Source organism: Muscardinus avellanarius, assembly GCF_963383645.1.
Source record: "Muscardinus avellanarius genome assembly, chromosome: 6".
In the NCBI taxonomy this organism is placed as follows: Eukaryota; Metazoa; Chordata; class Mammalia; order Rodentia; family Gliridae; genus Muscardinus; species Muscardinus avellanarius.
The window spans coordinates 395108-501533 of NC_137791.1; the positions used below are offsets into that span (position 1 = coordinate 395108).

General features: G+C 45.8%; 3 protein-coding genes across 3 annotated transcripts; 2 read left to right on the forward strand and 1 right to left on the reverse strand.

Moving 5' to 3' along the window:
• Positions 1 to 2341: 2341 nt before the first annotated feature.
• On the forward strand, positions 2342 to 28583 carry MYOZ2 (myozenin 2; the record flags this gene model as incomplete). Its single annotated transcript, XM_080696964.1, has 5 exons — positions 2342 to 2417; positions 12325 to 12494; positions 18577 to 18706; positions 19927 to 20110; positions 28349 to 28583. 5 exons carry the CDS (start codon positions 2342 to 2344, stop codon positions 28581 to 28583), a joined length of 795 nt encoding a protein of 264 aa, XP_080553090.1.
• A 29477-nt stretch (positions 28584 to 58060) lies between these two features.
• On the forward strand, positions 58061 to 92064 carry USP53 (ubiquitin specific peptidase 53; the record flags this gene model as incomplete). The annotated part of the gene is made up of 16 exons (XM_080697818.1): positions 58061 to 58204; positions 61202 to 61294; positions 65272 to 65406; positions 67585 to 67698; positions 67780 to 67862; positions 70723 to 70828; positions 71853 to 71999; positions 73021 to 73170; positions 73813 to 73975; positions 74421 to 74570; positions 76280 to 76426; positions 77304 to 77988; positions 79201 to 79277; positions 86151 to 86244; positions 87897 to 88691; positions 92013 to 92064. The coding sequence occupies 16 exons, from the start codon at positions 58061 to 58063 to the stop codon at positions 92062 to 92064; spliced, it is 3135 nt and encodes a 1044-aa protein (XP_080553944.1).
• A 9456-nt stretch (positions 92065 to 101520) lies between these two features.
• FABP2 (fatty acid binding protein 2) lies at positions 101521 to 104473 on the reverse strand (the record flags this gene model as incomplete). Its single annotated transcript, XM_080697937.1, has 4 exons — positions 101521 to 101571; positions 101931 to 102038; positions 102940 to 103112; positions 104407 to 104473. The coding sequence occupies 4 exons, from the start codon at positions 104471 to 104473 to the stop codon at positions 101521 to 101523; spliced, it is 399 nt and encodes a 132-aa protein (XP_080554063.1).
• Between the last annotated feature and the right edge of the window lie 1953 nt (positions 104474 to 106426).

Sequence of the window (106426 nt, forward strand, 5' to 3'; positions counted from 1 at the left end):
GAATGCCCCTGGATTTAATCTCCAGTACCGCCAAAAAAATAAGATATTATATTTGGTAAAACTTTTTAAAAAGTGTCTGTTAATTTATTACAATTCCATTTTCTCTAGTGTATTTGACAAAACAAGAAGACAATGCCACACTTATGCCAAACCTCTAATGCATTCCACAATTAATCTCCAGCCCTCTCATTCCTTCATCCAGTGGACGCTGACTGCTACCATACACCAGGTACAGTTTTAGGTCCTGAAAGTATAGGCAAAGCCCTTGTGGAGTTCATATTTTAGAAGGAAAAAGATGTATCAGATGTACAGATGTTTAGATGGACAGAGAGGCAGATGGATGGATGAATACACAGTTGGAGACACAGATAAAATAATGTGAACATCCTGGGGCCAACTGGCAGCTGTCCCCTGTAACCATGGCCTTTGTCAGCAAGCTGCTTCTGAGTTTTAAGGGGACACATGGCCCCAGGGTCTCCAGACAGCAGCACCTCTTGGCTCCTGAGCTGCCTGTGACTTCGCAGCTAACCAGCAGCCAGCAGAATGAGCAGAAGCAGGATGGATCCCGAGGCCGTTCCCCAGGAGCCGGGCGCGGAGCTCACCAGGCTGCCTGCGGCTGACCCAGCGGGCTGATGGGCTGGGCAGCCAGGCAGCCCCGAAGAGCCTGCTCTTTAGGGAGGATCTAGGGAAATGAGGCCCAGGTGATTAGGACCCTCACCCTGGATTCCTCATCTCTAGACTAAGCTCACCTGTTAGAGAAACAACCGGCATCTTGTTTTAGTTTTTGTTTGGGGGGAGTTACTGTCACTCCCTTTTGATTTTAATCTTGTATGATACCAAAATATCAAGAAAAATGAAGCAGAGAGGGGCTAGGGAGTGGCTGGAATGCGATGGCGGTGGGGCTGGGGCAGGGATGGGGGCGCAGTTCGAGTCCTGAAAGTGTGAAGGTCCGGCACCTGGTAGAGGACATGAGCAAGGTTCCAGAGTGGGGAATGTGCTCCCTGCTCGAAGCCACCAAGGAGGCTGGCGAGGCCCCCTGGACTCGCTTGCATTCCAACCCCAACAGAAGCCCTCCGCTCCAGCCTGCAGGAGCACCTCAGCTTCCAGGGCTGGGCCCTGCCGGGCTCTTCGAGAGGTCTGATGTCTTAGGCCTCTCTGTTGACTCAGCTGTGAGGTTCAGCCCACAGTGGCCCATTTCAGGATGCTCCCCCGCTCCACCAATCCAATGGCACCCATTTTATGGACCTACGTAAACTTTCTGGCTTCAAGTTAGGGTTAGGGTTACAGAGGCCAGCTAACGGCTGTGTTCTCACTAAGTGTTGCCTCTTCCTGCTTGGGTCTCCAAGATACGATTATTCATACTGTTCATTTTTACGACGAGCACCCTCTTGTTCTAAGTCTTGTATCTGTCTCTTGTCATTTTTTTTAAGATATCGCATAACAAAAAATCTTTAAGATCCCCTTTTGGTTATGATCCCTTCAAACAGAAGGTGTTTAATAAGAACCTTCTGCCTGTCGACCCCCTCACAGACCAGAATCACAATAAAGATAGCCTCATGCGTCCTGTTCCTCCCTTCGCCAGGAAGATATGAGTAGCTAAAGTATTTGGAGCTATATATAGTCAGTTGATGTCAGCTGGATGCCATCTCTTCAAAAGGCTCAGGCCCCAGCGCTTGCCAGAGCGGGACCATGCCGTCCCAGGTTCAAGGATAAAGCCATCAGGCCTCTGTGCCATCCTCCTCCATCTTCACAATCCTGCCCTGCGGGGACTCAGCCCTGCTGACAGCGCCGGCCACCAGCACGGTGAGTAGATGGCTCCCCAGAGCGTCGTCCTGGCCAGGCGTCCCAGGTTCACAGTGTGACTCACAAAGGAGCATTCTTTGCTCTAAGGGACAGCTGCCCGTGCCAAGATTAAAATGCCACCCCAGCTTGCTCTGGCCTGACCTGGTGTTGTCTTTATTCTGGGGTTTTTCTGGAGCTGATGTATGGTGATGCTGATCCCGGAAGGCCAGCTGGGAAACAGGGGGAGATTGGAATGGAGAGCAAGGGGAAGAGGCCAGGCCTCTTGCTTCTTGCTGCCTAGGGGGCATGGTGCTGATGCAGAGATAAGATGGGTCTGAGACAGCTGAGTGCCACCCCGTTCCCCAGGACATTGCCTGCAGGGGACTAGTGCCTGCCACCAAACCAGCACTGCGCTTAGAAGTCTTTCAAAGGGGGCACTCAGGAATGCATTCTCAGGAAAGGATAAAGATGCTCTCTCCCACAAGGGTGATGGGGACTCACGCCGAGTTCTTCCCGTTGCCTCAGTGATGTCCTTCATGTTTAGCAGGGAGAAGAGGCCATGCTACCACACAGCACCATGGTGAAGCAGAAGCAGCAGCAAGCCTCGGCCATCGTGCGGGAGATCCGCGGACACGGTACCCATCGCGCCCGTCCTCCCGCCGCTTGTAATCCCAGCATTTAGACGCGCCCTGAGGTTATCTGGGATCCCGTAGTGTGCTCCTTTACTGTTCTTGTGGTTCTGGGGTGACAAATCTGGAGGCTGGGGGGTGCAGAGCAGCCTGTGGTAGCCAAGCCTTTGTAGCCACCCATTCTCATTTGAAGGCTATTTTCAGACGAACAACTGCTGAAAAAGGAACGAAGCAATCTGACAGCTGATGTACATTCTGCCGGCTTGCCTGCCACAGGATCAGCTCAGAGCTCGCTCTCTCTCTCTGTCTCTGCCTCCCTCTCTCTCTCTCTCTCTCTCTCTCTCTCTCTTTCTCTCTCTCTTTTGGACAAGTCTCATGCAATCTTGTCTTTATTGTCTACCACATGGTTGGTCTTGATTTCTTTTACCTTACATCATACACGGCATCCAAATATATTCTATTATCCTTTTTTCTTCTCAAAAGCTGTTGGTAAAAATGGAATTCACATTGATGCCTCTTTGTTATCCCTGAAGCCAATCCTCATGTGTGGTTGATTTACTGACATATTTTGTGTGCAAAATCTATTTATCATTTCTGAGAAAAAGTTCCTTTAGTATCAAAACATTGAGTCAAAATAATTTTAATATATTAGATGTAGGTACTATTCTACTTTATCCTTTTTTAAAAAATCTAGTAAATAACTCTAGAAATTATGTTCTATACCATGCATTTTGATTGTTATAAAGGAAATTCAGTTTTGCCCATGAGCAAAGGATAGCACTAATTTTAAAAGTCAAGTGGACTATCCAGACCCTTTCCGGGCTGACGCCAGCATGCCAGACGTGTTTTGGAATGTTCAGAGCCCTCTATTGCTCCTCTGTGGCCAGGAATGCAGCCCTTTGCCACAGCGATCCTGGGACCTAGGTTGGGGCCTTGTAAGGGCAGCTGGTAACTTGGGCTTAGGGCAGTGTTTTCCTATTGCACCTTCGTAAAGTGAGCTGAGCAGAGCCCGCAGGAGGGTCTACATGCCTCCCACACAATGCACGTGTGTCCCAAGGACCAAGATGTTGGTTTTGCTTTCTATTTTCTGCAGTATAAAATCATCCTACTGGATTCAACGTGGTCCTTACATTTTTACCATGATATCAAATTAGTTTAGAATAAAATAAGAATAATTCTGAACTAGACTCCAGGACTGAATTTGTACCAATCCAAAGTTCCAAACTCTCTGCTTCATTTAAATTTGTATGCATTGTTGTATTTCCTGGTTCAAGTAGTTTACTTGAAACTGTTTGTATAGTTTTCCTGGTCAATAAGACAAAAAAAAAATCAGATCCTTACTTGACTTCAAAACTGAATTGTTTACCTTAATTGCTTAGATTTTCAGTAAGTTACCTTAAAATCACAGCATGATCTCAAGTCAATCTGCTTAGTGCATTCTTGGCTTAAATCATGGGTTCTGTTTTGTGTTGCCCTGGCCTAGACTTACAAGGGTATGAATGTCTTCTTTATAACAATAGCTACTGATTTTATGATATGCAAAAAATATGATTATATCTCAAGGGGTAAAAATCCCTCAAAACTACTGCCTCATCTCCAGGGAATGTGGGTCATGAAAAGCCCGGCGAGTCCACCCTGCCCCCGAGGGTGACTCAGGGGTAATCAGGCTTGTCCCAGGTGAAATAGCTGTGGTACCTGATGGAGTCACTCAAATATTTAGCTCTCCTCCTTTGTCTCCTCTGACACTGCACTCGGAGCATCACTGCGCATGCACTGCGCCCTCTTGTCTGAGGATGCAGAAATGAGACATGCCTTCAGAGAATCAGGTGAGGCTATACCTCCAAACTTACAAACACATACAGCAGTCAACATAGGCATGATTTAAGACAAAGCCGGCAGCTATTTGACCTTAATACTAAAACAAAGTAAATTCAATTTGGTTTGGATCAAATCGAATGGCAAGGGGTATTTTCAAGCCCTGAAATCCCCCTCCCACCTTGTGCATCAGGAGGTTTTCTTCAGTGATATAACTCGTTTATTTCTTTTTTCTTTTTTCTTTTTTGTGGTACTGGGGATAAAACCCAGGGGCTTTCTACCTCTGGGCTATACTCCCAGACCTATTTTATATTTTGTTTGGAAGCAGGGTCTAAGTTGCTGAGAGCCTCACTAAGTGGCTGAGGCTGGCTTTGAACCTGCGCGATCCTCCTGTTTCAGCCTCCCAAGTACTGGGATTACAAGCGTGCGCCACCATGCCTGGCTAACTCGTTTATTTTTTATGATCACATTCTAAGAACTTTTAGCCCAGAGGAGAATGCAGTGGCTCAGCAATGAGCCGGCTAAGCCTGCATCCTCCAAACACCAGGTGGGAGCTCCTTGAATTCCTGTGAGGGAGAGAGGAGAGTCGGCGAGTCTTTGAGGGGAGTCAGTAGGAAAACAGAAGCTTCAAGGGGAAGCTTCTGTTCTGATCACCATGCCGTCAGAAGGAGAAACAACCTCAGAGATTTGCGGAGAAGTTCTTTCCTGTAGACTGGAGGGGTAACTGGATAGGGTGAGTTTTCAGAAGGTAGGCAGCTCCCAGTTCCTATCAACCACGCCCCACGCTATGACCCATTATGATTTGCTGTCAAGCTATGTACCAGAAGCAAAGCTACCGCGCGCCCAACAAATAACTGAGAAAGTGTCCCCAGGCGCCAGGGCTCTCCTCTCAGAGAGCCAGAACCGGGCTGAGTGACCCAGAGTCGAGCCGGCCTTGCATCCTTGATAACCTGTTTATCACCCTTGTTTTCTCGGATGCCTTTCCCACTTGGATACACCCTAGGTTAGGTATACGTCCCCAGAACAGTAGCGGGTGCATGATTTAATGTGTGTGATTCAACACATTGATAATCTTACTTCTTTTTCTTTTTGGTGTGGTACTGGGGTTCCTGGAAACCCTTCTACCTCCGGGCTACACTCCCAGACCTATTTTTATACTTTTTTTTTGAAACAGGGTCTCTTAAGCCAGGGCGGCTGGCTTCGAACCTGCGTGATCCTCCGTCTCCGCCTCCCAAGTGTGGGGATTACAAGCGTGTGCTACCACGCCCGGCCAATCTTCTTAAATGCTCATAGCCTTCTCTAATCCAGCCACCATCCTACTGACAGGTGACTCTGGGTTACCATGGCAGCTCCAGCCTCCGTGCTCCTCAGGATCCCAGCCACAGTGGCTGTCATCTAGCAAACGCTCTGATGAACGGCTGAAAAGCCTCGAAACATGCTTTGCCATTGTCTGCTCGCAGCTTCATGGTGGAGACTGCAGCAGTCCCTTAAGTCAGCCTTGCAGAGCACCCGCCTAGAAACGGCGCAGAGGGGATGGAGTTAAGACAGGCAGAAGATGAGCTGGGTGTGTGCCGGGTGCTGACTGAGCTCAGCGGTAGCTGGTGCTTCAGAGGAGCTTCAGATGCAGGGGAAGGTCCCGTGCCCTGGGGAGGGGCTCCATCGTCTGCACCTGGGCCCTGGGAGGCTTTTTGTGTGTTTTGGTTTGTTTGTGTTTTTCTCCTCATGCCTAGTGAGCAGCTTTCCCAAAGAACTGGGCAGATTATTTGTGTAGTTTCAGGAAGAGAGTTTGGCTTTGTGGTCTGAAAACAGGAAGCCCAGGTTCTAAATGGAGTGCTGTTTATGGAACCAGGAGCCTGGGTTCCAGGCTGGCCTCAGCATGCTCAGCAAATAAGAGGCTCTCTGACTCTCCAGCCCCTGATTCTAATTCCCTGAGCTGGAGCCAAACAACGGTGACTTGAGTTTCCCTACTAGTAACGAAGGAAATGGTAATATCAGCATGATTTACGTTATGCAAGGGCCTTTGGAAAACTAGAGGGAAGGTCTAGAGTTTCAGATGAAAGATTATGTGATGGCCTGTTGTACTTCCCTCTATGAGCAGAACTTAAACTGGTCCATCAAATCCTCAACGTCAAACGACAGATGCCAGGAAGGCCTTACATGTCTCACGTCAAATATTAAAAGGGGGAAAGAAGAAGAATTCGGGGAACAAGTTTGTGAGTTTTCTTTCATTTGATTTGACCTTTCCCATTAGCTTTCTCATAACCCCAAGGAAAACTAGAGCCAGGAAAGCTTGAATGTTTTATTTTGAAACTCGTGCACAGCTACATCTTGTGAAATTGTAGATCCTACAACTGAGCAGCCAACCGTAACACGGCGCTGCGGAGAGCTCGCCTGAGAGAACCGGGCTGTACCCAGAGTCGAGCCGGCCTTGCATCCTTGATAGCCTGTTTTATTACCCTTGTCTTCTGGATGCCTTTCCCACTGGATATACCCTAGGTATACGTCCCCGGAACAGTAGCGGGTGCATCATTTACTGTGTGTGATTCAACACATTGATAATTTCACTTCTTAAATGCTTATAGAAGCTGGGCATGGTGGCGCATGGCTGTAATCCCAGTACTTGGGAGCCTGATATGGAAGGATTGCAGGTTCAAAGCCAGTCACAGCAATTAGCAAGACTCGCAGCAACCTAGCAAGACTGTGTTTCCAAATAAATGATAAGATAAAATAGCTTGGAGGTAGAATGTCCGTGTGTTGTAACACACACACACACACACACACACACACACACACACACTGCTTATAGATTTATGCAGCTCTTAAATTGTAATGTTTTCTTCAATGGAAAAGTTTTGAAAACTTTTTGAGTGAATCTGAGAACTCAAACAGAGACAAAGATTCGTGAAGGCAAATTGAAGATGCCCAGATGGGTTTCAAAATCTTTTTTATCTAGAAAAACATATCAACAGGTTTTTTTTTTTTTTTTTTGTGTGTGTGTGTGTGTGTGTGTTACTAGAGATGGAATCCAGGGGCATTCAACCTCTGAGCTACACCCTCAGCCCTATTTTTAAATTTTTTATTTTGAAACAGGGTCTCACTGAGTTGCAAAGAGCCTCACTAAGTAGCTGAGACTGTCTACAAACTGTGATCCTCCTGTCTCAGCCTGGTATTACAGGTATGCACCACCAAGCCCAGCTCAGCAAAACTTTTATATAAAAAAAAAAAAAAGAACCTTTACAGGCATTTTTCAACATTGCAGCCTGGGCCTATTTTTTGCATTATTTGTAGTATTTATATGTGTCACATTATTTAATAATGTATATTTTGGGGCTATTACTCTAGCCACACAAGCCACTTGTCTGTAAACTGGCAGGAGAGTCCTATGCAAGTACAGGCAGAAGTTCTACCTCAATATGGCTTCTTTGTGAGTGTGTGTGGTACTGGGAATAGAACCCAGGGACATTCTAACCCCAGCCCTATTTTTTATTCTTTATTTTGAAACAGGGTCTCACTGAGTTGCAAAGAGCTTCACTAAATAGCTGAGGCTGGCCATGAACTATAATCCTTCTGTCTCAACCTCCCAAATGCTGGGATTACAAGCATGTGTTACACACCTGGCTTTCAATATGGCTTCTAAGTGAAGTCAAAAGTCCACCCACAGCTAGGTGTGGTGGTGTATACCTGTAATCTCAATACTTGGGTGGCTGAGACAGGAGGGTCGCAGGTTCAAGACCAATTTCAGCAACTTAATGAGACAGACTTTCAGTAACCTAACTAGACCCTGTTTCAAGATTAAAAAAAAAAAAAAGAAGGGCTGAGAGTATAGCTCAGAACTAGGATGCTTCTGAGTTCCATTCTGGGTAACACACACACACACACACACACACGCCCACTCTCAGGCAAATAAACTTTGCCAGCTCCCCTCTGATGACTCCATGCTTTCCGTCAGAACCGAGGCTTCCCATCCATCGTGGGAAAACCATTCTAAAAGATCTTGTGCCCTGCTGCAACTGTTTGTAAGTGGCTATATTTATGAACTACGGCTTGGATTCACCAATATAACTAAAGTTCTGGGCCACTATCCATGACACAAGTGGGAAGGTATGCTTAGCATTATTATTTCCAACAGATGATCTAATGCCACACAGGCAGCCTTCTAAGCCACGAGGGCAGGGATACGTACCTCATTTATCAAGCATACGATTAACCACCATTAGGACCCTATGCAGGCTTGTCAGTAAAGGCCAGGGGACAGCTGGACTTAGAACCACGTGCTCAGTGGACAGCAGTCTCTACTGGCAGGTCATCTAAAGTTAGGGATCCTCCTGCTTCAATGACATCATAAATCTATTTAAAAGGGGAGGGAGGGATGGAAGGAGTCTTGGAAAATTTGGTTGATGTCTTCGGCTGCCTGCTTGTGCCAGTAGTGTGCTGGTAAATATTTAGCAACTGGTTCTCCAGGGAGAAAAATGTCTTGACTTGTAGTTTACCCATTTCTGTGGTGTAAATACTCCCACTGTGGCCAACTCCAAGCTACTGCCATGGAGGCACTAAATACAGAACTGGGTGAGAGGTGCAGCACCACAGCACTACCTGGGTACTGCGAGAGGAATACACAGTATTACCATAGCATTCCTGCCACACAGATGTGCTCGGCGTGGCCACAGGCACAGAGAGAGTATTAGCAAGGAGCAAAAGAATTGTAAGCCAAAGCTTTTGAGTATGTGTGACTTAGCTGGTAACAGGATTTGTTTCATGATTAAGTTTCTACAATTTAATTTTAGTGATGGTGTGTCCCTGTGTGTAACTACTGTCTTTAAGAGTTCTTGAACACTGGTCAGTTAATTCTTGTGAACCAGTATGAGCGCTAGCTCTGCTCCAGCTCTCACTGGACCTATCTATCGGCCATAACCTCTACGCCGAGGCATCCGAACCCTCCAGACAGCAGTGGAGGCCAGCCCGCACAGGGAGCAGAAGGAGCCCGGCTCGGAGAGGTGCAGGAGGACTGGCTCACAGGGGCTTCTCTTTTCCCTCTGGCCCACCTCTTGCTCTGGTGGCATGGGTGCACCAGTGACGCTGGGTCTTTCCAGGTGTCTGTGTCTGCCCAGTCCCGCCATTGAGAGCAGGTATAAGCTGCAGCTCCTTCTGCCCATCTGTTCCTAGCGGTGGCTTGAGGGATGCTGTAGTCCTGTGTGAGAGGAACCCAGAGGCAGCCTGCACCCGGGTGAGCACGTGTTTAATACCTCTTCTCCCTCTGCCAGAAGACCTTCCCACTAGCTCTTCCTTATAGCTCCAATTTTAATGCGCATTTTGGATTCAAGTCAGTGAGAAGAGCTTGAGAGAAACCCTATCAATTATGATGCTGTTAGCTGGACATGACTGAAAACCAGAAACCAACAAGCTTAAACGATCGGGACATGGGTGGGTTGGCACAGCCGAGAAGTTCAGAGACCCACAGGCCTGCCTCCAGCAGCTCCGGGCCGCAGTCCCTGCTCCGACCTCCCGGGCAAGCGCCCCCCCAGAGTGGGATTCTGGATTTCATCTCCACCAAGGGCTCGCCAGTGGTTCCCAGGGACACACTTCTTTGTTCACAAGCAGGAAAAGGTGCGTGTCTGCACACTCGCCAAGGACGGAGCTTCTGCTCACTCCCGTGGCCTTGCCAGGTCCCATCCCTACTCCAGGATTAATTACAGAGGAAGTCAGCTCCCATCATACACAGCCTGGACTGTAGATCCCAGGGGCCAGAGAGACGAGTGCGCCTTGGCCACGCGGCTGTCTTAGAACCATTGGATAAGTCGCTAAGGCTGAGAGCCTTCCTCAGGAAGAGAGAAATCAGATGAAAACAAGTGCTCAGTGTTGTCTTGGGTGTCTCAGCTTGCACTTATCCCCTAACTTGACATTGAGAGTTGACAGAGGGGCATGATCAGTGCCTTCTGCTTGCTAGCCCTTCTATTTTTTAATGCAGCTGAAATGACTGGAAGAGCTGGAGTTAACAGCAGAAGGAGGGGCAGGGGAGGGAAGTGGTACACCTGCTCTGACCCCCGTGAAGGCCGCTGGGCTTTCACAGAAGGAGAGACACGGGCTGTCTCTGCATTGTGTGGTGCTCAGCTCTCTGCAGGGTTTCTGTGTCCTGAAAATATCCCATTAGGAAGGTTCTTCAGGAAAAATACAATCCTTGTTTTAAAACATTATTATTTGTAGTATGGAATTACTATATGACGCAGAAAGCGTAATTCTAGAAAAGGTTTGCTAGATGAAATTCTGGCCTTTGATAATCCGCATTAGCATCCTATTCTCTCTCTCTCTCTCTCTCTCTCTCTCTCTCTCTCTCTCTTTGCTAATTGAATCCTTTTCAGATGCACTTAGAGACAGACTCCTCTTTTCCCGCTGATATTTGTACTGAATAGTGTTACTACTGGAAGGAGAGAAGTACTTATAGTATCACCTTCTAAGTAATACTGTGTCTCTGGGGTTTTTTATGGTCTAAAAGGCACTTGCTATTTTGATTCTAAAATCAAAAGGTTGAAATAGTCCTTTCCTGTAACATTGCCTAGTATGTTAGCAGATACTCATAGACACGCTGAAAAATAACCCGAGGATATGCTTCAAGTCTCAGCCCCTGGCAGCCTCTGGGACTCCTCCGCCTGACTCCCGCACTGCGATGGGGCTCTCCGCTGGGCTCTGTGGCCAGGAGGGCTGAGCCCAGATCTTTGTGTGGTGTTTGCTGGGAGTGGCCATAGCCGGGATGTCTCTGCCCTGCTAGGCTGCTCCTGCTTCTCCCATCCTTGCTAAGGAGAGCTACCTGTTGTTGGAGCTTTGTCCACGACAAGCGGACAAGCTTCTCTGGCCCATTGGCTTCTTGGCCTTCAAGTCTGAGGCAAGGATAGCCCAAGGGAAGCCTAGAGAAGCCGCTGCTGCCGCGTGGGCCCGTGGCCCTGGGTCCCAGCACGCCTGCCTTCCCCATTATTCAGTCTTCATATTCAGTCGTACTTATAGATGTGTAGGGGAACTATGTCTACTCCATCTTCCCACAAGTACAAGTCTTGATGTCAGGGGTTTTATGATTAATGGAGTTCTTGTCAGCATGATTTGTAAGTAAACATGTAAGTAAACTGACTTTCTCAAAGCAAAATGGGGAGAATTTTGTTTTACCTAAACACTACCAGAAGCCTAGAATTACATTTACTATGTCAGATCCTCTAAGAATATTACCTTAATCCCTCAAAATAATTATTATTCTCCTAACGACCCACTTTATCTCCCTTTGCATTCAACAGCAGGCTTTGGTGGGTTATACAGAAATGTATTCCTGATTGAAGTAGAGGAGCTGCATCTCTTTTGGACTTTGGAAAAGCTCCTTTGTGCTAGAAACAGAAAATGCCCCTTGTTTCCTGATCATCCCCACACTTAAGAGAGAGGGGACGCAGACTAAACCTAAGGGAGCCCAAGCCCTTAGGCAGACGCGAGTCAGTGTGGCGGGCCCACGGGGAAGGCGCAGATGAGAAGCTAGACTTGGCCTTCTAGGGAAGGGATTTGCAGTGTGGCCCTTAAGGGGGTCAGGAAGGAAGTCTCCTCGGTCCTGACCACTGTCCACCTGCCTGTCAGAGCTGCTTGGTGGCGGGAACAGAATGACCAGTGTCCTGACCACATCTGGGAGATGGATCCGGATGGGTGGGAGGGCTCAAGCCAATACCTCAATACGTGGGGAGAAAAACAGGGCTTATTAATCATGGCCCTGAGGTGGTGCAGCTCGAAAACTCACTAAAGGCTGACCCATGAAGCTGTGTTGATGGTGAGGGTGGCTGGCCCGGACTGGATTCGCCTTCCCGGGTGCCTGGCGTTGTGACATGTGGGCTAACCAGGCATCTTATTTAATTCTCCTGTCAACCCTTCGAAGTAATTATTACTACTGTTGGCCACACCTGGAGATAGGGGAGTGGAGGCCTCGACAAAATAAGCTGCAGTCCTCCCACCCTGCAGTTAGAAAGAGGTGGAGCCAGGATTTCCCCCGAGGCTGCTCAGGCAGCTCTACGGCGGCTCAGGGAGGACCGGCCAGGCTGGCGGCGAGGCTTAAACACGTGTGTGCACTGTTCTACAGCTGTAGACGGGATGGACCTGGGCAAGAAAGTCAGCGTGCCCAGAGATATCATGCTGGAGGAGCTCTCCCACCTCGCCGACCGCGGTGCCAGGCTGTTCAAGACGCGGCAAAGAAGATCCGACAAGTACACCTTTGAGAACGTCCAGTACGAAACCAGGGCGCAGATCAACGTAGGTATCACCCCACCGCGAGGCGCCTCCAGGGCCAGGTGGCCAGGCGCACCGCCGGCTCTGCACACGAGCACGTCTGCCTTACTTCATTCTAGTAGGGATTTTTTTTAAACTGATAACGAACAGCTTAGGTGGGTAAACAGAAGTATTGTGTATGATATGAGTGTGCTTTTAGTTCAACAGGGACTTTGTGAGCTTGTGTATTCCGCTCCTGGGAGGGACCTGTTCTAAGAGGAGGAGAGGGAGCAGGGATCTGTGGTACGGAAAGTTTCCCTTTTATCACCACTGGTCAGGGTTTGAGATGGAAACACTTCCCAAGCGCAGAGTGAGGACACGCACTCCGCTGCCAAGCCTCCCGTCCGCGCGTCCCTCGGGTTCCCCTCCAGAGCAGTGAGTCTCGTCCTCCAGGGAAGTCGGTGCCGACAACCGGCAAACCAACACGGGGGTGCTCCTTGGACGGAGATCTCCTCCACTGAAATCCAAGAAGCAACAGGTTAATTAAGATCTCTCGTACACACTGAATGTTACATGCACTTAAACTACCAGTCAGAGCAATTGCCGAGGAGGAGTTCACCTAGAAAGTCAGCCATTAGATGTAGGCGTGAGAAATCCAAAGCAGTAGTACTCTCACCCTGAACCTGCAGAGAACAGGGCCCTCGCCCAGGACTTGTGTGGAGACAAGTCTTCTTTACTAAGGGCTTCTTCCTGTAGCTGCGGAAGGTCTGTAAGTTTACTTCAAATTTAAACTTGAAAGCTTATTAGCTGCCATTACTAATAAGTTGTTTTGATTAAAGAGCCCACTTCTTTATGACAGGACTGATTTTTACTAAGTTCTTTTACTAGAATTACTAAAACAAACATAGAAAATGATATCCATACCCACCACCAACAAAATTTTATTTATTCCCCCAATTTCTATTTCCCTTGCTCTGCTTACTGATTAGTAAACATTGAGAGAACATTTTAAAACATTTTTCTTGTATATTTAATTTATTTTTTATTTTTTTAATTTACTTTTTAATTAAAAAAGAGAACATTTTAAATGAACATCTGAGGGAACCGGAGCTGCAGCATGAACTTTCATTGATAAAGCTCTTACCCACTATGCATGAGGCCTGGGTTCAATCCCCAGAACTGCCAAACAATGACAAAAACAGTAAATGAAAAGCATAATTTCACACTCAGGAGCATCCTTTAACACCCGCAGATTAAGCCTAGCTATAATTGTGAATTCAGCTCGCCACCAATCATCCCCAGCCACAGCGTTTACATTCGTGAAGGATGGTCCTCACTTGGAATCACCGGTAAATGTGTTACGTTACCTGTAATTATGCACAGCGGTCTCTTATCAGATAACACTGCTGGCTTGCACAGCAGGATCATCCCTTCTCCAGCTGATGGAGTCTGGTTATGTCATCACTTCCTGGCAACAGAGAAGACCTTTGGGGTAGAATGAGTGGTTCAGGGCAAGGCTTGAAAAATCACCTACCTGTCTAGACATAGGAGGGAGGGAGTCATGCCAGTTCTCACGACCACCACCTAGCTGTAGCTCTTACAATATTCTAGCTCCAGTTCTGTGGGAAGGAACTGTGAGACCCAAAATGTCCTCGTGAACACAACACATTCGCTCATCAGCTGTGTCTCTGGTGGCTGACAGTGGTCTTAGGGCCTGTGGCTAAGTGTTCTGGTTAATCATACAATGTGTAAGAATGTCTAAGTTAGTGGTGGTGCGCTTAAGAGGCTGAGACAGAGGATTACAGGTTTGAAGCCAGCCTCAGCAACTTAGCTAGACCCTCTGCAAGAGCGAGGTCCTGTTGCAAAGTAAAAGAAATAAAATAGGGTTGTAGCTCAGAGGTTGTAGCTCAGAGGTAGAACACCCCTGGGCTCAACCCCCAGTACCACACATAAACATGTCTCAAGAATTTTTCACTATGCCTAGGAAATTGGGCACTAAATGAAGAAAATAGCTCCAAACAGGCATAGTAAAATAAACAATTAAGTACTGATAAGTAACCTGGAACAAGAAACAATAGTAAAGTATGCAATGAAGTTTTATTGCATAGACTTGCATAATATACTCTGAAGTCCGCCAAAATTTCCTCTCTTCTTTAGAAAGAAGAAAGTAACATTCCAGGAACTGTGTTGACTGAGTTAAGCAACAACATAATAATGGAGACTGAAGACCATCCTGGGGCCATTAGGAGGGGCTGCGGCTGAGCCACATGGCTGGGGCCGCCCTCCTCCCCCAGCCCTGGTATCTGGAGCTGGGTGAAGAGTTTCTTTAGCTCCCTGGGTTTCTTCTCTCCTCTGTCAAGTACGGGTAGGGACTCAAGTGTTCTGGAAGGGGCCTCTGGCTTGAATAGCCGGTGTTCTCTGACCGTGACTCTCAAAGCTGCCTGCAGTAAGTCATTGTGGAGGACAGCAAGCCCACCGCATGAGGACGCCTGTACTCTGCCCGGGTGCTGGTGCAGCGTGGAAACTGCCAGCGGGAGGGGGTCTAGAAAAGCTACTGCGTACAGGTCTGTCTCCATCCAGCCATTGTACTTTTGGCAAATATTTATCGGGTGCTTATCAAGTTCTAGATATTATGCTAGAAGTTCAAAAATGAATACACCCAGCTTTGTCCAGTGGCCAAGAGACCAAATAGCACAGCTAGAGAACAACTACTCACCTGCAGCCCAGTTCTTAGATGGTCTTTATAGGACTTGGGTTGCATGAGCCTAGTTTATTGGTTATATTTTCTGGAACACACTTTTACTGCTTCCCTTGAGCTGTAGAAATCATGATCAAAATAATGATTTAACTCATCTTTATACTTACTTTATTATAATGTTTAGGACCTCATATAGATGAAAGCTATAAACTAAATTCCTAATGAAAATACTGCTTGTTCAAATATTAAGTATAATTTAAACAACAACAACAAGACTATGTGAGGGCAGCTCTGAGCTTACTCTAACCCTGAGGGAGCCTGGAGAATCCAAGCCGCATGTACTTCCTGTGACATAGCAAACAGGAAGCGTGTGTTCTTAAAAAGTGGAGAGACACTGCTTGAGCATGAGCCAGTTTTGAAGGACTACTTCATAGACAGAAGACAAAAAGAAATGGATAAAGAAAATAAACATTCGAGGAAAGGTAAAATAGAAGAGTGAGTCAAGATAACTAAAACTTGGCCAGGCATGGTGGTGCACGCTTGTAATCCCCGTGCTTGGGGGGCAGAGACAGGAGGATCGTGCAGGTTCGAAGCTAGCCATGCTGGCTTAAGAGACCGTTTCCAAATAAAATATAAAATAGGTCTGGGAGTGTAGTCCAGAGGTAGAAGGGTTTTCAGGAACCCCAGTACCACCAAAAAAAAACACAAAAAACAAAAAACAAACAAAAAACCACTAAAACTGTCTTCACACATCACTGTAAAAAGATATCATATTTCTCAAAGTCTCTAGAAATTTAAATAATACTGGGTAAAAGGAAAGTGTACTATAAAATTAATATTGAAATAAGAGCAAACTGAATATATGTGTATTTGTTTTGTTAAAAATATAACTTCTATGTATTTGGCACAAAGGATAAAGCAAACAAAAATCCCACTTTTATTCTTATTGATATTTAACGTGATTTTTAAGATATTATGATACATTGATATATGTGTTTTGACTTACATGTTTAGTATTCTATTTAACATTTAATGTGTCATGACATGTTGATGTATGTGTTTTAATTTACATGTTTATAACTTATAAGATATTGTTCTAGTCTTACGTGTATTGTAGGGTCAACAAATATCAAAAGAAATACATTTTCTTTGTCTTTCCCACTTTTCCAAAGGGAGTCGCAGATGACGACAGTGCATTGTCGTCTAAAGCTTTTGTGGTAACTGAAGTAAGCTGCACCTAGCCATTACAGGCTTCCTTTGTATTCTTAGCAAATAATAGAGGTTTGAGTGTCTCGTGATAATTGGTGACTAACCCCACGAGTTGATTTTCCTGTTGGGCCCTAATCCCCAGGAAGAGGTGACGGAAGGCTAGCATTACCATTCTTGAAAATTAATGTAGGTGGAGTGACCTGTAAGTCTGGATGGAATTCATTTCAGAGGCACAGTCTAGGAACTTAGACAAGCTAATGCCTAAGCCAGGCGCGGTGGTGCACGGTTGTAATTCCAGTACTCGGGAGGCTGAGACAGGAGGCTCACGGGTTCGCCGTCAGCCTTAAGTACTTAGTGAGGTCCTCCACAACTTAGCGAGACCTTGTGTCAAAATAAAGAATAAAAAATGGGCTGGGAGTGTAGCTCGGAGGTGGAATGACCCTGGGTTCCCTCCCTAGTGCCACACGCACACAAAGGTAATCCTTTATCCGTTCTCCATAAAACTTTCTATGTTTATCTCAGCTGCCTTTTTATTCACAATTAAAGTCGGCAGGAACTTTCTACTGTTTTTTTATAAAGTAGTATAGGTTCAAAAGTTAAAAAAAATACTAAGCTAGTCAATTAAGTCAAATACTCAAGATAGCTCTAAATTCAAACTGGAAAATGTAAATTTATGTCTATATGCATATGTGAAAGTTCTTTATCCTTAGCAATCAAGTACTAAACATGGTCTAGTGTAACATAATCTTAGATCTGCCGTGACTTACTTAGTCCTACTCTGATGGAGGGCTGCTGGTGAAGAAAGTAAAAGAACAAAGGGTTAGATTTGGACCGCTGATCTAAGAGCCTGTGTTCTGAACAGACAAAGATTAGCATGAGTGTAACAGGCCCGAGGGAGGCTGGAAACAAGGTCAGCTCTGTCCCCCTGCTCCTATCCTGTGAGGCTCTCAACATACAAACTTATGATATATATATATTTGTGGTACTGGGGTGGAACCTGGAACCCAGGGGCTTTTCTACCTCTGGGCTACACTCCCAGACCTAGTTATATTTTATTTGGAAACAGGGTCTCACTAGGTTGCTGAGAGCCTCACTAAGTAGCTGAGGCTGGTTCTGAACCTGTGCCATCCTCCTGGCTCAGCCTCCCAAGTGCTGGGATTATAATCGTGCACCACCACGCCCAGCACTTTATGATATTTGACTTTTAGGACAAATGCATTTTTATCACCAAACTTCTATAACATTAGATAAGTTTTAAAATGTAAAGGTATCTTTTACCATAAAATCCATTAAGTATAGGAATAAAACAATATCAGCAAATATTTTCTATATATTTTTCACATGTAAAAGAAGTCAATATTGGTCTCTGCCATGCTCGCCAATAAATTTTTCTTCCTGAATTTGAGTTTACATACTTCTTTTCAAAATAAACACATGCTATTTTTCATATGAATTTAGATAATATTTTGCTAAGAGGACAAGGCCTACCTACCCATATTTCTGAGGATATAACCTACTAAAACGTCTATACACTACTACAACGTCTATTTTTCTCTCACTAAATGCAAACTGAATGCTTTTAAGGTGGTCTATTATTGCTTCAAGTAAGTATTAATTACAATTAATGAATAATGATATAACTCACTTAAGACGAGAGACAGTGTCTCTTTTTAGCACTTTATTTCCTAAAAGCCACAAAGTCTTCCTTCTATAAATGCACTCAGCTTGAAGTACAAAGGGTTTTTCTGTTCATTTGGTATGTATGGCTGTTGTTCAAATTTCATATTAAACTTTAAAACTTTCTACAGACATCTAATCAAAGCCCAACTATAAAATAAAGTGTGAATGTGAGGACCCCCAACAAATGTGTAGCCGACGTGCTCTCTTAGATTAGCGCGTTCAGAGTTAGATATATCTAACTCCCAGGGAATCTGTGGTGGGCAATTATAATAGACGTGGAGCACCAGGCGCAGAGCCACGCAGAGCGAGGGTCAGTTGCTGGGGCTTGCATCGCTACTCGGGTTGTCATCATGACAGATCTGAGGGTGGTCTCGGGCGAGTCTCTGACCGAATGCCCGACCCGACCTTGGCGCACACAGTGCTGGGCCACTGGAGGCCGGGCGGCATGGGGGCTGTAAGTTCTAGGTGTGCAAATGAGCGTGGCGCTTCTGTTAGCACACCTCGCGTTCCGGATGGTCAGTGTCCTTTAATTCCATGCAGCACAGCCTCACCATGCAGAATGGGGAAGTGGACAGCATCGGCATGGAAGGCGGCTCCCAGCAAGCCCCCACAACGCCCCCCAACACCCCGGATCCACGAAGCCCCCCAAACCCAGACAGCATCGCTCCAGGTAACACCCCGCACTGACGGCGCAGCGACGCTGCCGTGGCATAATGATACGCCTGGTTACCCGATATTTAATGAACGCCGAAGTTAGGGCTGGTAACGTGGAGGTCAAATCAAAGCCAGGAACAGGAATGCAGAGCCTGCAGCCTACGGGAAGAGCCTGGAGGGACGCGGCCTTCAAGTTTCAAGCAGAGAAAGGAAGCAGTCAGCGGAGGTGGCCAGGAAGTAGAAGGGAATATCCATGAAAGAATGAAGGGGCTGGGGGCAGGGCCAGTGTCTTGGTGTACAGAGACCCCGTGCATGGCGAGAGAGAAGGGAACTGAGACCATTTTAGAGACAGAAAGTGCAGTGGAAGTAAGGCATGGGTGAGTAGGTTTTTTGGGGGCATGGGTCTGGGGATGGAGCCCAGGGGCATTCCACCTCTGAGCTACGACCCCAGCCCTATTTTTTATTCTTTATTTTGAAACAGGGTCTCACTGAGTTGCAGAGGGCCTTACTAAGTAGTAGCTGAGGCTGGCCTCGAACCGTGATCATCCTGTCTCAGCCTCCTGAATGCTGGGATTACAAGCGTGCGCCACCACGCCTGGCTTTTCTTTCTTTCTTTTTTAAAATGTACTTTCATTGGTGCATTGTAGGCACTTATCATAATGCAACTCAAAGTGGCAGAGACACACCTGAAGGGATCTTGAGGAACAGAGTGAAGAGCGCCAGGGCACAGTGTGGGCCTGAGTGGGCTCGAGCCTCTGTAGGCCATCAGGGACTTGAGGTGGGGGGACCGCAAAGTGCCTCTGAGGGTCTGCGGAGAGGGGGAGACCCGTCTTCACTGCTGGGTCCCCGAGCCTGCGCCACAAAAGGCACTGAGCCCATTTTTAAATGAGTTCTTTGTGGAATCTAAAGTCTACTGTAAGTTAGCGTAACTTATGTTCACTGCTTTAAAAAAGTTAATTGAACGGTTTTAACTGAACAAATCTGTATTCAGGAAGTAATGGAGAAAATAGCACTTGGAAGAGTCAGACATTAAGAAAAGTAGTTTCTTGTTTTAAATCCCGGAAAGTGGAGCTTTTCCAGTGTCTGGCCCTTTCAGAGTGCTGTTTATAGAGGATTATGCAGAGGATGAATCCGTTGTGCCTTTGCCCCCACAGGAAGGCTTACGCTGGTGAGATGCTCGCTGTGGCTAGTTCTCTACAGCTCTGTGTTTATGATGTTTGCTGTACTTTTCCAAAGGCTATTCTGGACCACTGAAGGAGATTCCTCCTGAAAGATTCAACACCACGGCCGTCCCCAAGTACTACCAGTCTCCCTGGGAGCAAGCCATCGGTGGTGACCCTGAGCTCCTGGAGGCCTTGTACCCCAAACTGTTCAAGCCAGAAGGGAAGGTGGAGCTGCCTGATTACAGGAGCTTCAACAGGTAACTCTGCCATCGGGCACACTGTGGCATGCAAATCCACCATGACACTGAACCTCTGGTAGGAAAAAGCTAACAAGGTCTAAATAGAAACACAGGACACCTTCCAAGGTTGGGCAAAGAAAGACTCACTTCTGCGATACTGCTAACATTTTAAACTTTGTTGGAGAACAATTCAGAAGCTCCTCCTATAATATCAAGATTATCCCTGACACTTTAAAAATGTTTTAATAATTTCTAATTCAAAGACTGATGTTAGCTTATGTGTTGCTCCTGACGATGCTGTTCAAAAACTTCAGAAATGAGTCGGGCATGGTGGTGCACACTTGTAATCCCAGGACTTGGGAGGCTGAGACAGGAGGATTGCAGATTTGAAGCCAGCCTCAAAAACTTAGTGAGGCCCTCTGCACGTTAATGAGACCCTGTTTCCAAGTAAAAAATAAAATCAGGCTGGGGGTTTACTTGGAGGTAGAATGTCTCTGGGTTCAATCCCCAGTGCCACACACATAAAAAAATTTTTTTTAGAAACAATTTACACACAGGATTAGGAGAATTACCATGTAACTTTAGGTTCCAATTAATTACTTGTAGACTTTAGGCCAGATTAAAGGTAACCTGGAAATGTAATGGTCCAAGATTCCAGCACATGTACAAATAAAAATGTATGCTACTAAGGATATGTCCTAATAATATCTGTAGAATAATTTACATAATAGGCATTTACTTTCCCTGTTACTAATTTTTAATAATTTTCATAGGAATTATGGATATTTTTAATGATTCATAATTGACACTTTAATCACATGGTTTTTGTGTGGGGCTAAAATATTTCCAATAAGCTGTCTCATATCCACAAGAAAAGCAAGAGTATAAATCAGCCTAGTTAAAGTACACATGCAGAGACAGAGTATTGCTTTATTTTTAAAATTTTTTTAGCTCTGAGAATTGAATACAAGGACATTCTATCTCCAAGCTACACCCTTAGCCCTTTATTTATTTATTTATTTATTTATTTATTTATTTATTATTTTTGAAATAGGGTCTCTCTAGGTTCCTGAGTGACTCATTAAGTCGCTGAGGCTGGCCTTGAACCTATGATCCTCCTGTCTCAGCCTCCTAAGTACTAGAATTACAGGCATGCGCCACTCTGCCTGGCTCATTTTGGAAATTTTGAACAGCATCATCAGAAGCAACACATAAGCTAATGTCAATCTTGAGTTAGGAATGATTAAAATAACATTTTAATCACTTTAGAGGCTCACTTACAGCAAACAGTGTGATGGTTCCTTTAGTTGAATGCTTTCCAGATGAAAGAGGCTAAAACGGTACAGAGGTAGAATTCCCACTTAATAAGCTACAGGTGAGTCAAGTAGAGTTAGCAAGTCAACTCAGCGAGGCCACAGGGTAAAAGTCAGCATAGACATCACCGTGCTTTGACATGCAGCGCTGAACATTAGAGAGTGGAAAACCTTCATTGAGTCTGGCCTCGATTTGTCTACTTTTCTTCATGCCCCTTACTCTTCAATAACCATATATATATATTTTTGTTACTGGGGGTGGAAGGCAGGGGCATTCTACCTCCAAGATACACCCCCAGCCCTACTTTTTTATTCTTTATTTTGAAACAAGGCCTCACTGAGTTGCAAAGGGCCTCACTCAGTAGCTGAGGCTGGCCATGAACTGCAATCCTCCTGTCTCAGCCTCCCAAATGCTGGGATTTCAAGCCTGTGCCACCACGCCTGACTTTCAATAACATTTTTATTTCAAAAAGATAACACAGGCAAAATAACCTCAATAGGTGTCTGAATCTTTATAAGTTAAATGTGACAAGCCATTCTTTGAATTAGTCCAGAAGAGAAGTTAAGATAATTTCTGGGTATAAGATAGATTATTGTACCTGTTGTAGGCCAATGGGATTTTTAAATTTGAAAACAGGGTCTCTAAGCCAGCATAGCTGGCTTAGAACCTAAGCAATCCTCCTGTCTCCGCCTCCCAAGCATGGGGATTACAAGCATGCGCCACCATGCCCAGCAGGCCAATGGGATTTTATCAAGCTACTCAAGAGTATGAGAAAATAATTTTGCTAAAATTTTAGTTTCTGATACAACCATTATGCCCATGTGTTTAAAATAAAATATAAGTACTTTTACCTCTCTTTACTAAATAATTCAACATGTTTTCACATTAAGAATTTTTTCTTTAAGACTTTATTTTATAGTTTTTTTTATGGTACGGGGTTCCTGGAAGCCCTTCTACCTCCGGGATACACTCCCAGACCTATTTTTTTAATATATTTTTTATTTGGAAACAGGGTCTCTTAAACCATCGCGGCTGGCTTCGAACCTGCGCGATCCTCCTGTCTCCGCCTCCCAAATGCGGGGATTACAAGCGTGTGCCACCACGCCCAGCCCTTTATTTTATAGTTTTGCAAAAAAAAAAAAAAAAAAAACCAAAAAAAAAAAAAAAAAAACAAGAGCCACAGGGAAAGAGAGAGGGAAGCGAGCAGTTTCCAGAGAGCCCCAAAGTCTTTGCAAATAGCAAACCAGCACTGGGTGCCGGCCCTGGTTATCACAGGTAGCTGTTGAGCATTATCCCAGCAAGGGAGGTGAGATTCGTAGGTTTTGCTCTCAAGAGTAGTGGTAATCTCATCAGGATCAGGGCGTGGATACAGCTGGTATCTGCATGCTCCTCTTGAGCACATCCAAATCCATGGTGGCACACGCCTATAATCCTAGTATTCAGGAGGCTGAGACAGAAGGACTGCATGTTCGATGACAGCCTCAGCAAGTAGTGAGATTCTCATCAACTAATGAGATTCTGTTTCAAAATAAATATAAAATAAAATAGGGCTGGGAGTGTAGCTCAGAGATAGGATGCCCCTGGATTCAATCCCTAGTACCAAGATAAGAAAGAAAGAGAGAGAGAGAGAGAGAGAGAGAGAGAGAGAGAGAGAGAGAGAGAGAGAGAAAGAAGAGAAAGGAAGCAGCTTGGGAGCCGGGAGGTGCCAGGCCCCACTGCAATTGGCTCTGTGACTTCAGGTATGGCACTTAACTGCTGTTTACCTTATTCCTCAAATTCTGAATTTGTCACAGGACAAATTCTGTGGTTCCATGACTAAGTCACTTTTAGGTCCATGCATGTGTTGCTATCTTAGCAGAATAGTGCATTTGAATTTCTATATGGCCATTTTACTCCATAGAATACTTAGTAATTAGCAGGGTGTGTTGTGTATGCAGCAGTATTTTTAAAAAATAGAATCCATCAATCCAAATAAACAAGAATGTATTTCTTTTTTTAAATTTTTTATTGGTGCACTGTATTCATACATCATAGTGGGATACAAAGAAAACTTTTGTAGACATACATGCACACATCGCCAGTCAACCCCCACCCAATCCCCACCCCATTCCCTCCCCATCCCTCCTTCCCATGCTTGGCTTAGTGGTTGACATCTAGTATTATAGCAATTTATCCAAAATTAAAAATGATAATCTCATATAACAGTTTCATTTGTCTGATACCAAGCTTTTGATAAATTAAAGATAACATTTCAATATTTCTTTTTGCTTTCTTTCTTAACAGAGAATATTTTTTCTTTTTTTTTTTAGGTGAAACTATCATATATTTATATATTTATTTTTCAGAAAAAAAATCTATCCTAATATGGAATATGGATTCTAGATACCCAAACGATCTCGAAAAAGAACAAAGTTAGGAGATGTATATTTTCTGATTTCAAACCATATAAAGCTACAATAATTGAAACAGTGTAGTACTGTTCTAAAGGCAGATATATAAACTATTGGAGCTAAATAAAAGCCTAGAGCTAAATTCTTCCATATATTGTCAAGTTATATTTGACAAGGTTTCCACGAACATTTGGTGGAGGAAATAGTAATCTTTTAACTAAATAATGTTGAAAAATTAAAATTACATGAAAACATTTCAGTATTTCTTTTTGCTTTCTTTCTTACCAGAGAATATTTTTTTCTATTTTTTTAGGTGAAACTATCATATATTTATATATTTATTTTTCAGAAAAAAAATCTATCCTAATATGGAATATGGACTCTAGATACCCAAAACAATCTTGAAAAAGAACAAAGCTAGAAGATATATATTTTCTGATTTCAAACCAAATAAAGCTACAATAATTGAAACAGTGTAGTACTGTTCTAAAGGCAGATATATAAACCATTGGAGTTAAATAAAAGCCTAGAGCTAAATTCTTCCCTATATTGTCAAGTTATTTTTGACAAGGTTTCCACGAACATTTGGTGGTGGAAATAATAATCTTTTAACTAAATATTGTTGAAAAATAATACTTACATGGAAAAGAATAAAATTAGACCCTTACCTAATCCCATATACAAATATTAACTCAAAATAGATAAAAGACCTAAATATAAATCTTAAGACTATAAACTTTTAGAAGAAAATCTGGGTCATAAAACCTCACAACATTGATATTGGCAGTGATTTCTTGGATGTGATTTCAATGGCACAGGCAACAGAAGAGTATACAAACTCCCTAAAAAATAAAAAAAACATATTGTATATCCAAAGACAATGTAAACGGAGTTAAAAGTTACTAATAGAATTGGATAAAATATTTCCAAATGCTATATCTGAAGGCATATTAATATTCCAACTAGAAATCCTAAAAATTAACAACAATCAAAGCAAACAATACAATTTAGAGATAGGTAAAAGACTAACATAATGAATCTTCACAGATTACCAATCTTAGTTGTCTGTTGGATGGAAAATCTTGTTTCTCTGGTTCTGGGGTGTGTTACCTATTTCTTTTTTGTAGTTAATCTCTTTGAGTATTTTCTCTAGCGCTGGTTTTGAAGACATAAATTCCTTCAGTTTCTGTTTGTCATGGGAGCTTCTTATTTCTCCATCTAATTTGATAGAAAGTTTTGCTGGGTAGGAAATTTTTGGCTGGAAGTTGTTTTCTTTCAGAGTTTGGAATATGTTACTCCAAGCCCTTCTGGCTCTCATGACTTGGTTTGGGAAGTCTGGAGTGATTCTAATTGGTTTGCCTCTGAATGTCACTTGGCCCTTTGTTTTTGTTGCCTTTAAGGTTCTCTGTTTGGCTTCCACATTGGTCATTTTGACAATTATGTGGCGTGGGGATCCTCTTCTCCGATCCTCTCTAACGGGAGTTCTATAAGTTTCCTGGACCTGTGTATCAACCTCTTGCTCTATGTTTGGAAAATTTTCTGCTATTACTTCCTTGAAGAGATTGTTGATCCCTTTGGTTTCACTTTCTTTTCCCTCCTCTATTCCAATTTTTCTTAGGTTAGCTCTCTTAAAATGGGCCCATATTTCTTCAATGTCAGATTCCTGCTGTTGGATATTTTTTTCTAGATTAGAAACTATGCGTTCATTTTTTGAATGATCTTCTTCTAAGAGCGAGATTCTGTTCTCCATGTGGTCTAATCGGTTGTTCATGCTTTGAATTGAGGCCTTTACTTCATTAATTGCATCCTTTATCTCTTTTTGGCTCTCTCTGAATTCTTTTTGAAAAACCTCTATTATTTCTACAGTTATTTTCCTGATTTGATCTTCTAGAAATCTCTGATTTTCTGTTTTATCGGGTTCTGATGTTGTGGGGTTGTGGGCATTCATTGCTCCAGAGTTATTCCTCTTTCCCATGATTTCGGAAGTTTGTGCCTTCTCTGGGTTCTTCCCTTGGGTCACTATGACTTCGCTTAAGGTGCTCTGGATCTCGAGTCTGTAGTATCTCTGACCCCACTACTCCTTTACTGGGTTGTATCACAGAGTCTCTGACCCAGGGAGTCGATAGAGGCTGCTTTAGACTATGGGGGGTGCCAGGTTGCACGTTCTCCTATGGTGTGATATCTCTGCCACTGCCCCTCCCCCACTGGGTCAAGTCCCAGGGAGTACAGTACTGGGCTTTCTCCTCTGTGGCCTGCAATTTGACTCACTGTTCTTGAGTACGCAGATGTAGCTGTACTAGACTCGGTGAATTCACTGCTGCTGCTGCCGGTGGCAATATCGCGCCACTGCCATGCCCTCGGCCGTGAGGCTGGCGTATTTTTTCTTCTCTGGTTTTTATTTCCACTCTGAGTCCCTGCAGCGTGTGCTGAGCTCGGCCACTGGGAACTTTAGATGCTCCCTGCGCCGAAAGATCCCGCCTGGCTGTTCCATAGCGGCTCACCTCGGCTTGCTGTGGCCGTCCGGTGAATTTGCCACTGCCGCCGGCAGTATGGCGCTGCTGCCGCGTCCTCGGGCGTGAGGCCGGTGTATCTCCTCTGTGGCCCTGAGCTCTGTTCTCAGTCCACTTTCTCTCTGGAGCCTGGTGATTTTTTTGTTTCTCTGGTGATGGTGTTTTCTGGCTATGAAAGGCGCTGATTTTGTGGTAATGGAGATTGGTTGTTGGCGGGGTTCTTAAGCCCCGCTTTTCTTGGTCGCCCAAGAATGTATTTCTTAACTGTGGTTCTGAATTAAAACAGGCTTATTATTTACTACATAAATGACATCAGGTAAAAGTCAAGGGTTTTGTTCTCAGTAGAATATTTCAGATCTTTCCATCGAAATGTTTGCTTCACTAATGTTGACTAAAACCTGAAACTATTTTCGCAGATCTTAAGTATCTTATGAGATGTTTCTCACTTCGAATGCTGAACATCTCTGTTAAAGAACTTTTTAAAATGTGCGTGTTGAGGACAATAAAATTCAAACAAACAGGATGTAGCCAGGGTGCCAAAGGAAAGAAAAGCCCTCTTTCCAACAGTAGCCTCTGTGGGTTCTGTGTAGGAGGCTGGTGGCCGGCGATGGAACAGGGCGGAGAGGACATTCACAAGGGAAAACGACCCACAGATCCACAGGAAAAAACCAGACTGGACCTGGTTAGGAAGGGAAATTGTTTCCCTACACCCAAACCCACACAGTGTATCTGACTGCAGTGGATTTTCCCCCTTTGGTTTAACTTAGCAAATAAATAAACGAGTACAGTTTATTTCTGGAATTAATAAATATAAAATCAACTGAACAAATTCGGCTTAAATTTAGAAATGATCAACACCAGGCTTCTCTAGGTCACAGATGACTCTGCAGGCTTAGAATCCCACAAACACAAGCCATTTGTCTGCCAGGACCTCCCCTGAGAGGCCACGTTCTGTCAACGCTGTTCTTTTCCTATCTTGAGGTTCTTAATGATTTTGAACAAGGGAGACTGTTTTATTTTACACTGGTCCCTACGCTGTTTATCTGGTCCTGATCCGAGGCTCCAGGCAGACACAGGTGCTCCTTCCCTCACTCCTCAGCCTCTGCCCTAGGACCCCTCCCTTAGAGCAAGGAGCTGGCCATGCATCCTCCTCCTTCACACTCTGAGCTCACATGTCTATCAGTCTTTTCATTCTTGATTTCTTAGCACATAGCAGAATGGCTAAACGTGATGGGAAGTCAGCAATTTGTTGTGTGAATAATGAATGAATCAGCAAACCAACGGACCATTGATAAGCAATGGAGAGTTTCTAACATGATAAAATACTGTCTTGGGTATCGTGGACACCCAAGAATAAGTTTTCTCTTGCACCAAATCACATTTGAGTCATAAAGACTTTTGGAGTCAACAAGCCAGATAACAGAATATGGAACGCTGAACCAGCTCATTTTGTTTTGAATCGACAGCAACCTGGTTTGAGGTCATGTACGCATATTCCAAGTGAGCTAAGATTCCCAAACACACTGCTATGCTTAGAAAGTAACCAGAGAAAGTCTGGTGCTCCTCAAGGACTCTTTTGGGAATGTGGCTCAGGTGGTGACCAGGAGAGCAGTACCCCAGGAGTCTGGCTGCTGGGGTCAAATCCTGCTGTGCCTTCTGAAGGGTAATCATCTTAAAGTAGCTGGTGGCACATTAAGTTCTGAAGCTCTTTTTCAAGTTGATGCTTTTATTTCTGGAACAATGGTCTTGGGCATGGATGGAAACCTATAGTCACATGATTCCTGAAATGCCACATCAAACTGAGGTTGCTGAACCCGGCAGTGACCCGTTACTATCCACACTTCCACGCAAGTCTGGGGAAAAGTTATGCAGTCAGGTATCCGGAGAAGAGATATGACAGAAAATGAAATATATTGCTCTTCAGAGAACTGAGAAATGTGTCAAGGTCGTATGGCCACATAGATACCCACAAAACGTGAATCGGAGTGCTTTCTATTGAATCTTAATGCCAGTCATGATTTCTTGTTCTCCTTACTTCCCAGAGTTGCCACTCCCTTTGGAGGATTTGAAAAAGCATCAAAAATGGTTAAATTCAAAGTTCCAGATTTTGAGTTCCTGCTGCTCACAGACCCCAGGTTCATGGCCTTCGCCAACCCTCTTTCTGGAAGACGGTCCTTTAATAGGACTCCGAAGGGGTGGATGTCTGAGAATATTCCCATCGTGATAACGACGGAAGCAGCAGAGGACACCACGGTGCCGGAGTCGGAAGACCTGTGAGAAGAAAGCCGTGTGCCAGGGACGCCTGCGGTCTCCACTGCAGCACTGACTTCATAGCAATTAAGTACTCTTGCTCTCAGGGCATTCCATTTCCATCTCAGATCGAATTCTAATGAGCAATTAAAATCATATTTAAAACGCTTTGACTCGGTGCCTTCCCTCCATCGTCTCTCTCACTGGCTCCAGCAAGCCAGGCTTTTCACTGTGAGGGTCATGGAAGGGGGTCAGACCTCCAAGTCCTCATCTTTGTTCCATTTGATGTGGGTTGTCCCAGGATACATTTTCCAGGTAGAATCTGGAATCAGATGCAGCACACAGACTGTTTTGCCTCTTGGGGGAGCTGTGGAAGGTGGCAGGGGTCACTGAGGGGGACACGCTGGGCACTTGCTTGGCCAGGACAGAATAGTGGAGCCAGATGAAATCTTTTCATTAGTCATGATTGTAATCTAAACCTAAATCCTGGATATTTACAACATGTTTTGTATCGTTAGGTACTTGTTCTGGATGGTACTTGTTCCAGAGTTCAACTGGGCTGTTAAATTTGTTCAGTATTCAACGAGGGAGACAGAGACCGTGACTCAAGGGACCCGTCCTGCCGCAGTCTCAATGGTAACGTGTGCTCAGAACTCAACTGCACGGAACCCGGTGCAGTGCGTTGATTGGGCTCAACTTCACATGTGCATTTCTAGAAGAGTAAGCGTAATAAAATGCACATACAGGTGTATGAATATATGCCATACATATAGAGAGAGTAAAATTCTAATTGGCAGCTTTCTTGCCAAATATTCCAATTCTATTCAAATCTTCAAGTACTAGGGATTTATGTGTTATAAAACACAACCAGAAAAATAAGCAGAAGCCCTCAAAGGGTGTGAAAGCAACGTGCTGTACGTGGACCGCAAGAGAGCTGCATGTGTGATGCGGGAGGCTCAAACTCAGCTGACAAAACCATGGACATACTCTAAGATATGACTAAGGTCATGGGCAGGGTGAAACCTGCATGGCCGAGTTAGTTCTGTGATCACTGCTGAGAGCAACTAGAAATGTTTCCTGCAGATGAAATGCCTGCTGGATCAAGTCTAGAAGATGGGAGCAAATAGCAATGAAAATGTCGAGTAGCAACATACGGTGTGTATCTGTGGAGGAGCTGCACATGCCGCGGGGGCACCAGTGCTTGTTTTGATCATCCACTGGACTTATAAGAAGAAAAATTTTAAAAATGATGGCTACAAGAAATATATCTCCTAGAAAGCAACGGCACTCAAAGCATTGTATTTATATGCACGATCACTTAAAATGTCTTAAAATAGTTATGTATTTTATACTTTTATTGGTGAGATTCAAAGGGATACACACACATGCACACAGCGCTGGTGTCTTTCCCTCCACAGACCTGCCCTGCCCCTTCCTCCCTCTCCAGATGTTAGTGAAGTTGGTAGTGAAACCTGTTTTATTGTGAATTAGTTCTCAACTTTATAAGTTCTGGTGCTTACTTGTTTTAAAATGACGATATTGGCACCTGTGATAAACCATGGCTCCTGCGATGCCGCATTTTTACCTCTTCTAATCCTCGAGAGTTCAGTCATCTGTTTTTCTTTTTTGTATTGTGTGTGTGTTACTAGGGGTTTAACCCATAGCTCATGCATTCCAGGCAAGTGCATGCTCTACCACCAGCTGCAACCCCAGCCCCTATTATTTTTTTTCTTCTGAAATAGAGTCTTGCTAAGTTGCCCAGGCTATCCTGGAACCTGAGATCCTCCTGCCTCAGCCTTGAGTCACTAAAATTGCAGGCATGTGCCGCCATGTCCGCCTCTATTATCCATCTTGATAATAATTATTCTTAGTAAAGTTGGTCTATTGTTGCATTATTTCAACCATCTCCAAATAGCTAAAATATATAATCTATGTCATCATTTTGCCAATCCCTAGAAGGGGCCAGCAACTAAATATCTAGGTATGGTATCTATAGAACTTCCCAGCATCCTGAAAGAGTGCTTAAGAAGACAGAATCTTGAGTGATTTTTTTTTAAAAGATTGTGTTAGAAGATGAATAAACACAATTCTGTTCATTGAGGTGTTTCTTCCTTTCCTGGAAAGGTCTGTTATTTCTTGTTTTTGTTTGTCTGACATCTTTAGAAATGCCAGAATTTCACTCTGGTTGCTACACAAGTAAGAATTCAAAAGGAATTTTGAATGAATTTTCCATTGACCTAAAAACAGCTAACTCTTTCAAAGACCAAAGAAATACGATCTCTTCAGAACAGCAGGAAGGCTGTGGCATTCCCTCCACCTACGCTTGAATACATAAATATGAAGAAAGGAGACGAGTAGTAGAAGCAAAGCAAAGGGACGATTATAATGTGCTGATGTTCTGCACTGGTTACTTCATAAAGACAGTTTACACAGTGTTTATCTTCAAAACTATCCTGTGAGGGAAGTAGTACAGATAATCTCATGCAAGAAAACGGAGCCTCAGAGAGCTAACGAGACTTGAAACAGACCTTGCTCCTTAAGGGAAGAATTGGCACATCTGACTTCAAAACCTGTGCTTTGAGAACTCATGATTGACTTCTTAAAAAGAAATTCAGCAAGCTGGGCGTGGTGGTGCACGCTTGTAATCCCTGCGCTTGGGAGGTGGAGACAGGAGGATCGCTCTGGTTCTGAGCCAGCCGCGCTGGCTTAAGAGACCCTGTTTCCAAATAAAAAGTATAAAATAGGTTTGGGATTGTAGCCCAGAGGTAGAAGGGCTTCCAGGAACCCCAGTACCACCAAAAAAAAAAAAAAAAAAAAAAAAGAATAAAAAGAAAGAAAGAAAGAAATTCAGCACTAAACCATTTTATTACACTTGGGCAAATAATTACCTTTTGTCACATGTAGACATTTTATTATTTTATGACACTTAGACAAGTTATTTTGTTATATTTAGACAAGTAACTTAAAAATTCTATTATCTTAATTTTGGGAAAATACAGCTAGAAGCTGAGTAATTTCAGTCAAAGGCCATACAGGCCTTCATAAGGATGAAGACTTGTGTTGTGACTGTTGAAAATGAAGTTAATAAGACAAGCACCTGCTCATGTTCAGTCTCGGAGTTAGAAGCATCAAGCTCTAAGTCTGCTCATGTCTGCACAGCGCATCATACACATTTTGGTCTCTGCAACCTTCTTGTTCTTTTCTCTATGAGGGAAGAAAGAGGGAATGCAAGAGAAAAGAAATTCACGGGAAATAATGATAGGCTGAAAGAAGTCATACAGTGTAACAACATAAGCATTTCTTCAAGTGGAAACCCTTAGTGAAAACTCTCAATCTCCATGGTATCACTCGATGGACTTCTGGCTCATGAAGTTGCATTCCCATTTTTTTATTTCAGCCAGTTTCTCCTTCTCTCATTGGTAGGACTGATGATCAGCCAGACACATGCCTTTTAAATAACAGCAGCCCTGCATTAGTAAGCAGGAGGTCCATCAAAGGACCATCCTTGGCTTTTAACTCTCCACTGCCTTGACTTATCTCCCAGTTAGGAGTTTCCCGTCCACCAAAAGGACGTTTGAAAGGACCTGGACGTTAACATACAAGGTCAAGTCAAACACTGACAGTCAGAGCCATCACTTATTGCCCTCATCAGAGACTTACATTTTCTAAACAGCCCCACTGGCCTGTGTTTTAGCAGCTTGAAAACGGAGGGCATCAACGGTTCTTGCCGACGTGTGTGATGTGGGGCCCAGCATGTGACAGAACACCCCAAATCTTGGGCGTGGGGCACTACCCACCAGCAGACTTATTAATTCTGGAATTTCCCTGCTCTGCCGCTTGTGCGAGACCAAACTGACCTGAGGTCACTGCAGTTTTTAGCCACAACTGTTTTTTATCAAGGCCAGGAATGCACGGCTCTGTGTTCCCCTTCATAGCAGAAACATGCTTGTCCATGTGCTCGAGTCTGCCCGAGAGGGGCGGCTCACCTTCTGTGAGGTGCGGAGGAGGGCCAGGCTCTGCCCAAGGAAGAGCAAGGGGAGCCCTTCCAAACCTCCACATCCATCCCAGCCAACCAAACATTGCACTTGGCAAACGTTTAAGAGAGTTTACTAAAAAAGTATGCTCTTAAAAAGTTAGACTTTGTAGAACTAAAGAAAGGAAGGATGTAAAATTATGTAGGGCATTGACTTAAAGTGAAATGTGATTAGATTTTAAAAGGTGTGCATTTCTATTTGAATTTTTAAAGGAGGAGCTAGATTTGTGACCCAGGATACACACTTCCCTTGGATCGTCAATGTAATGTGATTCTACTAGGAAGATGTGGTGTATATGGAAAAAGAGGGCTAAGAAAGATATTTCTAAGAGACTGTAGTCCAGGTCCAAAAGAGAAGGTGGTTATTATCCTGCATTGCACAATATTTTGAACCCATTTTAAGTAGCAAGTGAGGACAACCCAGAAAATTGGACTGCAAAAAGTCAGAAGGAAAAAAAAGGCAATTCAGTGCCTTTACTGGAACTGCTGATTGAGGAATGAGTACAGAAACATCTAGCTCACTATCCTTCTATACATCAAAGAAAGAGGTGGAGAGAGGAAAAACCAGGATTAAGTAGACTGACACAGAGAAAGTAGGATGTGCTGGGCTGGGCTGTTTGTATATTCCATACCCTGTTTATTTAAGTGTCTTCCAAAAGCATAGCAAAAGGATTGAAATAGTTTGGATATAATAATAAGCAAGAATAAGTTATTATTTTGCATGTAAAGCCCATCAGTAAGTTAATAGCATAGGGAGACACTCTCATTAATTAATTAGGTTTTTTATAGTACTGGGGATTGAATCCAGGGACATTCTATCTCTGAGTTACACCCCCAGCTCTATCTTATTTTTATTTTGAAACATGGCCTTCCTAGGTTGAAGAAAGTCTCACTATTTTCTGAGGCTGTCCACAAACCTGTGATCCTCTTGTCTCAGCCTCCCCAGAACTGGGATGACAAGCATGTGCCGCCATGCCCGGCTTCTTAAAATAAACAACCACTTGCTTGGAACCAAAGGACTTTAGATGTTATCTTGAAATATTCTAGATCAAGCTCCTCACTTCCAGAATGGAAAAGAGATTGGGAAAGTGAAGTACCTAGCGACGTCCATTGCAGTTCTCCAGTTGGGGCCAGGCACCTGCCATCTGACTTGACACTCTCTTCTGCCTTTGGCCTCAGTGGAGAACACACTCGACCAGGTGTACACAGTCTGCCCATCTCCAGCTGATGGATGTGATTTCATATGGATGCACACTGATAGAGATGCAGCTTTATGTGATATGTCTTTCACATTTATTAACTGTAGAGAAATAAAACTGAATAGAGAGAAGCGCTGATGTAATGGTTTGGATTTCTAACATCCCCAAGACTTCACAAAGAGTGGAGAGCCATGCTGGAGGTAGGGCTTGGCTGAGGAGGGTCCTGGCGCGTGGCCTGGGGGTTATATGCCTCGGGTCTCTTTTCCCTTGCTCTCTCGTCTCTGGCCTCCACGTTGTCAGAGCAGAGTACTTGCTCTCTCCCTCTCTGCTTCCCAACGAGACCCGCTGAGTTCCACAGGCCTGGCCTGACACAGGCTGAGCCTCTGAAATCTACAGAACTGTGAGCTAAAAAATCCTTCCTCTAAGTTGTGTGCTCAGTTGTTTGTGACTACCGCTGTGAGGATGCTGGCTGAAGTTAGTAAAATGTAGACCTGGGGAGTGGAGCCTCTTTTGTAACGCCAGGAGGCTTCGTTCTATCAGTACAAATCGTTGCCATGACTACAACCAACTGGTCTGTCTGGATGTGGTCCGGGCATCTCAGAAGCTGCCCAGCGCTGGTGTGGAGGTTGAGGAACCTTCACACAGAGGTGACTAGGTCCCTGGGGGCTCCTGGGAAGGGATCGATGGAGTTGTCTTAGCCTCACAGGTAGTTCTGAGAGCCTCTGGCCCTGAGTCTCCAGATTCCTGTCTCCCTTCCACTTCATCTGCACCTGGGCCCACCACCACAAGGCTGCCTGACATTGGCCCTCACCAGAGGCTGAACAGAATGGGGCCTCATGTGGGACTTCTGGCCTCCAAAACTGTGAGCCAAACAAAACTTGTCCCTAAAAGTGCCCAGTCTCAAGTTTTTTTGTTATAGAAACAGAAAAGATGAGTACACAAACCCTAATAAACATTGCTGCTTCTCTCAGTAAAAACCACTTGCATTTATTACCTTTTAAACTGTAGCTGAGTTATGTTATGTTAGGGAGTCTAGAAACCAGTAGAGTTGGATATGATCTGCAGCTTTGTAAATGAAATAGAATAAGGTGTGAGAATATATCACTCAGTTAAAGTACTGTTTGTTAAATTTCAGATTCAGTTTTAAACATGTTCATGTGTGGTGAGTTACTAATATAAAATATTCTTATGCTAGGTTGCAATTTGTGATGTTTGAAAGCTACTGCTCTATCAAGTATTAGTAGCTATTGGAAATTATAATGAGCAACAAAATGGCTCCTTTACATCACATTAAAACGATTCTAATTTGATAAAGAGAATTATTCAGGATTAAGAATCGACCCCAGCAAACCCCCCCCCCACACACACAGAATTTGAAACATTAGCAGAACAAGATTTGTAGAAAGCAATTTAATTAGAAAACCTCCATTTTAAGATGTGCAGAAAGACCTTAACACACATACCGTGGATATTGTTTACCCAAAGTTAGCTGCAGTTTCAGGGTAAGGGCTTGTTTTACATATAAGAGGATGAAAGATTTGAGAGCATAAGCAGTTCAGAATTAGAAATAAATCCAACATGGTAGGAAATTTCTGCCTTACAGATACTTTTAATTCTTTCAACTATTTCTATTGCTGATTATTTTCCAACAATTCTGTTACTTTTCTAAAAATTAGTAAAATTCTTATTTCCCATTTTTCTCTTAACTGTGGAGTGAATTTCAAAAAGGAAGTTCAACTCGAAAACAGTGGAGTCCTGTATATATTTTTGTCATCTTTACAAAGAAATGTGCTCTCCAGGGCAACTTCCTTTACGGTTAGTATTTCAGCCAATATGCTATGAGCAAAAGACACTGTGTAAGTTTACTATTGTTTTTTGTTTTTTTCAAAAAAATAGTTGAAAAACAAGCCAACCCGACACGTGTGTGTGTGTGTGTGTGTGTGTGTGTGTGTGTGTGTGTGTTGTGGTGGCTTTGATTTGGTAGGTTGCCAAGGGGTGGGAAAATACATTTGGTAAATTTCCAAACACCAGAGTGCTTTTCATAGAGTCAGGCTACGACTGTGGATGTCAGGATTCAGAAAAACAAGATATTCCCTTCTGAAATGCCCTTGATCTCCAGATGCCCTCTTCCCTTGTCTTGCAAAAGGGCATGAAGATGCCACGTATGTTTGTCTCCAGACTTTGAAAACAGGAGAAATCTCACTGTATCTTGACAATCATCTCCATGAAGTCTCTGGGAAGATTTTTTGCTCCATGCCAGTTCCCAGGGTTGAGGAACTGAATTTCAGTTCTGGTTCTACCAGAGTCTAGTGGGAGTTTAGGTAACTTTATTTCCTGGAGCTTAAGTTTTCTCAACTAAATAGTGACATTTTAACAAGCTAACCTCTGAGGTCCTTTCCATTTCTAAGATTCTAAGGAATCTTATATATAACATGATGTTATACAACTTGTTTTATGAAAGATTAAAATAGAGGGTATTTACAGACAAAATTCTAGTGAATGGCTTTGGCAGCGAACGCCTACCTGTATCTTCAGCCTTAACTTCTTGTCCTTGAGTGCAGGGCATACTGTTCTGGCTCATTTCTGCTTACTCTATTTCCATGGCTATAACCAAACACCATCCTTAGGCGACATGTTCTTTTTTCCCTTTCTTTGTTACTGGGAACTCCCAGTAGAGTAGACTCCCAGTAGGAGAGACGAGGGAGTAGACTCCCTAGTTTGGGCATATTAGAGAAAACATATGTCCCTTCTCTTTCTGTGCTTGGCTAATCTCACTTAACATAATGTTCTCCAGGTCTTTCCATCTTCTTGTGAATGACATGATTTTGTTCTTCCTTATAGCTGAGTAGAATTCCATTGTGTATATTTCCCATAAATTTTCAATCCATTCATCTGTTGATGGAGACCTAGGTTGGTCCCATAGTTTGGCTACTGTGAATTGCGCTGCTATGAACATGGGTATGCATAGGTTACTGTAGTTCTCTGATTTCAACCCCTTTGGAAAGTTACCCGAGTGGTATAGCCAGATCATATGGTGGATTCATTCCCAGTTTTCTAAGGAATCTCCACACTGAGCTCCATAGCGGCTGTACTAGTTTGCACTCCCACCAACAGCATAAGAGTTCCTATTTCCTCTGTGTGGCATTTAAAAATGATGCTGACGAAAGTGTTCCCTGTTACTGATATTTAACTATCTTATACTCACTTTCAGTTTTAGGTCAGAGTCCAGACTTTAAGTTACAGGCTCAAGCTTTTTCTTTTGTTTTGCTCTTGTCTTCATATTACACCCTTATCTGCAGTCCCTATGGCTCGGATTCTTTTTTCTTATGTATATCTGACCACTATTTTATGTTAGATGCTAGAATTTAATTTATTTAGGGGGAAAAAGTATAACAAATGAATGGATAAGTTTAATACTCTACTAGGTCTTCAAAATTATTGAGAAAGTAGATTATTTTTACCTTGAATATACAAAAGATATTTTCAAAGTTAAGTAGTGTCTTAGGGAAAAAGAGAATATAGACTACTGTTGCTACAAAGGCCAGAACTAAGACCAAGGGTGTGAGTTACTGGGAGATGGAGTTCAACTCACTGTGATGAAAATGTCTTGGCCTTAGAGAAGTCTCGTAAGGAAGCCCTCAGCTTCCCCACAAAGCCCAGGTTTCCCATCAGGCTGCCCTATCTGAGCGAACAAACTTCGAGCCTTCTGCATCTTTGGGGGTAATAAGTATATACTGCAGCAAGATAGACAGTATACAGTTTCTCAGGGCATCACGTAATCATTGATGACGCATTATTGGTAATCCCAGTAAGAGCTCTAATGGCCGTAATAACACAGGACAGGACTTGACAGTTACTTTAATCTGTAGCATTATCAAAAGACATCATATGTAAGTATTAGTTCTCATTCCAATTTGCAGATAAGAAAATTAGAATGTTTCAGAGTGAAATAACATACGAAGGTATGAGCTTGCTTAACAAAAATTGAGGTCACTAGTTATGCCACTCACAAATGCTCACCAGTCCTGGGGGGCTTGGGACGTGCCACGGGTCAGGCTGAGCCCAGGAAAGAAGCCAGGATGCCACAAATGCCGACTTTGCTGTCTGATGCTCAGCAGCCCAAGCTGCTGCAGAGCTCGCAGGGACCCATGGTCAGCCAGCTCCCGAACTCCCCACAGGAGGAGGTCCTCAGGGATGTTCCCCTTCCCGCCTCATCCCTGCCTTCTTCCTTTGGAGCCACAAGCAAGCACATTGCTGCAGTGGCTCTAGGCAGAGAGAGCTACATTCTTCATGAGACATTCTTCTTGGCAAAGGGATGAACTGTAAACAAACAGCCAGGACATCAGGGGTTGTGATAATATGTGTGGAGATGAAACAGATCGCAGGATTTGTACCTAGGGTGGCTTTCTAAGAAGGTGGAGTCCACTGGACATAGATGTGACCTTTGGCTGGAGCCCAGCTGAGCAGGCCAGCCTGTCCCTCCAAGCCCACACCCTTTTATAATCTCTTTGAAAAAAAATTTTTTTTTCAGTACTAGGGATGGAACCCAGAGGAATTCTACCTCCGAGCTACACTGCCAGCCCTATTTTTTATTCTTTATTTTGAAAGAGGGTCTCACTGAGTTGTAAAGGGCCTCACTACATAGCTGAGTCTGGCCAAAAACCCGGATCCTCCTGTCTCAGCCTCCTAAATGCTGGGATTACAAGCATGCGCCACCACACCTGGCTGATAAATCATTCTTCATGAATCTAGGGCAACCCAGTCAGGAACTATTGACTTGAACCCTGTACACATCCCTTAAAGATGAGCAGTAATTCTGGGAGGAAGTACATTTTAAATCCACGTGACTTTCCTAACTACAAAGGCTTCCAGGAGCAACTCTTGTCCCATCAGGCAGCCCAGTGCCAATTCCCTTCTTCTTCGTGGGCTTGGCTCCAGACTCTGCCCTCTTGATGCTTCAACTGGGAGCTGCTACGATGCCGTCACTTGAGGTTTGCAGGGAACTGGAGGAAAACTTGAAATTATATGATTAGAAAAGTATTTGGCCTATTTGTGAGCAGGGTGACCCGAAGGATATCCTCTGCAACCTCTAAATGAGGAGAGGGTGTAAACGTTTTATTACCCACAGTTCCCATTATTTCTCTAGGCAGAACGTGGTGGTTGCTGCACCTGTTGTCTACAACAAAACAACTACAGAAGAGGCAACACACTTGCTAGAATAGAGATTAATAGCAAGCTGACTCAGAAGTCATGGAAGTAACTATGGAGTCATTTGAACGAGAGCCTGGGAGGATGACGGAGAAGGTAGGGGGGTTGGGACGGCTAGTGTGCGGTCCAGGGGAAGAGGGGCAGATGAAGGTAGCAGCCTGGGCCGGACCACGAAGGGCAGGCAGGTGATGGAGACTCTCCTGCAGACACACTCAGCCCAGGAGCATTGTGATCCCGTTTTCATGTTAGAAAATTTACTGCTCAGACGCTGGTGGAACCGGCGTGGGATAGAACTGGATGCAGTGTGGATGGTGAATTAGTCCAGGGGAGATGAGATGAGATGAGATGTACTTATTTGAAGCAACGAAACAGGGAGATGGCCAAGAAGGGCAGACCTGCAGGTGTTTAAAGAGATACACTTGATACCAGGATAGCAGCAGCGAAGGAACAGCAACGGCGGCGGTCCTGTAGGTGGGACTTGGGCATCTGTCTGCCATTATTTGAAATAAGGAATAGAAGCCAGGTGTAGTGGCACACGCCTATAATCCCAATACTAGGGAGACTGAGATTGCAGGTTTGAGACCAGGCGGAGCAATTTAGCGATATCCTGTTTCAACATAAAAAAATTTTAAAAATAAAAAGGCTGGGGGTGTAGCCCAGAGTTAAAATTGAGCCCCTGGGTTCAATCCCTAGTACAAAAAAGAAGGAAAGACAGACTAGGGTAAAGACGCCCATGCCCATTTTTTTTTTCTTTTTTGTGGTACTGGGGTTCCTGGAAACCTTCTACCTCCGGGCTACACTCCCAGACCTATTTTTATACTTTTTAATTTGGAAACAGGGTCTCTTAAGCCAGCAAGGCTGGCTTCGAACCTGCGCGATCCTCCTGTCTCTGTCTCCCAGCCTCCGCGGCGTGGGGATTACAAGCGTGCGCCATCATGCCCGGCTTCGCCCTAGCCTATTTTAAGGCACCTGGGTGAATTCCTACTAAAGATGCTGTTGCAGAGGGCTTGACGTGAAGACACACACCCAGTGATCCTTCATACCTAGACGGTTACGTCCTCTCTGCGGAGAAGATCGCTCGAGGAAACACAGGATTGTTCAACAGCAGACACGTGAAGTTGACCAGACAGCGCACCTGGGGAATGAAGGCTGATGATGCTCTGTTCATCCAAACGCGGAGGGCGGCTCTGTCCTCCCTCGAGCCTTTCCTCGTGGCCAGGGCAGGAGCAGCTGGCGTCCTCCCGTTTCCTCCAGAGCCCAGTTCGGCAAAGGGAGCGCAGTAAATGCTCACACTCTCCCTGATTGTCTCAAGCTCGACAGACCCGAGCAGTTACCTCCACGGTCCCCAAGCCATTTCTTCCCAGGAGCTTCTGGGGTTACGAATTTTCCTAGGTCCACTTCTGTGGTCATGCTGGCTCTCGGGCGCTGGGATGTGCTCCTGCACCTTGCCCGCCGCCTTCTTAGGGTTCAAGACGCCCAAGGGAACTATTTTGCTTCTTTCTTTCTTTCTTTCTTTCTTTCTTTCTTTCTTCTTTCTTTCTTTCTTTCGTGTGTGACTGAATCTGCTGGGGGCTGAATTCGGGAGCATTCTACCACTGAGCTACATGCCTAGCCCTATTTCATTACGTACTATTTTGGGTCTGGGGACTGAGCCCAGGGGCGCTCCACCTTTGAGCAATACTACGCCCAGGCTACTCCCTCCACTTTTGCTTTTAGAAACAGGTCGCGCTAAGTTGCTGAGACTGGTCTCGAACCTGCGATCCTCCAGTTCCAGACTCCTGAGTACTGGGATGGATGGTGGCGCCAGCAGTATTTGGTTTTTTAAACCCGGGACCCGCACCGAGTACTCGCCCCTACCAGGGCATCTGTCCAGGACGACGAGCCCCGCCCACGGGCGCGCACCCTGGATTGGCACAAGGACGCCTGTTCTCGCGAGACCTTATGCTTTGGCGTCAGCCTACTGCAGCGCTTGGGAAGCCCCGCGGGAACACAGCGGGCGGCTGGACTCCGGGGGCGTGGCGAACACCGAGGGGCGTGACCAGAGCGTGGGCGTGGCCTCGCGAGGGCGTGGCGAGTAGGCATGGGGCGGGGCCGGGCGAGTGCGGGGCGGGGCCGCGCCTGGGGGCGTGGCGAGCGCGGGGCGGGCCGGAACCTGCGGGCGCAGGTGTCGCGGCAGGGGCGCCCGAGCTCCGCGCGTGCGCAGGCCGGCGGCTCCGGGAGGCGCGGCGGCCGCCCAGTCCCGGTGAGGTTGGCGCGGCGCGTTGCGTAGCCGGTGCGGGCGCGGTGCGGAGCGGGCGCCGCCGGCGGGAGGCCGCGCCCTCACCTGCGTAGGACCCCGCGGTAGGTCTCCGACGGCCGCGCGGCTGCGGCCCCAGGCCGGCGCCCCTCGGGCCTGGCGGGACGCGGGCCCAGCGCGGCCGGGTCTCAGCCTCGCCTTCCGCGGCCTGGCGGGCCCGGCGCGGGGAGACGCCGCCGGCTGGAGGGCGGGAAGCAGGCTGGGCGGCGCGGGGCCCCGCGGGGGGCAGGTTGGGGTCACGTCCGGCGGCGGGCAGGTGAGGGTCGGGTTTGGGGTCTGGGGTCCCGCCGCGGGCAGCGCAGGTTGGGGTCTGGGGTTCCGCGGCAGGCAGCGCAGGTTAGGTTTGGGGGTCCGAGTTCCCGCCGCGGGCAGCGCAGGTTAGATTTGGGGTCTGGGGTCTCGCCGCTGGCAGGGCAGGTTGGGGTCTGGGGTCTTGTGGCAGGCAGGGCAGGTTAGGTTTGGAGTCTGGGGTCCCGCCGGGGGCAGGGCAGGTTGGGGTCCGGGTTCCCGCCGCGGGCAGCGCAGATTGGGGTCTGGGGTCCCGCCGCGGGCAGCGTAGGTTGGGGTCCGGGGTCCCGCCGCGGGCAGCGCAGGTTAGGTTTGGGGTCCGGGGTCCCGTCGCGGGCAGCGCAGGTTGTGGTCTGGGGTCCCGCCGCGGGCAGCGCAGGTTAGGTTTGGGGTCCGGGGTCCCGCCGCGGGCAGCGCAGGTTAGGTTTGGGGTCCGGGTTCCCGCCGCGGGCAGCGCAGGTTGGGGTCTGGGGTCCCGCCGCGGGCAGCACAGGTTAGGTTTGGGGTCCGGGGTCCCGCCGCGGGCATCGCAGGTTGGGGTCTGGGGTCCCGCCGCGGGCAGCACAGGTTAGGTTTGGGGTCCGGGGTCCCGCCGCGGGCATCGCAGGTTGGGGTCTGGGGTCCCGCTGCGGGCAGCACAGGTTAGGTTTGGGGTCCGGGGTCCCGCCGCGGGCAGCGCAGGTTGGGGTCTGGGGTCCCGTCGCGGGCAGCACAGGTTAGGTTTGGGGTCCGGGTTCCCGCCGCGGGCAGCGCAGGTTGGGGTCTGGGGTCCCGCCGCGGGCAGCGCAGGTTAGGTTTGGGGTCCGGGGTCCCGCCGCGGGCAGCGCAGGTTGGGGTCTGGGGTCCCGCCGCGGGCAGCACAGGTTAGGTTTGGGGTCCGGGGTCCCGCCGCGGGCAGCGCAGGTTGGGGTCTGGGGTCCCGCCGGTGGATGTGGAGAGCTGAAGCCAGCCTCGACCGCCGCGCACTTGGCAGCTGGAGGCGCAGGTCTGAAAGGACCTCCGGAAGCCTGCAGCCCAGCCCAGCACAGCCTGGAGGCTCCTTGGCGCGCCCCAGGGCTTCTCCATCAATGGAGAGGTTGATGCCTGAGAGTACTGCAAGACTGCCTGTTAGCAAAGTTTCCCAAATGTTTATCTGCACGTGTGTATGCAAGGGTTTTCAAGGCTATGTTGGGGGGTATGTTTAACTGTAAATTTAGGAAGTTTTTTTTTGTAATTAAGGATCTGATTTGCTGTTAGTTCATTCTTGAAGAAAAGTCTTGTTGATTTTCACTACTTAAAAAGTGTAGCAAGTGCTACTCAAAATTCTGATATAAATGAACTTTTGATGAAATTGATATTTGTCTTATTTTTGTGTGCTTTTCAGTTTCGTGATGATGGTATAGGCAAAGACAAACTAGGAAAGAAAAAAGAAAGAATGGATTGAGACTTACTCTACAAAAGCAACACATGCTTTAGCTGTTGTTACAGGTGGAAGGAGTTAGTCTTGAGAGACAAGTTTTTTATTTTTTATTTTAGCAGCTTTTAAAATGATCTCTTTTGAAGCTGTGTTTGGTGGCATACCGTTGTAATCCCAGTGCTTGGGAGGATGAGACAGGAGAATCACAGGTTTGTGGCCAGCCTCAACATCTTAGGCCCTATTTTGAAAAACAAAAAATAGGGCTGGGGGTATAGCTCAGAGGTAGAATGCCCCTGGGTTCCATCCCTGCTATGACCAAAAACATAAATATCTCCTTTGGACAACTTATCTAGGATCATGATTGCTGTTTGTAAATGAAAGTGATTTATTTAAATTGTTCATAAATCAAAGTAATTAGTAGTTGTGTAATGTTTTCTATAGTATAAAACACAAGAGACCAAGAATAGGAAATTCCTTTTCCCCATGAATTAAATGTGTTTGTAAAATTGTTTGTGTATTGTCAAGTTCATGGAACTTGAAATGCTAATCATTAAAATTATTTCTCCTAGGAGAATATATATATATATATTTGTGTGTGTGTGGTGTTGAGGATTGAACCCCAGGGCATTCTACCTCAGAGCTAATTCTTAGCCCGGTTCTTTCTTTTGAATCAGTCTCACTACGTCGCGGAGGGCATAACTTAATAGCCGAGGCTGGCCACGAACCTAGATCCTCCTGTTTCCCAAGTACTGGAATTACAAGTGTGCACCACCATGCCCGGCTACAAAAGGTAGTTTTTAAAAGCATTGCTGTTCTAATAGTGTGACACATTTCCAGGCCTCGTTCTCCCATAAAGAAGCCACAGTTCTTCCTGGCTCAGAGTTTACTGTGACTCCAGATCGTCACTGTCTTCAGTGTCAGGTGTTTATTTTTCTCTGGGTAGTGTCTAGAACACAGTTTTGGTACCACATGGCTGAGAATGTGTTGTGGCAAGGCCGACTTTAAAAGTGAGCATTAAAGCCGGGCATGGTGGCGCACGTGTGTAATCCCAGCATTCAGGAGGCTGGGACTGACAGCCTCAGCTACTTAGCGAGCTCCTTTGCAATGTAGACCCTGTTCCAAAAATTAAAAGAAGACTAAAAATGAACATTTTAATTAATTTTTTAAGATTATGTACACTTTTAGAAACCAAAAATTAGGGTTACTTTACCTGCTGGAACTTTCTAGAACTCACCTACTGGGCTAGAGAGAACATTGCATTACCTACAGCTTTTGAAAATGTATTTGATCTCCATAAGGTGCTGGATTAGCTATTTTGCAATGACATTTAGACACTGAAATACTTAGTAGGTCTTGTTACTTGACAGGTTTAACTATTAGGAGTTTCTTAATTATATGCCCTGAAGGCATCCTACAGAAAGCTGGGTGACTATGCACAGCCTGTTTTAAGGGTGGAAACCTTGTTTTAAGGGTGGAAGTGCACTGATGTCTATCAGCTTTGAAGAGCTAGGGAGAAATTGGTGGCGGTGTAATGACGGGTGTGGCACTGATATGTTATTAATTTTGTACTGATATATGATTTTAGAACGTTTTGCTGTATACTTGATGTACATAATGGGAACAAGAAATAGATGCAACATGTTTTATCACAGATAAAACCTGTAAAGGTCCTTGAACTTAATTTAAAGAACTTTATATAAATCCTAACCTTAGCAAGGGATTACACATTTTTATGAATAATGGCAGTGCTATAGATACTATAGGTATCTATACATGCGATTTTCCAGTTAATTCATATCCTTTATCATGATGAGAACTAAAGTTCCATGATTAGAACTGTAATTTGGTTATAATTGAATTTTAATATAACTGGTTTTGTGTGGGATCTTATGGTTTTTTTTAATTACCTCTTTCTTTTTGAATCCTATGAATTTTATACATTTAAAAAACGTGTTCAGGAGCCGGGTGTTGTGGCGCACGCTTGTTATCCCAGCATTCAGGAGGCTGAGACAGGAGGATCACGGTTCACGGACAGTCTCAGCTACTTAGTGAGGCCCTCTGTAACTCAATGAGACCCTGTTTCAAAATAAGGAATAAAAAATAGGGCTGGGGGTATAGCTGGGAGGTAGAATGCCTCTGGGTTCCATTCCCAGACCTGCAAAAAACAAAAAACAACAACAAAACGCATGCTCAGAGGAGACACTAAAGTATCTGTGACATGAGAAACAAAACCAGCAGCAAATACCTGTCTCTGGTTAAAGGACTTTTGTTTACATGGACTCAAGTGAGAGGCTCTATTAAAGCCAGGCATGGTGGCATAGGCTTGAAATCCTAGCTACTCAGGAGGTAGAGGCAGGAAAACCAAAAGTTCAGCAAGACCCTGTCAAAAAAAGTTATACAAGGGCCAGCCAGGGATGTAGCTCTGTATGCAGTGCTCCTGGACTCAGACCCCAGTATCAAAAAAGAAAAGAAAAATTGCTTCATATTTTTATATTTGTAATTAGTAGAAAGTAGCTTTTATGGTAGCATACATGTTCTTTATCTTTGTTTTAATGAACAGAATCGGTAATCTGAGGTGCTGTGCTACTCTAAAAATAATTTGAAAATAATGACATTAGTTTTCTAGTTTACACATTGACTTGCTCCCCCAAAAGAAGTAAGTTTGTTTGTTTGTTTGTTTGTTTGCGGTGCTGGGGAGTGAACTCAGGGCCTTATATATGCTAGGCAAGGGCTCTGCCACTGAGCAGAACCCCAGCCCAGCCCAACAAAAGGAGTACAAAAAAAAATACTGTTCCTAGCCTGGTATAGTGGCACATCCTTGTAATTTTGCACTTGTGTTTGGGAGGCTGAGACAGGAAGATCACAGGTTCGAAGCCAACCTCAGCAACCTAACAGATCCCTGCAGCTTAGCAAGGTTCAGGAGTGTAGTTCTGAGGTAGAAGGTGCCTGGGTTGCATCCTCATTACCACACACGTACACAAAAGAAGTTTTAAACTTACCTTTGTACTTTTGGGGGCTAGTAAACTTATTTAATGAGCATTTATTGACCTACTGTTCTATTCTAGGCTCCATCAATTAACAAGACCATTTTAACATAGTCCTGAGTAAGAATCCTGCCCTTTCTAAGCTTCATCTCTGGCTATCTCAACCTCCCCCAACTACAGTGAGTTTCCAAAGGTAATATTCCAACGGTAAAATAAGCAAAGGAAGCTACACCTTTGCTTAAAATTCCATTTCTCTTTCCATTCCGCTTCCAACTTCCCAGGCACTGGCACCATACCTATGAGGAGCGTGCCACCGCCGCCGAGGGTCCCTCCATCCCCCCATGACCACCATGCCTGTGTGTCCCTTGGTCCGGGGAGTCTGCAGGTGGTGCTGTGTGAGCTGTGATCTGTGAAGCTGGTGCTGAGGATAGAGCTGGGCCTCTGCCTCTGATGCACCCAGCCCTACAGTATTTTTAATTTAGAAACAGAGTTTCACTAAGTTACCCAGACTGGCCTTGAAGCTGCTATTCTCCTGCCTCAGCCTCCCAAGTGCTGGGGTTGTAGGCATGTGCCACCACGCCTGACTGTGCTGTCCTCTTAGGAAGTGAGGACACGGGGCAGCCGGGTGTGCGGGATGGTGGGCCAGCAGGGCCAGCACTCTCAGGACTACACACTGGAGCATACCCTCTGCAGCTTCGGCTCTGTTCGTTTTCTGTGGTGAGATGGAGCATCCTGTATTCCATGACTCAAAGTCATTAGCAAGAAGTGTTTTGAAAAGTTGTGCCTTGGTTGTATTTTTTCAAGCCTCATTATTCAGAGTTTTGCCTTTTTGGTAAAGCGGCTTCTACTGTTTTAACTCAATATCTCCCTCTCCCTAGTCCAAAAATTTTGTAAATGAAGGTTTAAAGCAATAAACACTATGGTGAGTCCACTATAAAGTGAATTTTCTCAATCACACATTTTTAAGTTAGAGCTTTCTATATGTTGGGCTTTCCTAACGTAGGGTATGTTCATAAAGGTAAGAATGACCAGGTTTAAAATTAAGAAGTTGACGCTTTGTTGTATAATTTATCCCTTGGTCTCATTAGTCTGGACTAAGCTATAGTTAAATTTGACACCTTAGTTTAAGGGGATGAAGAAAGGTAGCACTGAGATCGTAATACAGCTTTTACTTTTTTCAAATCTTTATATTGTTGAAATCATTTTCCGCTGGAGGTGATGATATTGTAATTGGCTTGCATTTGTCCAATGACTGCTGTGCCGGGCACTCATTTTTGGTATTTTTCTGCATGGTTTATGGCTCTCACAGTGGCCCCCATGTGGGTCGTGATTGCAGGTGATGCTTTGAGTGCTGGTGGGTTGGGCCTGTGGCATTGCTGAGCCACGGGGTGGTGTAGAGTGGGGGCTCTGTCCCTGCTGGGATCCATCTGCTGCTGTCTGCCTCCACTTCCCCGCCCGTGTGCTGGACTCTTGCTGGCCCATGGCACTCCACTGCCCAGGCAAGCAGGTTCTTGAGCCCCACGCGCTGCCCCTTGCTGGGGTGCCACGCGCTGGTACAGAGTCACTGTCTTGTCAGCCTGGCGATGGGAGTGCATTGCTCCGGAGGGTGGAGAAACTGTCCCTGGAGACCGCACCTGACTCCCGAGCTTCCTTCAGAACTGTGGACCATTCTTATCCTGCGCTGCCCTACTCTCCACACCTGGGCGTGGCTGCACATCCCAGGAGGGTGGAGAGAAGCCAGCTGTGTAGACCGATAGGTGAGAGGTGCCAGGGAGAGAGGGAAGAGGAGAGCAGGGCAAGGGGGCCTGGGAGTGAAAAAGAATCAACCACTACTGACTTAGGCAGTAAATTGAGGAAATGCAAAGGTATTATCCCAAGTGAAGTGAACCATACAGAAACGATTGCATGACTTCATTTCTGTGAAATTCCAGAAAAGTTGCAACTATAGGGACAGAAAGCAGATCAGTGCTTGGGGTTGGAAATAGTTGTTTTCTATTACTGTGTAACAAATCACCACAAGTTTTGTGGCTTAAAATAGAAACCACTTATTAATTATTACTCACAGGCTAGTGGGTCTGGCGTCGTCTGGCACTAGGTTCTTAGGGTGTCAGGGGGCTGGCCTCGGTCTGGATGGAGACCAGAGAAGAGCCTGCGTCCAGGTGCATTCCCTCTGAGGCCAACCCTTTTCCTGTGGCCCCGGGCCAGGGTCCTCTCTCCCATCCTGGAGCCACCCACATCCCTTCTCTGTGGTCTTGCTGGAGCGCCTCTGAGTACTGCTGCCTCCAGCAGGGCATGCTCCCTCGCTGAGGATCACACACTAGATGAGGCCGTCCGAGGGGCTAGTGTTAGGGTCCTGTGCAGCGTGGTGCACGCAGGGATTGCTGTCTGTGTCCACAGCGTTCAGGGAGTGGGTGAATCCTGCTGCGTGGCGGGCAGGGAGGGGCTTGCTGGGTGATGGGCAGCTTTCCTCCAGGGCTTGGTTGTGTAATGACCACACGACTCTGCACTAGATGGGGTGGTTTTATTGAATGTAATTCAAACCTCAGAAAACCTGGTTGGTTTAAAATACTAGATACAAAAAATCGGTTAAGAAAATAGATCTGACACTAGTGACTTCTGAATTGTTTGATTTTTATCTTACTGCATAGTGAATAGACTACAGTGTACATAGAAAAGTTTAAAAGAGGAAACGGAGTAAGAAAAACTATATGTGTAAGGACGCATAGGGTTAGGGTCCCGGAAAAACAGAGGGAGGTAATAGCCACTGCACCTGGACCTCCTGTTGGGGTAATGGCCACTGTACCTGGACCTCCTGTTGGGGTAATGGCCACTGCACCTGGACCTTCTCTTGGGGTAATGGCCACTGTACCTGGACCTCCCATTGGGGTAATGGCCACTGTACCTGGACCTTCTGCTGGGGTAATGGCCATTGTACCTGGACCTCCCGTTGGGGTAATGGCCACTGTACCTGGACCTCCCCTTGGGGTAATGGCCACTGTACCTGGACCTCCTGTTGGGGTAATGGTCACTTTACCTGGACCTCCTGTTGGGGTAATGGCCATTGTACCTGTACCTTCTGCTGAGGTAATGGCCACTGTAACCGGACCTCCTGTTAGGGTAATGGCCACTGTACCTGGACCTTCTGCTGGGGTAATGGCCACTGTACCTGGACCTCCTGTTAGGGTAATGGCCACTGTACCTGGACCTTCTTCTGGGGTAATGGACACTGTACCTGGACCTTCTGTCAGGATAATGGCCACTGTACCTGGACCTCCTGTTGGGGTAATGGTCACTGTACCTGGGCCTTCTGCTGGGGTAATGGCCACTGTACCTGGACCTCCTGTTGGGGTAATGGCCACTGTACCTGGACCTCCTGTTGGGGTAATGGCCACTGTACCTGGACCTCCCGTTGGGATAATGGCCACTGTACCTGGACCTCCTGTTGGGGTAATGGCCACTGTACCTGGACCTTCTACTGGGGTAATGGCCACTGTACCTGGACCTTCAGCTGGGGTAATGGCCACTGTACCTAGACCTCCTGTTGGGGTAATGGTCACTGTACCTGGGCCTTCTGCTAGGGTAATGGCCACTGTACCTGGACCTTCAGCTGGGGTAATGGCCACTGTACCTAGACCTCCTGTTGGGGTAATGGTCACTGTACCTGGACCTTCTGCTGGGGTAATGGCCACTGTACCTGGACCTCCTGTTGGGGTAATGGCCACTGTACCTGGACCTCCTATTGGGGTAATGGCCACTGTACCTGGACCTCCTATTGGGGTAATGGCCACTGTACCTGGACCTTCAGCTGGGGTAATGGCCACTGCACCTGGACCTTCTGCTGGGGTAATGGCCACTGCACCTGGACCTCCCGTTGGGATAATGGCCACTGTACCTGGACCTCCTGTCGGGATAATGGCCACTGCACCTGGACCTTCTCTTCACTTTAGGTTCTCTGGTCTGTTTTCCTTGTGCTGCTCAGGTATCATACCTGGAGATCTAGAGCTGAGTGGTCTGAGCAGTGTGAGTCCTGGGACTTTGTAGAGATGGCGTCATGCTTTGTATTGAGTCTATATTCTATTATATTCAAAACTTTAAATTTTCCTCCAAAATACTATTCTGATTTTAATAGGTATTTCTTGTCATTGAATTTCATGTTTAGTAATGTGTTTTTTTTTGTTTACCCAAAGTGTTTAGTTTTTTGTTTATATCTAATTTATATTATAGTCAACAATCTGTGTGATACTGTGTGATCCTGAATTTATTAGGGTTTCCTTTGCAACCTGTTATTTGGTTATTACATTTTTCTTTGGGCTTATACTTTCCTGGCATATCTTTTTGTTTTGTTTTATATGTGTGGGTACATGTTACATATGATCAGCATATATGTTGTAGCTTTGTAGTGCAGACTTTCTTCTTTATTTCTACTCAGCTGTCCAGCCCCGTTTCACACGCTTGGGGGACCATACACAGCTCGCCAGTTTCCACAGGTCATTTGCACGTTACGCTTCTGCATTGGCCTTTCCCTCTGACTTGGTCTTGAGGTTCCTTGAGGGGCCGTGAACCTGGCCTGGCATGGCTGGCTCAGGAGATTTGGGTAGGGCTGTGTGCTGTGTTGCTTTCCCCGGGTGCTTGCTCTTTCTTTCTTTGTTCCTTTGTTCCTTTCCTTTCCTTTCCTTCTTTCTTTTTGTGTTGCTGGGGATGAAATCCAGGGGCCTTCTACCTCCAGACTTCACTCCCAGACCTATTTTATATATTTTTTGGAAGCAGGGTCTCACTAAGTTGCTGAGAGCCTCACTAAGTAGCTGAAGCTGGCTTCGAACCTGCATGATCCTCCTGTCTCAGCCTCCCAGGCGCTGGGATTACAAGTGTGCGCCACCACTCCCGGCACCCCCAGGTGCTGTTTCTGACATACAACCGGGGCCTGCCTGCCCTCCCACTGCAGGCCGGTCCACATTGCAGGCACTGGTGGCTCCTGTCTGACCTGGGTCCAGCTTATTCCTCAAGAGGGAGAATTCCTATTCTGAACCCTGAAGTTAGGTTCAAGTGCCCTGTCCAGCGAGTCACAGCTGAATGGGGCAGAGTGTCCAGGACCCGGGTGTGGAGGTGGAGGTGGGAAGGCGGGATGTGGCTGAAGCCTGGAGGGGCAGCCACACCCGGCTCCTTCCTTAGTCCCACCTGTTACCACTCCTTCCAGGAGAACGTGTGACTGCTTGCAGGTGCTTTGCTTTTTTGCATCTATAATTATGTCGTATTGGTCTGAGGTTCAGGATGCTTTGATATTAAGGCTGTGCTAGGTTCCTAAAAAGATTTGGGGTTACTTTGTGTTTTATTTTCCCTGTAGTCTGCAGTAACTTAAAAAAATTAGCAGGTCTTAAAAGTCTAGAGAAAAGTCGCTTTTGACTGCAATTCAGATGCTGGCTTCAGTGGAAGAATTTCTGTCTCCTTTCTGTCTTCTCAGCGACTCTTCTACTTTTTCTTGGATTAAGATTGGTAATTTATATTTTGCTAGGAAATTATCTATTCCTTAGATTTTCAAAGTTGCCCATGATTTCAATGGTATTCCTTCATAGTTGTTGAGGTTGTTTATGGACCTGTCGTTACTTCTGCCTTCTTGATTCCCTTGCTGTTTCCTAATGAAGCGCCGAGTACTTTGTGGTTAGCTTTGCAGACTTTGGCGCTGGCTTTGCTCCTTCTCTGTCTCTCAAGAGTTGGAGGTTTCACAGTGCTCACCTGCTCTCTCCTCCAGCTCAGAGCTTGGAGTTTTCAGCTCCTATTCTGTTTGCTCTGACTTTCTCAAACTAATTCTGAGACGTTCTCTATCCTTTCTAGAAGTATTTGCCCACTTTGCTGTTTTTCTTTTCTTTTTAGGAATCCTGTTAGGCAAGTCTTGACTCTGTTCAGGTTACCCATGCCTCTGAACTATCAAAGCATTTTGCTTTCTGTGTCTTTATTTCTTTAGTACGGTTATACCCAAACTCCAGGACCCCTGGGGGAGAGAGACCACCACCACACACAATAATGCAAGAAAACAGAAAGGGGTTTATTGGGGAACTAGCTCAAGCTAGGGTCCAAGTCCCTTCAAAGCAGTGGCATCTTGACAAGGACCCCGAGTCTTTGTTCCAAGGCAGTTTTATACATTTCAGTCACTCAGACCATGATTTACAAAGGAGTTATCTCTAAACCAAAAGGAATTTTTACTGCTGTGATCACAAGCAAGGACAGGATACTTGGTGCCTCCCATTTGGTTCTTGCCTCCTGGGGTTGGTTGGGAGTTTTTCATCCTGACCCAGGTACCCAAACTGGCACTTAACTGTTAGTTGTATTCCTGAGAAACTGAACCTTAGGCCTAGTGTGTTTGCCGTATGGATGAAGCCTGTCATGGCCCCACTACGGCCTTACTTCGGTCTTACAGTACTTTTTTTTTTAATTGGTGCTCTGTATTCATACATCATAATGGGATAAAAAAAAAAACTTTTGTAGACATACATGCACACATTGCCCAATTAGCCCCTACCCGATCCCCATCCTGTTCCCTCCCCATCCCTCCTTCCTATGCTTGGCTTAGTGGTTGACATCTAGTATTATAGCAATTTATCCAAAATTAACAATGATAATCTCACATAACCATTTCATTTGTCTGATACCAAGCTTTTGATGACTTAAAGATAACATTTCAATATTTCTTTTTGCTTTCTTTCTTACCAGAGAATATTTTTTTTTTTAGGTGAAACTATCATACATTTATGTATTTATTTTTCAGAAAAAATCTATCCTAATATGGAATATGGACTCTAGATACCCAAAACGATCTGAAAAAAGAACAAAGTTAGAAGATGTATATATTCTGATTTCAAACCTTATAAAGCTACAATAATTGAAACAGTGTAGTACTGTTATAAAGGCAGATATATAAACCATTGGAGTTAAATAAAAGCCTAGAGATAAGCTCTTCCATATATTGTCAAGTTATTTTTAGTAAGGTTTCCATGAACATTTGGTGGAGGAAATAATCTTTTAACTAAATATTGTTGAAAAATAATAATTACATGAAAAGGAATAAAATTGGACCCTTACCTAACACCATATACAAACATTAACTCAAAATAGATAAAAGACCTAAATAAAAATCTTAAGCTGGGTGTGGTGGCGCACGCTTGTAATCCCCACGCTTGGGAGGCTGAGACAGGAGGATCGCACAGGTTCAAAGCCAGCCTCAGCTACTTAGTGAGGCTCTCAGCAACTTAGTGAGACCCTGTTTCCAAATAAAATTAGAAAATAGATCTGGAAGTATAGCCCAGAGGTAGAAGGCCTCTGGGTTCCACCCCCAGTACCACCAAAAAAAAAAAAAAATCTTAAGACTATAAACTTTTAGAAGAAAATCTGGGTCATAAAACCTCACAACATTGACACTGGCAGTGATTTCTTGGATATGATTTCAATGGCACAGGCAACAGAAGGGTAAACAAACTCCCTAAAAAAAAAAAAATTGTATATCCAAAGACAGTGTAAACAGAGTTAAAAGTTACTGATAGAATGGGATAAAATATTTCCAAATGCTATATCTGAAGGCATATTAATATTCCAACTAGAAATCCTAAAAATTAGCAACAATAAAATTAAACAATACAATTTAGAAATAAGTAAAAGACTAACATAAATAATGAATCTCCATAACCAACGATAACCAATCTTAGTTGTCTGTTGGATGGAAAATCTTGTTTCTCTGGTTCTGGTGTGTGTTACCTATTTCTTTTTTGTAGTTAATCTCTTTGAGTATTTTCTCTAGCGCTGGTTTTGAAGACATAAATTCCTTCAGTTTCTGTTTGTCATGGAAGCTTCTTATTTCCCCATCTAATTTGATAGAAAGTTTTGCTGGGTAGGAAATTTTTGGCTGGAAGTTGTTTTCTTTCAGAGTTTGGAATATGTTACTCCAAGCCCTTCTGGCTCTCATGACTTGGTTTGGGAAGTCTGGAGTGATTCTAATTGGTTTGCCTCTGAATGTCACTTGGCCCTTTGTTTTTGTTGCCTTTAAGATTCTCTGCTTGGCTTCCACATTGGTCATTTTGACAATTATGTGGCTTGGGGATCCTCTTCTCCGATCCTGTCTAAAGGGAGTTCTGTAAGTTTCCTGGACCTGTGTATCGACCCCTTGGCTCTATGTTTGGAAAATTTTCTGCTATTACTTCTTTAAAGAGATTGTTGATCCCTTTGGTTTCACCTTCTTTTCCCTCCTCTATTCCAATTTTTCTTAGGTTAGCTCTCTTAAAATGGGCCCATATTTCTTCAATGTCAGATTCCTGCTGTCGGATATTTTTTTCTAAATTAGAAAGTATGCATTCATTTTTGGAGTGATCATCTTCTAGGAGCGAGATTCTATTCTCCATGTGGTCTAATCGGTTGTTTATACTTTGAATTGAGGCCTTTACTTCATTAATCACATCCTTTATCTCTTTTTGGTTCTCTCTGAATTCTTTTCGAAACACCTCTATTATTTCTACAGTTATTTTCCTGATTTGATCTTCTAGAAATCTCTGAATTTCTGTTTTATCAGGTTCTGATGTTGTGGGGTTGTGGGCATTCATTGCTCCATTGTTATTCCTCTTTCCCATGATGCCGGAAGCTTGTGCCTTCTCTGGGTTCTTCCCTGGGTTACTATGACTTCACTTAAGGTGCTCTGGATCTCGAGTCTGTGGTATCTCAGTCACTACTACTCCTTTACTGGGTTGTATCACAAAGTCGTTCTTACAGTACTTTGTAAGAAAATGTCTCAGCCTGAACTGAGTGCTCCCTGGTGCTTTCTTCTCCACCATTTGATCTGCTAGTTAACTGAAACCTTTGGATTTTAACATTTCCACATAAAAAAGAAAAATCTGCACTTGCCATCTTTGGTGGCGAATGCTTGTAATCCCAGATCTTGGGTGGATGAGACAGGAGGACAGCAGGTTCAAGGCCAGCCTCAGCAACGTAGTGAGACCCTTTTTCAAAATAATATATGAAAGGTTTTGGGCTGAGCTCAGAGATAGAATACCTTGGGCTCAATCCCCAGCACTCTTCTTTTCCCCCTAAAATCTCCACCAGTCTTCATCTGGTCCATCTTTATTATGTTTACCTTTATGTTCTGTTTCTCCTGTGCCCTGTGGTAGGTAGTGTTCAGTCCTTCCCTTTGTATCACAGAGTCCTGCTCTTCCAGTCTGCATGTATTTCCCTGGGAGTACTGAGTTACAGTACAGTAGTACTTGTCTGTGAAAGGTATGTGCCAGCCATTGCAGGAGCTGGATTCTAGATGATGTAGTTGGAGGGCTGGTTCCGACAAGATGCCCTGTAGCCAGGGCTAGAGACACGGCCTTCGCAGGTCAGCCCAGTGGGCCTCACAGGTCCCTCTGTCTGCACTCCCCTGGCCTGTGCCCCAGCTCGTGCCCTGGCCTGGCAGAAGGCACTGGGCGCTGGAGGGCCTCTGGCACCCTCTCAGCCAGGTGAGGGAGCCGTGGCAGCCAGGACCCCCGCCCCCCAGCCCCTGGGCTCTGGTGCCTCAGGACTCCATTTCGCCTGGAATAGTTTTGCTTCTGTGAAGTCTGAAGGAGAGGGTTACAGGGCAGGAAGCAGGCTCTGTGCTAGTTGGATGTCTTTGGGCGTAAGAAAGCCACGGTATTTCTGGGTTATCTGCTTGTGTCTCTGCCTCTTTCCAAACTAAGCTCCCTGAGAGAAGTCACTGTGTCATGCAGCCTAGCACAGCTCCCGAGCTGGGATGGCGTGGTGCCAGCAAGTGCTGGTTAAGGAGGAGCATTTTAAAAGGGCTCTTGATCAGCACATGGCCCCTTAAACACACCCCTGACTGTTGTGAAAACTTGGTGGTATCAGAGGCTTAGGCGGTGTAAGCTGGAGTTGGAATGGAGGGCATGAAGAGCGGGCACATGGGCACACCGTTGTCCTCAGGGTGGATAGCCTGCTGTCCTCCGCCTGCCGTTGAGGGGGCTGCGGCAGAGATGGCAAGCCTGTTCTGGGTTCTGGCAGCTGGGAGGCAGAGGCTCCTAGCCGTGCCTTCAGGAGCCACACACTGCCATCTGTCTGTCCATCTCTCTCAGTGGGATATGATCACCAGTGTTGAAACACCCCCCCACCCCCTGTCCACCAGCCATTGTCTCCCCGGCTGTGAAAGGAGCTTGGAGCCTTCTGTCCCGACCGAGGGCAGGTGGGCCTGTGTGGTTGGCCTGCTCTTCCTCCACCTACCGGCCTCCACCAGTGTCCCTGAGGTGCCCCTCGCCCTGGGCTCCTGCCCTCAGGAAGGAGGGCTCTTAATGCTGGGATCTTTGTGCAGGGGAGCCGTCTCAGTGGGACGTCCCCACTTTCCTGCTTGAGACTCCAGCTGGCCTGTTGACATGTGCTTCCCTTACTGACACCTAGCACAGCACCCGCTGGCATGCACTGAGTGTCTTGTGGCATGTAGTACTGCCTGTTGGGACTTAGCACAGCACCCTCTGGCATACATTACAGCATCTCATGGTATTATGGTATGTGGTACTGCCTGCTGGCACTTAGCTCAGTACGCTCTAGCACACGCTAGTGTCTGTGGTATTTTACCCTGTGTTAATTCCTGGCTCCATCATATCCTAGCTTCAGTGCATGACTCTAAGTTGTGTTGCACGGGAGAATGAAGGAAGAAACACTCAGCTGGTTAAACACGACTTTGTTAGGAATGCTTGTCTAGCCAGGCATGGTGGTGCACACTTGTAATCCTGCGCTTGGGAGGCTGAGACAGGAGGATTGCACAGGTTCAAAGCCAGCCTCAGCTACTTAGTGAGGCTCTCAGCAGCTTAGTGAGACCCTGTTTCCAAATAAAATATAAAATAGGTCTGGGAGTATAGCCCGGAGGTAGAAAAGCCCCTGGATGCCACCTCCAGTACCACCAAAAAATAAAAGAAAGAAATATTTGTTTACAGTGTACTAAACCAGAAGCATGTTTCATAAATGAGATGAAAGTTAATTCAGTAAGATTTATGTATTAAAGGTTTCCTGAGTTGTTATGCATGTCAATTTACATAAAATCTGACTTTCTTGGAGAACTGTAATTCTCTGTATTAGATAATGAGTCTGTATCTTTTTAATAAGCACAGTGACTTAGTGTTGATAGATATAGACACTACCTAAGGATTGACTTAATTCTATTTTTTTAGAGTATTTTCTTTATAAAACCAGCTTTTGAAAATCACAAGGTTGAAATAGGTAGTGATTAATGTCATATCAACATTTAAAAAACATTAAAGTGATGAAATACACTTCATTTTCATGTTTTAGAATGTTATTTTAATTCTTTTACAATGGGTTTTAATTCTGTATTCACTATGTGTTCAGATAGTACCATAGGTATCTTCTTTTTTGTTTTTTGATGGTACTGGGGCTTGAACCCCGGGGCGTTCTACCTCTGAGCTACACCCCCAGCTCTGTTTTTATTCTTTGAGACAGGGTCTCACCAGGTAGCTGAGGCTGTCCTTGAACCTGTGATCCTCCTGTCTCAGCCTCCCAGGTACTGGGATGACAAGCATGTGCCACCATGCTTGGCTCAGTAGGAATTTCCTTGATGACCTTTTCTTTTATTAATCATTTCTTTTCTTCTTGTAGATCTGTGAGGTCACGTTGGCATGAGATATGGAGGCAGCTTTGATATTTTCACCTGGAAAAGAGAAGGCCTTTGTTCTTGTTGAAGACATAGAACACCAAGGGCCGCAGGAGTCTCCTGGACGCCACCCCTCTGCCCCGCCGTCTCCAGTGTCTGCGTGTAGCCACGGGGACAGAGGACTTGTGCACTAAGGACCTGTTCATCAATGTTGTGACAGTTAAGGAAAACCATTCTCAGCATATTGTGTACACCTTCTGTAAAATTTAACGCATTGAAAGGTCTCTAAGGCCTTGTTTGAAGGAGCATTCTTCTGTCTCAGAGCTCAACATCTACTTACCCTGTGTTTACACATCAGAGTCCTCAAAGACTTCTGACCTCAGAAAGACATGGACTTGGAAGCTCACGCCTTTACAGCGGCCGCGTGGGCAGCGGGCGTGCAGGCACCAGCTGCAGGCGTGGGGGGCGCCACGTGAGCGCTGTGTGGCCATGGCCTGGGTGAAGTTCCTGCGGAAGCCTGGAGGCAGCCTTGGGAAGGCCTACCAGCCCGGGAGCATGCTGTCCCTGGCCCCTACCAAAGGCCTGCTGAACGAGCCGGGCCAGAACAGTTGCTTCCTCAACAGTGCTGTGCAGGTGAGGGGCTCGCGCCCGGGAGCCCTCCTGCTGCTCCTAACCGCCAAGGCTCTTACTGCCATGGGCTGGAGTGGTGTTTTAATATGACTTCATGGGGACAAAAGCTTTTAGGCTGGACAGTTTGGTTTTTAGGATAAATGGAAAAATGTTTTCAACAGGATGATGCATCACTGTGATTCAAAACACCTTCTTACTTAAAATATTAATAAATTAAGAAAGATTCCAAAATGCATTTTTAAAAAAAATTCAGCTAATGTTTTCCTCTCCCTTTAAAAGAAATGAGCATAGATTCAATAGATAAAGAAACAAGCCGGGCGTGGTGGCACACACTTGTAATCCCAGCATTCAGTAGGCGGAGACAGGAGGATGACGGTTCGTAGACAGCCTCAGCTACTTAGCGAGGCCCTTCACAACTCAGTGAGACCCTGTTTCAAAAACTAAAAAGACTAAAAAATAGGGCTGGGGATGTAGCTCAGAGGTAGAATGCCCCTGGGCTCTATCCTCAGTACCGCAAAAAAAAAAAAAAAAAAAAGAAAAAGAAACAAGCCCTGGGTTGGAACATGTGCACTCTTACAGCTCAAGTGCCACAGTTTTGATGAAAGTGAATGTAATCCATTTGCTTCAGTCCTCATTAAAATTTTTTAATTAACAAATATGCCTTGACCTGCTCTTCTACCTTAGCTAGTACACAATCACATATATAAGGTGGTTTTATTTAGCAGCTCCAGAAATTTTTATTGTCGTGAGAATGGAGAGAAAAGTTGCTTAGTATGTCGGTACATAAGCATGTATGTGCTTATGTTGATGCATACAACCCAGGCTCCACCCCTGGCTCCGCCCTGTGCTCTCTGAGGCCCAACCAGGGCAGTTAGCTCTCAGGCTGGGAAGTTCTGACTTCCCCGAGAAGGAGCAGTTGCAGTCAGGAAAGCCTGGATTCTCATTGGTGTTAGGACCCTAGATGTGGCCAGCCTTCTGCCCTGCTGCAGAGGCCCTGCAGGGAGCCGTGAATGAAGGGAAGAAAATGACTCCCAAGTGCGAGAAGGGCTCCCTCACAAGTGTGGCCCCCGCCTGTCTGCACGGTGCATCTCCTGTCTCCATCCCTTTTCTTTAGGTTCCAAAATACTGTATATAGTTCAAGGGGATAGGAATCATACTAGAGCAGAGAGAATTCTGATTAAGGAAACTTACATAGCAAAGAAACTGGAAATATTTCTATGCTGGTGTTGTTTTTTTATTCTGGGAATTGAACCTAGGGGCACTCTACCTTTGAGCTGTAGGGTATAGGTATTTAATTTTCTTTTAAAACAAGGTTTCACTAAATTGCTGAGGGGCTCACTGAGTTTCTGAGGCTGGCCTTGAACCTCTAATTCTCATGTCTCAGCCTCCCTGTGCCACCATGCCTGGCTGCAGTGTAAGTGGGCAGTCCACTGAGCTTCACCCAGAAGCCTGTACTTTTCTATATCCTGATTGTTTCGGCTGCTTGTCACTCCTTTATATTCTTTCCCCCTCCCCCCATACTGGGAGTTGACCAGGGGTATTCTACCACTGAGCTATATGTCCCCCAGCACTTTTTAATTTTTTTTTAAAGTCTCACTAAGTTGTTGAGGCTGGCCTCGAAGCTACAAACCTCCCATGTCAGCCTTCCAAATACTGTGACAACAGGTGTGCTACCATACTCCAGTGTAGCTGTGGACAGCAGCCTTTGGCTGAGCAATTTGCACGTTGTCTGATGAGGGAGCAGCACACCTAAGCTGCCATGTTGGCGTGTTGGGAAATTCTCCTGAGTTGGAGGTGGAGACTCACATTTAATAGCTAGCATTGCTGCATCTTGCTGCTGCACTAAGCTTGTCTGGGCATTATATATGTACCTGACTTCATCGTTGCCACAGCCCTGAGAAGGTGGCACTGCTTCTGTCTTCCTCTATGGAGAAAACCGAGTCTCAGGAACGGTTTTGCTCAAGTCTGGGAGGTGATCATTGTGGAGAGTAAGTGGATCCTAATAACACTTTCAGAAAAAGCAACTTTCAAAGGGAAATTCTGAAATACCCTTGAGCTAACTGAGTAGTTGAAAATAAAAAAGGTAAAATCAATGTGTTCTATTAACTTTTCACTAACATCTTGGTGTTAGTTGGGAGAATTGAGAGATCAGAATGGATTTTCTAAGTTACATGATTTGAGGAAAGGATTAAGAGATACCTGGCAACTAGAAGCCCTCCTCTGTTGGAATAACAGCTGGTATCTGTTGCACGCCAGTGATGTCCCAGGTCAGCACTGTAGCGCCTCCTATGTTATGTATTTAGTCCCCACAAACATTCTGCGAGGCAGATGCTGTTAGCCCATCGTATAGAGTTCAGGCTCCTTGTTTTAACAGCCGGCCTTCTTCGTTTGCCGTCTTTCAGAAGCAGGCCATTGAAGAGCAGTTGCGGCTTGCACCTTCAGATCAGTCCCTTGGCCCTCCTCTCTGGCTGCCCTTGCTCCACAGATGCCCGCTTTCTTGATCGGAACACAGCGCCCACACACATATCTGGCCGGCCTTTTCTTTCTGTGGCAAGCTGACCTCTGCATAATAAACCCTAGCTTTAAAGTCTAATCTGATTTCCTTCCTAGACGTCAGTTTGTTCCAAGTACCATAATCACTTCCTCTTCCAAATCTCTGCCAAACTCTCCACCAGTGTCCCTGTTTCCTGTTCACATCAAGTCCTTAGAGGAGGAGGAGATAGCTTTTCCTTGCCTTTTGCCTGTTAGTTTTCCAAGGGAATGAGTAGGACTCTTCTGGATTCCCCTTGTACATATGCATAGCATAGATGTAGTAGTTTTGTGCTTGCTGTTGTTATCAGTGGTTGTGTATCTCTGATTATGTACAGAAGATTAAAAGATTAAAAAGGTGCAAAAGGTTACTTACTAACCTTTTGCAACTTTTTAAATATGGAAATCTGTCTTTTTTTTCACTGTGAGAAAAATCTCACTGTTTCTTTTTCCTTCAAATCTTTTTTTTAGGTCTTATGGCAGTTGGATATATTCCGACGAAGCTTGCGGGTTCTGACGGGACATGTCTGTCAGGGAGATGCCTGCATATTTTGTGCGTTGAAGGTAACCTTTTAATAGTTTTGAAAAATTATAAATTGTTTCTCCAAAATTTGATCTTGACTGTTGACCTATTTGGCCACTTGGTTGGCAGTTAGGGTTAGTTTTCCAGTGGGTGTGAGAGCAGGTCTGCTCAAAGCAGTCTCCTGCACGTGGACCTGGGTGGCTGATTCCTGTCAGACACACTGTGCAGAACTGATTCTTATGACACCTGAGGTTAGCCCAGAGTAGAGACAGTGACGCAGCCCCCTGCCCTGTCTTTGGGTACATTCTCAGGAGGGGCCGCCATGCTGGAGGAAGCCCAACAGCCTTGTGGAAAGGCCACACGTGGGTGTTGTGGCTATCGCTACCTGCAGCAGAGATCTCTCCCACAGCCTAACATCAACTGGACAGAAGTGTCCAGGGTCCTTCCTCCAGTCTGACCCTGGTGACTCTACGTGGGCAGAGATGAGCATTTACCCGAATTGCAGATCCACAGTCAAGACAGGAGCGTTTTAGTAACTGCGTTTTGGGTGCTTTGGTAAGGGAGAGTAAGTAATTGGGACAGGAGTCAGCCTTGTGAGAGGCTTGGCTTTCTCTGAGTAACTTAGGAAGTGCTGGGATTGTTTTGCATGGGGGGTGATGTAATCTGTTTGAACTGGATCTTTTTGGCTGGTGAGCTGAGACTAAACAGGAGGCAGACAGGCAGAAGCAGAGTCAGCCCAGTATGTATTAGCAGCTCATTTTTGTCATTGAAAGTCTTTTGCCTAAGAATGTTAGATTTTTTTTAACACATTTTAAAGGCAGATATTTTTATTCCTTTGCATTCTTAAATATTCTTAGTGAACATGTTTTAGTTTCTTTGTTCTTGAAAAGGCTATATGAATAAATAACCAAAAGAGGAATTTTTAAAATCATTTCTTTTGAACATGGTAGAATATTGTTACTCTCAGAGAATTGAAGAGTGACAGTATCAGATTTTATTTGTTCTGTAGTATGTTCTGAGTGTTTTGTCCAGTTGTAAAAAAGAGTGCAGCTCAGTGTCTTAGCTGTGTGGGCCAGCATCTTCTCTACCAGGACCCGAAACAACTGACCACACAGCTCAGGAGGGTAGGTTCATTTGCTCAGTTTATGGAGATTTCAGATTCTGCTCATGTCAGGCCTAGTCTGCGGAGCTCAGAGCACGGGGCGTGAACAGAGAGAGGGAAGGAGCAAGGGCTCTGCTCTTACATCATGGAGGCCAGAGCAGAGAGAGGGAGGGAGCTCGGCTCTGCTCTCACATCATGGAGGCCGGAGCAGAGAGAGGGAGGGAGCGAGGGCTCTGCTCTTACATCATGGAGGTCAGAGCAGAGAGGAGAGAGCTCGGCTCTGCTCTCACATCATGGAGGCCGGAGCAGAGAGAGGGAGCTCGGCTCTGCTCTCATATCATGGAGGCCGGAGCAGAGAGCAGAGTAGAGAGAACCAGAGTTGATCCCTAAAGGCACAGGCCCAGGGATGCCTCCTTAGCAACCAAGTCCCTTCATCATTTGTACCTTGTTTCTATTAGGGCTAGGGTGCTTTCTAAATTTAAGCCATTAAACATTAGTCCAACCCTTTCACAGCCTGAAATCACCTACCCTCCTCACACCAAAAAATACCCAAAGAGAAATACCAAAAAAATACCCCCAGAAAATATTCAAACTCACCGTGGAGTGTGAGGCCGGCTGGCCCACTCCTCCAGCTGGGTACTGCCTCAGTCTTCTTGTTACTCCTTTTGTCTGGATGCGTTTCTTTCAGATGTACTCATGGCTGGCGCCTTACTTAATGCCCCTACCTGCCTTTCCCTGTCTGTCAAGGCTCCCTGACTGCCCGCGGAACACGCCTGTGTCACTATCCTACCCCTGTGGTCTTGTGTCTCTTGTATTGCATTTCTTTGTTTTTACTTGTTGTTCCCTGTCTTATCACATTCTAGCATATTCTGTATTACTTATTTGCCTTTTTGTTAAAATGGCTAGAACATAGGCTCTGTGTGGCAGAGTTGTCTGGGTTTTTTTTGGGGGGGGTACTGGGGATTGAACCCAGAGGCATTCTACCTCAAGCTACACCCCAGCCCTGTTTGTTTGTTTGTTTGTTTGTTTGTTTTGCAGCACTGGAGATGGAACCCAGGGGCATTCTAGCTCTAAGCTACACCCCCTGCCCTATTTTTTAATTTTTTATTTTGAAACGGGGTCTCACTGAGTTGCGAAGGGCCTAAGTATCTGAGGCTGTCTGCAAACCGCGATCCTCCTGTCTCAGCCTCCCAAATGCTGAGATGATAAGTGTGTGTCACCATGCCGAAGCCGGCTTGAGTTATCTGTTTTCTAGGGAAGAACAATGCCTGACACATGCTATTACAAGCAAAAAATGTGTCTAATGAATGACCATCTGTCTCATGCAGGGCTGGTCTGTGCCTTAAACATTACCTGCAAAAATTGATTACCTAAATAAAAGATGGAATATGAAGTTTGTTTCATCTTTTAGTATTCATAATTTCAGTTATGATAATTGTTTAAATAACTCAGTCTCCAATATCATTTGACATATTTTTATTCCTCATTTTATTTATAAGTTTTCTTCTGCCGTTAAGGCAAGGATTCTTCAGATACTTCCCTTGAGATGGCACCCCATGCGTTAGTGAGTCTGAAGCTCTGTGGTGGTATCACTGGAAGTTCTTCTTCCCTTGAGAAGATCACTATAGAACTAGAACTTGACGAGTTTTTCTTCTTTAAATTCAATTATGAAAATAGAAAACCAATTAGCACGTACAGTCTCATGTTCTTGGATGATGTTTGCATTGTTTCTTAGATTTAGGTTAGAAATAATTCTCTTGGTGAGGAAATTGGTTACTTGAAAAATCTTGGCAACGTGGAATTTGTTAACTTGGAAATTTGGTAACGTGGAAATTTCTCTTAAAATGTTTTAAGTAATCATTAGCTCATCTCTCGCTTCTTGTAAACATATATTTTAAACAAAAGTTTAGTAAAATAGTAGTGAGAAGTTGTTTTGTGTTAATGATGCCTTAGTCTCTGTTTGTTTTCAAATCCCTTTGTCATTTTCTGAGGTTTGCTTGGCCCCCTGGGTGAAGAAAAGTCATATGCATTCACCTAGGATCTAGGTTAGCTTTCAGGTTTCTAAAACACTAATGAGGCTGGGCGGTGGCGCATGCTTGTAATTCCAGTACTTGGGAGGCTGAGACAGGAAGATTGTGGGTTCATGGCTAGCCTCAGCTACTTAGGCCCTCTGCAACTTACTGAGACCCTGTTTCAAAATAAAAAATAGGGCTGGGGGTGTGGCTCAGAGGTAGAATGCCCCTGGGTTCAATTCCCAGTACAAAAATAAAGAAACACTGAGTTTTTACCATTTTTCTGTAATTGTGTGTTTTTTTATTAATTCCCGTAGTACATTTTTATTTTTATATTTAAAGCAAATTCTCTCTCTCTCTCTCCCTCTCTCTCCCTCTCTCTCCCTCTCTCTCCCTCTCTCTCTCTCTCTCTCTCTCTCCCTCTCTCTCTCTCTTACGGGACTGGGAACCCAGGGGAATTGTACCTTCGAGCAACACCCCACAGCCCTATTTTTTATTCTTTTTATTTTTGAAACAGGGTCTCACTAAGTTGTGGAGAGCCTCTCTAAGTAGCTGAGGCTGGCTGGGAACCTGCGATCCTTCTGTCTCAGTCTCCCAAGCACTGGGATGACAAGTGTGTGCCAACGTGCCTGGATTAAAGCAACGTTTCTTCAAACTCTGCTCCTTAACTAGCCTTTATCATGACAGATGGGGCCTGGGCCTCCCTGTGGGCTGTCCTCGTCTCTGGATGTGGGCCGGAGGGCTCAGCTTCTTGGTGCTCTGTCTCAGTGACATCAGTGATCGGTGTGGCGTGGCATTGCGAAGCAGAGGACTTCCACTCGGCGCAGGCTCCCCTGGTCGCGGTGAGGTTCCTGGGTTGTTTTAAAGGGTCAGGTCCAGCTCACAGGCGTGCTTTGGTTTCCAGACGATATTCGCACAGTTCCAGCACAGCCGCGAAAGGGCGCTGCCCTCGGATGACATCCGGCGGGCGCTGGCCGAGAGCTTCCGGGAAGAGCAGCGGTTCCAGCTTGGCCTCATGGACGACGCAGCCGAGTGCTTTGTATGTGCCCAGTGGCCCTCCCAAGCCAGACCGTGACTGAGACAAATGAAACAGAAACTGGTAGACATGAGAGTGTCAGAGCTGGCCAGTAGGTCTCTTACCGTGCTTGAGGCGTGGTGTAAACTCAGCATGCTGTGTTGCACCTTCGGTTTTGATTATTTGTACTGCTCCAGGTTTTACTGAGCATGAGGCTATGAAATATTTAACGCTGACTTGCTGGAGCAAAGGGTGTTGCTCAGTGGAGGGCATGTTCCTTACCTGGTGCTCTGCCTCCGCAGGCAGCCAGGAGGCAGGCTCCTCGATGGGGGCTAGGGAGACGGAGTGACTCTCACGTCCAGGCTGAAGTCACTGGGCCACTGTTCTAATTTCCCAAGGAGGGCGCTCCATGATCAGGAGGTATCTTATTAGACATCTCAGAAGAGATGCCTACAGGTGGGCTATAACTGCATCTTCCTGCTGGTCCTGTTTGTATCAGCAGATTCTGAATCTCCCACCACAAACTCTTCTAAGGTTTTCCTCCATGCAGCTCCACCGCTGCCTCTTCCTCATTCAGACCTCTGCTCTCCTGTGCAGGTGCGCTGGCCCTCCGCGGCCTTGCTGGCTCAGCAAGGTGCTGGCTCTCAACGGGCTGTGACGCACAGCTAGACCCAGCACCAGCTCCTCTCCACTCCTCCCACACCCTTCAACAAGATATCCCATTGCTGTGTCTCACATTGCTTACAGTTTTGCAGAGCAGCGTTTGCTCAAGTTTCTGAAAGATTCAGAAAAAATGTTAGTCTATCATTTTTTTGAGGCTTGAATAAATTCTGCCCAGCAGAGGATATATGACCAGGCCAGTCCAGTCTGTTCCCTGAGTTTTGTAGGATTTATTCTCAGGAATTAATTTGGCATTTATGTGTTGTTAGCTATATTTTTTCTTTTATGTGTTGCTAGAGATTGAACCCCTGAGCTACACCCCAGCCCTGTTTTTTATTCTTTATTTTGAAACAGGGTCTCACTGAATTGCAAAGGGCTTCACTAAATAGCTGAGGCTGTCTGCGAACTGTGATCCTCCCGTCTCAGCCTCTGAATGCTGGGGTTACACACATGCGCCTCCATGCCCAGCTGCGGTGTTTTTCTAAATAAGTGCCTTTACAGTTTCCTTAGGCAGAGAAAGGCTCCTTGACTAGAGGCCTGCCCATCATATTTCTTGTGGATCAAAATGTGTCCCAAAGGCATGCACAGTAATGAGATGTATTTCTTATATGTTTTTCTGTTTTTAAGTGATTCATTGCTTAAGACATAAATATATTTTGTACAGTGCTGAACTTTATCATTTTACTTTCACTTAAATGAAGTATACTGATAGCTGCTGCTGATGCTTCGTAAAATACCTAGACATCAAGTCTTATAGCATTGAGGGGTTCCAGAAGTCCTGGGTCAGAGGAGGGGAAGTTAACTAATTAAAAGAATCCATTGGTTAAGTTTTGGTAAAAGGGTTTTATTCTGTTAAAAAATATTGATCTGTATCCTACATCTGCAATTTCTTGTAGAATTTGCTGCAGAGAGCCTTGGGAGTATAGACATCAACTCTCTACCTTAGACGGCTTAAGCTATAAAAACTATCTAGTTGGTTCAAGCAGGATTTTTTAAAAAGTTAACCTGGTGGCCGGGCGTGGTGGCACACGCTTGTAATCCTAGCACTTGGGAGGCTGAGACAGGAGGATCATGCAGGTTCGAAGGTATCCTCAGCTGCTTAGTGAGGCTCTCAGCAACTTAGTGAGACCCTGTTTCCAAATAAAGTATAAAATAGGTCTAGGAGTATAGCCCAGAGGTAGAAAAGCTCCTGGGTTCCACCCCCAGTACCACACACATAACAAAAGTTAACTTGGTATTCCTCACTATGAGAATGCTGGGGATGTAGGAAACTGTTTCTAGTAGTTTTAGATATCAGCCACTGTGGGTTGGCTTTTGAAAGGACTTTTAAGACCTTATAGAAGATCCTATATTAGGGTGATTCTGTCATAATTTTTTCAGCTAACAGTACAGAAGGTGACTAATGGGACATGCGATGTGTCAGAGAGAAAAGTTGGAAAGCTAGCAATGTTCCGATTCGTAAACGCACACTTGGGAGCATGCTCCATGCGAAGTGCCCCTTGCAAGTCAGTAGCTCATTCGTCTGTTTTATTTTTAAATCAGGAAAACATACTGGAGCGAATCCACTTCCATCTCGTGCCCAGCCGGGACGCGGACATGTGCACCTCCAAGTCTTGTGTCACACACCAGAAGTTTGCCATGACGCTGTACGAACAGGTGACGTGGCTTTGCCTGCTCTCCCAAATGCTCTGTTTATGCCTGGTGCTCGGTAGATTAAACCCGTGTTTCTGCCTGCAGTGTGTGTGTCGTAGCTGTGGGGCATCGTCAGACCCTCTGCCTTTTACAGAATTTGTGCGGTACATTTCTACAACAGCTCTATGGTAAGAACCTACTGAAACGTATTTCACAGATGTTCATAATACACTTGTGCACAGCGAGCATTTATTCTATAAAACTGTAACACGTGAATTTCTACCTTCTGAGTCTAATGGGTATGCCGCCAACAAGGTACAAAGATGTCTCTGTCTGAACCTGCAGCTTAGCCCGCTGCTCTGATGCTTGGGACCCAAGTGTTCTGGGTTTCAGGGCTGTGATATTTGCATATTCATAATGAGATATTTTGGGTTGGGCCCCAGTCTGACATGAACTCCTCTTTTGTCTCAGATGCACCTTGCACACATAACCTGTGTCGACGGGCCCGGGCGTCAGGTCAGGGTGGCGCCTGGTTGATGCTCCGAAAGCATCAGGGCCGTCACCTCTGGGTTCTCAGACGGGGGTGTTCAGCCTGCTCGTGTGTCAGAATTTAGCAAGGTTCAGAACTGGGAGAGAACTTAAAGCAACAAGTCCAGTGGCAGGTGGAGTTGCAGGTGTGTGTGTGTGTGAGAGAGAGAGAGAGACAGACAGACAGACAAACAGAGACAGGGGATGGAACCCGGGGCATTCTACCTCTGAGCTATGCTCCCAGCCTTTTTTATTTTTTGAAACAAGGTCTCACTAAGTTGCAGAGGGCCTTAGTTAATTTCTGAGGCTGGCCTTGAACCTGCCATCCTCCTGTCTGAGCTTCCCAACTACTGGGATTATAAGCATGCACCGCCATGCTGAGCTCATTTCTTCATCTTTGTTAAATATCCCCTTGGTAATGCCCATGTCCTGTCAGCCACTGTCCCTTCACAGTAGAAGAGCAAGGGTAAACAGAAAAGAAAGAGGCTGTGGACAGAGTCCTCCCTGAGATACTGCGCTTGAGCCTGCACGTCCTTGTCAATAAACACACCCGCGGGACTGTCTCCTGCCTCCACCGTGGCCACGCTAGGTAAGGGCCAGAAACATCCCAGGGCTTCCTTAATACGAGTGCGTCCTCTCCAGGTGTGTGAGAGGAAGTACTTGATGTTTGATAGAAATTGAAAGCTATCATACATGTTAGCAGAAGTTTTCATAAGAAAGATATAATGCAGATTGGTAATGTCAGTGCACAAGTAGCTGGCAGATTGCTTCCAATGACTTCGTAAGTATGCACAGTGAAAATTGTGTGTTCATTTCTTTCCTATTATTTAACTTTGTGGCTTTTCTGGGTATAACATTGTTTCTTAAAGAGTTGAATAGTGATCATTTGCTTATTTGAACATGTTTAGTATTTTTTTATGTATAGAAACCAAATTGGGGAACTGGGTTATAGAAGCATTCTCTGAAGCTTAATTAGTTACAGTCAGTCGCCAGTCCTTTTTTCAACCAGTGTGAAAGTTCAATGGTATTTGAACAGATATATCATAAATTAAAAACTAAGATTTTAAAAAATGTTTTACTGGTGCACTGTAGTCACATACCTAATGAGCACAAGATGGTGGAGGCACACACGCACACATCGCCAACCAGTTCTTCACCATTTCCCGCCCCATTCCCTCCCCGTCCCTCCTTCTCAGGTTTGGCTTAGTGATTGACCTTGATGTGTTTGTTAAAGTACATCATGTGCACTAGAGAATAAAACTAAGATTTTTAACTTTGTTTTGAAACGATTAAGTGAAATAAAGCTGCCCTAAGGCCTTATCTTAGATAATAAGAAGTAGACTCCATCAGTCTGCCTTATCATACTACTCAGGCTTTGAATTCTAATCATAAGCATTTATTTACAATGTCTCTTACTGGCAATAAACACTGAGTATCACACTGAATGTCACACTGAATGCTCAGTCTGTTCCAGGCTATGTGTGTTTTGTTTTAATCTTAGCACGGACACTATTTTGTTGAAGAAATAGATGTCATGAGGGTAAACAGGTCTAAACAGGTTTGATAACTACATGGGAGCCCAGGCATGGTGATGCACAGCTGTCATCCTGCCCAGGGGAGCTGAGACAGACCCTGCTTAAAAAAAAAAAAATAATAATAATAATAAATTGGGCTTGGGGAATTGCTTAGGTCAATTGCCCCCAGGTTCAGTCCCCAGTAAACACACACACACACACACACACACACACACACACACACACACACACACACGGTTAGTAGGCAGATTAAGATCAGAATCCAGGTCAGACTCAAAATTTGCCTCGTCAGCCACTACTCTGGAGCTGTGGGTTTTATAACATCATTGTGTGCAGTCCAGCTGGTCAGCAGCCGTGCTCTCCAGCCACTGTGGAGTGTCGTGACGGCCCTCAGAGCTGCCGCATAGCTGCAGATTGTTTGAGCCAGGTGCTGTGGACCATGTGCAGGACATGGTATTGCTCCTCGGCAGCACCGGAACATCACGGTGGAAGCTAGTGAGGGCGCTTTCTCCTCCCACCTGCTTTTGAACGTGTTTAAGTAGTCAGACCTCATATGCGAGATGCGAGACGGAGCTGAATGATCAGAGTTGCGCTCTAAATACAGGAAGGCCGGCCTCAGCTCCAGTGCAGGAACATGAGGCTGGTCTTTGCTTCTGGAGCCTTTCCTCCAGTCGATTCTCTTGTTCCTCTTAGGTGGGGCAGGGTTTAAACTAGGAGCTCCGGCCTTAGAACTGCCTCCAGGCAGAGCACATTGGCAGTCCCAGACAGGGGCAGAAGTTCATGTTATTTTACTCTGTGCTGGTCCGAGTATTTACGTCAATCATAAGCCACCAAATTCAGTAATTACCACTTTATGGAAGTTCACATTATGGTTAAGTTTTCTAACAGTTGTGCACGTCTGTATTGACAACCAAATGCTTCCATGTGTCGTTATCAGATCTGTTTTGAGTTCACGGCCAGGTTTGTGCCTTTCTTTTTTCCGTAGCAATGAGGTTGAGCGGATGGTGGAGAGGCATGAACGCTTTCAGCCTGCGATGTTTGCAGAGTTGCTGCAAGCAGCCAGCACAGCGGATGACTACAGGACATGCCCTGTGAGTGCAGCTGGGGAGGGCTAGCACACACCTGCCTGGTCACTTACACACGAATTCCATGTACAGAGTTAACTTCAAGGATTTATTTTTATTTTACGTGTGTGTGTGTGTGTGTGTGTGTGTGTGTGTGTGTGTGACCCGGGTTGAACCCAGAGGCATTCTACCTCCAAGCTACACCTCCAGCCCTATTTTATGTTTAATTTTGGAACAGGATCTCAGTTAAGTTGCTGAGGCTGGCCATGAGCCTGCAATCCTCCTTTCTCAGCCTGACAAGTACTGGAATTACAGGCGTGCACCACCGTGCCCAGCTTAGAATTTACTTTTATTTAAAGCTATTTTTGTTTTCAGATAACTGTACCATGTGAGCTATTTATCTTACCCACTATTTCTTTTAAAACTCTTAAGTTTGTGAAGGATTTAAAGCAGCATATTTGAGTTTTTTAAGTACTGAAATTTATTATTTGACAGAAAGAAAAGACTCTTCTCAAGTAAATGTGTTAATTCCTCATCTAGATTGTTAATGACTTCAGGGTCTTTCTGCTTTTTTAGGATGAATTCTTATTTTAACACATCTGCAAAAATACCAGAATATTTTGATTTAAAATACTTGATTTAAAATAAACTTGTTGCTGGGCGTGGTGGCACACGCTTGTAACCCCAGCGCTTGGGAGGCTGAGACAGGAGGATTGCACAGGTTCGAAGCCAGCCTCAGCTACTGAGTGAGGCTCTCAGCAACTCAGTGAGACCCTGTTTCCAAATAAAGTATAAAATAGGTCTGGGAGTATAGCCCTGAGGTAGAGAAGCCCTTGGGTTCCACCCAAGTAACACCAAAAAAAAAAAAAAAAGTAAAATAAACTTGTTTAGTCAGTTATTAAGAGAAGCAAGTTGTAGCTGGTCTCTAGTAAATTGGAGAAGCAAATTTGAACTGTGTGTTAAGATTGTCATCGTGAACCATAAACTGCTTAATTCCTTGCTTGTGGTTTGTCCTCTTAACTTCAAACTTGCCTTTTGTGTTTCTCTGTAGAGTAACTGTGGCCAAAGGATAAAAATCCGCCGCGTTTTGATGAACTGCCCAGAGGTGGTCACCATCGGGCTGGTCTGGGACTCGGAGCACTCGGACCTCACTGAGGAGGTGGTTCGGAATCTGGCGCCGCAGCTCTGTCTCTCTGGGGTACCTTCATTCTCCTCCTTTTCCTTCTAACTCCCCTAAAACAGCTTTATCACGTATGATGTGCTTAGCTGATGTTTGGAACCTGAGTTCTTTGACAGGAACTACTCACAAGCACTCTGCTAAAGACCACGGATCACTCGGGCCATGAGTGGAGTGCGGTGCCCACAGGGTGTGTGCTGGCTTGGGATGACAGGAGGTTTCCACACTAACACTGCTCTAGAAAGGGCCCCAGGTGTGACAGTCCGTATGTAGCTGATCTCTGGATATGGCTGTTATTTTCTTAATATATTTTGAACTGGTTTTTGTTACAATTACATTTGGGTTTTTTTTGGGGGGGGTATGGAACTTGGGATTGAAACCAGGTACATTCTGCCTCTGAGCTGCACCCCCAGTCCTATTTTATTTGAAAGGGGACTCATTAAGTTGCTGAGGCTGGCCTTGAACCTTGCGAGTCTCCCGTCTCAGCCTCCCAAGTACTGGGATTATAGGTACGTGCCACCATGCCCAGGTCCACAGTTAAATTTTTAGGTAATTCTTCTTTGTTTTTTTGCGGGTCTGGGGATGGAACCCAGAGGCATTTAACCTCCAAGATACACCCCCTGCCCAATTTTTTATTCTTTATTTTGAAGCAGTCTCACTGAGTTGCAGAGGGCCTCACTAAGTAGCTGAGGCTGTCCGCGAACTGCAATCCTCCAGTCTCAGCCTCCCAAATGCTGGGATTACAAGCGTGCTCTAGGTAATTATTCTTTAGATAACATTTTAATGTGTGGTCAGATGTGAGCCAGTCAGGAATCATCAGGACTGTGTGGCTTGTGACACATGCACAGTGTCGTGTCTCTGAAGGTGCTGTGGTTGAGCAGATCCAGACGGGCTTTGTGGGGCTGATGCTCCCGCGGACCAGTGAGGAGGAGTGATCCCTCCTTTGGTGCCGACGCCTGGGGCCTGCCTTCATAGCAGGTCAGGTCTGCGACTGTCCTCGTCCTGAGCACAGGACCTAAGTCACGGCTCGTGTTCTTGACAGCTTTTCTACAGGGTGACTGATGAGAACGCCAGGAGCAGTGAGCTCCGCCTCGCGGGCATGATCTGCTACAGCAGCCGGCACTACTGCGCCTTTGCCCTGCACACCCGCAGCTCCCGATGGGTGTTCTTTGACGATGCGACCGTGAAGGAGGTAGGTGAGAAGTGTCGCTGTGTGAGTGATGTGCTCACGCAGAATGATGGCGAGTGTCTGTAATAGTGAAAATGGATGTAGTGACAACGCCGTTGAATCAACCTCTCATGGTCTTTTCCACTGCTGTTTTGGTGAGAATGTTTGGTTCTTCTTACACTCTTCATTAATGATAATGAAGTTGATCGTATGGCATGTTAGCGGGACGGCGCAGACCAAATCTCTAGCCTTTCTAAACATTCGGCCTCCACGTGGCACTCTCACCGCCCTGACTGTGAGCTCTCTTGTCTCCCTGGTCACTCCTTGTGGCGTGCTGACTGCCCTGACCACAAGCTCTCTCGTGTCCCCGGCCACTCCACACAGCGCTGACCGCGAGCTCTCTCGTGTCCCCGGCCACTCCGCACGGCGCTGACCGCGAGCTCTCTCGTGTCCCCGGCCACTCCACACGGCGCTGACCGCGAGCTCTCTCGTGTCCCCGGCCACTCCACACGGCGCTGACCGCGAGCTCTCTCGTGTCCCCGGCCACTCCGCACAGTGCTGACCGCGAGCTCTCTCGTGTCCCCGGCCACTCTGCATGCCCCTGACCGCGAGCTCTCTCGTGTCCCCGGCCACTCCGCATAGCCCTGACCGCGAGCTCTCCTGCAGGTTGGGAGCCGGTGGAAGGACGTGGTCTCCAAGTGTGTTCGCTGCCACTTCCAGCCTCTGCTGCTCTTCTACGCCAACCCGGATGGTGCGGCAGTGTCTGCTGAGGATGCCCTCAGGCAGGTGGTCAGCTGGCCGCATTGCAAACCTGTTGCAGAAAACCTAGGTAATTTTCTTAACACGTCTTTTTGGTGTTTTTTGATGAGAATCAACTGGAATGCATATACTGAATATGGAGTGAGGGTTGAGAGTAATTTCATATTTGAGTTTGAGTCAAGCAGGGTTTGGGAATATTTTGGCATTTCTGTTAATCTTTGTAAGGAGCCTTTCTGTCAGGGGCCCCAGGAACACCAATAGGAGTCCCCACCACAGGTCTCAGGCGGAGGAGGCTGCGGGGTGGCAGTCTTTCCAGCAGCAAACATGAGGTGTAAAATGCTTTAGTGGACTGGAGAAATCTGAGGTGGCGGAGCAGGAAACACCCCTGGGTGCTGCAGTGCCCCAGGCCACGAGTACTTATGTCTGCAGCATTAGAAAGAGCTCAGAAGGTGATCCAGACATGTCTCTTCCTAACGGGAAAGAGGGAGTGATATGTTTTTGTTTATCCCTTTAAGGATGTGAAAAGCCTACAGTTTACAAGTCAGATCACCCAAAAGAAAATGGATTTGGTGATCAGGGAAGACAGAGAGAAAATCAGAAACCTCAGACGGATGTTTCATCGTCCAGTCGGAGCCACGTGCAGCCAAGTGGAGGGAGAGGACCCGGTACGTGTTGAGAGTGCCGTTGCCGCCGTTCCTCCTTTCCGCACCTCTGTGCCAGGCGAGGTGCTCACCTGGCGATCTGTGGCCGGATCTGAAATGCCAAGCAGATTGCACCTTGGATGCGGGGTTTACTCTGAGGTGGTGGGGCAGCCATGAGTTTCTCTAGCACTCAGCCTAGACGAGTGGGGGGTTGCCGCAGTCGCCAGACGAAGCTGTCTCGTGGCCTTTCCTTCCTGGAGTTAGCAGTGGACCTGGGGAACAAAAAATAAGATAATAACTTGGATTATCTGCAGAATTAGGTGGGTCATCAGGGAGTGTGGCCCTGGCAGTCACTGCTGAGTTTGTTCTTAACTTCTTTTTTTTTGAGGTACTAGGGATGGAACCCAGGGTCATTCTACCTCCGAGCTACACCCCCAGCCCCATTTTTTATTCTTTATTTTGAAACAGGGTATTAGTGAGTTGCAAAGGGCCTCACTAAGTAGCTGAGGCTGGCCAAGAACCACGATCCTTCTGTCTCAGCCTCAGGAATGCTGGGATTACAAATGCGCGCACCACGCCTGGCTCAACCTCATTTTTATGCAGCCCCTTCTCCCTTTTGTCACCCGGTGACGTTGGTTTTCCCAAACCAGTTCTATGACTTGAGTCCAAGTGAGGCATCATCGTAGTGTATGTAGTTGTGGCTTTTTAAATGTGTGGTACTGGGGACTGAGCCTGGGGCATTCAGCCTCCAGGCTACATTCCTAGCCCTATTTTATTTTTAATTTTAAGACAGGTTGAAACCTTTCACTAGGTTGATGAGAATCTCACTACTTGATGGGGCTGTCCTCAGACCTGCAGTCCTTCTGTCTTAGCCTCCCACGTCCTGGGATTACAGGCGTGCACCAACATGCTCAAGCTCTAGTTGTGATTTAGAAACAGATACAACTCTTGATCATGTGGGGCCTGGGATGAGTTAATACGCAGCTTTTAAATATGTTAATGAAATGGTATCTATGTGTAAAAGTAGCACATTTAGTCAAGAGTATTTAAGAGCCAAAATTAACAATTGTTGTCAAGAAAGAAATACAGTAAAGACTGAAAAATTGTTAAGAGGGCGTGTAGCTCAGAGGTAGAACACTTTCCTGGCCTGTACCAGGACACGGGTTTGATCCCCAGCACCGCTAGGAAAGATGACATACTCGGAATGAAATTCCTTTTCCTCTCACAGATGGTTGGTACTCTTAGATGAGGCATTTTTAGGTTTTCAGAACACACCTGCTTTTACCAGGACAGAGTGTGTGCTGAAACTTCAGAGCGAGGGCTCACCCACTGCCTGGTTCATTTTCAGGTTCCTGCTTCAAGGTCTTGGTTTCCATAGCTGGGTGGAGATGGCAGGCATACCTTTCTCAGAAGATGAGATGAACAGGCATTAGCAATGGCTAAGCTCAGCAAAGAGGGCAGGCTCCTTTTACAAACGCTTGCGTTCCAATGCCAGGCTTCCGTTCGTCTTTGCATTTTCTTTAGGGACTATGTACATGACATTTGAAAGACAACATGCATCTCCAGTGTCGGGAAAAGTTACACTGGGTGTAGAGTTAAGCATAAAATGAATTTGTTGTACACTTGGTGGTGTTTGTTTGAAATAGAGTCTTTACATTTTTAGTTCAATTTTTACTTTTGTTAAGCAGTTTGAAAACTGATCTGTGTCATTGTAAGAATGGTTTCTTTTACAGGTAAGTTCAGCCACAGTGACCAAAGGGAAAAGATAAGAGACATTTCCAGAGAGTGCGCTCTGAAAGCCATTGAACAGAAAAGCTCACTTTCTTCACAAAGGAAAGTCTTAGAAAAGGGACAGAGGAGAGATGCAAGCCGGCACAGAGGTGAGTGAGACCTGGCGGGCTCCTCAGAAGACACTGCTCGAGCTGATTCTGAAATGGAGTGCTGCACTTTACCTAACTGCATTTTGTATGTTTACATCTCTCTGTGAGTTTTTTCATTACTGTATTCAATGTTGAAGTGCAGAGTGTCCGATTCTCGCTTAATTCCAGCCTGGAATGCTGTGTTTGCATTGCAACGTTTGGCTTGTGTTTGTGAATGCAGCTCACTCCTTTGCACGTCCAGACAGTGCTGGAGTTGGTGACCGAGGGGCAGGCTGCTTCCCTGTGACTCTGTCCTCCCTGTCCACTGCTCGCTGCTCACAGGAGCTTTTGTTCACTGGAAGCACGTCTTTTTAGGGCTGAATGCTGCCAACCTGTAGACCTCGTGCAAGGTTTCAGCCGCAGCGTCCCCTCCACCTGCCTGTGTCTGTTGGGCAGCCACAGCAAGCATCTCTGAGGAACTGCTGGGCCAGGTGCTCATGCCCAGCTCTGGCAGCTGCCTGTCTGGCTCACATCAGCGGCACCTGTCTCTTTCTTCCTACTCTCGGCAGCAGTTGGTTTAGCAAACTTTTAAAGCTTTCCTAATATAAAAGGTGGAAAATACTGTGTTTTTTGTTAGGTTTGAATGATAATGCTTTTTTTTTTTAAATTTTACAACCTACCTTTAAAGTCCTTTTCTTCTACAATGCCTCACATTAACTGTAAATAGGTACTGGTAAAACACCTTTCATTTCAAAGCAGTGTGTGATTAAATCTAATTTCTGTTAGTTCCTGGTGACCACTTAGCACTTCTTTTCCAATACAGCATTTAGCTTGTGACTGCAGAGTTGCTTTGGGGTGGTCAGTGTACTCCTACCTTTTAACTCTTTTTGTTTTCAAGATTTGGTTGATGAAGACGTCTCACATTTCAAGTCTGGATCCCCCCTAACCCCAAATGGCTTCAGACTGTGCTCTGGGAATGCACAGCTGTATCAGAGTCACGGAAGGGGCCCCTGTAGACAGGACCGAGGCGGCCCGCAGAGCCGAGCTCCTGCACAAACCCCAAGTCCAAGCAAACCCCAGGCCCTCGTGTTGGGAGAGAAGGTTCCCGGCAGAGTCAGGAGTGATGGTGGTGCTGGGTATGACACCGACAGCAGCCAGGACTCCAGGGGGAAAGCGGGCGGCCACAGCAGCAGCAGCAAAGGCCGGAGCCGAGGCTGGAAGCCCATGCGGGAAGCGCTGAACGTCGACAGCGTGCTGAGCGACCGCGAGACGCGGCAGCATGGCCCGAGACACAGGCCTCACGCCAGCAGCAGGCCTCGGCCGGGCAGAGAGCAGGGCCCAGGGCCTGCGCCAGAGGGCCTGGTGACCATATACGAGGAGGAGGCCAAGCAGGAGGCGGGGAGCAGGGTCTCCCTTGGACCCAGCAAGAACAGAGCCACCGGGGACAGCTGGCCCATGCAGCGGACGGAGTCGGGGTACGAGAGCAGTGACCACGTGAGCAACGGGTCCGTGGCCCTGGACTCGCCCGGCGCCGACGGAGCAGGCGTGGACGTCCGCGGCCTCCCCGACATGGTGCCTTGCAGGTAGCTCCCACCACTGTCTCTCCTAACACTTGCAGTTTTCAAAGTATGGGGCCAGTTAAGCATGACGGGGACATTGTGAGTTTAAAGAAACCTGGGGCATTGCAGCTCATTTGATAGTTCAGATTTCTGGTTCTAATGGTCATTTCTTGACTCCAGAAATAACGCCTGCTCATTTTGGGGATGCTTGGAAGGTACAGGCAAATACCCACTGCTCTTCACTGTTGAGGCCCATGGCACAGAGTGGAACTGGCCATCCTGGCCGGAGCTGGTGGCTGCTGGTCTTTCTTTCCAGCGTTTGTGAACAGAACTGGGGCCAGTTTCAACTGTCTCAGTCCAGTTCAGTGAAATAGATATTTTTTCCTTAGCGAATATTAAAAAGAATTCAGCCATATAAGTAAGTTTGTGTTCAATTAGTGTAGTTTGAATGTGTAAATTTAATTATATTCACTGTTAGCAGTGTATTTGGACTTTCCCCTGTAATCTCTCAAACATGCTCACAGCTTCATGGCTGGTTTCTTAGGTCAGTCTTAACACTTTCTGCTTCTAATTCTAGTTCTAGAACCTTTTATGTGAAGAGTTGGTGCTTGACCACATTTTTTTGTGTGTGTTTTTTTTGGGTGGTACTGGAGGTGGAACCCAGAGGCTTTCTACCCCCGGGCTATACTCCCAGACCTATTTTATATATTTTTTAAATTTGGAAACAGGGTCTCACTAAGTTGCTGAGAGCCTCACTAAGTAGCTGAGGCTGGCTTCAAACCTGTGCGATCCTCCTGTCTCAGCCTCCCAAGTGCGGGGATTACAAGCGTGCACCACCACGCCCGGCTGACCACATTTATTTTTAAAAAGCTGGATTTATAAAAATCAGCTGCTCATGTTTTTTCATAGTAATTGTTTTCATAAGGAATTAAGGAAACTTGGCAGGATAATTTCACCCACTTCTTGGAACGAGGTAGCCAGCAGTGGTAAAGAAGAGGATGGCTGGACGTGCACCATACTTACTGGACAAGTCGCTGGACTGTCAGTGCCGGCGGCCTTCCTGCTGTAGCTGAGGCTCCCTACCTGGGTGCTGGGCAGAGGGCCTGAGTAAGGCACCGTGCGCCATGAACGGCTACAGCTCGTAGTCATTCCTTAGTAAATGTCATTTCCTTATTTTTCTGAGAAAAAACTTAAGATAGTCCATAATAACTGCTGTATTTGTGCTTTATTTTCTAGTGAACAGATTAAGATGAGTAATCTAAATATGGAACCTGCGGACTGTACCTCCCAGCAGAGTAAAAGCCACTTAGAAGGTAAAAATTGTATTTAAATATTCTATGATAGCCGGGCGTGGTGGCGCACGCTTGTAATCCCTGCACCTGGGAGGCAGAGACAGGAGGATCGGGCATGTTCGAAGCCAGCCACGCGCGCTGGCTTAGGAGATCCTGTTTCCAAATTTAAAAAAATGTAAAAATAGGTCTGGGAGTGTAGCTCGGAGGTAGAAGGGCTTCCAGGAACCCCAGTACCACCAAATAAATAAATAAATAAATAAATAAATAAATAAATAAATAAATAAATATTATATGATAGTTATAGAGAATGAATCGTAGGTTTTTGGGGGCTTTTTTTGCCACGATGTACCTTAGAGAACATGTGATATGGCTGTAAAAGTTAGTTCGGAGTTTAGCAAATGAGTCTCCTTTGTAAGTGTGCCTGAACTCGCAGCAGCTTCCTTTCTTCCAGGACCACCTAGAGTAGTACAGTGTAGCATGAAGGAGATTAGCCTCTCTAGTGTGTATATATTCTGTTCATGCTATTTTTTACATTTGCTTCAAAAATTAATTTTAGCGTTAATTTCTCTCATTGTTATTATGATTTTTATTTATTTATTTTTGCAGTACTGGGGATGGAACCCAGGGGCATTCTATACCCCCAGCCCTATTTTTTATTCTTTATTTTGAAACAGGGTTTCACTGAGTTGTGGAGGGCCTCAGTAAGTAGCTGAGGCTGTCCTCGAACCGCGATCCTGTCTCAGTCTCCTGAGTGCTGGGGTTACAAGCGTGGGTGCCCAGCCTTATCTGATTAAGTGTGCTTTCAAGTCTGCAGCCTTTTGGATGTGTGTTTTAGATCTATCTCGACTGCTACAGTATCAGCAGTCTTTGAGCCCTGAGTTACAGTATCAGTACTACTGACATGAGTACTGTGCAGTGTCACATGACTCCTGATGACTCCTGAGCGGCACCAGCCGTGGAGGAGGGAGCATGTGCAGAGAGGAGGCTGCAGGCAGTGAGAATAAAGGTGGAGAGTGTTGGTGTGCACTGTCCGTCAGCTGTGCGCTGCAGCAGTGCCGGCAGCGCTGGGAGGACGCTAGGAAGAGCAGCAAGAGAGAAGTGGAGCAGAGTGCGCGGCACAGGGCAAAGGTGTTTCTCATCTACCTTCAAAGGGCTCAGAGCAGAGGGTGACGCAGTAGTAGGTGATGGGAGGAGGCATACAGGTATTTTATACTGTTTCCATCTTTCTAAAGTTATTTCCAAACTTTATTAAAAAGAAATAAAGTTATTTTATTCAGGATGCTGAATAAAAGGTCACAATAGAATTGAAAGGGTTGGGCGTGCTGGGCACGCTTGTCCATCCCTGCATCTGGGAGGCTGAGACAGGAGGATCGCGGGTTCGCAGACAGCCTCAGCTCTCAGTGAGGCCCTTTGCAACTCAGTGAGACCCTGCTTCAAAATAAAGAATGAAGCCGGGCGTGGTGGCGCACGCTTGTAATCCCCGCGCTTGGGAGGCAGAGACCGGAGGATCGCACAGGTTCGAAGCCAGTCGTGCTGGCTTAAGAGACCCTGTTTCCAAAAATAAAAAAGTATAAAATAGGTCTGGGAGTGTAGCCTGGAAGTAGAAGGGCTTCCAGGAACCCCAGTACCACCAAAAAAAAAAAAAAAAAAAAAAAAAAAATATATATATATATATATATATATATATAGATGGATGGCTGGGGGTGTAGCTGAGAGGTAGAGTGCCCCTAGGTTCCATCCCCAGCACCAGAAGAAAAAATAAAAAGAACTAAAAGGGAATCAAAGGGGAAAAGTGACTTGCTTGTCAGCACCCTTGCCTGAGGGCAGAGTCGGTCCTGGGGAGAAGGGAGCTGCTGGTAGCTCAGGGAGAGGCCTGGCTTCTGCATGGCAGAGGAGCAGCCAGTGGGCTGCAGGGAGGGGCGCATGGGAGGTGTGGACTTGGCCTAGAGGCTGCAGGTGAGTGGGCAGGGTGTCCACGCCTGGGGCTCTCCTCCTTGAGGGAGGCTGTCTGCTGAGGTGCATGTTGGGCCAGGGTATCCGCAAGTCTCAGAGGAACGATGGGCCTCGCAGAAACCTCTGCCATTTGCTTTAGAGCTGCAATAGTTGGCTTCATCCCATGAGTCCAGAGGTTGGGACTGTTTCCTTCCACAGTCTTGGAAATGACAAAAGTGAAGGTAGTCCATCAGTGGTAAAAAAAAATGTCAGTTTCTTTATTTCTTACAAAAAAGTCCGTATTTCCACTTCTTAGATGAATACTCCTGTGTGGCGGAGCACTGTGCCGTGTATGACCTGGTGGAGGCGGGGGGCATTGCTGGCCTTCTGGGCACCGAGGTGGCGCTGTGGTTGTAGCAGAACTATTTTTGTTTTGGTACCCTAAAGTTAGTCAGATAAATTGCCAAGTCTAATTAATATTTTATAGGTAAAACTGTTTTCTTTTTTCCATGTAATTCTGTAGAGCTAATTGGCAGGCCAGAAAACCCTATCACCTTATTTTGGTTTTGTCTAAAACATACTTTGGAAACAGGAAGGAAGGAAGGGAAGAGAAAGACATGATTCTTAATGTTCTAAGTCCTAGAATTAGTCAATGCAGAAGTTTTTTGAAAGTTGTATATATGCACAATTTGATAATTTTGCATTTTTATGAAAATAAGTTACTAGTGTTTGTAATATTTGGCTATACAACAAATTGTAAACATTTTAGCACCAGTAACATATGGAATTACAGTCATAAAACAGGAAAGTTCATGATGGCTGACATATCATGTGGCAAGAGAGGAGAAAAGAAGCCAAGCGTGAGTGAAATTGGAGTCCCTTGGTTCAGCGTGGCAGGGAGGAGGCTGTCACATTCCAGCTGAAAGCTGGTTTATGACGGCCACACTGCAAACATGCAGGAAGAGAAGGTAGTCGACTTGGCACCTTAAGGGACTAGATTATTTTTCCAGAGGTATAAGCATTCCTTTTTAGTGAAGAGCATCTCATTAAAATGTGAACTGCAGAACTCTTAAGCCAGCCATCTTTAACTGGCATCAAGAATGAGAAATTGTAAGTAATTTTTAAAATTTTTTATGGGTGTATTGGAGTCATGCATCCTGATGGGCAGCAGGTGGTGGAGCCACACACGCACACACCACTCATTTCGCCCTCCCATTTCCTGCCCCATTCCCTCCCCTCCCCCTTCTCATGTTTGGCTTAGTGATTGACTTTAAAACGCTTTTTGCATGAGACAAGAGGACCGATCGCAGGTTCGAAACCACCCTCAACAACTTAGTGAGGCCCTTGGCAACTTAGACTCTGTTTCCAAATAAGAAATACAATCAGGCTGGGAGTTTAGCTTAGAGGTAGAATGCCTCTAGGTTCAATCCCCAGTGCCACCAGAAACACAAAACAATGCTTTTGGCAGACTCGAGTGTGAGAGTGTGTTCACTTGAGATACATACACCAGAAAGCATGGTTGGGGGTCTTCTCACCAGCCAGTCGCACTCCTGCCACACTGCACTTACCTCTGGGCTCTCGTCGGTGCGAGGGGCGGGGCCGCAGCATGCAGGGACTTCTCCATCACTGTGCCCAGTGGGCGCCCTCTGCCCATTTAGAAGCTGTGAGCTTGGCAGCATCAAACTTAATTTAGAGCAAAACAGGAATATTTGCTTTTCCTGTGACTTACAATTCTAGTGAGGAAAAAGTTACTGACTCCTGCCATTTTATTTTGTAACATCTTCAGATTTAGGTATCAGGTAGTGTAGATGACTATGTGATAAATTCAGGTATCAGGTAGTGGATGACAGTGTGATAAGTGAGCTCGCTACTCTTTTTGGTGTATGTTAATTTAGCCAGAAATATTCAGTTTTAGTTAAAGTTTCATGACTTTTGGAAGGATTTAAATTTTAATGTTTTATACATGGGATTAGTGATTACTGCTCTTACATGCTTAGAATTTTTAGTGACATAGATTAAATTATAATATTTAATCTATAATCTATAATTATATTGAAGTCTCGCCATAGAAAGGGTGAAGATTGTGTTGTCTAGACTAGCAGCTGGGTTTTATTGCTTTGTGAGCCTGTTTCAAACTTAGGTCATCTTCACAGATAAACACATATTTCAGTTTCTTGAGTATTGTTTTGTGGAGTTTTTGAAGTTTTGAAGGACATTAATTAAAGTCACTGAAGTTTCTTCTGGCCAAGGGTTAAAATTGGGCTCTCTTAGATTTGCAAAGAACCTGGAGCCAGAATTCCCTATAAAGACATGCATGTGTCTTTGTCGGCAGCAGGAGAATCGCGGCTCTTTTAAGTCAGTGAAATGCTGCCCTCAGCGGCCTTGGGCGCCAGCCTGAGTGGGGACTTCAGTCCACAGCACTCGGCTGCCCCCTGCCGCCCCGCCACAGCATGGCAGAAACCGGAAGTGTTTTGTAAACACTTTTTCTTCTTAAAACTTTTTATAAATTATAGGTACATATTATGTTATGATTTTTAATATACTATGAAATGATTAAACCAGGCTAATTAGCTTCTTTATTTCTTATAAATTGCTTATAAGTTTTAGCTTTCAGATCATAATCAAATATAGATTTTTTTTCAAAAAGTAATATATATATATATATATATATATATATATATATATATATATATATATACATATTTTGGTGGTTCTGGGGTTTCTGAAAACCCTTCTACCTCCAGGATACACTCTCAGATACCTATTTTTTTTTTACATATATTTTTATTTGGAAACAGGGTCTCTTAAGCCAGCGAGGCCGGCTTCTAACCTGCGCAATCCTCCTGTCTCCGCCTCCCAAGTGCGGGGATTACAAACGTGAGCCACCACACCCGGCGTAATATTTATATATTTTAATCAACTGTGTAGGTTCCAGTTGAATTTTAAAGTTTTTTTAAAAATGTATCCAGAATATCAACTTGGAATTAAAAAGGCTCCTATAATAAAATTCCGTGAGATTATTTGAAAAAAATAAGTAAATGCTTTCTTTATTTATTGAACTTATTTATAGTACTGGGGATGGAACCTAGGGGCATTCTACCTCTGGGCTATACCCTCCAACCTATTTTCTAGTCTTTATTTTGAAACAGGGTCTCACTAAGTTGGGGAGGGCCTCGCTAAGTAGCTGAGGCTGGTCGTGAATGGTGATCCTCCGGTCTCAGCCTCCCAGGTACTTAGAAGCATGAGCCACTGTGCCAGCCAAGTAAGTGCTGTGAAGCTCTGTTTCGGGGCCCTTTTGTTTTCTGGGTCTTCAGTTCACAGATGTGGTGTAGACTAGACGGGAGGTCGGAGGTGGGAGGAAGCTACAGCAGGAGGGCGCGCCTCGCTGAGGAGGACACTTCACCAGTGTCCAAGCCAGTGGCTTGGTTTTCTCTCAGATTGAGGTGCAGAATTGTGACTTTGCAGGTTAATGACATGTAAAAGCTAGCTTGCTTTTACAAGCTAGCTCTGGGGCGGCCCGGGCTCCAGGGGGCATGAGCCATGCCCGCAGAGGGGCTGCGAGTCTGAGATGGCACCTGCCCACAGTGGACAGTGGCGCCAGACTGCGGCCTCACGATGTCTTCATGAAGCCGGGACTTTTGTTTCTGTGGATTCTATCAGTATTTGCTACATTAGTCATTAAAACTGAGTATTTAAAAGTCACGTAGAGAATAAGGAACTAATCACATGCAGTCATAAATACTGTTTTAAATGAAAAGTAACCTGCAGGGAGTGGCACTGGTTTACCTCCGCAGCCCTCTTGGTGCCTGGGTGACGGGAGGTGGCTGCACCTCCTTTGTGGACACAGAGAGCCGGCCTCACACACTGCAGAGGGAGATGGGGGTTGTCTCTGCAAGGCTGATCACCTGGTGGACCCTGAAGTCACAGTGCTGCCTTCCTGCTCTGTGACCCTCATGCCCACCATCCATTTACACGTGGAATGGTTGAAAGTTATTGGCTTGCAAAATTAAGTGTCTTTAGATGTTAGTGCATTTCATTATATAGAATGTAGCTGTCACCACCTATCCAAAGTTGCTTCTGTGTTTTGTTTACTCCTTGGTGCTGTGATCTCCCCGGCCGTATACCTCAGTTCCCTCCTGTGTATGACATGCCACAGCATCTTCTGAGTGCTGGGAAGCTGCAAACTCTTGGTAGATAGTTTTCCAGAGTTCCATCTAAAAGTATGAATTTTAAGGGCTGGGAGTGTAGCTGAGAGGTAGGATTTCTCTGGGTTCAGTTCCACACACACACACACACACACACACACACACAGAGAGAGAGAGAGAGAGAGAGAGAGAGAGAGAGAGAGAGAGAGAGAGAGAGAGAGAGAGAGCGCGCTGTGAGTGTAGCTTGGAGGTACAAAGAAGAAAAAAGTGCTCTGTGCAAGCCAGGTACATTGGCTCCAGGAGGCTAAGGGTGGAATTAGAGGTTTGTGGCCAGCTTGGGCAACTTAGCAAGACACTGTCTAAAAGTCGAAAATAAAAAGGGCTAGGCATGTAGCTCAGTGGTAGAGCATCCCTGGGTTGAGTCTTCGGTAACACAGACAGCCCACCTATTTGCCAATTACATGTGAGGCCTGAGGACAGTTGAGTAACAAGTCTGAGGAGACATCATGGTCAAGCCTGGGCCTGTATGCGTTCGTTAGGCAAGCATGGGTGATGCTGAACCTTTGAACCACTGGTTCCTCTTGTGTAAGATAGGCTTTCTTCCTCAGGTGTTGTAAGCGCTGCGTATGACTAGGGTGAGCACCAGCTGAGGGTGCTGTGTATCCCCCGCGTCCAGACACCTGACCCTCCCGCTCCCGCTCAGCCGGTGTTGCTGGGATTCCTGTGATGTAGGTTAAAATGGATCATTATCTCACCAGCAAATGAGGATAGGTAAGAGGCTATGATTGTTTTCCTCTCTTCTCTCCGCCTACCCCAGGACTCAGAAAAGAGCTTGAGGATATAGAAGCAGTCTGTAACTCTCCTGAGCTCCACCCAGAGCCACACCCCCAGCTCAAGAATCACGCGATAAGGTAATCAGGGATATTTGGAAATAGTACAGTCTTTTTTCCTAAATGCATGTATTACAGGAACTCCTTATCTCTATGACGAGCATGCATACGTTTTACTGCCCTGGACACCGTGGGTCTGTGGTGTGATGCCTGTCCTGCTAGGAATCACACTGGGATTGGCCTTGTGGTAGAGGCTGTCAGAGCCCCAGGCTCCATCAACAGCAGGCGACACTCCTCCCTTGCGGGGAGGGGGGACCGAAGCCACAGGCGGTCTGGACCCTGTGTGTACTTTTCCTTACTCATACGTGCAAACTCAGTGCCTTTCCGTCTTGCCTAAGCACTTGCCGGGGGCTGTAACCTCTGCAGTTCGAGATGAGGCAGCAGAATGGGCACCAATCTCTTTCCTTCTTCAGTGTCAGAGAGAGAAGGTTTTCACTGTAGACTGTGGCAGCTTACCCAGGGTTTCCTTCAGTTTGAGTGGCGACCTCTCCCGCACCTGAGGGAGGCCCTTCACAGCCTCTCTTCTTGGGCTGGGTTTGCCGTGGCACTGCCTGTAATACTTGTAGTTTGGGCCACGTCAAGTAAGAGAAGGCTGCCTGGACCCTGTCAGCCTAGGAGCGCAGACCAGAGTGGTATGGAGCGTGTGGATGGCCAGACACAGGCACCGCTGTCAGGATGGCGGTGTGCCCTGGGGACCTCAGCCGGTCACTGCAGGGCTTTCTATTTACTATCCCAGACTGCAGCCGGCATGGGTAACTGACACCAGGGACGGTACGGCGCTGCTGTCTCCCCAGCCAGACCGTGCCACACGAGGGAGGAACTGGTGACATACCATTTACCTTCACCTTAGAAGTAGTTACCTTATTAAGGATAATTTTGCTTAACTAAAAAATAATAACATTAATAAATATAATAATTATTTCGCAGTACCGGGGTGGAACACAGGGGCATTCTACCTCTGAACTATACCCTCAGCCCTATTTTTTAGACTTTTATTTTTGAAACAGGGTCACACTGAGTTGGGAAGGCCTCGCTAAGTAGCTGAAACTGTCCACGAACTGTAATTCTCCAGTCTTAGCCTCCTGAATGCTGGAATTAACTACTTTTAGAAGTATAATAATGGCATTTTTATCACTAGTAACAGTAATTGCAGTGTTTTTATTTGAAGTAAATTTTAAAAATACATTCCTAATTATTACAAGTATGATTTTGGAGACTAGAGTTAGTATAGTGTTGGGGTTAGTTGGTGTTAGAGTGCCTCCTTAGCTTTCACAAGGTCCGCTTTCGACCCCTTATCAGCCCCAAAGGAAAAGGGAGAACGGTGAAGAACTCATTTGGTAATGATGGATGTCGTTGGTCAGCACTCATGTATTCTGGGCATTGGGGTTCAGAGGCGAAGGTGTTGATGGCCACAAACTGCTTCTCATTTCTGTTAGGTGCAAAAGTAGCATAAAGGCTGAACTGGGGAGCTGAGCCCACAGGATAGAGAGGGCACAGTGCAGGGCACAGAGGGCACAGGTGGGTGAGTGAGCAGGGCACAGGGGGCACAGTGGGGTGAGCAGCCTGCAGGGCTGAGGTTGCACCGGGCAGGTGAACCTGCAGGATGTTGTTCCCTCCTCTGGCTCCCGTCATTTTATAGGCGGCACCATAGCTCTGTTCTCATTTCTATTTAGGACTCATCCCCATGAAGCCAGCAGCAGCTTGGTTCCTTCCCCCAGGCCCCCGGTACTCCAGGGTCACAGTACGAGAGAATACGTCCTCCAGGCCGAGCTATGGAAATGTCAGAAGCCCAGTGAATGCAAGTCTTCTGAATGGACTCACGTGGAGCATTCTGAGAGACCAGAGCTGCCCCTTGGGCTTGGTGCCGGCTCTGCCCCCACGGGGAGCGTGAGCAGTAATGGAGCGCTTTCCCTGTCTTCTTTCTGCTCCTCACACCTGAGAGCTACCCCGCAGCAAGCCCTGCCTGAGCACTGTCCCAACAGCCCTCCATCCAGGGAGTGTGCGGCCCGGCCGGACTGCGCGGCTGGGGGCTGCCTGATGCCAAAACCCTGCCCCAGTCCACCTCCACCACTGCCACCAAAGAGCCACGCTGTGACCAGTGTGCCGCAGCCGGGGAGCAGCCGGCATGTGCCAGCCATGCTCCCGCTCCCCGAGGCGCCCGGCGCCAGCTCACACGCGGCAGCTGGACCACGCTCAGGAGCGCATGCAGCTGTGGACCTCAGCCCTGCAGCCCAGGACTGTCAGGCCAGCCCAGGGCCAGCCGCAGGGTCCGGCGTCCAGCCGGCATGGCCAGAGGAGCCGGTCTCCTTGACTACCTACTTCTCAGTGGACAGCTGCATGACAGACACTTACAGGCTGAAGTACCACCAGAGGCCCCGGCTCTGCTTCCCAGGCAGCTCCGCACCTCAGAGCCAAGCTCCAAGCTGCCCCCTGGGACAAAGACACAAGCCCAGCGTGCCCTGCGACAGGTGAGCGTGGCGCCAGCAGCTCGTTCCCTTGGCAGACTGACACGGAGGAGCAAGACCCGGGCAGCGGAAGGCGCAGGAACCGTTCTACCTACAGAACGTTAAGAGTGTGCAAGCTGCTTCACGGTGACCAGTGTGGCACAGTGAGAAGTTCCCTTTGAATAGAGAGAACCGGGGAGGTGTCATGAATTTGCCAAACGTGTGAAGTTGGATAAAGCTGAGGCGCACCCTCTGTGTGGCTAGTAGACCCACAAGTATTAAACTCCCCTGTGGGTTGCTAAGTTATGCCCAGTGGAAGCCCTGTGGCAAGTAGCTGGTCCAGTCAGGCAGTGTTTGCTTTGGAAGAGGGCTTTCTCGTGGGTGCCAAGAGACTGCGCCCGTGTGTCTTGACTCTGCCTTAGTCTGCCGCATATGAGCTCTTCAGTGTCTTAAGAAACCAACCCATGAATTTTATAGCGTTGGGGAAAGAATGCCTTAATGATTTACAATTTCTAAATTTAAACATCGTGTAAAACAAATTTTACTTAGAGCTTTTATCCTCAGAATACCTAGTTAACATAAGTTAGGCCTTTGACTATTAGATGTATTCACAAATATACCTTCAGCCGTGTAAGCTAAAAAGTCAAAATACTAAACTTTAGCATATTTATTTGTCTTGTTATGTTATTTTCTAATTTTATATGAAATGTGAAAGTTTTATTTTGGTTTACTGAGGCTGCTGACCACCAGTGTTCGGGGCTGGCCGTGGCCTCGGGTGGGCTGGCTCTGCCTGACCTATGCTCCAGCCTCCTGTCTTCCTTGGTCCTAGTCGGGGGCTCCTTCTATCACCGCCTTTCGTAGGGAGGGTTATTTAAGCAGACACGTAACTTGGGCATCTTTCCAGCTCTCTGTCTTAAATAATTTTGCCAGCTACCTTCATAGAGAAGGCTTTGTTTAAAAATTGAAAGGAATTTTCGTTATGAGCATATGAGTGAAAATGAGTTACTTTAATTGCCTTATTAAAATAGTTGCCATTTTACTTAAGCTGATAAACTGTGATTTAGAATAGTTTCTATCATGTCTACTCCTGAGATTTGAGAATTATAATAGTTTTCTTTACATTCCTAAATGGATACTTCATAAATATGACTTCACCAAAATTCGGTGATATAGTAAATTTAGTATCTTGTCCCATTCCATAAATTCATTAAAACCTTCCAAAATGCAAGTGGTTAGAACTACAGATAAATAGAAAAGACTCGATTTTTAAAGACTCAGCTAGCCACTAGGTGTGGCAATGCACACCTGTACTTGGGAGGCAGACAGGAGGATCACAGGTTCAAGGACAGCCTTAGCAACTTAGTGAGACCCTGTTTCAAAAAATAAAATAGGATTTGGGGTGTAACTCAGGTAGAATACCACTAGGCTCAATCTTCAGTACCTCCTCCCCCCCAAAAGTCTCGCCTTAACCCATTATCAGATGTTGGCCAGCTTATCTCCACGTATGGAGAACTTTTTGCTAGCCTTTTCTACCTGTAATAGTTGGTGGTTATTTTATATTCTCCTAATTTAGAAATACTTGAACACCAACTATATTAAGTTTTATCTTTTAAGAAAGTTTATTTTTAAATTTTTGGGGATGGAGAGTTTGTAAATAATGTAGTTTGTAGAATTGTATTTGAAATGTCAATGTTTTTAAGTACAGCTTTTATAACAGTGTAAAATGATAGAAAAATGGGCTTGAAGTATTTTTTACTGGCTTCCAAAAATTGTAGGTTTATTTTTAACTTTTATTTGGTCAATATGTTCAGTAGAAATACAGTATTTGAAACATTTGAATTTCTGTTCATAAATTTATCTTTTCAACTTACACTTGAGTTGCAAATGTTAAAACAGAAATGTCCACCTTCTTTTTAATGTATTATCTAGTTAAAAGTCTCCTGAATTATGTAATTTAGTACTAAAACCAAGAGCCATCTGTTTTATGTTGACTCGGCACTCCAAATAGGTTCAATGCCTGTTTATTAACCATGCAAATGTTAATCTTTACTTTAGGGCGCCTATTTACTTCATAGATGTTTCCATGTTAGAAGCTTATATAACCTTTAAAATAATAAACCAACAGTGGTTGAAATGTTTAAAATATTCACATTCAGAATACTGTATTTTCATGTGGAGTCAGTTTCTTTGGGTTCAAACAGTTTTTAAGACAAACTGGATTTTAAGTTAATATGGTTGGATATTTTGCATTCATGAAATGCGCTCTGCCCCCACCATGGACTATGTAATTTACTGGAAATGTAATCCATTTAAAGCCTAATTGTACTTGGAATATCACTGATGGCAAGATCACATCACAGCATACTCCCATGTTAAACCCCAGCAAAGTCTAAAATGCATAGCATCCAGTTCTAGAGAGCCAAAGTCTGACTTTGTGGACCATGGGGTTTTGCAGCCAGGCAGCCCAGCCTCCAGGGCGTGCAGGCAGCCCAAAAGCCCCACCGAGTACCCAGCGAGGCTGAGCACTTGGACCCCAGAATCTGGACTGCACCTGATTTGTGTCTCGGCCTTCTGACTTTTTCAATCATTTTAAAACACAAAAAACATTCTTAAAGGCCTTCCTTATAAAAGCAGGTGGTGAGCCACTTCTCCCAGTGCCCTGGTGCAGCCTTCTAGAGCAAGATCAAGAGATCCCTTCACTGATGGCCAAAGTCCTACTTTCCGTAGTACTCCCAGGCCCCGTAGGACGAGGTGTTTGCTCTTAACGTGGGAGGACCCCTTCACGTTTCCTTGTAACTGCTAATAAAACAGCCCAACTGCAACTATTAGAAGTCATTTCATTTACATGAAATCCAATGTGAAACTAAGGAGTTTATCAAATTAAAATCACCTTAACCTTTTGATGTCTGTTTTTGTTTTAACAAGTCTGCAGCCTCTCTTGGTGTCCGTTTGTATGCTCTATAGGCCTTCAGAGTGTGGGTGGGCAGTGCAAGCCATTCACTAAGTCACAGCAGAGGTGGTTCTTTTCTGGGGTCAAGGACCTTGTCCTGCCATTTTGTCATGTTAGAATAAGGGGAGTTGTTCACAGAAATGGAACCAACGGGATGTACAGAAATGTAGTAAGGGGCACGGGCTCACATGACTATCGAGGTTCACAACCCCAGAGCCACCCCGTCCAGGTCCAAAGGCCGGAGGACCAGCAGCGCTCCTGTCCAGCAAAGCGGAGGAGACTTCCCCTTTCTCTGCCTTTTTATTCCAGATCCTTTGAGGATGGGAGGGCACACAGCTGGGGGGAGTGGCTTCTTTACTCACCCTCAAGTTTGACTCAATGCTCATCTCTCCCAGAAACGTCCTTTTGGACACGCCCAGTTTTACCAGCTCCTCTGGATCCCGCTGACTCAGAATTAGTCATCACACCAGCTCTCAGCTCTCCCTCTCCTGGGAATGCTCAGAACATCTGGCAGCTGGAGCAGCAGGCTGGCTTTAGGCTCAGAAAGGTGGTAAGGATGATGAGCAGGCTGTGTGTGATGTGAGAGTAAGCCACAGGAGCACTGTTAGGCTCACAGTCTTACCTCCAGATAATGTGACGCAAGAAAACCAAACTCAGTCACACAGGTGCACATTTATTAGACGGAAGTACTGTGAGCAGCATAAAAGCAGGCCATGCGACCTACTCGGCAAACACACTGAAGTCCACATCTGTTCCCATGACGCTTCAACCACAAAGGGTCTCTACCACAAGTAACACCATCTGAAGCCTCACTAGCTTTGCAGCTGTTAGGCCACTGTCCATCCAAAATCGTGTCCGGACCTGACACTAACCTCGAGGGCTTTCTGAAAGGCAGCAGACGCAGCTTAGCGGCTCTTACACATTGATTATAAGGGAGGGGAGTTCCCCCAGCATTTCAGTCCATAAGCGATACCACAGATCTCAACAAGAGCCACTTATATTTTCTATTATTCCTAAAACTCTTCTATAATAGTAGATATTATCTCTAATAGCCACTGTATAAAGTCTATAGGACTAACAGGAGTAGCTTCCAAAGGCTTAAAGTAGCTGTCTTGGGCATGTGGCGCTTCTGACTGATTAAATGCCAGGTGATCACGCCTGGGATGTGTTCTTGTTAAATTACATGTAGACTTTTAAGAGAGAACAGCAAGTGTGAAAGTAAGCTCCGTGAAGGCAGGGGTTTCTGCTTGGCTCACTGCTGTCTCAATACCTTCATGGCTTACCATCCCTGTTTTGTGGGGGAAAAGTGGCTCCGTTTGCACCTCAGGCTAAGGGTGAGGGAGGCAACAACTTGGGAATGACCTAACGCGTGGCCAATAGAGGGCTCTATGTGAGTTACAGGCATCATAAAAATAAGTGTTTTGGCTGCAAGCAGACCTAATAAACAGTTATCATAAAGTAGGTTTGAAACAATCCTATTTTTATTGAGCTCATTGAGTTTAAAAGGAAACCAGGGTGTAGGTTTGAAGCCAGCCTCACCCACTTAACGAGACCTTGTTTCAAAAAAAAAAAAAAAAAAAACAGGGCTGGGGGTGTAGCTTGGAGATAGAATGCCCCAGCACCACAAAACAGCAACAAAAAAAGTTTAAAAGGAATTAGGGAGCATATTCTGGTTAGAGGACATGTATGCTAGCTTTCCAATATTAGATATTATCTAGTTTCTCAACCTGACAATGACATGTCTTTTCAAAAGACCTAAAAAGATAATCTAGAGAATAAACATATTTAGAGACAATTCACTGTGAGCTATAGTTTCTGTATAGCTTTTTGCCCCTGTAATCTAAGAACACTTGGTTCTTTCTCTTGAAACTGAGTAATTTACTTTTCAATGTATAAACACCTCACCTCATTACACACTACATGATCTGAGTCAAATTACATCTTCCCTTCAAATGTTAAGAGAAAGCTATTACTGAATTTCTTAATGAATACACTAATCATTCATGTACAAATGCTCTGACACCAGCCCCTGAAAAGCCGTCAGACATTTAAAGAAGTTTTTCAGTGAGAAGTAATGAATCTGGTTTTTCGGACTTGACTATGAAGGAGCTCATGGCTAACTGCACAGTTTTCCAAGTGAGTTAACACAATGTATAAACTTAAGGAATGGTTCCTTAGCGGTTCGATTCTGGTGGCGTACAATCCTATTTCCTTTATTCAAGAAGTCTGTAGTCGTTCTCAGAATTCACTTCCAAATCCAATTTCTCCAGATGTCAGCAAGCCAGTCTGTAAAAACAAAGTATTTGTGAACTTTAACACTTCATGCCAACCTCTGAAAATATTGTCTTGGTCACCTGTAAAGGCCTGAGTCATTTATGCCTGTAGGTGATTTTTTTTTTTTTTTTAATAGACGGCCTAGAAAGACCATTTCCTCATGTCTCCCATACCCAGAACTGAAAATTCCTCATGTCTCCCATACCCAGAACTGAAAATTCAGGTCATTAAAAAAACAACAACAAAACCCCACTGCCTTGAGGTCGGTGGGGGTGGCCTGGGGAGTTGTTTACGGGCACACCCATCCCTGCCTTCCACTCGGCCACACCACCCAAGACAGTAGACGAAGAGTTTTACATTTTTGCCACAACTTAGAGTGAGGTTGGGGAAAGACGACGAACTGCCCGTCACCCCTACGCGCAACTCTGACAAGTGAACCCGCGTCCGCCCGGGTCGCCTTCGGGCTGGCGGCGCGGTTCAGGCCGGGGACCCTGGGGCCCGCTGGGCTCTGACTGCGGGGCAGGCGCCGCCCCGAGGTCCTTGAGTATCTGGGAGGCTGAGCCAACGAGCGCGGGCTCAGGGCCAGCCCCAGCACCCCGGCGAGGCCCTCGGCACCTTAATCAGACTTTGAGGAATAAGACGCTGGGGCTGGGGCCCGGCCGCTCACCACGGCAGGAGGTACACGAACACGAACAGCGCCAGGTCGAACAGGACGAACAGCCACACGTCCAGCCAGTACGAGTGCTTCGGCCGCCCGTCGGTGCCGCAGTGCGGCCGCGCGGCCAGCGCTGGCGGAGCCCCCGGCTCGGGCCCGCGCCGCTCCCGAGCGCCGTCCGCCATGCTGCGCTCCATCCTCCGCTGCCTGAAGCCGGAAGCCGGCAGCCGAGGTCGCCCAATCGCTGCGCCCCGCCCCGCGCAGGCGCAGCAGCGCGCGGCTTCCGTGACGGCCCGCAGGTAGCGCGGGCCTGCCGGAAGCGGAAGTGGCCGCCCGGGCGCTGATCTGGGCGGACCAGTTTCAAGTGGGAAGGGCGAGCGTCGGACCGAAAGTCCCGCCCAGACCTGCCTCAGCTTCCGCCCGGGCAGGTCCACACGCTGCACTGCCGGGGCTCCGCTCTCTGTGGCGATCTCCTAGTCGAACCCTTTGGCAGAACTGTAGGAAGGTCGCTCCAGTGTTTTGGTAGTGTTTCTGGCACTTTACACTGCTTTAGGTTTTTTTTGGGGGGGTACTTAGAATTAAATCCAGGAATACTACACCTCCGAGCTACACTACCAGCCTTTTTTAGTTTGAAACAGGGTCTCACTTAGTTGCTGAGGGTCTAAGTTGCGGGATCTGGTCTTGAACCCTCGATCATCAATAGGCCGGGCGTGGTGGGCACGCTTGTCATCCCAGCATTCAGGAGGCTGAGACCAGAGGATCGCGGTTCGCGGACAGCCTCAGCTACTTCGTGAGGCCCTCTGCAACTCAGTGAGACCCTGTTTCAAAATAAAGAATAAGAAATAGGGCAGGGGGTGTAGCTCGGAGGTAGAAGGCTCCTGGGTTCCATCCTCAGTACCGCCAAAAAAAAAAAAAAAAAGAAAAAGAAAAAGCATCTAGACATGCATCCTGAAGGGAGATGACTCTAATTGTATTATCACACAAACTTATCATTACATCTTCATAAAACGTTTTTGAAGCTAGAGTTACTACATTTACATATTCAGAAAACAAGACAAAGAGAATGAACTAAGGCTACAAAAAAATTATAAAATTGTCTGGGAGTGGTGGTGTATACCTGTAATCCCAGTACTTGGAGGATTGTGGGTGTGAGACCAGCCTTAGCGATATGAGAGATATGTCTGGGGGTCTAGCTCAATAGGTAGAATGCCCTTGGGTTCAATCACCAGTACAAAAAAATATTAATAAAATTGGTTCCAAATTCTTTATGCTCTTCTACAACTGCCCAACCTAGCTTCAGTTTGCCTCCAACCCAGTTGCTGGGTTATACAGACAAAGATAGCATGCTGCCTGAGAAGAAAAACACCACTGTCCTTGGACTTGTAGGTTCTGGGAAGGAGGATCCATAACCTGAGAATTGTACTCTATGCTGTAGCCAGATTATTTGCTATTGTAATATTAGAAAAGACCATGGACTTCAGTGACAATTAGTCTGTCTTGGCAAAAATTAAGAAAGACAGACAGTTGCTCCAGGACTCTTTGAAAAATAAAATATTGGGGATGGGTGTGTTGCACAGGTCTCTGTTTTGGATCCTGGGCCTCAATGTTTGTCTCCTGGCTAGTTTATTCCCAATCTCCAATTTGAATCTCCACTGTAATTGGTCCTTATCTCCCTTGCACTTGGCCAATTCCCAACCCCTAATGACATTCTGTGCAGTTTGGCAGGCTCTCCTAATCTCCTGCTGCAAGCTGGTTCTTCCCATTCTGGTGCCCCCTCGCATCCTTCTTGGTTAATCTTGGGATACCCTCACAGTGATTGTTCTCTCCTGGTGCTGCCCCCCTCCTACTATTCTTGGGATCCACAAACTGGTTGTTCTCAGAATTTGGCCCATGGGTAGGACTGAAGTTTAGTTTCAACTTGTCACCTGAGGCCCTTGTATCCTGACCTGTCTGCCTGGCCACTAATAGCCCTGTACATTACCTTTCATTGAAAAGGGTGCTTTCTCTACCTCTAATTAAAAAAAACTTAGACATTTTCTTCACACATTGTGTGGCACATTTGCGAGTTTTATATCAGTTTTACGCCAATTGTCTTCCCTATTAAGTATTATTTATTGGGGAAGACTATATTTTTAGTATCTTTACAGCCTCTACAGTCCCTCAAATAGTGCCTTGAAATGTGGAATACATTTTATACTTACTGAAATGTATTTTGTTATATTCTGCTATTCTAGCATGATCCCAGTCAAAATATTTACTGAATTATCTCTTTTAGAACATAATTATGTAATGATACCATTAGATCCAACACTATTTCTGGAGGGTTTTTTGTAAATACTAATAACAGATATGAGCTTATCTATTTCCCTTTTAAGGATTTCCCTTCTTTAATTTCAGTAAACACTTCTGAATGCCTGTCATGTACCAGACATTTGAGAATCCCTAAGAGACACAGGTGCGGTGGTTGTCCACCTCATCGGACACTCTAATCGGGCTCATGTGAGAGAGCAATGGGTTTTCAGGCTCTCACAGAAGCTGGGCCTAGAGCGCTGCCTGTAATTCCAGTTTTGGGGAAGCAAGCGAGGAGGGCTGCAGGGCGCAGGGCCTGCTGCCTCCACAATGTAGCGACATTCTCAGCAGCTTAGTGAGACTGTTTCAAAACAAAAACTAAAAAGGGTGTAACACAGAGGTAGAATGCCCTTGGGCGCCATCCCCAGTACCACAAATCCAAACCAAAACAAAATCCTGTGCCGCAGAGCCCGGGGATTCTGCATAAGGACTTGTGTGTTTGGAAGGCCAAGCACTGGGCTCTGGACAACCTACATACCTCTCTTCCCTACACACTTAACACGCATACAGACTTCAGCCACAAGAACTCAGCTCTGTGTATTTTAAGGTCCTATATAAGATTTTGTTTTGATAAGGCATTCTGCTGTTTTTTTAAAGTTTAAAAAGTTCAAAGCCAGGCATGGTGGCATACGCTTGTAATCCCAGCATTTGGGAGGCTGAAACAGGAGGATCTTGGTTTGCGGCCAACCTTAGTTAGGCCCTTTTGCAACTTAGTGAGATCTTGTTTCAAAATAAAGAGTACAAAATAAGGCTGGGGGTGTAGCTTGGAGTTAGAATGCCCCCCCCATACTGAAAAAACAAACAAGTTCAGCATGGCATAGCTTAAGTGTTAGGTGTAGGTGGAAAAGTTGCAACTCAGTTTTGAAATCATATGTTATGTATCAGCTGAACAATCAACCTGTTATCTGTTTTATTGAGATGTGGTGGTACAGTTATTGAGGCTGGAGGAAGAAAAGAAAGGTTAGCCAGCAAAATGTGTCATGTCTCATAAAATTAATAATAGGATTTCACGCAGAGACAAAACAGCTTTAACATGGGCATGACCTGGTGTAAATGTTGCCACGTTGATAATTGCTATGTGAATATAGAGAATATTGACCGGAATTAGACTTGTAAGTGTGAGCATCAGCAGTTAATAGCAGTCATCTCTGGGAGATGGTATCAAAGAAAACACTATCCTCTGTGCGTATCCATATTTTCTCAATGAAAATGCATTAACTAGGAGTTGTCAAGAAAGATTTTTTGAAAACAGGTTAGAAGAAAAATAAAACTAAGCCAACAGTATTACTTAAACATTTCTGATGAGAGACCACAGATGCTAAGCGCGTGCGTATTAGGGGTTTTAATGACAAACAGCAGAGCTTTTCAACCCAAATGTGTGGAGCCGTGAGGGTCCTCGGGGCTACCCCAGGACGAGCAGAGAAAGATGCTGGCAGCGTGGCCACGCCTCCACCGCAGATGCCCTGTGGGACAGAGGCACCTTGTGAAGGTTTCTGCTCTGGTGAGGCCTGTGTCAAACAATCGCCCTGTGCCGCCGACGTTCAGGTGCCAAAGCGGCAGCTCCCAGGCGCCTGTCCCTCCACAGACAGTGGAAGAAGAGGCACTTCATGAAATAACTTTATCCGAACTCTGGAGAACGGCCAGAGGGCTACAATAGCCAGACAAGCGCCAAAACAAAATACACGAAGCAACAGAATGGAAGAGGGAGATAGAAAAGGCTTCAGAGCTTCAATACTCCACTTGGAATAATGGGTAGAATGTTTTGACAGGCAAGTGTCAAGAAAATAGAAGGTCTGAGCAACAGCATAAACCCACTGGGTGGAGCAGACACAGGTGCGCTCTCCTCCCTCTGCAGCAGAGCACAAATTCTTCTCAAGTGTGTATGGAACAGTCTCCAGGATGATCCGCATATTAGGCCGCAGGGCAATTTTAATAAATTTAAAAGATTGAAATCATACAAAATCTCTTCTTTGACAACAACCTCTGCACCTGCTGTTGGTGGTATGGGGCAGAAGGCAGGAGGGTCCTGCCAGGCCTCAGGGCAGATATTCAGGGCGGGGACTCCCGGGACGCCATGCTTCACCCAGTACTGCTCAGTTGCTCCCTGTCTCCTAACATGGCATACCTCTGCCACCGCTTGCTCCTTCGCTTCCAAGTGAGTCTTCAGTGACGTCTGTCCCACCTGTAGCCTGCGGTTGGCGGTGGCCTGGAGGACATGGCTTCCCAGCCTGCACCAGCACAGGGTGTAAGGAGCCTGCCCCCAGGCCACCCGCTCTGAGGGCAGACCGGGCGAGCTGACAGGTGGGTCCACTGGCCCCCAGGCCACCTGCTCTGTGGACAGACCAGGTGAGCTGACAGGTGGGTCCACTGGCCCCAGGCCACCCGCTCTGCGGACAGACCAGGTGAGCTGACAGGTGGGTCCACTGGCCTGGGCTCTTCCCAGCAGTGTCCGTCCTGAATACTTGATGCCTGCTCTGATCTGAAGTGCTTTCTTTGAAGCTAGTTTTTACTCAGTAAGTGAAAACAGCTTTTGGGAATAGGCTCGAGAAAGAAAAAGTGTCTTCACGTTAGTTTGCTCTGCATGGGATTTGAACTAGAGAGGCACTTAATAAATGTCACTTCAAGCTGAAGAATATGCTGTGTCCCGCCTTGCTGGACGACTTCGTAGACACTGAACCTCTAAGGCCGGCCTCAAACCTGCAGTCCTCCTGTCTCGGCCTCCCAAGTACTGTGTTCACAGGTGTGTGCCACCATGCCCAGCTTCTCTGTCCTCTTTAAATTGCTTCCCTTCCCATCATATACTGATTGTATCTCTCAGATTCATACTTCCTAAACAAGTGGCCACTGAGCATCAACTGTTCCTTTGCACGGTGCTCGAGCTGGTCAGATGGTGACCAGTCAGCAGTACCGGTTTACAGCCGTTGGGAGCCAGGCAGGGTGGCAGGAGGTCAGCAGCTGTCCTGGCCTCAGCAGGGGCTATGGAAAGGCAGTCCCTTATCAGGTAATCGGTTTCTCTCCCATACTAATAATAATGGAGATTTACTGCCAGGAAGAATATAAACTGTGAGAAAAGAAAGCCTGGAGCCTGGCGTGGTGGCGCACGCTTGTAATCCCAGCATTCAGGAGGCTGAGACCAGAGGACTGAGGTTCGCGGACAGCCTCAGCTACTTAGTGAGGCCCTTTGCAACTCAGTGAGACCCTGTTTCAAAATAAAAGAATAAAAAATAGGGCAGGGGGTGTAGCTCGGAGGTCAAATGCCCCTGGGTTCCATCCCCACCCCCCCCACACACACACACAAAGAAAGCCTGTAATAAGGCCGGAAGTAGGAACGTGTCTAGCCGCTAAGTTGCCCTATTTTGAGTTGGACCTAGCTAGTTGGAGTGCTAGTCTTAGATGCAGCTAAGGATTAAGGGAAATCTTTCTTGAGATGTTCTTGTTTACAGCAGGCTGAGTCAGAGCGTAGATCGTGATGTACTAGACTGAAAGTCAGGTCCTACACCTAAAGCTTGTGTCCGCTGTGGACTGCACAAACTTCGACCAGCTAACACGCTTCTGTGTCTTGGTCTCTGCACTCTCAGAGCCAACGCCTGCACGTTTCCCGTTTCACATATGTACGCAATGAGGGTATGTAAGTAAAGCACGTTGACCCTTCTTTTAAAAAGCATGTGAAAGCCTAAATAATATTCCTGTATGAAGGTTCTTATGAAATGAACAGTGGAGTTACATTTTTGTTTTTTCCTTGGTTTTTGGTTGTGTGTGTGTGTGTGTGTGTGTGTGTGTGTGTGTACGCGCGCGCTAGAGATAGAGCTCTCGTGTGTGTGCACATTTGATGTGTGCATGCATGTATAATGCTGGGGATAGGACTTGGGGCCTTGTAGATGCTGGATGCGCTTGCTTTTCTTTATTTCTAGGTTTTCTGATTGTATACATATACATATACATATACATATACATATACATATACATATACATATACATATACATATACATTACTTTATATATATTACTTTTATAATATCAGATGTCATCAAAGGAATGATTCGAGCCGGGCATGGTTGGACACACCTGTAAGCCCAGTACAGGAGGCTGAGAAGGGATGACTGCAGGTTCCTGGGCATGTGGTAATTTAGTGAAACTGTGTTTCAAAATAAAAAGGGATAGGGCTGTAGCTCAGAGGTGAAATGCTCCTGGGTTCAATCCCCAGTACCCAAAAAAGAAGAGAAAAGAAAGGTTATTCGCAGCCAGCACAACCAGCACAAGTTTTTAAAGAACCCCATGCAGGTCGTGATTTTAGTTTACAAAACATGAAAATAAAAGTCTATTAAGTGGACATTGTGTAGCATTTTTAAAGGAGAAGCGGCTTATAAAACAATGTGAAAACAGTATTTATTTTTTGTCTTAAAATGTCACAAATTCTTTTAGAACATCAATAAGTGTGTATCTTAAAGAGTATAAGACAAATTGAACCATAAATATCTTTTGCTTTGGCAAGACTGAACACACACCAGTGTTGATACAGGACTATGGGTCAGCAGCCTGATATCTGGCGGGGAGAGGAAAGCAGGCCTGATGCACGGCTGATTTCCAGCCGGTGTGCCTCACGGGCCCAGCTCCAAGAACCGTGTTTATTCCTTTTTGAAGATCCTCTTGGCTTCTACTCCTTCGTATGTATAAGTCTGAAAGATTGCAAAGAACATAAAAGAACTTGCCATTAGATATGTCTAAATTAGGGTATATTAGGGCTACTACACCTTTGAATGAGTTGATACTGTTTTTTTTATATTGGAAAATAGTATTTTATGCAGAAATAGGGTATGCTCATTAAAACACATCTGGCTTGTAGTCATTTACACTTTCAGTTAAAATAAGCATTATATATATTATCTCTCTGATAGATATAAAAATAACCTATTTTTAAGTTAGTAAGATTTACAAGAAAATAAGTAACGTTTATAAAGATATAGCTTATCAATGACAACAATGGTTATGTACACATTTTTGTGTCTGGAGGTAGTTACCACTTTTTGAAGCTCACCTGGACTAGCTCGTCACCTATAATTTCTCGTACAGCAATCAGTGCGTTTCCATTATCCACTCGCTTGAACTTCCCCACGAGTTGGTTTCCCTCTATGGTCCAGGTCCCCTACGAATAATAATAGTGGTGTTTATTAGGGTCTTGCCACGGATCGCACTGTTTTGAGCTCCAGGGGTGACTTTTTCATTCAACAGATGAGAACGCTGTGAGCGGCCCAGCGATTCCCGGAGTCCAGTCAGGGCCAAGCCTGGCTCTGAGCTCCAGGACGTGTGTGGTCACGGCCCTGCCTCCTGGGCATTCCCACTTGCTGAATTTTAAGGCAGATGAGTGGGGAAACTGATGGAATTGCAGTTAAACGATGGCTGCAAACATATATACGTTATTTAGGGAAAACCCCAAGGCAAAAGCAGTTTGTAAAAAAAATCATGTGAAAATGAGGACTTCCTAGTGTTTAATCTTGAACATGACAGGCGTGTTCCCAAGGACTTAGTGTGGCATAAGCCTTTCCATGCATTATGCGTGACTCACTCACTAACTTACTATCTCAGTGTCCTTATAAAATGGCTAGTGTGTGTGTGTTGCTAGGGATGGAGCCCAGGGCCCTACACATGCCAGGCAGGGGCTCCAGCTGTGAGCCACATCCCCAACCACTCAAATGGCCATTTTGTTTAAACTACATAACTCCGAAAGCTTTTGTTGCTGCCAGCATGTAAAGTTGGAAATACTGAGCTTTGCATCACTTTGTAAGTAGCCCTATTCTGTCATTCAGAGGATATTTTTCTGATTCTTATTGTTCAATCCAGATTCTTTACAGAGGTGTGTGAAAATAAAAGCACTGTACTTAAATACCCCGCCAATTTCTGCCATAAATGATGTGGACAGACTTCACTGGCTTCTTCCGTAACGAAGGAGGCCTGCATTAGCCACCTATCCAGTGAGCTGAAGCAGAGATGATTTAAGCACCGAATAGAAAAATCAACACTGTGTGGCTCATAAGAAAGGTCCTTACATTGAGCTCAGTTCCATCTGCTAGGCTGTAAGAAAAGTTGACACCAAGTTCAAAAACAATCTCGATGTTTCGAAAAGCACTAGATTCTTTGACTGTGAATTTATTGCCGTCTTGTGTAATGATCAGTTTCAGATTGTCATGAGTGGCCAGCTTCCTTTTCACCATGTTAATACCTGCAAAAGCAGAGAATGGAGGAATAAAACCCCAACGCACAGATGCTGGTTTCCTAAGCTCTGCTCTCCTGTTTACTCTCCCCTCGAGGCTGGGGAAGAGGACTAACATCGCACCTCTGCCCAGCAGCACTGAGACAGCCTCTGTAGGAAATGTTCAGACTCCGCAAAGTCGAGAATTGAGTCAAGCTGTTTTTCTAGACTCAGGAAAAATCAGATGAAGCACAGGCCTGTCGGATCTTGGAGCTGATTGGTTTCAATAAGATAAACTCTATCAGTGTTAGGTAAATAAAATTCCAGAACTGTCAAATGAAAGATTAAAAGTATATTCATATATTTATGACAAACTGCAACTTTTATTCTGCATATACAGTATTTTTAAACACTATTTTGCTTTTCTTAGTTGCTTTTAAATTTGAGCTTCATAAATGCCCTTGTTTTTTGTGGCATTTCTGACTGATGCAAAAATGGAAAAAATTAACAAATTGTAAATTTTGGCCACATTTATTATTTGTACAAATCTCATACATTTAAACATAGAATCCTTAAACTATAGGACATAACTGGTGCTGATTTATGTTTTGGAGAATGCATAGATTCATTTGTCCATCTTGTAAGGTGTACAGTCTACCAGAATATTGATAAAACAGTTAAATTTAACTCCCCAGAGAAAATACATAGTTTCTTGAGGAAATTCTCTGTTTTACAAGTCAAAGGTAAAGAGAATTAAATCTAATATTTTCAAAGTGAGCTTTGATAGAACTCTTTTCTATTACTTTATTATATGCTCTGCATATATTCAATGTTTATAAATCTAAAATTGTCATTACCCACTACCATTTTTCTTACCCTATCTAAAAGTCAGGTTTTTTGGGTGTGTTTTAGTACTGGGGGTGGAACCCAGGGGCCTTCTACCTCTGGGCTATACTCCCAGACCTATTTTATACTTTATTTGGAAACAGGATCTCACTAAGCTGCTGAGAGCCTCACTAAGTAGCTGAGGCTGGCTTTGAACCTGTGCGATCCTCCTGTCTCAGCCTCTCAAGTGTGAGGATTACAAGTATGTGCCACCACACCTGGCTACAAGTCAGTTTTCAATGGTATGGGTTAGAGAGTGAAGATCTTTTAGGAAGGTGTGGCTCTTTTTTATTTTGGAGGGTGGTGCTCAGAGCGCCTCTCCTCCACCAGTGAGACAGGGGTAGTGGTGGTGGGGGGCTCACTCCTGCGCCCTCCCAGCAGGAGCCTCCCAAGCCAGGAGGAGTGGGCCAGGAGCGGGGGAGCTGAGGGGGAGCCTCACCCATCTTCTCCATGAACTTGTCATAGTTCTCGTTCCGGTCCACCTTCCAGGTACCGTCGAACGCCATGGTCTCGCAGAGCTGGCCTCGAAGCAAGATGCAGCCCGTCCCTAGGGCAGAATTTATTCTGTGGCTTATCTTAGATGAGCTTTATGCTGTGATGTGGAGGTTTAAAGTCCAAGAGATCACCGATGTGAGGCCAGTCCAGCTTCTCTGTGCATCTCCTTCTATCTTCTGAAAATCAACAGATATTGAACATGATAAGCGTGCCCACTCTGCCTTAAACTACATGTTCACACTAAGGACGGGAATTCATACTTCCTGAAGATAGCTCTTTTACATATGAGTTCAAAGTGCACACTTTATCATATGTGGAAAATGAGACTGTTAATGACCTATCCCTTTTTATAATTGCAGCTGTAAAGTAAGACTTTATAACAAATACAGTTGAAAAATATAATGTTTGAGACTGGAAACATTTTCTTTGATTTTTAGAATTATTTTATTGAGATACAATTAGCATAACATAAAATTAAACATGTTAACTAGCATAAGGGGTAAAACCCACTGCTATTCGGTGGAGTCCCAATATTGTGCGCACATCGCTGTTTTTCTGCCCCTGACAGTTTTAGCGTCCCTCCAAACCCCACACTTCTCACACCTGTGCCCCGTTTGCAGCCTCGCCAACCACTCGCTTTCTACCTTGTGGATTTGTCTTTTCTGAATATTGCATGCAAACAGAATCACACAACAGGTGGCTTTTGAGGTTTGAAGTTTTACTGTATGTTTTTAATGTTTACATATCACTGCCTTATGTTTAATTGGCTACATAGAAAAGCCCATGGATGATGGGTTTATCTATTTATTTTTTTTAGATTGGAAAAGTAGACCTGTCTGGTCACTGCAACAGAATGTGGCATAGGGGAGGGACCTGTGGTTTTTAGTGTTTTTTTTTTAGTTTTTTTGAAACAAGGTCTCACTGAGTTGCAAAGGGCCTCACTAAGTAGCTGAGGCTGTCTGCGAACCGCGATCCTTCAGTCTCTGTCTCCCAAATGCTGGGATTACAAGCGTGCACCACCATGCCCAGCTGACATGTGTGTTTTAGAGAGAAAAGGCCTTGAGTGTTGATACTGCACAGTGACATTCAGTACTGCGGCAGCCGTGGCCAGATTTCTCCATATCTTTGAGCCCCGGTTCTCTCGCCTATCGAATGCAGAGCATAACACCTGCTCTGTAAGGCTTTATCAACATATTATCTGAAGCGCCCACTGGAGCCACCGGTGGGCATCATGTACTCAGTAAACGTTAGTTTCTCTCATTCCCGGAGAAAGGAAACTCCAACCGCAGTGATAGTTAGTCTTAGAAGCATCCCATTTCTCTACCTCTTTGCTATTTTGTGAAGAAAACTTCTGGCGTTTATTAGAAAGCCACCTAAAAGTGTTGAGGTGTTTTGTGACTTGCACCAGTGGTTGGCTTGGGACCGGGATCCCTGGGATCTGCCTGTTAAGGCAGCGCTGTGCTTGGCTCCCGCTGCAAGGGCATCTTTCCTCCTGGGTCTCACAGCCACTGAAACGCACGCCCCACTCTGCCCTCCGCACACAACTCTTCTTCCTCTCCAGCCACTCTAAGACTCCCAGAAGGAGCAGGGGCTTGTGGAAGCCAATGGCCCGGGCCCCACACACCTCACCAATGGGCACGTCTGACTGACCTCACGTCCAGCAGTGGCTGTGCGCTCCTGTGCAGCCAGCCTGGGGGCCTGTTCACCACGTGGACTCACCCGCCTACTCCTCTAGCCGAGGTCACGGGTTTGCTCTGCGGTTCCTCAGTTCTTACCACGTACCTGGACTCCACCTTCAGAAGGTTCTGTGAGACCTGTGGACCCATAGAAACCTTCCTCAAACACCCTTCCCACCGATGATCGTGTTAAGCCACCCAGTGAAGTGGCAGCCCAGCCCCGTCTGCTCTGGTAATCCTCCAAGACTGCCCCCAGGTTTGGGAGGTGTGCCCCTGGCCGCAGATGCG